This window comes from Anser brachyrhynchus (assembly GCF_964034855.1).
Source record: "Anser brachyrhynchus genome assembly, chromosome: 32".
Lineage (NCBI taxonomy): Eukaryota > Metazoa > Chordata > Aves > Anseriformes > Anatidae > Anser > Anser brachyrhynchus.
Window position 1 is genome coordinate 1 of NC_137725.1, and position 134,779 is coordinate 134,779.

At 61.6% G+C, this 134,779-nt stretch overlaps 9 protein-coding genes and 1 long non-coding RNA gene across 23 annotated transcripts in view; 5 read left to right on the top strand and 5 right to left on the bottom strand.

Annotated features, from left to right (window-relative positions):
* Positions 1–298: 298 nt before the first annotated feature.
* Positions 299–6,252, bottom strand: LOC308184390 (EGF-like repeat and discoidin I-like domain-containing protein 3; the record flags this gene model as incomplete). The annotated part of the gene is made up of 5 exons (XM_080571448.1): positions 6,041–6,252; positions 3,568–3,650; positions 2,353–2,496; positions 1,318–1,422; positions 299–422 (listed from the first exon to the last, which is right to left on the bottom strand). Coding segments are annotated over exons 2-5 (449 nt in total), but the record flags the coding sequence as incomplete, so codon positions are not given.
* A 1,014-nt stretch (positions 6,253–7,266) lies between these two features.
* LOC308184398 (epoxide hydrolase 3-like) lies at positions 7,267–12,647 on the bottom strand. Of its 3 annotated transcripts, XR_013942641.1 has the most exons (8): positions 11,959–12,647; positions 10,810–11,103; positions 10,194–10,279; positions 9,796–10,115; positions 9,031–9,134; positions 8,717–8,865; positions 7,464–8,074; positions 7,267–7,343 (listed from the first exon to the last, which is right to left on the bottom strand). XR_013942641.1 is itself a non-coding variant. In XM_080571466.1 (7 exons), exons 1-7 carry the CDS (start codon positions 12,526–12,528, stop codon positions 7,855–7,857), a joined length of 1,743 nt encoding a protein of 580 aa, XP_080427592.1. In that variant the 5' UTR covers positions 12,529–12,606; the 3' UTR covers positions 7,267–7,854. The 3 variants fall into 3 exon arrangements, 2 of the variants coding, with proteins under 2 accessions (XP_080427592.1, XP_080427593.1); XM_080571466.1 differs by having other exon boundaries at positions 7,267–8,074; positions 11,959–12,606; XM_080571467.1 differs by lacking the exon at positions 11,959–12,647 and having other exon boundaries at positions 7,267–8,074; positions 10,810–11,187.
* A 97-nt stretch (positions 12,648–12,744) lies between these two features.
* On the top strand, positions 12,745–14,746 carry LOC308184401. Its single transcript, XR_013942643.1, has 2 exons — positions 12,745–13,889; positions 13,931–14,746. It is a non-coding gene; the product is annotated as an uncharacterized lncRNA (long non-coding RNA).
* BRD4 (bromodomain containing 4) lies at positions 14,295–77,027 on the bottom strand. Of its 8 annotated transcripts, none has more exons than XM_080571459.1 (22): positions 76,814–77,027; positions 62,125–62,218; positions 53,410–53,526; positions 51,621–51,939; positions 50,214–50,351; positions 47,825–47,960; positions 43,010–43,293; positions 42,105–42,464; positions 39,822–39,950; positions 34,193–34,402; positions 33,275–33,474; positions 31,947–32,245; positions 30,547–30,657; positions 23,041–23,093; positions 22,438–22,822; positions 20,439–20,984; positions 18,506–18,618; positions 18,152–18,311; positions 17,910–18,040; positions 17,318–17,529; positions 16,815–17,094; positions 14,295–15,850 (listed from the first exon to the last, which is right to left on the bottom strand). In XM_080571459.1, the coding sequence occupies exons 3-22, from the start codon at positions 53,427–53,429 to the stop codon at positions 15,782–15,784; spliced, it is 4,155 nt and encodes a 1,384-aa protein (XP_080427585.1). In that variant the 5' UTR covers positions 53,430–53,526; positions 62,125–62,218; positions 76,814–77,027; the 3' UTR covers positions 14,295–15,781. The 8 variants fall into 8 exon arrangements, with proteins under 8 accessions (XP_080427585.1, XP_080427579.1, XP_080427584.1 ...); XM_080571453.1 differs by having other exon boundaries at positions 31,947–32,248; XM_080571458.1 differs by lacking the exon at positions 76,814–77,027 and adding an exon at positions 75,983–76,118.
* A 7,197-nt stretch (positions 77,028–84,224) lies between these two features.
* LOC308184396 (maestro heat-like repeat-containing protein family member 7) lies at positions 84,225–93,025 on the top strand. The gene is made up of 16 exons (XM_080571461.1): positions 84,225–84,295; positions 84,533–84,653; positions 84,965–85,051; positions 85,518–85,622; positions 86,045–86,213; positions 86,908–86,999; positions 87,441–87,590; positions 87,771–87,925; positions 88,316–88,463; positions 88,764–88,901; positions 89,346–89,522; positions 89,772–89,927; positions 90,062–90,163; positions 90,533–90,635; positions 90,815–90,874; positions 91,409–93,025. The coding sequence occupies exons 1-16, from the start codon at positions 84,273–84,275 to the stop codon at positions 91,543–91,545; spliced, it is 1,923 nt and encodes a 640-aa protein (XP_080427587.1). The 5' UTR covers positions 84,225–84,272; the 3' UTR covers positions 91,546–93,025.
* Positions 93,026–94,628: 1,603 nt separating this feature from the next.
* Positions 94,629–108,830, bottom strand: SLC44A2 (solute carrier family 44 member 2 (CTL2 blood group)). Of its 4 annotated transcripts, none has more exons than XM_080571465.1 (22): positions 108,698–108,830; positions 105,398–105,446; positions 105,245–105,318; positions 105,006–105,090; positions 104,830–104,914; positions 104,582–104,698; positions 104,442–104,502; positions 104,029–104,152; positions 103,773–103,856; positions 103,341–103,453; positions 103,019–103,150; positions 102,658–102,757; positions 102,437–102,529; positions 102,087–102,171; positions 101,506–101,768; positions 101,343–101,437; positions 100,998–101,101; positions 100,507–100,580; positions 100,315–100,385; positions 100,075–100,163; positions 99,677–99,761; positions 94,629–97,585 (listed from the first exon to the last, which is right to left on the bottom strand). In XM_080571465.1, the coding sequence occupies exons 1-22, from the start codon at positions 108,729–108,731 to the stop codon at positions 97,479–97,481; spliced, it is 2,124 nt and encodes a 707-aa protein (XP_080427591.1). In that variant the 5' UTR covers positions 108,732–108,830; the 3' UTR covers positions 94,629–97,478. The 4 variants fall into 4 exon arrangements, with proteins under 4 accessions (XP_080427591.1, XP_080427589.1, XP_080427590.1 ...); XM_080571463.1 differs by having other exon boundaries at positions 94,629–99,276; XM_080571464.1 differs by lacking the exon at positions 108,698–108,830 and adding an exon at positions 107,264–107,465.
* Positions 107,690–114,373, top strand: AP1M2 (adaptor related protein complex 1 subunit mu 2). 2 transcript variants are annotated; one of them, XM_080571469.1, is made up of 11 exons: positions 107,690–107,885; positions 110,347–110,503; positions 110,584–110,651; positions 110,758–110,888; positions 110,971–111,118; positions 112,807–112,933; positions 113,036–113,250; positions 113,331–113,489; positions 113,601–113,726; positions 113,993–114,068; positions 114,176–114,373. In XM_080571469.1, exons 2-11 carry the CDS (start codon positions 110,383–110,385, stop codon positions 114,196–114,198), a joined length of 1,194 nt encoding a protein of 397 aa, XP_080427595.1. In that variant the 5' UTR covers positions 107,690–107,885; positions 110,347–110,382; the 3' UTR covers positions 114,199–114,373. The 2 variants fall into 2 exon arrangements, with proteins under 2 accessions (XP_080427595.1, XP_080427594.1); XM_080571468.1 differs by lacking the exon at positions 107,690–107,885 and adding an exon at positions 109,965–110,103.
* Positions 114,374–115,194: 821 nt separating this feature from the next.
* KRI1 (KRI1 homolog) lies at positions 115,195–121,421 on the top strand. The gene is made up of 19 exons (XM_080571524.1): positions 115,195–115,330; positions 116,359–116,426; positions 116,524–116,629; positions 116,741–116,834; positions 116,934–116,988; positions 117,119–117,168; positions 117,278–117,368; positions 117,470–117,547; positions 118,546–118,685; positions 118,768–118,885; positions 118,968–119,063; positions 119,192–119,362; positions 119,816–119,900; positions 120,005–120,066; positions 120,149–120,281; positions 120,368–120,498; positions 120,596–120,660; positions 120,763–120,858; positions 120,973–121,421. Exons 1-19 carry the CDS (start codon positions 115,249–115,251, stop codon positions 121,259–121,261), a joined length of 2,010 nt encoding a protein of 669 aa, XP_080427650.1. The 5' UTR covers positions 115,195–115,248; the 3' UTR covers positions 121,262–121,421.
* A 155-nt stretch (positions 121,422–121,576) lies between these two features.
* Positions 121,577–134,779, bottom strand: part of ATG4D (autophagy related 4D cysteine peptidase) — a 19,200-nt gene continuing 5,997 nt past the window's right edge. The window contains exons 5-16 of the mRNA XM_080571449.1: positions 132,707–133,136; positions 126,206–126,602; positions 125,228–125,311; positions 124,973–125,146; positions 124,187–124,191; positions 123,256–123,467; positions 123,084–123,148; positions 122,863–122,981; positions 122,434–122,512; positions 122,261–122,337; positions 121,996–122,115; positions 121,577–121,885 (exon numbers count right to left, since the gene is read on the bottom strand). Of these exons, the coding sequence (XP_080427575.1) occupies positions 121,718–121,885; positions 121,996–122,115; positions 122,261–122,337; positions 122,434–122,512; positions 122,863–122,981; positions 123,084–123,148; positions 123,256–123,467; positions 124,187–124,191; positions 124,973–125,146; positions 125,228–125,311; positions 126,206–126,602; positions 132,707–133,136 (1,930 nt within the window). The 3' untranslated portion in view covers positions 121,577–121,717. The remainder of the gene's footprint in view (positions 121,886–121,995; positions 122,116–122,260; positions 122,338–122,433; positions 122,513–122,862; positions 122,982–123,083; positions 123,149–123,255; positions 123,468–124,186; positions 124,192–124,972; positions 125,147–125,227; positions 125,312–126,205; positions 126,603–132,706; positions 133,137–134,779) is intronic.
* On the top strand, positions 132,587–133,897 carry S1PR5 (sphingosine-1-phosphate receptor 5). The gene is given in 4 exon segments (XM_080571526.1): positions 132,587–133,015; positions 133,017–133,349; positions 133,351–133,455; positions 133,457–133,897. Coding segments are annotated over 4 exon segments (1,245 nt in total). The 5' UTR covers positions 132,587–132,634; the 3' UTR covers positions 133,883–133,897.

Sequence of the window (134,779 nt, forward strand, 5' to 3'; positions counted from 1 at the left end):
AGGGGCGAGGGGGGTTGTTAAAAATGGCGAGGAAGGGGTTTTAAAATGACCGGGGGGGGGTAAAAGGGCAAGGGGGGGGGGGGGGTAAATGGGCGGGGGGGGGGGGTGACCCACCTGGGTGCCCCCCTCCACCCACCCCCCCATTGCCCCCCCCCCCCATGCCCACCTGGGGCACCCATGGGTGGCCGAGCACCCCCCACCACCCACCCCGAGCACCCTGACCCACCACCCCCGCGCCCCCCCCACGGTGTCCCCCCCCCCCCCCCGGTGTCCCCCCCCCGGTGCCCCCCCCCCGTACCCGTCCACTCGGGGGGGGCACTGGCAGTTGTAGGTGTTGACCCCGTCCACGCAGGTGCCCCCGTTCCGGCACTTGTGCCCGGGGCAATCGTCCACGTTGGTGTCACAGCCCTGCCCCGTGAACCCTGGGGGGGGGGGGGGGCGGGGGGGGGGGCACCCCCACGTTAGAGGGAATCCCCAAACCCACCGCTGTGCCCCCCCCCCCAAAAAAAAACCACCATGCTGGGGGACCCCAACGGGCACCGGAGAGCCCCGTGGGGTGACAAGGACGTGCCAAGGGACCCCTGGGGACACCCCCACGGTGACAGGGACCCCACGGACCCCCCCCCATTGCCAGAGACCCCCAGGGACACCCCCACGGACCCCCCCCCCCCCCCCCCATTGCCAGAGACCCCCAGGGACACCCCCACGGACCCCCCCCCATTGCCAGAGACCCTCAGGGACACCCCCCACGGTGACGGGGACCCCACAGACCCCACCCCCCCCCCCCCCCATTGCCAGAGACACCCAGGGACACCCCCACGGACCCCCCCCCCATTGCCAGGGACCCCAGGGACACCCCCCACGGACCCCCCCCCCATTGCCAGAGACCCCTCAGGGACACCCCCACGGTGACGGGGACCCCACAGACCCCCCCCCCCCCCCCCCCCCCCCATTGCCAGAGACCCCAGGGACACCCCCCACGGACCCCCCCCCATTGCCAGGGACCCCAGGGACACCCCCACGGACCCCCCCCCCCCCCCATTGCCAGAGCCCCCCAGGGACACCCCCACGGTGCCAGGCCCCCCGCCCACTTTTAGGGCCCCCCCGCCCAGTCCCAGGGACCCCCTGGGGACACCCCCACGGTGCCAAGGCCCCCCACCCCCTGCCAGGGAGCTCAGTGGGTGCTGGGGGACCCCCAAACTCCCCCCCCCCACCCGAAGTTGCACCCCCCAAACCAGATCACGCACCAGCCCTGCCCCCCAAAACCCTCGCACCCCCCCCACCCAGCAAGGGCACCCATGGGTGCCCAGCACCCACCGGGCAGGCAGCTGCACTCGAAGCCCCCCTCCCCGAGGGGGCGGCAGGTGCCCCCGTTGAGGCAGGGCGAGGGGGTGCAGGGGTCCGGCAGCGAGCAGGAGGGGCCTGGGGGGGGAAGGGGGGGACAACAGGGGGTGGTCAGCACCCCAGGGTGGGGCCTCAAGGGATACCTTCAGCACCCACGGGTGCCGTGGGCAGCAGCAGGCACCCACAGGTCCCATCTGCACCTCCCAGGAGCCCCTTCAGGGAATCCGTGGGTGCCTTGAGCACCCGTGCATGTGGTAGGCTTGCCTGCTTCTACTGGGCACCCATGGGTGCTAGGGGCACCCACAGGCACCCATGGGAGCTGGCTGCACCCCCTTGGGCGCCCACAGGAACATCTGCCCTGCCTCCCCACCCTGGGGTGCCCTTGAGCACCCATAGGTGCTGCAGACCTGCCTCCATCTATTGGGCACCCGTGGGCACTGTGGGCATTACTGGGCACCCATGGGTGCTGTGGGCATTATTGGGCACCCATGGGAACATCGGCACCTCCTGGGTGCCCTCAAGGAACCACCGGGATGCTTTGAGCACCCACGGGCATGGCAGATCTGCTTGCGTCTACTGAGCACCCATGGGTGCTGTGGGCATCAGTAGGCACCCAAGGGTGCCAACGGCACTTCCTGGGTGCTCTCAAGGGAATCCCTGGCTGCCTTGAGCACCCATGGGCACCTGGGGCCTGCATGGCTCCACTGGGCACCCATGGGTGCCATGGGCATCAGTAGGCACCCAAGGGTGCCATCGGCACCTCCTGGGTGTCCTCAAGGAACCCCCGGCTGCCTTGAGCACCCATGGGCACCTGGGGCCTGCCTGCACTTACGGGGCACCCTTGGGTGCCACGCTCACCCTCGGGACCTCCCTTCACCCCTCGGGCGTCCCGGGCACCCCCAGCTCCTCTCCTCCTCACCCCCTTCCACGACGGGCACCCACGGGTGCCACAGCCACTAGGGGGGCACCCTCCCGCCTCCCCCCGCACCCAAGGGACCCCCCACTCACCGCGGAAGCCGGGGGGGCAGAGGCAGAGGTGGCTCAGGGTGCCGTCGTGCAGGGTGCTCTGGCACAGCCCCCCCGTGGGCGCAGGGCGAGGGCACGCAGGGGTCCCGCAGCTGGCACCGCTCCCCCAGCGCCCCCGGCCGGCACCTGCGGCACCGCACCCATGGGACCCCCCGCCGCGCCCACCACGGGACCCTCCCCCACCCCCCTCACCGGGACCCATGGGACCCCCGCGGGGCGCTTGGGACCCCCACGGGGTGCTTGGGACCCCCTGCAGGGTGCTCACACCCCCCTATGGGACCCCCCCCGGGCACCCATGGGGACCCTCACATCCCCTATAGGACCCCCCCCGGGCACCCATGGGACCCTCACACCCCCTCTGGGACCCCAAATCTGGCACCCATGGGACCCTCACATTGCCTTTGGGACCCCCATGGCAGCCCCCCCCCAGCACCCTTAGGACCCCCATGGGACCCTCACATCCTCTATAGGACCCCCCCCCGGGCACCCATGGGACCCTCATACCCCCCCTACAGGACCCCCCCAGGGCACCCATGGGACCCTCACACCCCCTATGGGACCCCCCCTCTGGCACCCATGCCCCCCCCCCCGGGACCCTCACATCCCCAGCACCCACAGGACCCCCATGGCACCCCTGGGACCCCCCCAGGACATGGGGGGGAAGGGGCACAGGGTGATGGGGGGGGGGGGCACCCTGGGAACGTGCCCCCAGGCAGCTCCCACGTCCCCCCCCCATCCTGTCCCCCCCCCCCACCCTGCCCGGGCAGGCACCGCCCTGCCCGCACCCGGCCCCGCGGGCAGCGTGGGGTGGGGGGGGGGACACGGAGAGGGGGGGGGGCCCGCACCCGGCCGGCGGCGTTGGGGTGCTTATGGGGGGGGCCTTGGGGGGGGGGGCTGTGGGGTGGGTTATGGGTTGTAAAGGGGGGGGCACAGGGATCCTATAGGGCACCCCCATGGTCAGGGTAACGGGGGGGGGGGGGGGCACAGAGCTTGGGGGGGGCACCCATTTTTGGGGGGGGGCTTTTGGGGCAGCTGGGGGGGCTATGGGGTGGGTTATGGGTTGTAAAAGGGTGGGGGGGGGGCATGGGGATCCTATAGGGCACCCCATGGTCAGGGTAATGGGGGGGCACAGAGCTGGGGGTGGGGGCACCCATTTTGGGGTGGGGGGCACCCATTTTTGGTGGGGGGGGCACTCACAGGCAGGCGGTGCGGCCGTTGGGGGTGCAGCACGCATTGCCCCCCGTTCTCGCAGGGGTTCGTCCCCTCCGGGCATGGCAGCACTGGATGGGGGGGTCGGAGGGGGGGGTCAGCCCATAGCCCCCCCCCCCACGTAGCTCCCCCCCCCATAAATCCCCTGCTGACCCCCCAGCGCCCCTAACAGCCCCCCCCCCAAAGCAGCCCCACAGATCCCTCCTTGCCCCCTGCCCCCCCCCCCCCAAATGAGCCCCCCCCGGGGTTAGGAAATGGGGGGAGGGGGGGGCAGTGGGGGCCTCTGTCCCCACCCCTACCCCACCAGCACCCTGGGGTGCCCCCCTTGTGGGGTGGGGGGGGGGGGGTTTGAAGAGGGGGAGGGGTGGGCTGAGCGTGGCTGCACTGCACGTGCACTGCACGGACACGGTGCACACGCGGTGCACACGCACTGCACGGACACGGTGCACACGCGGTGCACACGCACTGCACCAACACGGTGCACACGTGGTGCACACGCACTGCACACACACTGCACGGACACGGTGCACACGCGGTGCACACGCACTGCACGGACATGGTGCACACGCACTGCACGTGCACTGCACGGACACGGTGCACATGCGGTGCACACGCACCGCACACGCACTGCACGGACACGGTGCACACGCCCTGCACCGACGCGGTACACGCACACTGCACCGACACAGTGCACGCGATGCACACGCACTGCACACGCCCTGCACCCATGCGGTACACGCACACTGCACCGACACAGTGCACGCGATGCACACGCACTGCACGCGCGCTGTACGGACACGGTGCACTCGCTGCACGCACGTTGCACGCGCGCTGCGTGTAGATGCCACGCACACTGCACCCGCACTGTACATCGCACGCACGCCGCACGGACACCGCGCGCACGCTGCGGGGACGTTGCACATGCGCCGCACGCAGGTTGCACGGGCATCGCACACTCACTGCATGGACATTGCACACTCACTGCACGGGCATCGCACACTCACTGCACGCTCACTGCACGCACACTGCACGCACATCACGCGCTCACTGTGCACGGATTGCACGCACACTGCACGCACGTTGTACACGCACTGCACGCAGATTGCACGCTCACTGCACACACATTGCACGCGCACTACACACACTGGACGCTCACTGCATGCGCACGTTGCACGCGCACTGCACACACACTGCACGCACATTGCACACGCACTGCATGCACATTGCACACGCACTGCACACGCACTGCACACGCACTGCACACGCACGTTGCACGCGCACTGCCCCCGTGCACAGCGCAGCTGCAGCACGCTGCACGCCCACTGCACCCCTGCACTGCACGCAGCTTGCACGCACGTGTGCGCTGCACCCCTGTCTGCATGCGCTGCCCCAAAGCGCCCTGCCCGGGGGCACCGCACCCCCAAATCGCTGCCCCCCCCCCCAAAATCGCTGCCCCCCTCCCCCAAAATCGCTGCCCAACCCCCAAACCCAGCGCCCCCCCCACCCCCCCGAATGCGTTTGAAGCCCGGGACCCCCCCCCCATCACCGCGCGCCGCCCCCCCCAAGCCATTGCAGCCCCCTTCCCCCCCCAGATCGCCGCGGCCCCCCCCAAACCCCAGCTCCCCCCCCCCCCCGGTCACTGCACGTCCCCCCCCCCCCCCCAAATCACTGCCCCGTTCCCACGCTCCGCCCCCCCCCCGGCCCGGCCCCGCGTTCCCACGGTCCCGCTGCGCCCCCCCCGCTCCCCCCCCCCGCGTTCCCACGGTCCCGGTTCCCCCCTCCCCCCCCCCCCCCAGTCCCGGTCCGGTTCCCCCCCCCCCCCCCCCCAACAATCCCGCGCCCCCTCCCCCGCCCCGGTGCCCCCAGCCCCGCCCCTCCCCCTACGTTCCCACGGTCCCGGCCGTGCCCCCCCCGCGCGGTCCCGAGGCCCGGGACTGGCCCCCCCCGCTTCCCCCCCCCCCCCCCAAATTGGCCCGGTTGGGTCCGGGTCGCTCCGGTGCCCCCCCCCCGCTCCAACCCCGGCCTCTCTCGAAACTTTTCCGCGCCGCCCGCGGAAACTTTTCGCCTCCCCCCATCCCTCCCCCGGGGCCGAACCGGGCCGATCCGGGCCGGCTCCGTGTCCTCCCCCCCCCCGCCTTTTGTCCCGGTTCGGCCGGGCCGGTCGGTGGCGGAGCAGCAAAAGGGGGTTTTCCCCCCGACCCCCCCCCCCCCCCTTTTGGCCCGGTTCGTCCCGGTTCAACTCCGTTAGACCCGGTTCGTCCCGGTTCGACCCGGTTCGTCCCGGCTTGTCCCGGTTCGGCCCGGTTCGGCTCAACGCGGGGGGTCCCGGAGCCGCCGCTCCGCTCCCCTTGGCACGCTTCGGCCCGGTTCGGCCCCGCTCCGCTCCCCCCCCGCCGCTCGCCGCCTCCCCCCGCCCTTTGGCCCGCTTCGGCCCGGTTCGGCCCGGTTCGGCCCCGCTCACCTGCGGCCCCCCCGAGGTGCAGCAGCAGCACCAGGCCCGGGAGCCCCCCCGGAGCCCGGCCCATGGCGCCCCCCCCCCCGTTACCGAGCCATGGAGGGGCCCCGGCCCGGCCCGGTTCGGCTCGGCTCGGCCCGGCCCGGTCCCGCTCCTCGGCTCCGCGCCGGCCCCGGGAAACTTCGCAGCGGCTCCCGCCCCCCCCCCCCCCCCCAAACACGCCCCGCCCCCGGGGCGGAGCCACCCGGTCCTTTTTGGGGGGGGGGGGGGCGAAACCGTGCGGGGCTGACCCGGGACAAAACCGGCCCCGACCCCCGCCCCCCCCCCCCCAAACCCGGCCCCCCCCCCCCCCCCAAGGGGTCCCCCCCCAAGGCGGGGATTGGGAGGGGGGAGGGGGGATTAAAGGTGGGGGGGTGCTGGTGGGGGAGGGGCTACGGGAGGGGTGGGGGGGGGAGGGGCATGCAGCTGTTCCCCCCCCTCCATCGCCCCCCCCCCCCCCCCCCCGCCCTGATGTTTGCAGCAGCTGCAGGGCCCGGGGCCAGCGAGGGGCCCCGAGAGAGGGGCGCAGGATGGGCACGGAGCCCCCCCCTCCCCTCCCCCAAGGGACCCCCACACCCCTAAGGGGCCCTCCCCCACCAAGGGACTCCCTCCCACCACGGGGTAACCCCCCCCCGGCAGGGAGCCCCCCCCCATCCCAATGGGGCAACCCCTAATGGGACCCCCCCCCCCCGGGAACCACCCCGTAATGAGAATCCCCCCCCATGGGACACCCCCCCGCCCCGGGGAACCCCCCCCCGGAATGAGAATCCCCCCCCATGGGACACCCCCCGCCCCGGGGAACCCCCCCCCATAATGAGAATCCCCCCCCCCCCGCAATGGGACACCCCCCTCCAAGGCTGCCCCCCCCCACGAAATTCTGTTTCTGCCCCAAAAGCTGCCCGGGCACATTCCAGTGCGGGGCCAGGCTGGCATTGTCACCCAGGGGTGCCATTGTCACCTGGAGGGGTGCCATTGTCACCGGGGGGGGGGGGGGGGGGGGCCGCCTGGCACCCCTGGGTGGGGGCTGGCGCTGCCACCCGCGGCTGGCATCGGCCCCTGGGGCTGGCATTGGCACCCATGGGTGCCCGTGCTGGGTGCTGCGGGTGCCAGGAGGGCGCAGCGTGGGCGCAGCGTGGGGTCCCCATGTGTGTCCCCCCCCCATGTCACCACCCCCCCAAGCAGCCCCCAGCCACTGGCGTCACCGCACTTTTATTCAGGGCACTTGGGGACAGAAGGCACCAGACCAGACGTTGGGGTCCCCATCAGGACCCTGGGGCTCCCCCTCCAGATGTTGGGGTCCCCATCCAGACATCGGGGTCCCCATCCGGACATCGGGGTCCCCACCAGGATGTCGAGGTCCCCATCCAGACGTTGGGGTCCCCATGAGGACCCTCAGGTCCCCATCCAGATATCGGGGTCCCCACCCAGACGTTGGGGTCCCCACGAGGATGCTGGTGTCCCCCCCATGCAGATGTGGGGGTCCCCACCCAGACACCGGGTCCCCATGAACACCCCAGTGTCCCCATGCAGATGTTGGGGTCCCCACCCAGACAGCGGGGTCCCCTACCCAAATGTTGGGGTCCCCCACCCAGACACCGGGTCCGCAGGAGGACCCTGGTGCCCCCACCCAGATGTCGGGGTCCCCACAAGGATCCCGGTGTCCCCACCCAGACGTCCCCACCATCCCCGCAGGCAGCACCCAGCTCCTCTCTCCCACTGGGGGAGCACCTTAGGGTGCCGTCCCCGGGGTCGGGGTGCGCGTGTGGCGGGGGGGTCCCCGCTCACTCCGTCCCCCGCAGGAAGTCCCAGAGGAGGCGGTTGACGGTGTCGGGCTGGTCCTCGGGCAACCAGTGGCCGGCGTCGGGGACGAGGTGCAGGTGGGCGGCGGGGGCCATGCGGCGGCGCAGGCAGGGCGCGAGGCGGGCGTCCAGGAAGGCGTCGCGGGCGCCCCAGAGCAGCAGCACCGGGCAGGGCGGGCGCTCGCGGGGCACCGGGGCGTCCCTGCGGGGTGGGGGGGGGGCGATGGGTTAGGGAGGGGGAGAGCTGAGGCTGGGGGGGGGGGGCAAATGGGGGAGTGGCCCGGTGGGAGCACCCGAAATGGGAGGATCCCAGTGGGAGCACCTGAAATGGGAGCATCCCGATGGAGCACCTCGATGGGAGCACCTCGATGGGAGCACCCAAAATGGGAGCATCCCAATGGGAGCACCTCAATGGGAGCACCCAAAATGGGAGCACCCGAAATGGGAGCATCCCAATGGGAGCACCTCAATGGGAGCACCCAAAATGGGAGCATCCAAAATGGGAGCATCCCAATGGGAGCACCTCGATGGGAGCACCTCGATGGCAGCACCCGAAATGGGAACACCCAAAAGGGGGGCACCCAGAATGGCAGCACCCGGAATGGGGGCATCCAGATGAGGAGCATCCCAATGGGAGCACCCAAAATGGGAGCATCCAGACCAGGAGAACCCAAAGAGAGAGCCCCCAAAGAGAGAGCCCCCAGAGAGAGAGCACCAAAAGAAAGAGCACCCAAAAAAATAGACCACCCCAAAAAAAGAGCACCCAAAGAGGAACGACCTGAGCCAGCAGCACCCCGAAGTGAGAGCGCCCCACACCGGTGTTCCCCGGGGGGCCGCCGCCTACCCGAAGATGTTGCGGTAGTAGTTGATGGGGGGCGTGAGCCCCCCGGGCTGCGAGAGGCCGTAGAGGTAGGCATCGAGCTCAGGCTCCGTCAGCCGCCGCGCCGGGTTCTGGATGCCCGTCCAAGGCCCCGTCAGGAAGGTCTTCACGAGCTGCGGGGCCACCAGAAGGGTCTGGATGCGGCCCCCAGCCCCAAATCGGGGAGAGGGGCCCCCCGCTCCCCACCCTCGGCTTCGTTCCTGGTCCTCAAGCGGCGCTTGAGGCACGGAGGGCGGCGCGGGTGCCCTGTGGGGGACGAGGTGGGGATGGGGACCCACCTCGAAGTCGGCCATGGAGAGGAGCAGCTCCGGCAGCAGGGGCAGCTGGAAGAGGAACATGTAGCTGGAGCGGAGCAGCTGCGATGGGTGCCAGGCGCTGAACCCTGCGGTGCCGGGAGAGGAGCAGCGGCGTCAGCGGCGCGAGGCAGGGAACGGCGTCTGGGGGCAGGGCCGCGGGTGGTGGCACCCAACGGCGTGGCCATAGGAGAAGGCACCGAAGGGCATGGCCATGGAAGGTGGCACCCAAGGGTATGGCCACACGAGAAGGCACCCAAGGGCATGGCCATGGGAGGTGGCACCCAAGGGTATGGCCACATGAGAAGGAACCCAAGGGCATGGCCATGGGAGGTGGCACCCAACGGCATGGCAATGGGAGGTGGCCCCCAATGGTGTGGCCACAGGAGATGGCACCCAATGGCATGGCCATGGGAGATGGCACCCAATGGCGTGGCCATGGGAGTTGGCACCCAATGGTGTGGCCATGGGAGGTGGCACCCAACGATATGGCAATGGGAGATGGCACCCAAGGGCATGGCCATGGGAGGTGGCACCCAATGGTGTGGCCACAGGAGATGGCTCCCAACGGCACAGCCATGACATGGCACCCAAGGGCATGGCCATGGGAGGTGGCACCCAAAGACACGGCCACGAGGGATGGCACCCAACGGCACAGCTCTCACGGCACAGCCATACGGTGGCACCCAACGGCACACCACGGCCACCAGAGGTGCCACCCCATGTCCCGAGCCAGGTGCCACCCCTTACTGGCCATGACGGCGCGGTGACTCGCGTCGATGATCACCAACTTCTCCACCAGGTCGGGGTGGCCGGCGGCCAGCTCCCAGGCCAAGACGCCGCCCCAGTCATGCCCCACCAGGATGCACTTGGGGTGCCCGGCGGTGGCACCCGTGTGGCCCTCGGGTGTCCCCAGCACCTCGATGACCTCGCGGATGTCCTCGAGGAGGACCTCGGGCCGGTAGCTCTCCTTGCCCGGTGGCTTCTCGGACGCTCCGCAGCCCCGCAGGTCCAGGGCCACCACCCGGTACCGGGTGCTGAACTCCAGCAGCTGGTGACGCCAGCAGAACCTGGGGGGGGGGGACACCTCCGGTCACCCCCCACGCCGGGTGTCACCTCCCTCCCCCCCCCGAGTCCCCATTACCCACCAGTTTTGGGGGAAGCCGTGCAGCAGCAGCATCAAGGGGGCTGTGGGGGGGCCCCGGGCGACGTAGTGGAGCTGCAGCCCCGAACTCTGGGGAGGGGGAAGGGGTGGGGGGTCAGTGGGGGAGCCCCCATCCCAAAAGTTGGGCCCCTCCCAGCACCCTTAAGACACCCCCCCCCCCGAACCCCAAATCCCCCAAACACCCCTCCAGGGCCCCTCCTGGGACCCCCACAGGCCCCCCAGAACCCTTCCAAGGCCCCTCCTGGCACCCTCAAGACTTCCCCAGGAACGCAAAACCCCCCAAGACCCCTCTCCAGGGCCCTTCTCGGGACCCCCAAGGCCCCCCAGGCCCCCCCAGAACCCCTCCAGGGCCCCTCCTGAGACCCCAAAGACCCTCTCAGCCCCCCCAGAACCCCTCCAAGGCCCCTCCCAGCACTCTCAAGACCCCTCAGCCCCCCCAAAACCCCTCCAAGGCCCCTCCCAGCACCCTCACGACCCCCCCAGGAACCCCATCCCCCCCCCAGGGCCCCTCCCAGCACCCTCAAGACCCCCCCAGGAACCCCAAACCCCCCAAGCCCCCCCTCCAGGGCCCCTGCCGGGACCCCCAAGCCCCCCCCCACCTTGAGCCGCAGGCGCCCGTGCTCCCCGTAGGTGCCGTCCGCCAGCCCCGGGGGGGGCTCTGCCCGCACCCGCCAGCGCAGGGCCCCCCGGGGCCCCCGCCGCAGGAGCACCCCCAGACCCCAGAGCCCGTAGGCGACCCCGGCCGCTGCCACCGCCGCTGCCACCGCCAGCCGGGCCACCAAGCGCTGCAGGGCCAGCAGCGCCCGCGTGGGCGCCAGCAGCGCCGTGCAGAGGGACAGGAGCATGGCGGGGCCGATGTCACCACCGCTGTCACCTAGGGCAGGGAGTGGCACCTGTGGGGGTGGACCGGTAGCGGGGGTTTGTCACCTGGGTGGGTTTGTCACATCCGGTCCCCAGGTGGTTGTGGCACCGGGGTGTCCCCACAGCCAGGCGTCCCCATCCCCAGGTGGCCTTGTCACACCAGGGTGCCCCAGCACCGGGATGTCCCCATGTCCGGGGGTGGCTTTGTCCCTGTGGTGGCCCCGTCCCTAACATGTCCCATCCCAGGGTGGCCCTGTCCCCAGGACATCCTCACGCCAGGGTGCCCACATCCCCGGGGTGTCCCTGTCCCAAGGTGGCCTTGTCACCACGGTGTCCCGGCACCAAGGTGTCCCCAGGCTGAGGGTGGCCTTGTCACCGGGGTGTCCCCATCCCCAGGGTGGCCCTGCCTCCAGCACGTCCCATCCCAGGGTAGCCTTGTCACAGGTTGTCCCCATGCTCAGGGTGTCCCCACACCAGGGTGGCCTTGTCACCGGGGTGTCCCCGACCCCAGGTGGCCCTGTCCCCAGGGTGTCCCCATCCCAGGGTGGCCTTGTCACCAGGGTGTCCCCATCCCAGGTGTCCCCGTCCCCAGGTGTCCCTGCCCCCAGGGTGTCCCATCCCAGGGTGGCCTTGTCACCAGGGTGTCCCCACACCGGGGTGTCCCCGTCCCCAGCAGGCTGTCCCCACGCCGGGGGGGGGGGGGTTTGTCACCACCACGTCCCAGCCCTTGTCCCCCCGTCCCGGGCCGGGCTGTCCCTGGTTGCCCCCCCCCGGGCTGACCCCCCCCGGGGTGTCCCCCCCTGGGGTGTCCCCTCCCGGGTGTCCCCTGTCCCCTCCCGGGGTTCCCCCCCCGGGTGTCCCCCCCCGGGGTGTCCCCGCGGTGTCACCTCGCCGGGCTCGCTCCTGCCCCCAGGCAGCCCCACGCGCGGCCCGTCCCGTCCTGTCGCGACACCGGGGGGGGCGGGGGGGGGGTCGGGGAGCCCCGTCCCGACCTTCTCGCGCCACCTCCGCCCGCCCGAGCTCGGCCGCGCCCGGCCCCGCCCCCCCCGCCGCCCGCTGATTGGCCCGCGCAGAGCGCGGGGGAGGAGGGGGCGGGGCTTCGCGGAAGGCAGCCAATGAGAGCGCGGGGGGAAGGGAGGGGGGCGGGGAAAAGGGGGCGGGGCGGGGGCAGAGGTCACGTGGGGGCGGGCGGGGGAGGGGTAAGGGAGGGGGCCCCGCAGCCCATCCCCCACCCGGCCGGGGGGACACGGGGGGGGGGGGGGGGACAATGGGACAGGGACAAGGGGACCTGGGGGGGGGGCAATGGGACGGGGGGGTGGGGGACGGGGGGACAGGGGACCCCAGGGTGCACCCGCCCAGGGAGGCGCGGGGACCCCCGGGTACGGGCACAGCCCCTGCAGCTTTTTGCCCGTTTTCACCCTTTTTTTCCCCAGAACGCGCGGGATTCCGGGGGACATCACGACAGCGTGGGGGTGACACCCGCCGTCGGTGTGAGGGATCGGGGGGCTAAACCCACCTTTGGTCCAAAACCAGGGAAATTCACCCCAAAGCCGTGAAAATTCACTGCAAACCAGGGAAATTCACCCCAAACCTGGGGAAATTGACCCCGAAGCAGGTAGATTTACCCCCAAACCAGTGAAATTCACCGCAAAACTAGGGAAATTCACCCCAACAACAGGGAAATTCACCACAAAAACGGAATTTCATCCAAAAATGGGGAAATTCACCCCGTATGTGGGAAAATTCACCCTAAACTGAGGAAATTCACTCTGAAACTGGAGAAATTCTCACCGAACCGGAGAAATTCACCTAAAACCATGGAAATTCACGCTAAAACTGGGGAAATTCACCCCAAAACCAAGGAGATTCATGCAAAAACTGGTGAATTTCACTCAAAAAACATGTATATTCATCCCAAAATTGGGGAAATTCACCCCAAAAGGAGGTAAATTCACCCCAATCGAGGGAAATTCACCACAAAACTGGGGAAATTCATCCCAAACTGGGGAAATCCATCCCAAAACTGCGGAATTTCACCCCAAAAGCAAGGAGATTCACTCCAGAATCGGGTAAATTAACCCCAAACCAGGGAAACTTACCCCAAAACTAAGGAAATTAATCACAAAACCTGCTAAATTCATCCCCAAACCGGGAAAATTCACTGCAAACTTGGTAAATTTACTCCAAACAGCGTAAATTTATCCCCGTACCAGGGAAATTCACCCATAAACTAGAGAATTTCACCCCCAAACTGGGGAATTTCACTGTCAAACTGGGGTAATTGATACTGAAAATGGGTAAATTAACTCAAAACCGGATAAATTTACCCCCAAACTGGGTAAATTCATCCCCAAAGTGGGTAAATTCACCCCTAAACTGGGTAAATTCACCTGAAGCCGGGTAAATTTACCCCCAAAACAGGGAAAGTCACCCCCAAACTGGGGAAAGTCACCCCAAACCCTGCGAAATTCACCCCCAAACATGGGAAATTCACCCCCAAACCGGGCAAATTCATCCCCAAACTGGGTCAATTCACCCCTAAACTGGGTAAATTCACCTGAAACCGGGTAAATTTACCCCCAAACCAGGGAAATTTACCCCCAAACCAGGGAAATTCACCCCCAAACATGGGAAATTCACTCCAAAACTGGGGAAATCCACCCCCAAACCGGGCAAATTCATCCCCAAACTGGGTCAATTGACCCGTAAACTGGGTAAATTCACCTGAAACCGGGTAAATTTACCCCCAAACCAGGGAAATTCACCCCCAAACCGGGCAAATTCATCCCCAAACTGGGTGAATTCACCCCTAAACTGGGTAAATTCACCTGAAACCGGGTAAATTTACCCCCAAACCAGGGAAATCCACCCCCAAACCGGGCAAATTCATCCCCAAACTGGGTAAATTCACCCCTAAACTGGGTAAATTCACCTGAAACTGGGTAAATTTACCCCCAAACCAGGGAAATTCACCCCCGAACTGGGCAAATTCATCCCCAAACTGGGTCAATTCACCCCTAAACTGGGCAAATTCACCTGAAACCGGGCAAATTTACCCCCAAACATGGGAAATTCACCCCCAAACATGGGAAATTCACCCCAAACCAGGGAAATTCACCCTAAAACCGGGGAAATCCACCCCAAAACGTGCACGGGAGGCTCCCGGGCAGCGGTCCCGCGGGGACGGACGGACGGACGGACGGACGGACGGGCGCGGGGGCGCTTTTTTTAAAAAAAAAAAAGAGATGCGTTTATTCCATGATCGGTACAGACCAGATGCATATTCACTGTAGGAAATAAAACCATCGAGTTACTCCAGAGCTCGCCCAATACTGACGCGCCAGGATTGTACTGTATAGTGGGTATTTATGGCACATAACGTCCAACAGTTCCAAGAATAAAATTAAATCGAAGAACGCGCGCCGCCGCTCCGCGGAGGGGGGGGGAAGCCCCGTGCCCGTGGTGGCGGCCGGTATAAAAACCTTTTTTTTTTTTTTTTTTTTTCCAACTTTTTCTTCTTTTTTTTTTTTCCCAACGTGTTTTTTTTTTTTTCTTGTTGTTGTTCGTTTTGAACGTATTTTTTTTTATGACGCTTTAAAAAAAAAAAAACAACAAAAAAAAAAAACGACCAAAAAGACCAAAAAACCGCGGCTTTCTGGTTCTTACAGTTAAAAATATAGACTAAAAGTTTGAAAACTGAGCAAAATAGAAGCCGTTGTGTTCTTTACACCGAATTTGGTGGGGCTCACCAAAAAACCTCAAACAAATATATGCCAACTATATTCACTATACAATACAGCCACAAACACTAGTGGCAGGGCGGTGACGTCCCCCGCTGCCGCTGTTTTTTTTTATTTTCCCCCGCGCCACCCCGCGATGCAGAGGGACGAATGACACCCGGTGAAGAGGTTGAGCAGTGCCGAATTTTCTGGAGGAAGGAAAATTAAAAAAAAAAAAAAAGGGGTGGTGGCGGTGGTGGTGGCGGTGGCGGTGGTGGTGGCGGAGGTTGGGGGGGGGGTTGGGGGGGGAAATATAAACGAACGAACGAAAAGACTGAAAGAATCTGACTTTGGTTGGTAGTCGAGCTCCGGTTCCCGGAGCGCCGCGCGCCGCCGGAGCCTCCACCGAGCGGCCGCACGCACGCGCGCGCGCTCGCCGCGGTTCCCTTTTTTCGCGAGCGGGCGCGGAGGTGGGGGGAGGACGGCGGCACCGGGAGCGCCGGCTCATGGAGGGAAGAGAGAGAAAGGCCCCCCCGCCGCCCCCTCGCCGCCGCCCCGGCACTGCTCGCTCTCGTGGACGTTCGGCAAGTCGAGGAGGAGCCTGGCGTCTAGAAAAAGGCGTGACGAAGATGAAGTCCTGGGATATACGGCGAATACGTTTGGCATAGAGGATGTCGAGTGACGACGGGGGCGCGCGCCCCCCCCGGGGTGGCTCCCCCCCACCGGCTTCGCGCGGGGGCGGTGGTCTTCGTCGGTATTCGGGGAGGGGGGTGGGGGGGCGGATGGCGGGCTGTAAGGCAGACCCTGCTGATCCTCCGGAGGCCGCGTTGAAAGAGCCGCGCCGGGCGAGCATGCAGGGGGCCGCGGGCGCGCGCGCGCTCCCCTCCCAGCCGCCGGTAACACTATGGAGAGTTCAAAGGTTTTGTTTTTTTTTTTTTTTTGCCGGGGGGGTTGGGTTTCGAAAGAGTCAGGAGGAGGAAACGAGGCGCTATTAGAAAAGGTTCTCTTCGAATATTGCCAACAAGTCGCTCTGGAAATTCATGTCGATCGTAGCTGCCATCTGCGGGGAGAGGAGGAAGGGGGCGTCAAGGTGGCGCCAGGGCTCTACGGTGGCGCCAAGGACGTCACGGTGGCATTGGGGGCATCAAGGTGGCATTGGGGGCATCAAGGTGGCACCGGGGGCATCAAGGCAGCACCAAGAGAGTCAAGGTGGCATTAGGGGCATCAAGGTGGCACAGGGGGCATCAAGGTGGCACCAAGGACATCATGGTGGCATTGGGGGCATCAAGGTGGCACCGGGGGCATCAAGGTGGCACCAAGGACGTCATGGTGGCATTGGGAGCATCAAGGTGGCACCAGGGGCATCAAGGCAGCACCAAGAGAGTCAAGGTGGCATTAGGGGCATCAGGGTGGCACAGGGGGCATCAAGGTGGCACCAAGGATATCATGGTGGCATTAGGGGCATGAAGGTGGCACAGGGGGCATCTACGTGGCACCAGGGACATCAAGTTCGCACCAAGAGAGTCAAGGTGGCAGTGGGGACGTCAAAGTGGCACCAAGGACATCAAGGTGGCATTAGGGGCATCAAGGTGGCATGGGGGAGCATCAAGGTGGCACCGAGAGTGTCAAGGTGGCATCAGGGGCATCAAAGTGGCACCAAGAGAGTCAAGCTGGCACCAAAAAGGGTCAAGGTGGCATTTGGAGGCACCAAGGTAGCACCAAGGGCGTCAAGGTGGTACTGGGGGCGTCAAGGTGGCACTAGGGACATCAAAGTGGCACCAGGGGTGTCAGCGTGGCACTGAGGACATCAAGGCTGCACCAGGGATGATGCCGATGTGGCACTGGGCACCTCAAGGTGGCACCAAGGGCATCAAGGTGGCACTGGGTACATCGAGGTGGCACCGCTGAGGTCTAGGCGGCACCTGGGGCACCGAGGTGACACCGGGGAGGGGTCTCCACGTCCCTCGGCCATTGCACGGGGACGCCGGGGGCCTGGAGCTGCCCGTCCCTGCGGCCGCACTCACCGCCTCCCTGCGCCTCCGCTCCTGCTCTCGCTTCCGGGCCATCTCCCTCTGCTGATCCAGCATGGACTGCGAGGACTGCGGCTGCGAGCTCTGGCCTTGGGGCGCGGAGGCTGTGGCCGGTGGCACCTGCTGCTGCTGCTGCTGCTGCTGCTGCTGCTGCTGCTGTTGCTGCTGCTGCTGCTGTTGTTGCTGCTGCTGCTGCTGCTGCTGCTCCTGGCGCCGCCGCACCTCCTCGTGCACCCTGCGAGCCTGCTCCATGGCGTCCTCGTCGTCGCGGCTCCTGCAACGCCGCCAGCAGCACCCGTGAGACCCCACGCTGTGCCCGGAGCACCCCCCTTTTGCTGTCTGGGTGGCGGGGGGGGGCTGCGTGGAATACATCCCCTCTCCCCCCCCCCAACCCCGACCCGAACGCGGCAGCCGGGCGTGCGTACGGCGCCGCGCCAGCCTCGAGGAACCCCGCGGCCCCAAAAATGCCGGCAGGGCATCGGCGAAGCCGCCCTCACCTCATCCGCTCCTGCTCCCGCCGCAGCCGCTCCTTCTCCCTTTCCACCTGTTCTGCCTGAGCTTTCAGCGCCTTCTCCCGCTCCTCCTTCTCCCGCGCCGCCCTCTTGAACTGCTCGAAGCTGTCGCTGGAGGACTTGGCCGTGGAGGAGGGGGTGGTGGGGTGTTTCTGAACCAAGCTCGCCCACGAGCCCATGTTCTTGATTTTCAGGTCCTGGGGAGGGGAGGAGACGTCAGGGGGGACAAGGCTCGCCACCAGGACGGGCCGGCGGCCGCACGCACCGCGCTCAACGCGCAGCAAACCCCCTGCGGCGGCTGAAACCGGCAAATCCCCGGCAGAAACCAGTCCAGGCTCAAGGCTGCAGGACTGGGGGCGCTGGAGTGCGGGGCGCACGCAGCCTTCGGCTACCCCAAGGGTGAGAGGAGGGACCCGGCACCCTGCCAGAAGCGGGACCAGCTCCCTCTGACCAGCGGCTTCCTGCTGCGATGCCCCCACTCGGCCTCCCTCCGCTTCGTTTTGGGGAGGAATTTCCAAAATGGAGGCAAAGGAACATACCCCCCGCCCCCCCGAAAGCGTGCTGAGCTCCGCCGTACCTTTTTAGGGGCAACGGGCGTTTTTGGTTCCTGCTTCTGTCTGTCTTTGTCCTGCACTCCCGGCGGCGGCGCGTTCTGCTCGGGGGGTCTAATTACGGGCCGCCCGCCCTCCATGGGCTTCATCTCCGTTCCTGCAACGACGAGCGTCACCGTGAGCGGCTGCGCCGCGGGTCCCAGGGGCCGGCCCGTGGCGGATTTCCCGGGGAGCTCGCCTGCCGACCCGCCGGGGCGCTCGGACTCACTTTGCGGGATGTGCGCGGGGGGCTTGATGCTCTCCGGGTGTTTCGGAGGGTCCTGCCGCAGCGGGGGGCTGAAGGTTTCGTTTCGGATGACCGGCGAATGCATCTTCTCCTCCTTCACCACCATCGGCTGCGACTGCACGACGGAGGCGGCTCTCATCTCCTGCCACGTTAGCAGATGGCGAGGGTCAGGCACCGACCGACGGCCCCTACCCCTTCGCCAGCCCCCTCGCCCGTCCCCCGGGAAGCAAACCTCCTTCCTCTCTCCAGCAATCCGCCCTGGGTGGGGAGGGGGGGGGAGAAAAAGGCGACGGCTCCCGGCTGCGCCCCCAGGTGCGGGCTCTGCCTTCCCTTTACCTGTTTTTTTGGCTGGATATTTTGCTGAGGTGGCGACTGGTGGACCAAGCCCTGGAACGGCGGCATCTGTGGGGAATGCATCATGAGAGGGGAAGGGGCTTCCCTCAAGTGACCTGGAACAGTGCAGCACCACTCGGTTAGCCGGCAGCAACGCTCCTTTCGCCAAACATCACCCCCCCCCCCGGCCCCGAGCGCGCCTCGCCCCGACGGCCCCGGCGCCGCGACCCGTCACGGGCGACCCCGACGCGTCCGACCGACCGAGGCCGGGCCACCGCGGGGGGACCGCGAGCCGCCCCGAGGACACCGGGGTGTCACCCGCCGGCAGAAGCGGCGCTGAGAAACCGCACGGATGCTTTTTCCTGCCCCCCTTGCGCCCGGCGGCGGAGGGGCAAGGCCGAGGCACCCGCCAGCTCCAGGAGGAAGGGTCGGCGAGCCCGAAATCAGACGGCGCCGATGCGGAAAGTGGGTGGCAAGGGGGTGCTTTTGTGGAGGGCAGCGCCCTTGGGTGCCCCCGTCCCCGGTGAAGGGAGCAGGAGGCGAGCGCTCCCCTTGGGATACGACCCTGGGAAACGCTTCTGAAAGCTTTGGGGAACCTGCCCCGGGCGGCTCCGCCTCTCGTTTCGTGTAAAAGCTTGCCTTTTTGGCAACAGCTCAGCGAAAAGAAGGAGCCGCCGCCACCGAGGCCGCTCGCTGGAGGCTTTCCGGAGGCCTCGCCAGCTCCAAGCCTCGTCCGGCCTCCGCTGGGGAGAGCGGAGCCTTGCGCAAGGCTGCAACGCTTCCCCCCCTCGATCCGCCTCCGTGCAAGGCTGCGGGAGGCCGGGAGAGAACCTCGGCCCCGCTGAGCCCTCGTGGGTGGCTTTTTGGGGTCTTTAGCAGGAGCGTGTGCCCGTGCCGGGGGGGCGTTTTGAGCCAAAGGACGCGCGGGGGGAAGGCCACGGCGCGACACGCAGCGTGGCCACCAAACTGTGCCCCAAGCGCAGGGAACCGCGGCTCCGCGGTCCCCAAACCCGGACCGACGAGCAGCTCGACGCCACGACCGCGAGCCTGGAGAGCCGGAGCCGCTCCGCGTCCCCTGGCCGTGTCTCCACGGAGCCGGGGTGCCCAAAAACCGGGCCGTGGCCACGCGTGGGACGCGTCACCCCACGTGGATGTCGCACAGGTCGCGCACACGGTCCCCGTCCTCCGTGACAACACGGACAAGCCCCGCAGGACGCTTTGAGCGGGAGCAGGGAGGAGCCGATTTTCTGTTTTTGGGGAAGAACGGGACGGAGACCTCGGGCTTAGCACGGTCTCCGAGGTGGGATGTGGCCAAAGGAGCTCGCCCGCTCCCAGCAGCGCTCAGCCGAGTGCTTTCCGTGCTGGGAAAGGCCACGGGGGGACCGAGCCGGGAAAGGGATCAGCAACAGGGCCGGGGGGGCCATGGAACGCCCGGCGGTGTGTGGCCAAGCGCTGATCGCCAGCAACAACACGGCCCGTCCTCGGCTTTCCCCCAAATCCTTCCTCCTCCTCGCCTCGGCAGCTCAGCGGCTGCGCTCCCGGAGGCCCCGCTGGCGAGGCCAAGCCTCCGCTCCTCCCCGGGAGCGCTCGGAAAACGGCGCCCGAAGGGGACGCGCGACCCTGAGAGCTCTACAACCGCGGAGCGGCCGACGCCGGCGCGCGACAGAACGGTGCCGGCCGCATCCAGCGCTCGGCCCGTTCGGCAACGGCAGCGCCCAAGACCCCAAATCCGGGATCCTGCCTCGGCGAGGGGTTTGTCAGGCTCGGGGCCGGACCGTGGCGACTCCCCCCGAGCCCAGCGCCGTCTTGGGACCGCCGGGCGCCGCTCGGGCTCGGAGGACGCGGGGCGCCGGCCGCCACCCCACAGCCCGGCGTCGCCGAGCGCGACCCCGGCGGGGTTCGAGGCTCTCCAGGGGCGGCCGCGAGTCCCGCTCACCGGTCGAGTAGGGGTCGGGCTTGTGGTGCCGCGGCGAGGGGTGGTGCTGGATGACTTGCTGAGGTTTCGCCGGCTGCGGCGGCTGCGGCGGCGGCGGCGGCGGCGGCTGCGGGGGCGGGTGCTGCTGCGGAGGCGGCTGCGGTTGGGGGATGTGGGAAGGGAAGGACATGGGCTGCATGTGCATGGGCCTCTGCTGGGGCTGGTGCTGCAGCTGCTGCACCGCGGGGTGCGCCGGAGGCTGCAGGGGAGGCTGGGGCTGCGACTGGACCTTCACTGAAGGGAGAAGAGGAGTCTGCGGCTGCACTTTCTGCAGCTGTTGAAGGTAGAGCTGCATCTGGCTGGTGCTCAGAGGCAGGCTGTGGTGAGGCGGGGGCGGCTCCTCGTCCTCCAGCAGGACCTGGGGAGGCTGGGGCAGAGGCGGCTGCGGGAGCAGAGGCTGCTGGCTGATGGCTGGCGAGACGGCCGGCGGGCGCGAAGGCTTCGGGGGCAGCGCGGCGGCGCGGTTGCTGGGTCTCGAGGGCTGCTGAGGCAGAGCGTTGTGCAAAGCTGGGGAGAGAGGGGACGAGACGGTGGCACCGCCTGCGTGGACGCGGGCGGCCTCCTCCCCGCCCGCCCTCCGGGAGCGAGCCAAGGCCGCTTCCTCGCTCCCTCCTCTCCCTCCCGCCCCAGGTTCGTGGCTCTAGCGGCCAGCGTGGGGTGTCCAGCACCCAACACGGGGTGTCCAGCACCCAACAAGGCACCCAGCACCCAGTACAAGGTGCCAGCACCCAACATGGGGTGTCTAGCACTCAACACGGGGTGTCCAGCACCCAATAAAGTGCCCAGCACCCAGTACAAGGTGCCAGCACCCAACGCAGGGTGCTTAGCACTCAAGACGGGGTGTCCAGCACCCAACATGGAATGTCCAGCACCTAAAAAGGTCCCCGGAACCCAGTACAAGGTGCCAGAACCCAACATGGGGTGTCTAGCACTCAGCACGGGGTGTCCGGCACCCAACACAGCGTGTCCAGCACCTAACACAGGCTGTCCAGCACCCAACAAGGTACCTGGCACCCAGTACAAGATGCCAGCACCCAACACAGGGTGCTTAGCACTCAATACAGGGTGTCCAGCACCCAACATGGAGTGTCCAGCACCTAAAAAGGTACCTGGCACCCAGTACAAGGTGCCAGCACCCAACGCAGGGTGTCTAGCACCTAATGTAGAGTGGCCAGCCCTCAACACAAGTTGGCCAGCACCCAACAAGGTGACCAGCACCCAACACAGGGTGTCCAGCACCCCATGCAGAGTGTCCACCACCAAACAAAGGGTGCCCAACACCCAACAAAAGCTGCTCAGTGCAAGGTGGCTGGCACCCAACATGGGGTACCTAGCACCCAACGCTGGGTACCTAGCACCCAACGCTGGGTACCTAGCACCCAACGCGGGGTACCAAGCACCCAAGGTAGGGTACCTAGCACCCAACGTGGGGTACCTAGCACCCAACGTGGGGTACCTAGCACCCAACACGGGGTACCTAGCACCCAACGCTGGGTACCTAGCACCCAACGCTGGGTACCTAGCACCCAACGCGGGGTACCAAGCACCCAAGGTAGGGTACCTAGCACCCAACGTGGGGTACCTAGCACCCAACGCGGGGTACCAAGCACCCAAGGTAGGGTACCTAGCACCCAACGTGGGGTACCTAGCACCCAACATGGGGTACCTAGCACCCAACATAGGGTACCTAGCACCCAACGTGGGGTACCTAGCACCCAACATGGGGTACCTAGCACCCAACATAGGGTACCTAGCACCCAACGTGGGGTACCTAGCACCCAACATAGAGTACCTAGCACCCAAAAGGGGGTACCTAGCACCCAACGTGGGGTACCTAGCACCCAACGCTGGGTACCTAGCACCCAACGCAGGGTACCTAGCACCCAACGCAGGGTACCTAGCACCCAACGTAGCGTACCTAGCACTCAAGCAGGGTACCTAGCACCCACACCACGCTCACCTGGAGGAGAGACCACCGCGTGTTGGTTCAGGTGGGGAGGAGTGCTGTGCTCAGGTGGCTGGGGAAGATGGGGTGGCATCTCCGGCTGGGGAAGATGCATGATGGGTTGAGTGAAATGTGGCATAGTGTCGAACATGTTCCCTGGGAGTGGGTGCTCCATGACGGGGACTTGCGCGGGTACGAAAGGTGGGGGGGAGGACTTCATCGGTGGCGGCGCTTGCGGAGGGACGGGCGGCGGCGGCGGCGGCTGCTGTGGCTGTAGCTGCTGCGGTGGCAGCGGCTGCGGCGGTGGCGGTGGCGGGGGCTGCTGCTGCGGCGGCGGTGGGGGCTGCTGCGGCGGCTGCTGCTGCTGCTGCTGCACCGGTGGATGGTGGTGATGGTGATGCTACGGAACAAACGCTCGTTACCCAAAAATGCCTTGCTGGATTGGACCCCACGGCCGTGACTCGGCTGGCCGCGGGACGGCTTCCAAGCAAAGCAAAAGCCTCTCGTGCTGGAGGGCTGGAGTCTTTGAGCCAGCTTGGCAGGACACCCCGTGGCCCCACAGCTCCCTGGGGACTCGATCCCAACCCAGTGGGACGGGGAGGATACTCTGGGTCCTACCTTTTTTTGCTCTCGCCCAGAATGCCCTTTCTTCTTCAATTTTGGTGCCATTTCTGCAAAGAGAAGAGGGGACAGAGCAAATGTTAGTACCCGGACTGTGCTGCTCCGCGCATCCACGGTGAAAGAAACAGAGCGGCCAACCCGCGGCAGCGGTTTGCTATGACCCACTCAAACCCACTTAATCCCCTGAGCTGGCTTTTCCTGAGCTCCCCACCTGGGACCGGGGAGGATCGGGGTTTTCAGCATCGTGCTGCGGGCCCCGCACGCGAACGCAATGAGATGGGAGCCTCCCTCCAGCAGCACCTCTGCTGCTCGGGTTTTGGCAAAGCAGCGCACGAGAGCAACGGAGCTGTGCTTGACCAGACTCAGCTATTCCAGGAATGCCGCCTCGCTCTGAGGCAGAGATAAGGAGAGAGACGCTGGAACCACAAGGAGATAAAAAAAAAAAAAAAGAAATGGAGCTAGGCAAACAGCGACCCTGCCTCCTAACCCAGAGGATTTGGGTCTGGCTGTGTGAGCGGACAAAGGGTGATCTCTCACGCCTCCTCCCTGTGCTGCGCGGAGAGCCGGAGATATTTTTAAAGCACGATCATCGCAACAACTGGCCTAAGTTCGTGTACACAACCACCCTTTCCCAGGATTTCCTCTGCAAGTCCCCGCCAAGAAACGGCGAAGCAACAGAAATACATTTGTCCGATATCGGGTTATCCAGCCAAAAATTCCTCGGCGGCAAATTCCAGCCCGACAGCGCTCGACTCCTTTGGCCTTATGTGGCGTTATTTCAGCCGTGCTTGGCACGGGAGGCAATTTCGACCCCAACGCCGTTTCCAAAGGTGGCTTGAGACAACCCTGGTAAAATCAGCCTTGCCTGTTTTTTTGGCTGATTTTTTAGGCTCGCCTCCTCTTCCTCTCCTGGGTTGAGGCACAGTGGAAGACGTTTTGATGAGGACACAAAGATCTGGGCATCATCGAACACCCAAAAGCAAAGGGAACGTGCTCTGATTTTGCAGATGACGAGGCCGAAGCAAAAAGAAATGTCAATTTGGAAAGAAAAGGAAAATCTCAGCTCAGGGCACCAACCACAGCAGAAGTGTCCAGCCCCTGCTGCAGACAACGTGCCTGCAAAGAGTCCTTTGGAAGGCAAGAATTGTTTGATGTGGGTGCACGAAGGTGGCAGAGCCCCTTTGGAAATCTCCACGCTCGCAGATCCAGTGGAAGAGGGGGCGCGGTGGCCGTTTCCAGCTCCTGCAGCCCAGCTCCGGGAGATTTCGCCTTCCCAGGGCAAAAATACAGGGATGAGTTCGTGGGTGGAAGCTGGTCAAAGGGCAAGGTGGCTGTGGATGCAGGGAAAAGCAAGACGGGCTGAGAAACGGGTGACTTCTGTGGATGCTCCACTTACCCAGGGCTGCGCGGCCACGGGGCCGTGTGGCCAAAAGCCTCCCAGCCCCACAGCGAGCAGTGATATGGGGGGGTTGCAAGGAGCCCTGCTTCCGCCTTATCTAGGGTAAAAGCACTCATGGGAGGGGAAAGGAATTGAAACTTGGAGGAGGTTCACTGCAGACTGCGGGTAGCGGGGAAGAGAAGAGAAAAGCGTTGGGTGGCCTGGAACTAAGATGTGTCCTCGAAGGAGATGGGCCGGGGCTGAAAAAAGCCCCGCGAGCATCGTGGCAGAGCGCTTCTCTCTGATCCGGGTTGGAGACGCCAACCCGCGCGGCTTCGAGGCCGAAAGACGAGGAAGGGGAAAACCCCGAGGGCCAGCGGTGGGGTCGGAGCGAGCAACCGCGGCGAGAACGGACGGGGATCCAGCGCTGAGGAGCCGGCACCTTTTCTCATCGCTTCTTTGGGGAGATGCTCGCCTATTTCCCCACCGTCCTGGCTGAGGTTCGGTGCAGGCAGGGCGCACGGCGTCCCCGGCGTACGCTCGGTACCGCAGGCGACCATCCAGGCTGGGAAGCGGCGCCGGTCCCGCTCGGCATTGGGAGCACGCCGCGATGCGATGGAAGCGTTCTCCGGCACGACAGCCGATTGCAGAGGTGCAAGAAGATCCGAGCCCTGGCTGAGGATGGGCAACTGAGCATCCTCCACTGGCTTGGCGCGATGGCAACTGGTGGGCAACCGGCGGCGAGGCTGCGGTGGCCTCCCCAGGGGAAAAAAAAACAAAAAAAAACAAAAAAAAAGGGGTTTGTGCCCAAAACGAGCCCTGTCCAAGCAGCTGGGAGCTGGAAGGAAAAAGAACATCGGCGGGCCTGCCACTCTGCTTTGTGTGCGTGGGTGAAAGCACCGAAAAACACAGGAATGCAGTTTCCATGATGTCATTTCAGCGCGTTTGGCAGAGCAGGAGGATGGTGCTGAGCTGCTCAGCACCCAAGCGGCTCCCGCGGGCGCACGCCTTCCCTGGAGGCTCTCCGGCACCTTCCCCTCTTTAGGGTTTCTTCCCTAAATTCTTGGCTCCTGCTCCCACCCACATCTGTCCCGAATAGCAAATCCCTAACGTACGCTTCCCTAGCGGCAAGACTTCCATCTCCACGTAAAACAGTTAAAAACTACGATTCCAGGATTATACAAAAGGTGCATTTTTCTGGAGCAAGCCAAACACTTTATTTATTTTATTATTTAAAAACAGAACGAACCGAACAAAAAAAAAAAAACTATACAATTTTTTTTTTCTTTTCTTTTTGGAAGGAGGTTGTGGTTACATGGCTGTTATAATCCAAAAGCATGCAGACAAGATATAAAAATAAACAGATTTGTATAAAGTAACTCTTTGTAGCAGGTAAAACACTAACTGGAAGAAATCTGAATAAAAACGGTACGAAAACAGTCCATTCTTGGTCAAATCCATTCCAACTTTCAAACAGTTCACACTGGTGCAATCGGAGAGAGCTAGAGTTACAAGTTTGCTGAAGAAACATGCAGTTATACATTCCAATCAAAGAGAGCGCGATCCCACCCCCCCTGCGCCTCGCAGGGAAATAACACGCGGCAGAACAAACGGCTCGGCCGGGGAGAACATTTTAACAAGTGGCTAAAAGAGACCCGAATTTCAGGAAAACGGCACGAGAAACGACTTGGGAACAGGCTATTGCTCAGCGACAGAGCTGCCCCTGGGTAGAAAAGCTGACTCAAAGAGGTTGTGGGACCGCGGAGCCGTCTGCGGCCCCGCCGAGGGGTCCTGGGGTCGGGTCTGGGTGGGTTTTTAGCACCTAAGGTGAAAACCTGAGCCTGGGTTTCCCCTTTCCAGCCTCCCAGCCGCAGCAAAGCCCGTGAGCTCCTAAAAAAGGCAGGAATCATCTATGGGGAAAGCAGGGGGATTTGGGGTTCTGGGGGAGAGCAGGACCTGCGGGATCAGCAAACGAGGCTAAAACGCGCCCGAAGCTCTCTGCCCTCTGCCATCCAGGCAAAACCATCGCGATGGAAGCGTGGAAAGGGCTCGTGGTGCCCAAACGAGCGGCACCCGGCTGGACTGAGCCCAGAAACGGCCCAGGAAAGGGGGCGGAAAGGAGCAAATCCTTCCCAAAAACCCGCTTCGAACAACCAATGGCTCGGCCGCGGCAGCGCCAGCCCTCTCTCGGGGCCGCAGAATGGATCCGGGGTTAAATAAAAACTCCCTCGAGACAATAAAAGTTGCCCTGAGCAAGCAGGAGAGCATCGCGGAGGACACCAGGACCGGCTTCGCGACGACAAAACCCGAGCCACTGGCGGCGGCGGGATGCCGCGCCGCCTCGTCGCGCCGCCTCACGTTAGCTCCTCTCTTCCCAAGGGCAGAAACAGCTCCAAGCGCGGGCTTGCAGAAAGCCCCAAAACGGCTTTTCTCCCATTTCGCAGCCCGGTTTTTGAATCCTTAATAACAAACTGCCCGCACCAGCCCTGGGCTTGACACCGCTGCCATTGCACCTGCGCCTTAAGCAAAGCCTTTACGCACCTACGCGCTTGGATCTCGTTCAACACTCGCTAAAACAGGGAGATTTTGGGGGAAAAAAACAAAAAACAAACAACAAAATCCACAAGCACGAAACCCAAGAGGCCGTTGCTGCTACCTGAGAAGTGTAAAAGCCACGGCTGTTTTCCCCAAAAGCTCGGGGTCGTTTGCATGCACCTGGGCGCTAATTACGACGAGTTAGACTGGAATAACCCTCTCGTTCTGCACCGCTGGTTTCGCAGGGCTTAAGGCAAAGGCTGCTCGGTCTCGTCTCCTACACGACAAAGCCCGTATTTATTTTTTTTTCCCCCCTTTGAAGCCTCCTGCTTTCAGAGTATCGCCGTACCTGCGGGTTTAGAGGAGGAGAACAACGCTCCCGACTTAAATAAACACAACACGCTCTGCTGGCAACTGAACCGAGGGCTGGAGACATCGCTCCGAAGCGAGCAGGAGAAAAAGGACCCAGGAAAAAGGATCCACAAAAAAAGGACCCAGGAAAAAGGATCCACGGAAAAGGATCCAGGAAAAAGGATCCTCGTCTTACGAGCTCTGGGCTGCAAAAAGCAAGAGGCAGCTCGTGGGAGAGCCCTGCCCGACAGCAAAGCTGCGTGCAGCTTCAAAGCAAGTCAACAGCGCTCGCAGTTAATTGCAGTTAATTCTCGTTGACGGCTTTACGGCATCTGGTTTTGCTTGCACCCGTGAGCACGGCCTGCCCGGCTTTTTTTCCTCAAAGCGCTGAACCAAAGCAGGAGCAGACTGAGGTAAAACAGAAGTCGTGCACCAGCACGTGTCGGGTTTTTAACACCCCCAACGTCTACTGCGCAAAACCCACGGCGTGATCCCACCGCGCAGCAGCTCAGCAGCCAAACCAAGCGGCCAGAGAAAAAAGACACAGAAAAAGCTCGTGAGATGCCTGACCCCAACTCAAATCGCAGAGCAAACTTCGGAAGCCTACCAAAGTGGCAAACCCAATTCTCCACCTCCCCGCTTTCCAAGAGAGGGGGGGGGGCAAATACAGGAATATTTAACAACAGCAAAAAGGAACGGCCTCATCCTGCTCCAAGGTCCGCAGGGACCGGGGACAAGGACTGGGCTGCCATGTCACCGAAAGCGTGGTCACGCACGGCATCGGAAACGTGCGGCCCCCCCCCCAGCAATTAAACAGGGCCCCGATAATTTAGAGGGAACGAAGCGGCTCTGCAGGCACCCGGCCACGCTGCCAGCGAGGGCTTTCGGCAGCTCGTGGTGTTCGATCGGGGCGGGGGGAGGCTTGGCTTGGCTTTTTTAGGAAAACCAAAGCCCCGATGGCTGTAAATTATTAAAAAAAGAAAAAAAAAAGGAGTTTAATCATCTGTTTGCCACATCGCATCATTGATGCGGTTCTCTTCTAAATCCAAAGGTCTGGGCTTCTATCTGCAAATTGTTTCCTCCCTCTCTGCATCTATAGCCCCGTCGCCAGGCACGGTTTGGGAGAAAAAAGAGCATTTTCAGTTTCATCAGGGGCCGGTTTTGTCAGCTGGAGCGGATTTGGGGCCGTGGGAGGCTTTGACGCTGTTACACAAGCGAAGCTCCCAATTATCCCCACCTAATTCCATTAGCGGGGAGGGCTGGGCACCGTTTTGGTGCGCGGTCCAGCGCCGCCTCTTTGGCAGAGAAGAATTTCCAACCAGCACCACATCGCCCTCGTCAGATTCGCCTCCGCGGGCCGTTTTTTTGTCCCGCGTTTCATTTGGAAACGGGACCGGCACACCCCGGCCTCAGGTGGGGTCGGCCCCTGATGAAACTTTGGGTCTAGTGGGAGGCGTCCCTGCCCACCGGGGGGCTGGAACCCGATGGTTTTTACGGTCCCTTTCCGACCCCAACCACGCTGCGGCTCTGGGACCCGAGACGGCGAGCGGCGTCCCTGGGGGGGACACGTGGAGGTGCCACCCCCGGGGAGAAAAGCGCTCGCTTCTGCTTCGGTCTATTCCATCACGAGCCCTCTGCACCCTAGGAGTTATTAAAATCGCTTCGTTCAGAGCTCTGCCCGTCCCCTCCAGTGCCTGCTCGCAGCAAAACACGGCCCCGACAGAGCTCTCGTCCCACCTGGGACCGCGGACAAGCAGGATGGCGCTCGGCCAGGCGGCCGCACGGCGCGGCGAGCCCTCGGGGTGCCCAACACGGCCAGGGGGGCTCCGAGCCCCTGGCAAAGCCACGCAGAGCTGCAGGCAGGAGGAGATAAATGGAAATAAGCGGCCCGAGTGTTGTCTATGAGCACAAACACGGCCGGTTTGTGTCACTGCTTGGCCAAGGAGCACGGGTCCCCCTTCCCCTCTTGGCATTTGTCACCGACAGATTTAACCTTCCGATCGCCACCTACGAGTTAGTCCAACACAACAAAACCTCTCAAGTTCCTCAAAAAAAAACCCCACGCAGATCCTACTGAAAATACGTGGAAGTAGGCAACAGCACGCAACCTCCGCATGTCACGTTAAAAGACAGCGCACTCCGGCATTACCCCAGACGCACACATCCTTAAAAACTGAAGCATTTACGGGAACTGGTGCCAGCTTGGCTCCACTGCAAGTCCAATCAACCCCAGCTGCTGCGTTTTTGGAGGAGAAAGGAAGACGGAGAGGAGCCTTCCGACAGCTCTCAGGCCCTGCTGGTTTCGGAGCTGCAGAGCCGCGAGCCTCCAGCCCGTGCGTTTCTTTTCTCCTCCTACCAAAAGGACGCGAGGCCGGAGGCCGGCAGGATCGCCAGCGGATTTCTGCCCGGTCCTGGTGGCGTTTGTGCCACGGAGCCAGCCCCGCTCTGAAAGAGGAGGAAGGACGCCTCCTGCCTCGTGCAGAAGCCCTTCTGCTGACCTGCGTGCTGGGAAGAGCCCGGGGTCACCTCTGGAGGCCAAGCCGGGTTAGCAGCTAGCGGGGGAAAGAGCTTTAGTCGACCGCACGGCTTTGCTGACGTAAAAGCAAGCAGGGAACGCCAGCACGTGATGTTAGAGGACAGAGCAACGCGTTGCGAGAGGGTGAGGGCAGCCTCATCCAAGCCCAAATGACAAAAGGCTGAGGTCGCACCAAGGCAGAAGCACGGAGCTACGCAGAGCAGACGCTGCCCTGGGAAGTTTTCACCCTACTTTTTCTACACAGACCTGCCCGACGCCGTAAAAAAGGCTCTTACGCACAAATAACGCACGTTTCCCAAGTCTTTCTCCGCCACACCGCTCTGTTGCACAAGCGTTCCTGGTGAGAACGCCTCGTGCCTCCCGTGAGGACAATAGAGCGGCTTTCTAAAAATACAGATCTAGGTCATCAGCCAGACAAAGAGCTACCTTGGCACACGCCGCAGTTTGGCTCCTGCGCCCACATCCAACTCGAGAAAGGAAAGCTTATGAAAATATCTCGTAGCGCTCGAGAACTGCCAGAGACAACAGCGCTACTGCCAAGTTGTACACGGAGGGCCCGAGACGGGCAACATGCAGCATCTCCGCTGGGTACATTGGTTTGATTACAAAGACAAAAAATTAAAGACCAAGCCGGTAATGAAAACATATTTATTTATACAGAAAACAGGTATAGGACTGAGTCTTTAAATAAGCTGCATCTAACCTGTTTCTGAATCTTCACTGTCGGAGGAGCTCGACTCGCTGGTGCTCTCAGACTCTGAGGACGAGAACCCCTTCATTTTAGAGGAACCAGCAATTACATCCACTTTTTCTGCTGCAACAAGACAACAGTACAAGAGCGTCAGAAGGAGAAGCAGCCCCCCGGCACCCTGCCTCCTGCTGCGTGCTCCTCCCTGACCGCTGCTAACAGCGAGACCCCCGGGGGGCCGCGTGGCAAACCCCCCTTGATTTTGCTGCGCTTTTTCCCACCGCTGACTTGCCCGAGCTGGGCTGCAGCAGGCCCTCGGAGGTCTTACAGGGGGCGATTCCCTAAGGGGCGGAAAATGATGGGGGTTTCCCCTCCCACCGTGTCAGGCCAGGGCTGCTGCCGAACCCGGGCTCCTCTCCGCCGCTCGCGGCCACCCCGAGCTCGCTGTGCCCAGCAGCGGCGGGTTCTCGCTGCTGAAAATTCACTTTTTTTTTTTAGCTGCAGCACCTTCCTGGCCCAGGTAGGCAGCCAGACAGGTGGCTGAGGCAGCGGGAAGTAGGCAGCCGCCTGTTTTAATAGCTTAAGCTCCAATAAAAACGGGTCGCTACAGCTGAAGAGCCCTCAGGCCCTGCTGTACCTCTTTACGACCTGCTAAACCGAAACAGAACTATCTAAATGTTTTAATTGGGTACAAGAGCATAAAGCAAGCTCCCGAGGTTTGGGTAGGTTTGTTTTCCACTCTGCTTTATAGCACGCTGTGATCAGCCCCCCCTTGCCCACGGGCAACTAGGAGGTTCCTTTCAAATCCCCCAAGATTTCGTTTCAGTAACCAAAATGCTGATCAGTTCCTCAGCCGTGAATAAACGGGGACGGTGAAAAGTGGAATAAAAAGCCTCCAGAGGCTGGCAGAGAGGAGGGGCGAGGTCGGGAGCCTCAGCCCCAAGAGCAGGCAGCTCAGAGCGAGCCCCGTGCCCTGCAGGACGCCGTGGTCCCCCCACCCGCCTCCGCTCCCCTGCCCCACCGCAAGGCTGCTGCTCGTCAAAGAGCAGCCGCGGTTTTTATAAAAACAGCCTGCCTCGGGCTGAAACGGCGGGTGCCCTTCCACCTAACTGGCAGCAAGTGGCACGCTTCGTATCGGTAGGATTTGGAAGAAAATATTTACGTTAGAGGGAGGCCGAGGATCAGCAGCCTCGTGTCTGAGCAGCTGGATTCAGGTCCAGCAGCAGGATTTAACAGCCACGCTGTGGTGGCACTGCTCCTTTGGCTAGAGAAGTAGCAGCTCCCCTCTTTCACTGAGCAAGGATATAAACCGCCCAAAAACCGGCACGCGTGCACCCATCTCTCTGCAAATCCGTCACCCGGCTGGGAACACCCGGCCGGAACACGAGGGGAACAGCTCTGAGGCTGACAGGTACCTTGAGGTTTCCTCTTCTTCCGTAAACACGAGGTCACGTATCTCTCCAGCTCCCGTAACGTGGAGGGTTTCAATGTCTCAAAGTCAATTTCAATCTCATCGGGATTGGAGTTTTTAAGCGAGGGTTCTCTCGACTGGATGATATGGACAACTCGGCCCAGTTTCTCACCAGGGAGTTTGTTAATGTCCAGGCTCAGCTGCCTCTTCTCCTCATAGGACATTGGCTTACACTTCTCCTCCTCCTCAGACTCGTAGGCTGGGGGGGGCTTGCTGTTCTTCACCGTCACAGGCTCCTTCTTACTACTTAAGAATAATTATAAAATGTTATTACAGAGCACACCGAAACACAGAGACGTTTCAAAAAGCAGCTGCTTGGCTCTAACACCGTGTAACAACCACGTCGCTCTTATTTTACAACTACCGCTGCGGCATCAAACAGAGAACGAACCGGGCACGAGGTGCAGGAGGGAGCTCTCTGCACGTCTCCTTTCAATCCCAAAGGGCATCCTCTTATTTTCCAGCCCAGCCACGAGGCTGGATGCGGGATGCTCAGCCTGCTACCCGTTGGACATCCGAGTCCGAGCTCCCCGTCCAACCTTCCCTCAACTCAGACTGAAATGAGCAGCTCCAGAGGTTAATTCTTCACATCTGCGCTCGGACGGACGGAAGCCTAACTGAGGCTGCGCATTTCCCTGCTGGAAAGGCTTCTGCTGTGTGGAGTCTGACACCGCAGCACCACTAGGGCAGCGCAATCTCCCTGTAGGCTGCACGCAGGCAGAAGCAAAAGCCAGCATCCGTAAAGAAATACGTTCACAAGAAGCAACGACTCCTTAATTTCATCTCGTTACAGCTAAATACGCCAAACTCCTCCCTTTCACCTCCTTTTCAGGGTTCAATACCAAGGCACAACGTCCCCTTCCCGTTTGAGCAGCAGATACTCGGCTCTTGGCACCTTACCTCTTCGTTCAAAACCTCCAGCTCCAACAAAAGGAAGGGGTAGGGAAAACTAGAGAACGCAGGGCGCTGAGATGCAGCGGCCCGACTCTGCGGGGTTTTCTCTCCTGTACTTAACGTGCTGAAAGCAGCCCCAGCAGGCAGACACCGAACCACAGCAGCACGAGCAGGTGCTGCTGCTGAGCTCACGCCCGCGACTCAAACCGATCGCACCAGCGCGAAGGCGAGGGGCCTTGCTGCGAGCCAGCCCTACACCAAAGGCGTAGGAGTTACTTTTCAAGAATCCTGCGTGTAAGAAAGTTAATTATCACAAGAAAAAAAGAGTGTCATGCTCCTCAGCGCAACAAAACGTGAGGGAACAGGAACAGGGCTGACCTGGAGGTACTGCTGTTGCTGTTACTTTTCTTAGCCTTCTTGGGCGGCGGTTCCTTGGCTTTACTTTTCTTGCTGTCTTCCAGCTCTTCCTTCTTTTTGTGCTTCTCCTTCTTCTTCTCCTTCTTGTCTTTCTCCTTCTTCTTTGGTTTGTTTTGCTGTGGCTGGGACAGGGCTGCAAGCTGTTCATGCACTGCTTTAAGCTGAGAGGCAGACACACAAAGATCAAGATACTTTTGCCCAGCACCTCCTTCTCTCCATATTAATCACCTCTCCCTCTCTTTTCTCCATCTTTCAGTACCGCCCGTGCTTTCTTATCTTTTACTACTAACTAGGTCACTTCTTCCAGCTTTTCAGCACACTGATTTTTGTATATTTAAGCGTCTTGACCTCCGCAACAGGAAGGAGGCAACCTTTTTATAGAGCCTGGCACAGCTTTTCTCCCCGCTAGGGCAGAAGCGGGCTGCTCGCTTCCTCAGCACCACTCAACGCTTTTACTTCCCAGTGCCAGCAACGTCACGAACTGGAAGGACGCAAGCTGGAGCTGCCTGCTCTTTATCTCACCGCCTTCCCCCGCAGAGTGTCAGCTGGCCACAGCGGATAAATCCTCCTCCTGAGGGCTCGGGCAGCCCTGAAGGCGTTCAGCCCGCTCACACGGCAGCACCTGACCGCAGGCAGCGAGCTCCTGCAGCTGGGGACTATTTTGTGCAGCTGCGAGAGCCCTGGGAGGACCGTTCTGGACTGCACCCACTCCTCCGTACTCCACCGGCCCTTTACAGCTCGTGGAGCACTTTACAGCCGACACTCGCTATCAGACAGCGGTCCCAAGGCTGCGAGCTAAATAAAACAAGCCGCCTGAGGCGGTCGAGGTGAAGAAGGACACCCCGGGGCGCCCCCGATCCGTCGGGACGGACACGGTACCTGCTCCTGGAGCTCTGCTAACCGCTGAGCTCGCTCTTCCTCGGAGTCGTCCGACGAGCTGTCGCTGTCCGAGGAGCTATCGCTGCTGCTATCGCTAGAGGAAGGGGGAGCCACCTTGGTCGGAGGTGGCACCACCACGGGAGAAGAGGCTGGAATCACAGGTTCTTCTGGTTCGTCTGGCATCTTAGCGAAGCGCATCTCAAAGACGTCCTGAAAATAGCATGGAAAAAAATCAGGCAGGGTTTGGCAGAGCACCGTGCTACAAAGGCAGTTAGCATCTCCAGGGTGTTCCCCACATACCTGCGGTCTCTACCCGAGCAACAAACACACACACACAGAGTCCCGCCTGTTGCAGACAGCACCATTTCCTCAACGCTCCAAGTCTGCCCTTCGAGTCTGGTTGGAATTTTGACTGCATCCAGGATGGTTTGGGGGGAAAGTTTCCCGGCAAGAAAGGCAAGGTTCGTTTTCAAAGCTGCAACGCTGACGAGCTCAGCTCCAGCACCGCCAGTCGCTCCCTCTCCTTTTCAGCCCAGACACAGGCTGGATTTCCTAAGCGCAACTGCTGCTGCCTACAACAACTGCTCTCCTACGGCCGTGCGGCGAAAACCACCTCGATTAAATCAAACGCTTGTGCAAACACTTCCCCCTTATCCCGACGAGTACGAAGCTGGGTTATTTTCACCGCTACCCCACGGCTGGGAAAGCTGTTTTTCTCTAAAGCCCGATTAAGATCCGCTTTAATTTAAACCTAAGACAAGCCGGCGAGATAAGGAGCGAAAGGCTGATTGTGTTTCTTATCGAGGCAGTTCCAGCGAAAGGCTGTGTGTGTGTGCTCGCGCCGTTTCGCTCCCGGTACTCGAGGTGAAGCCACCGGCGATCCCTTAGGGACCGGGGCCACAGCAGGAGGCAGGGAGCAGGCGCGGGTGCAGCCGTGAGCTGAGCCAGGCTGCTCCCCCCCGCAGCAGGGTCCTCTCCATCCCTGCCCGCGCCCTCACCGCTCCCGGTCTTGTTTTCTCGTGGAGTTTCCCGGAACAATTGCCACCTGCGTTAGATTTTAATCTCGATGCCACGCTTCCAGCCAAGGTTGTGATCCCTGAGTTGTTTCCCATCAATCCGACTGTTTTGTACACGCCCACGCCGCCAAAGCAACTGAAAAAGAGCTGGTTTTGTCCCTGGGTGCGCCCCTCCATGGGGGCACGTTACCACCTGAACTGCCGCGCGATGGGAGAAGCACTTGCAGAAAAAAAACGCCACGTTTTGGGCAAGCGAGACCTGAAAATGGGCTCAGCTCCCCTGCTTTTACGTGTTTAGAAGCCAGGCAGCTCCGCAAGAGCTCAGCTGGTCACTCCAGGCTCCTTCTGGAGGCCCCAAGGAGGAGAGGAGCTCCCATTCCAGGAGGGGATCCAGCTGAGCCTCGGGGCTTTGCAGGGAGCGATGCCGAGCCGGGAAGCAGAGGAGCCAACGAAGCAGCTTTGGGAACTCTTTTTTTTTTTTTTTCCTTTTTTACGTAGGAAGGAAAGGAGGCGACATTCTCCGTGTCCTGGGTGCGCGGCACCGAGCAGGAACCCGCCACCCAAGGCCCACGGCTTCCTTCTACGCCCCTGCAGCCCGTAAACGTTAGCTGCACGCAAACCGATGCGGATTTCTGTGACTTATTTAAAACAGTTTAGCAAGTCAAACGCCCGGTGACATTGAAGCCCCTGCTTGAACACCGAGCTGACTTTAAGCACGGAACTCCAACGCCTCGCCTTGCAAAGCAGCTTTAAGCACTCCCGAGGACCTGTGACACCTTTGAACAGGAGATGTTTTTCCATCGAGCGCGGACAACAACCGGATCCCCTCTCCCTGCGGCCCACACCTGGGCGCATGAGATGCTCGCACACGAGGAGCAACCTTCTTCAGCCCCAAGGCTTCCGAGACTTTCAGGTCAGGCTCGTCCTCGCTGTTCATTTAAGGACCTGGTGGTGCTTGAAACTCGCTCAGCGTTTCCCTGAGCTCCTTTGTTCGTCCCTCCTCCTTCGTTTTGTGCAGGTGGAGCGCTGCTGGGCGGCATTTCTCCGTCCTGAACCTCCCGTGCCTCTGCTCAGGGCACACTTCGGGCGCTGCAGATGTTGTTTCGCTGCTTCCATCTGCTGGCAGAAATGCCAAATTCGCTTCTGTGCTCCCCCACACGGGACCAGCAAGGCTGGAAGGGGAAGGAATTGCTTCCCTTGCTGCGCTGCAAGCACAAAGCGCTCCGGAGCACACAGTCGAGGAAAAGGAGAGCTTTCAGAGGGCTTGCAGCACGACAGAGGCACGCAAGAGTGCTTGTCGCTTCGCTCCCCCTGCAACAAGCTGCAGTGCTTCAAGGCGCTGAGTCACCGCGCTTAATGTGTGTTTACAAACTAATTACTGCTCGCCATGAACCAGAAAGTCCGGTGCTTCGTTACCGCCGGCAGCCAACGCTAAAACACTGCTTACATACAATTTCTAAACTCTTTCGGGTCAGGAATAACAACTTCCCAAATCTTTATGCCTTAACACTTAGGGAGGTTGATTTGAAGTCCAGTTGAGCCAAGTTAAAAACAATCAATCGATTCAGAAGCACCTGGGTTAGGAAAAAGCCCTCAACATTTGGAAAACCCCCTAGCACTCCATCTGCGTTCACCAGGAACAGATAAAAGAAAAAAACCCTAACGAGGAAGCAGGTAACCGGCTAATTAACGTCTTTGTGATCAGGGATTCTTACTGCTATGCAAATCCCTGGTGCCACCGGCCTGTCCTCGCTTGGACAAACATCAGCCAGGACGAAGGCGGTGCCCGGGGCTGTGACTGCAGGCAGAGGGATTTGTTTTGGCCACCCCGGCTGGTTAATGCACAATTCCCAGCTCCACGCCCGAGTGGCACAACCCCGAGGAAGCTCGAGCTCCCTGTTAACACCGGAATTCCTAGAAAATCAGCTTCCAACCAGAAAGCGGGAACAGAGGGATTTGGACAGGGTTAATTCAACGGCTGATGCAAGGACAGGTGAATAACTCGAGTGGGCAGAACCAGGGCTATCTGTTAAGCAACGCCCGGCGCTCCCGGCTGATGGTAACTCACCAACCCGTGCCCAGACTTGCATCCTCAGCCTGGTTTCCAAACCCCAGCAGCGCTCCAGAAACCTCGCTCGCCTGCTTGGCTCCTTCCCACCCGAAATGAGTTCTCTGCGCAGGGAGCAAGCGAAGGGAGAGCTGCTAGCCCGGCTGCCTGGGCTTTGGCACCCACCCCTATCGGGACAGGGAGCTCCAAGAGCCACAAACGCCGGCCAGGAGTCCTCTTGAAATGCACTTTCGGGGGATCGTTATGCACGGCCACACAAGGAGGGTGAAAAGACACATTATAAGCCCCGAGGGAATGCAAGGAGCTGAAGTAACCGGCTCCAACCTGCGGAACGTAAAAATAAGCTTTACAAAGCAGCCACGGGGACACTTCCCCTGTCTGCCACCAACACGCGGTCGTGGCGTTGCATTCAAAAAGCAAGATTTTCATCTTTGTGTTGGGAAAAGAGTTTCCCGAGTGGCTCCGGGCAGGGATGGGCTCCTGAGCCTGCCTGCGGGGCTGACTCAGGTGAATAAAATCCCGGTTGCAAAGAGCTTAATGTGTCCTTTATTGCCTCCACGGGGCATCACCTGGCAGCGTCGGCTGCTGAGGACTTTCCCCATAGGACGGGGTGAGAGAAAGAAAAGTCTCAAGTTTCTGCGCAGCTCTTTACAGCTCTGCAGCCTGCGACGACAGTGACCAGAATTTCAGATCAGATCCGGCTGGTTCCTTCTGCTGCTCGCTAGCAAAACGCTTTAGGACGCCACTTGAAGTGGCTGTGAAGTACTTCACTGGACCAAAACAAGAGAACGAGTGGCCAGAGGGCGAGCATCGTGTTTTTCAGCCCTCTGTCAACCACAGAATCCAGAGGGGGGAAAAAAAAAACCACACCACCAACAGATGCTGAACGCTACGCATTTCACATCAAAAGCGCGCCGAGACACACGTTGAACTCAGTGTACGTTTATCTCAAATTCAACCAGCCCAGAGCTGATTTTACAGAAGCATCACGAGGAAATATCGACCCTAAACTTGATGAAACCTCGCAGGGGTCAACCAATTCCCAGGGATTTCTAGGGATTTCATGATTTCCTGACGGCCACCGTGCCATGAAGATGAGAGAAAAGGCTGCGCCAGTGCGAAGCGTGAAAGGTTTGGGAACATCCCCATTAAAATCTAGATGCTAGCCTTGGGCACCGGACACAGGAGTTTACACAGAGCCAGGAACAATCTGGAAGCATTCTTCTCCTATTACTTCCTCTAGAAACTGCTCTTTAATCATTACAGACCCAGCCCAAAGCTATTAATATCCAGTTTCTACTTTTTTTTTCCCTCCCTGAACCTCATGTCCTTCGCGTTTTTCCCAGCTCTGGCGTTTTCTGATGTAAATCAGATCCCTGCTTTCTGAAGGTTAAAAGCAAGCCACGCTGTGGTTTTTTTTTTTCCTCCTTTCATACAGCGAGACCCCAACGCCTTGTCATTCAAATAGTCCCTCCGCTCCATTCAGCTCGAGTTCAGCTTTTCTTGTGCAGGGATGGCCAAGAACTGTAAACAGCAAAAATCTCCGCAGGGCTTTTTCTGATGACGCTGTGTTATCTTGCTAAGAAAGAAGCTGAAGCCGCTGCTGAATCCTTCCAGCAAGCCCCACGGTGATGACGAGCACGTGAACAAAGCCTCTTCCCAGCAGCTTTAGCCCTGGTGTCCTTGCACGCTTCTCGTCCCGTCCAGCCCGGACCTCGTGTGCTGTGAACAAGCCCCGCTGAGCCCATCCTGCATCCCCTCCTTCCACTACCGGCACGCGTTTCCACGCGGCTTTTGGGAGGTTACCGCACGTGAAGGCCTCCTGCCGCCCAGTTTGGGTCGGGTTTGATGTGCTAAAGTTATCCAGGAGGGACCAAGAGACAGACGGCACGAAGTTTTAGGAAACGACAGCTGCACCCACAGCCCTCAGAAAGCAAAAAACGGGGGAGAAATCAGCATTTAAGTGAAAGACCTGCCTGAAAACAGAGAGACAGGGAACCCCCAAGTGTTTCTCAGTGAAAGCTGCCGAAATGCTCAGGTTAAACGTGCAAAGCAGGAGCGGCCGTACGTGGCTCAACGTACGTGGCTTCTTTTTCAGCTACACCGTTCATTACAAAGGTTGCAGGAGCAAGTGGAGTGTAAAACTTCACTGTCAGGATGATCAGGAAGGTAACTACAACGACTGCACGAAGAAGGGGGCACGATCCCTATTTTCTCTACAGGTTTCTCGAGGAGGAAAGAGACGTTTCAGAGCCTTACTTTTTTTTCCCCACTCCTTTACCAAAAAGATAAGAGGACAAGAAAAAGATGCTACGAAACAAAATAGTTCAATGAGGCAAACACAAATCGGGCTGAGTCAGCCCGCTCCTATCGCTTCCACAGCGAGATCTGCTTACCATGCTGGCGTTTCTTTATGCTTTTTGTTATTTTACGTTATTTCTTTATGTTATTTGAAGATGATGCACCACTTGTGCCGGAGCAATTAGGAAAGGAAGACGCAGGCACTCCCGGAGAACTGAAGGTGGTCGTGCGGCGCGGTTCTTACCTGCAGTTTCCGTGCCATCGCCACCACCTCGTGATCGGCGGGGTTGTACTTGTAGCAGTTGGAGAACATCAATCGCACGTCGGCTGCGAATTCCTGAGCATCTCTGTATTCCCGGTTCTCCAGTTTAGACTAGAAAGGAAGGGATTAAAAAGAACTTTCAGCTATTAAGGGTGTAAATGCAATAATCCGATTAAGTGAACAAACACAGCACCGTGGCACCCGTGGAGGCTTTGGAAGCCCAAGCGTCTCCCTGCACTGGAACAAATAAGGAAGAATCGCACCAGGTTGACAAAAAAAAATGGAGCAGACCGTGGGCATCTTTAAGGATAACTCAGGGTGTGTTCAAGGGGGGGCAACGTGCTCTTCAGGCTCCCTTCAGATGACAACGACTGCTGGTGCTGGATGTATCAGGGAAGCAGCGCTCGCAGCCAGGATCGCCCACTGAACCCTGGCTCTGTCTGACCTGCAGGCACTGAACCTCCACGCACACCCCCAAGGCCATTTCTTCGCAAAAACCAGCTCTGCTCAGGTGGATTCCCTGGGAGGAAGAGCTGGTTGTGCTCAAGGGTCAGCTGAAAAAGGAGCTTTGTTCGAGGCTAAGACACCGGGGACGGGATTCAATCGCCATGCCCGCTTTTGGGGTTCCCAAGCTCGCCATCTAGCCTCCCTATCCTGGAAGAAAGCCGACCTCCGCTGAGTGGGATGCCGACACCTGACCTAAGAGGAGCCAGATCTGCTCTAACACCCCTGGCAGAGGCTTGAGACGATGGTGCTGCATCCAGCCGGGAGCGCCGGGCGACGCCAGCTGAGCGCGGAGGCTTCCCGAGCCCCGTGCAGATCTCACGCCCTCTCTGGGAAAGAGGGGCTGAACTTGAAAACAAGCAAACGGAGAAAGCCGAGCAGCTGTCTCGGTGATGTCTGCCAAGGGTGAGCTCAGACAGGCGCACGGCGATACCACCAGCGCTCCGTTTGCAGCGCTGGGGGGTTCTGCAAGGCAGCCCTGCAGCCTGCTGTCGATCAGAGGGCAAGCAGCCCGAGCTACAAAGCTTCACGGCTGGAAACGAGCCTCTGTGTATCACCGAATGGGACGTGAGCGCCAAGGTACGAAGCCAAGGAGCGTGAAGATCTTGATTTATCAACACTTGCCTGCACCATCTGCTGATTGACTCGGGTTTTTGTCCGCTGGAGACGAGGAGAGCGCAGCCCCGAGGGCTCGCTCGCTGCTCTGCCGCGCTTGCCAAGAGGGAAGCCGAAGCCGATGGCGCGCTTGCAGAGGGGAAACATCTGGCCACCGGCGCCCGGAGCCAGCATCAGCAATTCATTTCACGCAGCCAGGTGGCAATTACTGCGGGCAGCACGGTATGTGCCTATCAGCCCGGACCGTGCTTGCATTACTGAGCCAAAGCAAAGAATTTCGTAATGCGTTCCCAAGCTCTGGCTCAGGAAGATCCCAAACGCGAGGCTGAAAATGGTTTTTGCCACTGCAACTCCTTCGACGGAACAGAAGGGAAGAGAAACGTGCTCCTAAGTCACCCTTCAGCAAAACGGTTTGAGCGCAGCGGCGAAGGAAGAGCTGAAATCCCCGCGCAGACCTGGCGCAACCTCAGTAAGGAGAAGGCTGCGGGAAGGAAGAATTCCCTCCTCTTGTTGTAAAACGCAAGCCCAAATTGGGTGAAGCAGGATTCAGCCCTAACCTTTTCTGCTTACAGGTGAGTTCATCACAGAGCCGGGAAGTAAAAGACTTGTCAATAATGAATTAATGCTTCAAGTGGAAACGTGGATTACGTTGAAGTCACATTTCTAAAATCCGCGACGCCAGCCTATCGGCAGCAGAACCTACCTCTGCTTAACAGAAGGCTGATTCAGACAACTTCAGGAACACGGGCCCTTATTTTAAGAGAACAGAACACATTTTGTTTTAAATCCAATCCCCTTATTAGTGTAATTTATGCTCTCTGAGGCCATCTCCTGGGCTAAGAACAGAAAGCGTAGATTTAGACAGCAATGGAAATTTTCTATAAAAAAAAAACAAAACGGGCAAGCGTTTCCTAAGAGCCCTTCTGGAAGGATGATGGGTTGTTTGTTTTTTTTTCCAAATGTCACGATAACAGCAACAGGCAAATAAGAGGGACCGAATGTACGAGAAACCCAGGGCCAAGAAAAGCCTGGCAGACATCTGAAGGCGCTGGGTGCGCACGCGCCGGGAGGAGTCGTAGTCTCCTGCGCCATCCACGCCCCGCCAAGCCCCCGACCTCCCCACACCTCCCGTGAAGCTGAGCTTACTTTGATCGTGCTCAGATCCATGGGATGTTTAATGATATCGCAATAGTCGTGCAGTCCCAGTGCTTCCACATCCACAGGTTTGTAGAAGGGCCAGGCGTAGGCAGCGTGCTTCTTGGCAAACATCTCTTTGATGATGCCACTGCAGTATTTTAACTGCTCGGACACTTTGCTACTCTTCTCTACCATGTGCTGCTGGGAATCTGGGACGTCCTTCTTCGGGGGCTTCACCGGTCGGCTGCTTTCCCTCCGCGGCCCCAGCTTGGTGGACTTGGGTTCAGCAGGCAGCGATGATGATTCATGAATCGGGTCTATGGTCGTCGGTGTTGTGGTGTCTGCTTTCCTCTTCACTCCTTTTTTCGTCTACAAGCAAGAAAGAAATCAGGATTACCAAGGGCCGTACGCTGTCTTCGACCGACTTGTGCTCCTCGTAGCGCGACTCGGGCTCAAGCTGCGGCACGGAGGCAGCGCTACGGGGTGGAAGTTGGAAGGCCTCCCCTAAATACTCGAGATACTGTCTGCCTGCACCGAGCTCTGCAGAAAACCATGCGGATTAGCTCTGTCGTACCAAGAAAGGTCAAGAGCGTGAGTCACTTCAGTAAGCCGAGATTTCGTCCTGAGTCACGTAGGGCTTAAATAAGGAAGAGGATGAATTCCACGCGAGGCTGGGTGGAATTCGTGCTGGCTAACTTGTGTCTAAGAGGGGTCCCCGCAGGCTCCTTTTCTACTCAATAGAGAGGAGGAAGCCTTTTCCAAACAGGAATCTTTTGACCAAACTGTGGTCGTCTGCCTTAAAACGAAACTCCAGCGGTGGAGAGCTGGCACGGACACCGGCGCTGCAGCTCTTCCCACCCAGCTGAGGCACCGAACCACCCCGATCCCGAGCCACGACCGCAGGAACCACTCACCTTCACGGGCTGAGCGGGTGTGGGGATGACGGGAGGGTGAGGCTGGATGGGTTGGGGGGCCGGGGCCGGCGGAGCGGGGGCCTGGGGGGCCGGCGGAGGCGGCGCAGGAGGCTGAGGAGGCACCATCGTCATTACTGGCATCTGGACGATAAGGTCGGGGGTGACAGAAGGGAAGGAATGAGTCGTCTGCGCCGACTGGAGGTTCTGCTGCGGAGCCTGCGTCTGCGCCGGGGACGCCGCCTGGGTCGCATTCTGTACCGTCGATGATCCTGGCTTGGATGTCACTGCCGAAAGAAAGGAAAGGAAAAGCGTTGCTTCTCTCTTCCAACTCAATCGCTTTAACGGGAAAACAATGTTTCATAACGAGCGCTCTCGCCACTTAAATAGTATTGCTCGTTAGATAATTAATACTTTGCAGATCCTGTTCTTGAGCAACCAGTCAGGGACAAACAATCGTCACGTTTTCCTTAATGAGAAGTATTTGTACAGCTTGCTAGGTGAGATGGTGAAGACACTCAGGACCTAACTGTACCAAAACCACTTCAGCAAAGGACCAAGGACCAGGCCAAAGGCGTACTCCTCTCTTCCCCTTCTCCTTACAGGAGATTTTGGGGAGGCAGGGTACGGAGCTGAGCGTTGTCACCTTCCCCTGCCTACCCTTTTGTCCCAGGCAATGGTTCTTGACTCTAATTTTGGAGCCAAACCGTGCTCTGTTACCGAGAGCAGGAGTCTCTTACTGGTTGGTGGCTCAACTCCTCCAAACCCCTTCCGTCCTGGGGAAATCTCTCCCGACAACTAGCGAGCAAACTCATCGCTAGATCACATCAAACACGGAGCAACCGCAGAGGTTCGGACACCAGACGGGAGAGCAGGAGAGTGGGGAAGACCGGAGCTGCTGCCTCTTTGCGGGACAAAGCTCCCAGCAAGTTTCCAAACTCTCCGGCGGAAGGCGTTGCGAAACGCCCTCCGAGCGGCGATGCTTGGCCGGGACGCAGCGCGAGACGGAGGCATCAGCAAAGCCGGATCCAGCCCCAAGTCCCCAGTCCCGCAGGAGGATTGGTAGCAGCGGCTCATTATTACAGGAGCGCCTCCTGCCAGGTATCAAACGGCCCTCTGAGAGGCCTTGAGTTTGTATGCCCAAGGGAAAGCCGGGCTCTTGAGCTGTACCCGTCCAGAAGGACTGGGTTTTGGCTGCTCTTTCACCAGGGAGAATCTCCCGCGAGGGATACGTCAGCGGCTGCTCGCCGTATCGTGCCTTTCGGACCACCCAGCAGACCTTCCGAGGCTGCCCCCAAAATACATTTGTTAAGAGAAGAGCTGCAGCCAGACCCGCTCCCGGGAGCTGCAGCGGCTGCGATCCCACCGGAGAAACGTTGCGTGGTAACGGGCGAGCTGCTGAGCTTACATCCGCGAAAAAGAAACTGCGGGCTGCTGGCAGCATAAACCTGGGAGCTTTCAGCTCCTAGCAGAGCGATGACCACGCTCCTGGGCTTTGCCAGGAGCAGGAGTGAGCTCTGGGAAGTGACAGCGCGTCCTCCAGCGCATGTGCTACTCACAGATGTGATCGAGAGCAGCTGGGCAGCGGCACGTCCAGGTAGAGCGGACGCGATTCGCCTCCTGCCTTGCAGAAGTTCCTAACACAAACGGGTTATCTCACAAAAACCCCGGCGGGCATCGTTTTTCCAGCACGTTTTGAGCCCACCGCTCCCCGAGCCAAAGCAGAGCCCGTACAACGAGAGGCGAAGGCTCTGGTGTGAGCTGAGCTCACCGAGCATTCGCCCTCAGCGAGCGGCGTCGCTTCGGCTCCCTACCAAACCGCGGGCCGAGGCGACGCAGCGGGCGTGCTTGCGAATGTTAACCCTCACGGCATCAGGAGTACAAGAAAAGGGCTGCTGAGAAAGGTCACGGTCAACAAACTTCCTGAGCGAGGAGGGTTTCTCCTTGCACACGCGGTCAGAATGCGATAACGGGGTAGAGAGAAATGGGGGAGAGTGCCAAAAAAAAAAAAAGGCAATAAAAAAATCTCAAATGCAAGCGATGGTGTTCGGGTCACACGCCTCGTGCAGGAAAAATTCCATCAGTCAGCTTCCAAATCTGCTCCCTGTGGCCAAGGAGCTGCTAGCAGTGGAGACGTGTTAGTGGCAAGCAGAGGAAAACTGCAAAGGGAAGGAAAAACGCATAAAGCCCCGACGATTAAAGCAGTTCCAGATGTTAGAACTTGTGACTTTTTTTTTCTTTCGGTGTTGTAGACAAAAAAAGACACCTAAGGTAAGTCCCTCCGGTACGGAAAGACGACAACCGACAAGCAGAAAAGGCTCAAGGGACTTAGCAAGTACTGCCGCTGATGGCGCAGAAGCACCTTCTCTTCCAGCAGCTCCCAAGGAGGGGGTTCAACAGCAACCCCCGAGGCCAGACTTTGTTTCTACTCGCCCCCGCGCCCTCTGAGGGCTGCCCACGGAGCTCCCTGGGCCGCCACTGCTGCTTTTCGCTCGAAACCTCAGAAAACAGCCCGTTCGATCGCAGCACCATCGGTCTGACGGCGAGGCTGAGGAAGGAGCGGGACAGCCGCGAGGCTCACAGCACAAAGCATTCCGCAAGGGTTACGGGATGCTCGTGCAAGCTCACGGACAGTAAATAAATCGGGGCAAAGCAGCTGAGCGGCTTTTTGGTGCCACTGCAAGCTCGCCAGTGGCGTGCTCCCGCGCGTGACGCTTTGATAAAGCAATCGCCTCGGCATCGCGCAGCGGTTTTGGTCAGAGAAATGGGGATGGCACAAGGTCGACATGACACACGTTAACTCAAGAGCTGGATCTCCAAACCAAAGTGAACATGCTTTCTGATGGGGTGCCGCTGAGATCGGTCATGGCCGGGACGCTCTCAGCCCCGTTATGAATGATCTGGCGCCTTCGCAGGCCGAGGTGCGCGGCGCGGCCCCGCAGGACAGACGTCTCGCTCTGCCAGCTCCGCGTCGGGAAGAGGCTATGGGGCATGGCGGGTAACCGGTTGAAGCCGAGCTCTTGGGGTGATGTTATGGCCAAAAATGAGCTAATGAAATCCTTGAGGTGTAAACAGGGGAAGGGGAAGGCTATTTTACCTCTGCATTTGGCACAGTATTCTAGTAGCAGTCACATCTATGTCCAGTTATGGTGTCCACAGTTATTTATGTGAAAAACTGGAGAGGGTTCATAGAAGAGCTGTAAAGGAGGACTAAGAGATTGGAAACATTCCTTATAGCGAAAGAAGCCGGTTATTACGGAGAACACAGATTTGAAAACACGGGAGTCTTCAATATAACAAAGTTACTTAAAGAGGAGACAGCGGTTCAGGGTTTAGAGCAGAGACATTACAAAAAATGCGTAACGCGGCAACTAGCTAGCGAACTCCTTCTCAAAAGTGCCAGTAGAGATTTTTTTTTGCACTCTATTTCAGATGTTCTTCTACAAGACAGACTTCTAAACGAGGCGGTGTTGGTACTGCTCTTTCACGTTACGTAGCAGGCAGAGGACTGGACTGGATGAGCACAATGGTGCCTTTTGGTCCCATAATTTACCAATCCAGGAAAAAAGCTTCAAAAACCAAAAAAGCCTAAATCATCAGGTCTTAAGATGTACACAGACAAACCCAGGGAATGTAATTTTATCCATTTGTAACTTTTAAATGGCTTTCGACGTGCTGCAGTTCAACTTTGTGCAGGGCCTCAAGCCTTCGGGCTGGAATTTCACCCCGGCCAAAGCCCGGCTAAAGGTCGGAAAATGGGAGCAGCCCCAAAAAAAGGCCTCAGCTGGGATTTTAGGGGAGCAGAGGCAGGTCTGCACAAAGTGAATTCCACTTCAGGGACTAGCGCATGTGGCAACGCGTCCTTGCGAAGAACGCCGAGTTATTTTAGTGCCAACACACGCGGTATGTCCACAATCACCGCAAAATTAAGGAAGGAGCTACGAAAACTGCGACTCGAAGGAGTCTGCGTGTGTGCAAGGAGGACGTCAGCGCAGCAGGACGCTTGCAGCTGGTTTCTGCTGCTGCCCACGTGAGGATTCCCATCGCTGCAAAGCCTTCGTGTCCCAGAGTCATCGCTCCTTAGCTGCAGCTTCTCAACATCATTCTCGGCTCTGCGGTCACCGATTCTTTTTGGTCAGAACGCGGCATTTTTATTTTTTTTTACAACGCTGAGTACATCCGGACGTACACGGAAAGCAGTGTACGACTCCGAGATCTGATAGGGCAGCGTGCGTGCTGCTGCTCGTTTACTTTAACAGCTGTCATTTACCCTAGAGGCACTGCGAGTGGTATTTCGTAATCCCCCTCAGCTTCCTGCCCGTACAACTGAAATACTTGGACTCTCGTTCTCAGCTTTTCACCTTGCTGGGCAGGCGGGGAACAACAACCTTTCACTGGTCCCAGCCACGCACGTGCCTCAGCAGCGCTCTGATCGCTGCCAAGGCTGTCCCCGGCACTCCTCCGCCCCCCAAAAAGGAAAGAAGCCACGGGCGAGGGAGTCTCAAGACACTGCAAAGCCCTTCCTTTTCACCACCGAGTCTCACGCACACATGCAAGAGCCTTGGGTGGCCACGCTCCTTCCCCCCCAGCTCGAGATCCTTCTCGAGGCCCCTGCTCCACGGAGCGAGGCGCCCTGCGAGCACCGATGACCGCAGCCAGCCCGCGGAGCGCTGGTGGGCTTTAGCCCCTCAATTAAACGCCCCGATTTACGCGGGATGAGCCAGGTCTGTATGCGGGGACTCGTGGTCACGACACGCGGCGTGGCAGTGAGCGTGGCTTAACGGCAAACGCGATGCAACGGCAGGGCGAGCAGCGTACCTGCTTCCTTCCGCGCGCGTCCTCTTCCTTTTGTCTGGGCTATAACGATTTCAGTTTCCTCCTGGGTCATTTCGGAGATTTTCTGCAGGAAAAGCTTTTCTAGAGCTTCTGCCATTAAGACTATGTCATCTCCTGGCTGGATGAATAACAGATACAATAAATTAGACGAGGCACACATCTACAGAGAGAGGACTGCTAGAATCTAAACAAATCAACGTTGCTTTGAAGATTTTGCTCGTGCTTTTCTCCATTTAACATTAATTGTAACCGCAAATTAAAAAAAAAAAAGAGAAAGAGAAACATTTCAGAACAGCTTTTGTGAGGCAAAGGAGAGATGTGAAACCCAGGCTGCACGCTGTTAATTCTTATCATTTCCCAGCTGAATAATTCCTGGAGCTTTCCCTTAGAGCATCTCTACCTTTCTTTGCGCTATTTCCATTGCGATACAGCCCAAAAGTGAACGGGATACTGCCCCGAGTCTCAACAGACAGAAGAGGCCTTGCCCTGAAGCATTTTAAAGCAGGGGGTGGGCAGGGAGCTAACACAGAGCACAACCAGATACACTTCGGAGTGAGCCGACCTCACCTGCCTGCAGCACTGGCTGCTTCCTGAACGGAGGGAGGAGGGCCGGCGGAGGGGAGGAGTGGGAAAAACAAGCACCGGATCTTGGTCTGAAGTCTTTTTGCCTTGTTTTGCTGACAGCGAGAAAAAGAGGCAGCGAGGGAAGGGCACGCGACAAGGGAACAAGAGCCTGGATTGATGAGAAGACGACGAACGAACGGCTGCTGGTGTCAAGACAGGGTGATAAGAAGAGAAGACGGCCCCAGCCCCGTGGATCAGCACAAGGACGGTTAAAACCGCGCTTGCCGACGGGCCAGATTGGCCGGGGGAAGCCAATGGAGAAGCGGGAGGACCGGGGATATCAGGGAGAGAGCAAGGGGAAAGCAGGGAAAACGTGCAAGTGCGTGGCAGCAAAGAATAAGGAAGCGCGTGTGAATAATCTGAAGCCCCGTTCAAGTTGCATCATGCTGGCTCAAAGTGGAGAAGGCAAAGGCCAAGGGCATGATTTTGAAGGACCAAAACAAGACCAAAAAAAAAAACAAACGTTAAACCCAAAGAAAGTCGAACGTGCCCAGTAATGTCAGGGTCAGAAGTTGTTATGTGGTTAAAGAGGGCGTGGGCGGCGTGCAAACCTGGAGAAGCGGCCTGTGGCAGTCACTACGGACATCAGAGGAGCACAGAAAGAAGTGACTTTGGATAATCAAGGATGGAGGAAAGGAACCACGGGGGCAGCTGCCATTAGCGCTTCTGCTAACGACCATCAGCACTTCTGCTAATGACGGTGCGTTGGGAGCAAAGTAGGACAAGGTCTTGTGCAACGTTTCTGAGGGGAGGAGGAGAGAAGGGTCAAAACATGCAGGGGTGAAGCAACAGGGAGAGGCTGAGGGCCGGAGACGAGACCTGGGAGAAACAGAAGAGCAGGAACCGAAAGGGAACTGAGCCGCTCAGGCAAGCCGTGGGAAGGACGGAGGCAGGCAGGGAACGCTGGAGGAAAGCCTGGCGCCCTGACCGCATCTCCCTGACTTTCATTTTGAAGCCAGCAGTGAACTCGTGGTTTGTGTTTGCTGTTCTCGCGTTACTCAGCACGGTAACGAGCTGCCTCTCCTGTGCTCGGCGCAGCTGACATCTGCCCGTTTCAGTCTCGGAGAACCCGACGGTTCCCCATCTTCGTGGAGTACCAAACCCACTCGGGCTCCGTCGCCCACGCCACCATTTGTGGCGAACGCCCCGCTCGAGATGCCCCTTCCTGCGCCCCAGACATTTGCACGAGTGTTTACAAAGCAGTTTCTCGGTCAAGGGAATCTTCCACAGTGCATCGTGAGGCCAGAGCCAGGCACGGCAAAACCCAACGCGCCGCTCTGAATATCCACTTGTTTCTTCCCACCGGCAGACTTCAGGGTTTCAAACCACCCAGACGGCTTTGTAACAAAGCTACAGAAAATACGGAGCACAGACAGACCTACACGGCTGCTTCCAAGTATTTGTTCGATCACACTTGTAGCTCTGCTCAAGTCATATCCCAAGAAAAAGTAGTTTCTTTTTCTTTTTTTAAAAGCGATTTGTAAAACAAACCGCATCTGAACTGATCGTCTCCACTAATTCTTTTGGGAGGGAATGCTGCTAAGCCAGCTCTGTCCCTGCCTTGCTTCTCTGCAGAAGACACGCGCGCCTGAACTGCCACCAGCTTAATCCCCTTTGTTTTTCCAAAGAAACCGATCTCGGTGTTCCCTTTAAGGACCATTAAAAATACAAATGCAAGCGTTTCTGAGCTGGTACAATGAGAACGGAGGACTCCCACAGAAAATACATTTTCGGGAACTTCTCGTACCTTATTGTAGATGTAGCAATTTGTAAACATCGTGTTGAAGTCCTGGATACATTCTTGAGCGTTCCAGTAGTAGTTATTCTCCAAGCGTTTCTTTATTGTTCCCATATCCATAGGAGTTTTAATAATCTTATAATAATCCTGCAAAGGGCAAAGAGGTACGAGTCAGCCTGGCACCCAAAAACATCACCATCACGGAGGTGAGACCTCGACCAGCTCAGCACCGAGCCCGCCTGGATTAGATTCTCCAAACCCAGCTCCGGCACAGTCTCCATCCCTCCTCAATTTTCTTTTTTAGCCCCCATCAGCTAATTTCCAGGTGTGATTTATGATTAAACATTAGGCAAAACCCCACAAAACACTTTTCAGCCCGTATCCCAGTCTGCTCCGGGTAGGAAGAGGTAAACACGGGCTACCAGTGGTTTTGCTGTGCTGTCCTCCAGGGAGCGAGGTGTTTGTAACTCAGCACAGCAGCCTCACGGGCGAGTAATTTACCCCTCAGCAGAAGCACAAAAAAAGCACAGAAAGTGGGTTTTTGGGGTGTAACGGAGCCAAGCAGCTTCCCAAAATCTGAAACGAATGACCCTTCGCAACAGGTCACACGCCTAATGCAGTAACAGACGGAGGAGCGAGGAAATCAGATTTACTTTGAGCCTGTTAAGTGCATCCAGATAATACACGAGAAGGTGTTTCTATTTTAGGCATCAGGTTCAGAAAAAGGGGCTGAAAGTCTGTTGCTATAGAACCAGCGATCTCTAGATGCAACCGTGAGATTGTTCCCGCTGCACAGAAATTAAATCGCCTGATGCTCAGGCAATAGATTATATATTTGTTACATCTTCAAGGTAAAACAGACGAGGGAAGTGGGTGTTATCATAGCAGGTTACAAAAAAAAGAGGCACGTCATACAAAGGAGAGCTTCTGGAGGGGAACAAATCTCCTCTGGAGGGAACCAACAGGATCCAGACACGCAGCAGGGATGCTGTCGTGATTCACTACAGGAAGCTAGCTCGAAATTGTGCTTTTTGCTGGCTCATTGGGTTCTGCTCTCCAGCTCCTCCTGCCCAGGAGGGACAGGGACCAAACTGCACAAGGCACACGTGGTGGGGGCTTCGGGACCAGCAAGGCAGAGCCCGAGCTGAGGGATTTATCGCTTAACGATCTTTGGTGCCTAACGAGGAAGGGACAGAGGGCTGGCTGGTGAAATGTTATTCGTATTTTCTCCTCCGTGTCCCAGCCGAAGGACCGCTCCTGATTGTAAAAGCCAGACCGGGAGCTGAACCACCCAAAGCCTGGCCCCTCGGGGCTCCTTCCTTAAAAGATTTTGGAGGCAGGGTGGACGCGCGCGGTTCCGTTCCTCCCACCGTTACGCGAGGGGACACTCGGGCGGCTCGCTCAGCCTCTACTTACAGGGAGGTTCAGCTTGACGGCGTCCACGGGCTGCTGGAAAGGCCACGCAAACTGGTGCTTCCATAGCGTCTTGAGCACCACCTTGAGCAGGTACTGCAGCTGGTTGGTCTGGCGCTTGGGCTTGTTGGGGTTGGAGGTCTCCGGCGGAGGGGGGTTGACGCCGACGGTGCTGCCTTGCTGCGGTTGCGCCTGCGCCTGCGTCGTAGACATTTGGGTGGCTTCCAGTCCATCCCCCATCACCGGCAGGTTTCTCAGTCTCGTCCCGGGGCCGCTCTCCGCAGACATGCTATTGATCCCATTGCATTCCTCACCAGACACCCTGCGAAACAACGGCACCGCACACGGGTCAGCTTCCCAGCCGGCTTTCGCGGCGAGGCGCTGCGTAAAAACGAACCCGGCGCGCCTTCGGGAGGCTAGCTCAGGCACCCCGCGCGCCCGGGGACGCTGGCGCAGTGTCCGAGGGCACCCAGCGAATGAACTGGGTCAGGATTCTAGATCCTGGGGTAATAATGGGCATTCTGAGGCGTATCCTTGCTCCTGCCCGATCTGCTCGGCGAGGGCTCCGGAGCGGCCGCGGCCTCGCTGAACGTTCTCAGTTACGGGGCTAAAAGGAGCACAGCCCCCACCAGAGCTCTGCAGGTGCCCCAGAACACGGAGTTTCGGCTCCGGCCAAAAAAAAAAACAGGTTGTTTTTTTGAAAGGTTTGGTTCGTCTGCACGAGCAGAGAAGTTAGGGCAGCGCCAGCGAGCCTTTCGTTACAGCGCCCTGGCTGGAGGAGCGCAAAACGATGAGTTTTACCCCATTTCAGTTCACCGGAGCACTGCCGCCCCTCCCTGCTCCACCACCACGCCGGCTCCCCCCAAATTTGCTGCTCAATTTGTTCTTTTAAGCGAGCGTTAAACCTCCCTAGTATGCTTCAGCTGAATTATAAAGCAGGCAGACCCGCTTGTGCGGGGCGTGCACGCTATCTGCTGGAGGTAGGGAATTCTGACGTCGTCCTGAAGACCAGAAAGTTGATAAAAATTGGTAAAAAGACATTTTTGCTGACTCTAAGGCATCCCTCCAGGGACAACACTTCCCATGCACATACCCAGAAGTGACAATAACGTCACGCTGGGCCAACATGGCACACTTGAAGCAATCGGAGAAGACAATAATAGATTTTGTGCAAGACTGAGTTAAATGAGAGCTTTGTTCACCGGTTTCGAGTGACACCTGGGGAAACTGAGGAAGGAATCGTCAGCCCCGGGGCAACATCATCTGGCCCCGTTTTCTGATGCCGTTAGCAGCCCCCGTGCCTCTGGTCGTGGTCTGGGCATACAGACGCGGCCTCCACAAGGACCACGGGCTTCAGTTTCAGGGCTCTGAGGAAGCCGAAGCATCCCTCAGCAAACACGCTGCCCGCAGGCCCAAGCTGTGCCCTCTGCTCCCCCTGGGATGTGTCACTGGTGTCGGATTGTGCCGTGCAGATCCCAAGTGTCACATCCAGCGAGCTGCTGGCTCAGCTGTCCTGGGAAGCCTCTCGCTTAGAGCTGTGTCTGGCACCCGGTTTTCCTCCCCACTAACAACGTGGACCCATCGCGGGGGAGACCTGACTCAAAGGTGACGTGATTTTGGACGCAATTTGGATTTTCTCGTTGCGAAATTCCTTGAATTTTGCTTCTGGGTTTCTGCTGATCCCTCTGGGTCGGACATGAGGGTGGCGTGGGGAAGGAGCGAGGCACTGTCCCTATCACCCGGCAGCCAAGCCAAAGGAATCCCTCTTTACTCACTGCAGGGGCTACATTACCTTGTAGGATACATTGCCATATAACTTTGCCCCAGAAAATGATGCAGAGTCAGAAGTTGCTTGGCTTGTCCATCTATCTTCCGTGGCTTCAGGCACAAATGCCTTTAGATACTGTATCTGATGAAACAAACAAAGCAATTAATCTGAGGCATCAGAAACGAAGGCTACCTCCAGAGAACTGTATTTTTCTTTACACAAACAGCCCGGTTTTGGCTCTCAGCAGGGCAGAGGAGCCCGCAGACGCCTGGACGTTCAATCCCTGCGAACACGAGACACCTACACGCAGACAAGGAACGGGCAACTGCTGTTTGAGGCTTCCCCGGGCATCTGCCACCTTTTTGGAAAGCTCCCTCCTCAAATTCGTCACCCCAAGGCCTACAATCAGGCGTCTTCCTTTTGCTCCCTACGACACCAGCTCTCCCAGAGCCAACCGTCAGAGGAAGGAGGTTTATTTTTATTTAAAGACAAGGGAAAACACGTCCTAACTGTTTTAATTTCTCCCCGTTCCGCTTAGGAGATGCTAACCACCTGTCGAGGCAGCTCAGTGCTGCACCCAATTTAACTCTCCATCTTTTTCACTGTCTTCTTGCTGACCTGAAAGATCCTAACAGTCTCTTCTTGGGAACTCCTTTCTAAGGCACTCGTGCCTTTTTTTAAGCACGTTAGCTGCAAACGCACCATTTTCCACCCTCCCTTTGCCCTCTCTCACCGCTAAGGCATGCTTTGAGTCTCTCCTCTGTGCGGGCGGTTACGTTACAGCTCTCCTCTCGCGTTATTACCCAAATAGCACAGAATCACCCACGCTGCTGCGCGTGGCCAGGGTATTCCCAGGTCCTGCTTTCACCTCTCCCTAAAAAAAACGCAGGGACTGGGACAGGGAACGTTTTCGGACCCAGAACACCGACGCTGGGGAGCTGACCGCAGCCCAGCGCCCACAGGTAACTGCAAAGAGCAGCAGGACGGAGCGTGTGAACCCCAACTTCACCGTCCAGCGAGGTGTGACCCGTATTACCAATTATAAATTCGGGCTGTGGGTGTCAATGACGGATCACCACCACCACGTTTTGTGAGCAGGAAGCCTTCCTAAGAGGCAGACCACCCCGAAAGCTTTCCGCGCGCCGGTAAACGAAGGTGGGATGAGACGAGGCGAAGCCCGCAGCAGGAAAAGCGGCCCCGAGCGCTGGACGGCTTTCCGGGAAGGGTTGTTTCAGGCCAGTGGGCAAGAATATCGCAGGCGGCTTCTCCTCCCCTTGCTTTGCGCTTATCTGCTCATCGCGCATTCCAGCCTGATTTCCCCGAAGCGGGGCAGATTGCATTTCATCCCCGCCTCGCGCCGAGATGCTATCGAGCGCAGGGCGGCTCGAACTCGGGCAGGGTGTGCTCCCCCCGAGCCGCACGGTTGGGTTTGTTGAGCTCCGGCTGCAAGGAACCCGATTTTGTGTGTCCTCCCCCGGCGGCCCCGCGAGGCGGGACGGGGCTGTAATGCGGCGCGGGAGCCGGCAGAGGGTAGTGCCAGGCTGCGCCGGGGCAGGGATCCGGCTCCCGGGGAAGGGTTTTCCTCCGTCGCCCACCGCCGAGCGGAGCGGGATGGAAATCGCTCCGGTGAATTCAGGCGCCGGGCAGGAGGAGGAAGGTGGGGAGCGCCCCTGCACGAGGACAAAGCCCTCGGGGAGAGGCAGGGGCCCAGAAGCAGGCAGCGGAGGAAGGCAGAAACGCTCGAGGAGGTGCGGGGGGGGGAAACTGAAAGGTTGGCAAAAGCTCGGGCAGGGAAGGGCTGCGCAGGGCTGGGGGGGCAGAAAAAGGCCCTAGGAACACCCCAAGCGTCGTAGGGCAGCCGCTCCAAGAGGGCAGCGGAGGCGAGGAAGACGCTGCTGCTCCTTATCCACGCGTTGCTGCTCCTTCTCCGCGCGCTGCTCGTGTCGGGAAGGGCGATGGCTCAGACCAAAGCAGGAGGCGGGCAATGAACAGAGGGAGCAGGCCGAAATCCCAAAGGGGTCGCTCCCGTTACGGCAGCGACCGGCCCCAAAAACGCCCTGAGACCCACGCGCAGGGCAGCAGGGGGCAAAGCGGAGCCGGCAGGCTGCGCTCCAGCACGCTTCCCCTCCCTCCTCTGCGCCTAAACAAATAGGTCATAAATTAAGCTTTTACAAAAGCCCCAAAGAAACGAGCCTTGTAAAGCAGCAGAGCGACCTTGTAGGTTTTTTACGGGGGTTCCTTTGAGGCCACTGGACCCCCCCGGTGGGTGCTAGCGAAGCGGAAAGCGGGTTTTATTTTGAGCGGTGCCTTCAGGAGGAAGGCGGAGAGGCAAAGCCCGGGCTGGGGCTGACCGCCCGCTCACAGCGGCCACCCCAACGCATCCCTCCCTGGCAGCTCAGCGCCTGCCCCGAAGAGCCCAGCGGGTCAGGGCCGGGTTTTTAATCGCCAGACCCAAGGTTTGGGGCTGCTGGCAGAGCACCCCAGCTCTGATTTCAGGTAAACAGACGTACCCCGAGCACTGCTTTCAGATGGCGCATGAGGTTTAAGATGCCCGAGCGGCAGCAGGAAGGCAGCGCAGCCTCGCGGGGCATCCCGCTGCACCGGGGACGAGCTGGAGCAGATTGGGCGTGGAGCAGGGACCGAATTTGAGCCTCAGCTCGAAGGGGAAGGCGCAGCAGCAGGAGCCCGCGCCCCCTGCTCCGGTTTCAGGCCGTCTCCTGCAGGCTTTGTTCTCGGCTCAGTCCCCGGCTGGAACCGCACATGACAGCGCCGTGACTCACCCCAAAGCGCTGATTCACTGCCGGCACCGGCGCACGAAGCCAGGCCGCAGGGCGGTGGTGGACCCCGGAGCCAAGTCCGCGTCCCTCAAACCGCCGTGCCTTATCGCTCCCCATCGCTCCCGAAGTCGTTTTAAAGCAAAAAAAAAAAAAGGCCCAGGTTTCAGCCAGGGGGATGCAGAGGAAGGGAACGGCTGGAGTTAAGCCAGCGTTTAAAACTTGTGACTCACGCCCAGCACAAGCCCGTGTTGGGGACAGCTTCGCTGCAGGCACGCACATGCCCCGGGGGGGTGGTGCCGCAGGAAAAGCGCAGACAGAAAATAAAGGAGAGGAGCAGACGTGGAGAGCGGCGCGCGGGTGAAGGGAACAGCAAACTGAGAGCCAGAGCTAAAGCGCAGGGTTTCGGCCGTACGACGAATCCCAGCCCTGGCTCTGTCACATACAAACACCCTGCAAAAGGAAGCTGGGCTGCAAAATCCGGCGGCTGAAAGGAATAATGGGAATAACGATCCACCGTGTGGTGGCCAGCGCTCCCTTTAGTTCTCACCCTGCTGAGCCGGGAGGAGGGGATCAACATGTGCAATGAGCATCCCCGCACCTCAAATACACGAAAGGGAAGGCAGAGACCCGAGCTTTAACAGCATGGGGCAAGCGGGATGTTTCCTAACTTCCCGGTTCTTCCCTTTACAGCCGCCCCGAGGCTGTTTTGGGCCTGTTGCGCTTGACATCCCCGCAAACGCTCTTTGAACGCTGCCGTGCGAGCGCAGCGGCTTCCCCCCTTTAGGCCGCAGATGCTCAGCTGCTGCTGCTGTTATTAAAAGCCAGGCTCCCGGTGCCCAGCACATGCTGTTCCCTGCCGAAACCATCTTCCAACGAATCAGCGCTGCGAGTTCTGGCCGAAAATCCCTGAGATGCGCTCCCCCGGCTCCCACGCCGATAAGCGTTATTTTTGTTCCCCCCTACGTGCAGCTCACCGAGAAGGGGGCCGGGTGGATGGGAGAGCACTTGTTCCTCAAGGACCTGCTATCAGCTTAAAAGCACGTGTAAAGCCCGGCCTGCAGTGGGATTTCTCCCTCCCCCCTTCCTGCTGCATCCCAAAGACAGGACCAGAGCCGGGGTCGAGGCTCCCGCACCGCGATTCAGCGGCAAACTTCCCCGGGAGGGCAGCAACAAAGGAGGGAGCCGGGCACGCTGCAGAGGCCTTGTAAAATGCTGACGGAGATGGATGGGGTCTGCGCCCCCCACGTGGCTACCGGGCTGTTCCACCCCGGGGCCCGTGCAGTGCTCCAGGAGACACCGAGGGGCCCCGTTAAGAGAAGCACAGCGCCCCAGGCTCGGTCACGACGCCCCCACGGGGGTAACGGGGCATCAGCCGCGCCACGGAGCTGAGGAGGCCAAGAAATAAAAGCAGTAAAAGCCCAGCCTGTAAGAGCAGTGAGCTTCTAGGGGTGGGGAAGCAGCGGTTGGAAAAGAAGTTGGTGTCTGCGCTCGCACCAAAACAACTCGACTCCGCAGGACTCGACGGGGAAAAGGGAGCAGGGCGCCGGCCAGCGAGGGCTGCGGAGTGAACTGGAACTACAACAGCGAGCTGGAAGAGGGCAGAAGACCCGAAATTACATCTCTTTGGGACGAGGAGCAGCTTTGAGACAAGCCTCTAGCCCCGTCAGGCAGTTCACGAGAGCAAGGCAACAAAGGACGAACGTTTTAAGTGAGCTCTGAGGCTTCTTGTCGAGCCTCGGGTCTCTATTAAGAAGGCCCCAAACTTCCTACACAGGGAAAAATCAAGATCAAACCGGGGCTAGTTTACTAAAGGCGGTTGTTTTTATTAAGCAGAAGGAAAAGAGAAGCAGTTCTGCTCCTCTCACCTCCGCTCGTGCCTCCCAGCGAGCGTTTTTCCCCAAAATACAGCACCGGTTACGTGCCCGAGGCAATGCCCCAGCCCACCAGCGCTGGTCGTGCCCTGGAGCCCTGCTGCAGTCCCGCTGGCTGACAGAAACAACCCGCGCGGGGCCAGGTGCGAGCACCACAACACCCAAACCCGCTCCAGTTTGCAAACTGGTTCCCAGCATCGTTCAGAGGGCGAAAGCCAGAAGGGGACCAAGTCCGACCTCACCCTGCAACGCTTACACCGAGACCGTAAGCGAGGGTTTAACGCCGTGACAGCCTCAGAGGCTGATGTGCAGCGAGCACGCAGGTACACGAGCGTGGTTTTTTCCTTTTTTTTAGGGTTTTGCTCTCTGAGCCCAGGAAGGGGACGCACGACTGATCTGACAGGGAGAGCCCCTTCTAACGCAGCCGCAGGCAGCAGGGGGAAGCTGCCACTGCTGCAGCTTCTTTCAACACCCGAGATGTCATTACCCACCTCAGCTGATAGCCCAGCTGGGGTATCGGAGGAAATTCGTGCCCTCCGCGGCAGCTGGTGGAAGCAGCGTGCTCTGTACTAACCCAGCGTTTCGGGGTTTAGCCACCAGGACCCTACACCCGTAATGCAGAGCGCTCTTGAAGGCGGCTCTGAAAAGATGCCTAAAATAATGAAAAGATCCCTAAAATAAACGCCACGGGTTTTATAAATGCCACGGGTTTTATAAATGCCACGGGTTTTATAAATGCCACGGGTTTTCAAGCAGGCCAGAACTCCCCGACTCTCCTCGAGGCCACAGCGACATCCACCTCACGTGCCAGCCAGCTAAATGGGACCGATTTATCCCAAGACTACTCAGGCAGAGCCAAATCCCCACTCTCCTGGTACAGGTGCGGAAAAGCCTCGTTCTCTTACCCCTCCCTTACCGTGGCTTCAGGAACACCCACACGGTGCCGTCAGAGCAGGCTGGGTTCTGCAGGGGATTAATCAAACCCACACGGCAGGCATCCTCGTCCGACCCGAGCTCAGCCCGGCGGGCCGAGGAGCGAAGGTTTGGAGCCCGCAGATCCCCCGCGATCACCACGACCTTATCGCGGAGATCTCGGGATCCCTGCACAGACCCGATCCAGCAGCTCCCTCCGGCTCCCTCTCACCTCCTCTGGTCTGCAGCGGTGCAGTTTCCAGAGCAGGAAGCACGTTCTGGGCAGCAAGGCACAATTTAAGTGAATTTAGCTGCATCTGGGCATTTGCAGCCCTTATCCTGGAGGAGCTCTGTGCAGCTCCATTTCCCTGCAGAAACGGGAGGCTACGAGACCGCAAAAAGCTCACGCAACAGCTTGCGGTGGACATTTGCTGCCCTTTGTAACTCCAGTTCCAATCGCACCTCGGCTATAAACGAGGAGAATAAAAAAAAAAAGAATACACTGGAAGTTAATTCAAATTCACAGCAGATCTGCCCCACTTTAATTACGCAATCTGTGTCAGTGGGGAAGCACAAATAGGATTACTTTTCCATCTGACCGATTTAGGCAGCTGGGGAGAGCGGCATTCATGCCACCGGGCAGACTGCATTGTCTGGAGCCGGTCCAGCGGTCATGCTGCAGGAGGCTGTTATTAGCAGCCCTAATCCTCGCTCGCACGCCGACGTGGGCGCTGACCTCCGCAGCTACCTGGATGTACGGGTGTTATTTGAGCGTTTCTTGCTTAATTTCACAGCTTCTGGCTGCCTCAGATGCCGGCCGCTCGCGTTCGGTGTGAGCTCCGGGGTCGGGCGTTGAATTGCTCCGGCCCGTTCCGGGCCCTGAGTGCGGCAGGTTTCACCGCTGGAAGAGATTTCACTGCTGGAAGAGATTTATTTCTTCTTGCGTCCCAAGCGCTGGGGATTCCCCTTCTGATCCAGGACGAACACGCAACAGGAACCAGCCTCGCAGCTGGTAAATCCTCCCTCCGGTTCATTCCTCGTCCCCGCTGTTTCTCCGGGAGCCTTTGCCTAGGCTCGGCCTTCCGTGAGTGAGATAACATCAAACCGAGCTCTGCGGGGGTTCACACCCAGCATCACGACCTTAAATATCCTCAGCTTTTTGCACTGCGGCTCCCACATGCTCAGCACTGAGGTCCCTGCCACCAAGAGCCTCCAGCCCGCTGGAGGAAAAGGAACGGAGAGGAAAAGGAAAGCTTTTGCCACACCTGAGAGACCAGAGAGGAATCAGCTTTCGCTGAGCTCAGTCACGCCAACCACACGTCCAGCAGCACGCACCCAGCCCAGCTTTTGTCGCTTGTTCGGGTTTTGCGCGGCGTCAGATCCCCAGAAACCTCTTCAGGGTGGATGTTTGAGCAGGACACGTGCGTGGCAAAAGCTGGCTCACGAACCCCAGTGCTTCAAAAAGAAGCAGAGGAGAGATGGGGCGTTGGGAAATGGAGGTGAAGGCTCACAGCCGAGGCCTTCCTCGCCTGCAGGGCCACCAGCATCCTCCTCAGCACGGCGGGCTCCGCGCCGCCGCCGCTTTTCGCTTCCACCGCCCCTCTGAGCCGAGCAGAAGCGTTCCAAGCAAGCAGGCTGCACTTGGTACAGCCTCACAATTTTGAGGCGGTTTTTGGGCCACGCTGCAGAAAATCCGCAGTGAATGTTTTATCAGCTTTTTCCCTGGCTCGGCGCGGTTACATATTTTAGTTTACAACTCAAACAGATCCTCGTTGCACCCACGTTCAGTTACCAAGGCGATTCTCTGGACGGGATCCATTCGCTCCTGAAAATGAATGATCCCAGCAACCAAAAACATTCGTGGAAAGCAACTGCGTTGGCTCGTAAACCAGCACCAGGGGCTCACGAGCAGAGCTGGACTCCACGGACAGAGACCCAGCACGGCGAACCCAGACGGCCTCAGCACCACCAAGTGGCAGCTCCTCCCTCCATCCGCCGGGGAGCCGAGCCCACAGCTCAGGAGCGGCAGCTTCTGCCCGCTCCACTCACCCCTCATCACCAGTGCAGGTGTGTGAAGCACCCCACGGACACGACCCAAGGGAGGTATTATTCCCACCCCCCAGGAAAAGGGCGATTGAAGGAGACGCGATGCCCTCCGTGTCAGCCTAGCCTTCGCCAAGAGCCGTTCCTTTCCTTTTCCTGGAAAGAGGGAGGGTTTCTTTTCCCTATTTTCCTTCTTGCTGTCCGCTATCAGAAAAAAAAAAAGAAGCAGCTCCAAGGTCAGAGCATTCGCAGAACGGCTGGCACGCGTATTTAAAACACGGACTTTCCCACAGGAGACTTGAGCAAGCCAATCGCTAGCCGTGCCCGGGCCGTGGCCGTAACCATACGCGACTGGCGGTAAATATTCCTCCCACTCCGCCTGTGCCAAAGCATTCAGGTGTCAAAGCCAACCGGGAACTTTTAAAGCTGAAGTCACGAAACAACAATAGTTGGATACCTGGGGTAATTTTCCGTTTTTTTTTTTACCGAGCGTTTTGATGGCAAACTACCAGAAACAAAGCGCTTCTGGGAGAGCGAGCTCTCGGAGAAGAGGCACCGCGAGGCGTTACGGCTGCGCCCTGCTTTCCTGAGCCGGGTGACACAGCGACCCCGAGAGAAGGACCCCGAAACACACCCAGGGGAGCAAGAAGCAGCCGGTGCGGCCTCGACAGCAGCCAGAGCCCCCAGCCTCACTCAGAGCCTTGGCGGAGAAGCACGCAAGGTGTACGGGTACACGAGGGGAAGCTAGACACCTCCAGGATGCGTCTGATGTTCTAAAATGCCAGAGAAATGGTCAAAGGTGGATAATTCGGAGTTAGAGCGCAGTTGGGGAGCTTCTTACCGCCCTCACTCCCTCCTCACAGCTCTCCGCTGCTCCTGTCCCTCCTGCGAGCCTCCTCTCCTGCCTGCTGTCAGCGGGGCAGACTGAAAACCCCCCCCACGTAATAAAGCCACCGGGACGGAGCCTGGCCCCACGTCAGCACAGCTCATGCTCCGAGCTCACCGCCACATCAGGCTTCTGGTCACCGTCACTGCCCCACAAGAGACATTTCTGCCCCCAAAACACAGGAAATAAGCCACACCTTGCCGCCCCCCCAACTTATTTGCACAGTGGCGGAACTTGCTGCGACAGTTACCTTAAATCAGAGTCGACCCTTCGAGGTGTTCGGGACTTCTTCACCAGCTGAACCCTCTGACCTTCATTTTTGAAGCTACTACCGAAAGAAAAGTCTGTAAGGAAAAGAAACGGGTGTTACTTCAAGCACATCCGAAACAGTAACTTGCTCCCGTCGCGCAGCGTTTCTCCTTTGGCTTTTGGTCTCCAGCTTTTGGTTTTTAAGGAAAAAACCAGGCGAGTTGGGTAAGCAGCAGCAGCCTGGACGTCAGGATCCCAAGGAAAGGCATCGCGGCGCGGGCACGGATGGGGCAAGGAACCCCCCAGCCCCCAGCCCGCAAGACAACAGCCCCAGCTCACGCTTTGGGGTCCCAACGTGCCAAGAAACGGGATCGTGTTCGGGTTACCCAGCCCCGCACACCTCTTCTTCAGCCATCCAGCCAGCACAGGCTTCGGGGAAGCGTCAAGCCTTCCCAAACCAGAATGAGCAACTCGGAGATTGCTCAGCGAGGTCTTTACAGTCCAGAAAGCCCCTTCTGGGTGTTGACGCTGGTTCTTTAACTGGTTATTGGCTGTGTGAGCTGCGAAAGCCTGGGCTAGCGGCTCGCGAGGAGCCTCAAGCTGCAGCAAAGCCCCGACACGAGACGAGCAACAGCTCCTGTGTGCAGCCACCACCTTTTCACGGAGTTTGCCCCAAAACCCCGCAAACAAGGCTACAAAGGGGAGCGCAATCGTGACCAGAACCCTTTAAACATCCCTGCCGCTCGTGAAGTTCCCTGAGGGCGACGGGAGCGAGGCGCTGGCCAAGCGCTGGCCCTCCTGAAAACCGCCCACGAGCTGCTTCCAGCAGCTCCTTGCCCCCACCGCGCTTCACGCGCCTGCAGAGGGGGCACCCCTAAAACAAATCCTATCACCAGTGACATTTTGCTACAAAGGCAAACTAAAACGAGGCGACTTAGAAGGCTGGTGTTATCTAGAGAGGACGCGTCGAGCTGGAGCCCAAGGCGCAGCACTGCATTTCCCCCTCCGTCAGGATAAATCTGCACGAAGAGGTTCCGTTTGCAGGCTGGCAATCCCGTTAACCCGAGGCAAAATCCTTTTAGCTGTGATTAACGCAGACACGCAAGGCAAGACGTGAACAAGAGCGGGGTGCGATGGTTGTCATGAAAATCAACACCAGAACAACCAATAAAAAGAAGTTTCCCCCCACAAAGAAAGGCTAAGATCAGGAAAAACCCTTACAATACCAGCAAGGTGCTCGTGCACTATCGAAAACGAGTTGCATTATGAGAAGGTGTGCGGAAAGCTACAGTGATCGCCTTACCAAGGTTTAGATCCATCATCCAAAGCTACACAGATCTGCTTTCTGCCAGTAAAACTGCACTTCAGGGCTCCCTCCCTTACCCGACCTCAGCAGTAAGGGCGGACGTTTCTAGTTTGGCTCGTAAAAGCACAACGTGCGAGCGGTGAACCTTTAACCACCGCAGCTGAGGCCCGAAGAGCTCGGAAGAACAGCGAGAGGCGCTTCCCTGCGACGTCTGAGGCGAAATCATCATCTAGCAGGCCCAGGGACGCGAGGCAGCAACTCCTCCCTCTTGATGCCAGGGCAATACCGGCCCCAGAACCGCCCCGTTAGCGGAACGCCAGCAGGGAGCACCCCATCATCCTGGAAATCGCAGGTTGTGGTGTGGACCCAACGCCGGGAGAAACCCACGGAAAGGTGGAGGAGCTACTGCCCCGCTCGCTAGCTCAGCGATGCCCTCAGTGCTCTCCTAGAGGCTAAATTTCCTAAATTCCTAAGGGAAGCAGGTTTTTGCTTCCCAGCCGGGAGGAAACCCGCCCGGGAAGGCGGAACTACTCACCTCGTGCAGAGTTTGAGGTTCAAGCAAACCTTGGCAGCTACGCCGGGCGGATTAACGGCCACGCCGGGCGTCCCGAGGCTCACTGCGCCCTGTAGGTGCAGCCACGTCCCTGGGGTCCCTCCTCTGCTCCTGAAACACGCCCCCGGCCAGCAGCGAGCAGCGAGGATGGGCTTTGCGCTCTTCCTTCGCTCGCTGCGATGCCCTACACGCCTCGCTGCGGGGCGAGGAAGGCTTTTGGAGGAGAACCGGGGCAGCAGAGCCTCAGCAAGGCCACGTCTTCCAGCTGGAGCATCGCTGCCAGGCCGGAGACCGCTCCTCAGCCCTGCTCCTCGAGTCTCTGCTCAGCCGGGAGGCCGCAGCTCGTCCTCCTGCACACGCCGACAGCCGAGGCTCCGGGTTCTCGCCCCAGTGGGGCGGCAGATCAGCACCGGCTCGACCCACAAGGCCAGCCAGCTCCGCGTCAGTCAAAACCAACGCCCCGAGCAGACGCTGTGCCAGAGGAAGTTTTATTTTGTCTGGACACTTATCTGAAGGCTGCTCGGGCAAGCGAAGGCTGCGCTCTTCAGGATTTGTCGAGCTCTGGGACAAAGACGACAATTCAGCTGCAAACGGTCACAAGACCCCAGTATTTTCCACGTTCCACACTCAGATTTTGCTAACTCAAGCCGTTGTTAACGCACAGGCGTTGCCTTACTGCAGAGAAACCCCACCAGGATTTCATAGCGAGACGCATTTGGGCCTAAATTCACGTTAAATCGCCGCTTCCCGCTTCTCTAGAACGAAGAAATGGGGGAAAAAAAACCACCTGAAACAAGTCTCTGAGCAGCTCCCGAGCATAAGGGGAAAGAGTTAACACGTGTTCCAGAGAAAACCCCACACCTCGATGCCACCTGCGATAAGCAGCACAACACAAACTCCAAGGTCACGCGAGCGCTGGGTCCAGACGCGCGTCCGACACCAAGCGCGGCGTGCTTCGGGGAGCAAGGGAAGCTCGTCCTGTTTTCTAGGGAACAGGATGTTTTGGTGACGGGTCGCGGTGTTTCTGCCCCAGAGGGAGGTGTAGGACACGGCCCGGACGTTCCCCGTGCTGCTGTTTTACCTTCTCAGCCTGCAGCACGCTCGGCTTCCCGCACGGAGCTGGCGTGAGGGCTCGGTGACGGCGCCGGGTGGCTCGGCTCCCAAACCCGAGCAGCTCCTCCGCCGAGCCCACCTCGCTCTGCTGCCTGCAGGACGCCTCTGAGACAGGTTTTCTCCTCATCGAGGCTTTTAATTTCTTGCCTGCCTGGCCGAGGGGGCTGACTTCAGGGAACGAAGCCGCCTGCGCGCTGTGCTCCCGTTCCCGGTGCCTTTTTGGCCCCCGACCGGGCTGTTCCCTCCTCAGAACAAGGAAGGAGCGCGCGTGCAGCCTGATCACGCACCTCACTTGAGAACAACCGGAAAATAAGGCTGCGATTAATAAAAACACCAAAGGTGGAAGACACCGGGAGGACCTGACCGAAAAGGCGGCTGGCACCAAGCTGCTTGGCCCCCGTTTTGGGGACACGGAGCCGCGAGTTTTTGGGACAATGCACCTGGATCCCAGATCTCCCCTTGAGCCGACACAGGGGCAGCCACGACGCCGACAACGCCGGGGCCACGCAGGCAATGCCAGCAGGAGCTGGGGACAGGGCTTTTCCTAGGAAAAGCTCCCAAACGAGCCAGACCATCAGCAGGCGCTGCGAGAAGCGGGAGTTAGCGGTGCCTCGGCTCCTGGGCAGGATCCCGGCTCCCTCCTGCCATCACAGATCTCCAAAGCGCTCAGAAACCCCCAAAAAAAATCACTTTTTAAGCTTTTAAATGAAACGGCACCTGCCTGAGGACCGCGCAGAAGGCCGTTTGCACCAGCCCATGCCTAGCAGCCAGGTTTCGGTTCCAGCTCTGCCATGAACCGGCCGCGGTCAAGGCGATCCGGGGCGCGAGCCACGAACACCATGCGGCCCTTTTGATTCGAGAGCAAACACCGCAATTTTCTGCGGCAGGAGCGCTTCACGATGCCTCTGCAAGAGAGCTGCTGGCAATTTTAGAGCCAGACAATACCTGGAAAAGAAGAAGCAAGCAGCTGCTTCAACAGACCCGAAGCGAGGGCAGAGAGCGGCGCGGTGACAGCCCGTCACGCCGGCTCGCTGCCCCGAGCGGGGAATTTCTGGTATTTAGAGGACGGGGACTGCGTCTGGTGCTGGAAGAGCCGAAGGAGTTGGACTCGATGATCCTTTATGGGTCCCTTCCAAGTCGGGATATTCTAGACTGGGCTAGAAATCGATGAGGCTGGTGGAAAAAAAATGACGGAATTCGATCTTATCCTTCTGTGGAAGGGAGGACGCAGCGGGGCGAGGTTCAGACCCAGCGGAGCCCTCGACCCAAGCACGCAGCGACCCGGTGCCCCACGCGAGGTGATCCAGCCCCAGATCGGCCTCAAACCACCCCATGGGGTGAGCGAAACGCAGCGCTCCTCCTTCTCCCAGCCCCTTAGGGCCGAGGCTCTCGGTAGTTTCTACGCCCCACTCGAAGCCAAGCCCTGGCCACGTTTCCCCAGCTGCCGCCCTGGGGCGGCCGCGTAATTTGGGCGCTCAGAAGCTGTCGCAGAGCGGGGCCCGATGCCTCACCCTCGAGCCTGAGGGGACAAACTTGACCCCCGCAGGTCTGGCAGCGCCTGAGAGTCACGACACCGATGTAAGAGCAAAGCTCTCGACACGCCAGGTACGAGATTTCACCTGGTCACCAGCCGCCCACTGCCCCCCAAGCATGCTGTAGCTTGTAAGACGCCTTTAAACGAGACCAATTTGGCCTCAAATCCTTTAATTAGCGACAGCAGACGCAGGGTACCCAGCTATGGGAGATCCACGGGCTGAAAACTCCGGCTGCGAGGACTGAAGGAAGCGGCACGATGGCGAAAGGCGGCGCTTCCAAAGTCTTCGTGCCCGGAAAACGCTCGTGCCCCGAAGGCTCCGGGCACTGCCTCCCTCCACACACCCTCAGCGCTCGCTCTCGAGCTCGCTTTGACGCTGCCGAAACCGAGGAGGGCAGAAACCCGCGAAAGCTTACCCGAGATCAATGCAGGGCACCAAGCGACCGGCCTCAGATCTTCAAAGCACGCAAACCTCAACCACAGAGTGGAAGTCACCCGCGCGCGCGCCTCCGACAGCGTCTCGGAGCGCGATCGATGAGACAAACCAAGCGCGGAAGGGAGCTGGTGCAGCACGGCCGTCGAGCCCCAGCCGAGCAGCTCCACACCGCGATTCCCCCACGCTCAGGGCGCTCACGCGGGCGCAGCCTCCGTGCTGGAGCTCTTCGCCTTCCCCACACGGCTGTTTTCAGCCGCCCCGCGCTTCTGAACCAGCAGGAGGCTCGGTAAAGCTCAGCCGCTTCTCCACCAGCCCCACCTGACGGCTCCTGGGGCGCGATCGCCGCTTTTGTTTCAGGGATTAACGAGCTAAAAACAGCCCCCCCCCCCGCAGGAAGGGGCAAAAGGAAAAGCAAAGCCTCATCCCGGCAGGCGTCCAAAGCAGAGGTGCGTTTACGCTCAATGCCTGCCTGGTCAAGAGACTCGCAAGTCTACCGGCCCCCAGAAACCAGCTCCCAGTTTCCTCTGACCGAGCTGCAGAGCCCCGAAAGACCCGTAAATAAGAGGTTTAGGAAGTATTAGCAGCTGCTAGTTGCCGTTCGAAGACTTTCTCTCCCTTTCTACCCCACCGCTTCGGTGCGAGAGGGAACTTGGACTCGGCTAAGCGATCATCTGGCCCGGAAATCTGAGCACGCGCCGCGTTTCACCAGCCCCGCGAGCTGAAGGGGCCGGGCAGAGCCATCGGCGCCCAGGGGAAGGAACGCGGCGCTCTCCTTTCCGCTCCCACGTGAAGCGGGAGCGAGCGGCTCCGCGGAAGCACGGCGCTCGGCCGGCGACCGTGGGGTCAGCCCGCCCCGAGCGGCTCCGCAGCTCCCAGCGGTGAATTCAGAAAGCCAGCGGGGTAAATGAGTAACCCGAGCTCACCTGCCAGGTATCGCACCCTTCCCAGCTCCGGGAAAATAAACTTTAACCAGCGAGGCGGGGAAGAAAACGTCCCCCTGGGTATGAGGGGGGAGAGATTACTCAGCGCCCAACCGCTCCTGCTGATCCTTACCAGGGAGCGAGGGACTCGTTTTGTTCTGAATTATGCCCCGTGCGCCGGGCCAAAGCCCCGGGGAAGGCACCCAGGACAGTTCAGCCCCGGGAGCCGATGTTAACCGTGCTGAAATGGGTCAAAAAAAGGATGCAGCCCAGGTTCTGGTCAGCCACAGAAACCCCCGGAGAGCAGCCCGGTCCTCCAACAGCCACGGCAGGCTTACAGGACGGAGCCCGGACACAGTCTGGGGGTGACAGAGCCATTTTTGACTTGTTCCGCGGGATTGAAAGGGTTTCTGAAGCCTACGGGGGCCGAGCAAAGCGCTCTCCATCCCGGCGCTGGGAGAGGAGAAGGGGGAAGCCTCCGCACGGAGCACACCGAACACGCGCCTGGGCCCTGTCTGCAACGAGAAGAGGAGCCCCACCAGCCTCCTCGGGAGCTGTTGGACAAAAATCCCAGACCTCGGTGCTGTCAGGACACGTTTTGCCCTACTGAGCCTTGAAATTCGGGGTTAGGGCTTTAACCGAGCTGGTGCTCTCTCGGCCAGCCCTCCGGCACCACCAGGTCCTTTCTGGACCCGTTTTGAAATCGGGAAGTTCGTTATTCCCCCAACTTCCTACGTGATTTTTTGAGCACACTGGAAAAAAGCGGGGGCCCGACAGACCGAGGGCTGCCGAGCACCTTCCTCCACCAGCTACCGCGCGTTCCCGCTTGAGTTTATTACTAAAGCCTGCGATTACGGAGGGGCTGTCAGCTTCCTCGAGCTTCCTTGAAGTTTTTCGGTTCGCCCAGAGCTCTCGCAAGCCTCCTTCTCCTCCGGCACGCATCTGCAGACACGCAGAGCCCACAGGCGCTCAGCGCCGCATCCTGCGGGCGCTATCAGCAGCCCGCGAGAACACAGGGCTCCCGAAGAGCCGGGTGTCCCGGAGAAACCCAACTGGAAGCGGAGGTAGGAAGGACAAGCCAAGGTCAGCCCCGAAATAGTAGATAAAAAAGCAAGGGCGGAAGGCAAACATTCGAAAAATGCGAAAAATGCGGCGCGCTTAACTGGTTAAATCTGTTTCGAAAGGGCCAAAAAAAAAAAACCACCTTGAAATCCAGCGGGATGGTTAAAGCAGGAGAGCCGCCGTGAGCCTGCAGCGAGGCGAGGACACGCGACCCTCGTATCTACGCCCCCGGTGCCCGGTCAGCGTTTCGGGGAAGGGCTGCCTCCCCCCGCTGGGCACTCACCTCTCCTTTTTGCACAGCTCCAGACCCCGAGAGACTCCCGAGGAAGCACCCCGTGCAGCCCACCGGGCTCGGAAGCGATAGGGCCACGGCCTGGTCCACGAAGCGGGGGTTAGGGCACAGCGAAGCGCTCCGGGAATTCACCTTTCCATCCGCAGGCTGGAATTTCCCCCCCCCCCCCGAGACCAGAGCAGCAATCATCGGCAGCTCTGCAAACAAATACCTGCCAGCAGGCGCAAGGTCGCGCCGCACAAACCCCTCACCGAGCAGCGGGAGCTCTCCCCGGCTGGCCGGCGAGCGGGTGGAGCTCTTCGAGCGCCTCTTCCACGCCTCCCCCGCTCCCTTCGTGCCCACCGATTCGGCTCCTGGCTTTTGTCAGCGCCTACGCCGTGGCCTCCTTCCTCCTCCTCTCCCCAGCCGCGCTTATCTGCTAACGGCTCCGGGGCAGAGGCTCACCGAAAAGCAGCCCGAAGCGGAGGAAAAACTCTCCCCGCGTGGATTATTAGCGGAGGTTTTTAACGCTTCCCGCTTTACCCGTTACAGAGCCGCGCGCGAGGTTTCCGCCGTGCCGGAAAGCCGCCGACAAATCCAGAGAAAAACAAGGCACGAAGCCGCCAGCAACCTTTGGACCGGCGATCTGCGCTCGAATCCCTTCCTCCTCCCCCTCCCCTCGCCGCTGCGTTTGGGCACCCTGCGCCCCGCCAGCCAGCCCTGCCTGCAACGAGCTGCGAAACGCCAGCGCGGCTCCGCTGCTGGGACCCCAAACACAAATGGGTTCTGCAGAGGGTTTGCGGAGGCGCCGGGGCTGCCGCTGGTCTGGCAGGTTGGGAAGTTTTACCGCCAGAGCCTTCGGGAGCTCTTCCCACGTAGAGCAAGGGAGGCGGCCGAGCTGCCTCCTGGCTCCCAGCACCAGGACCGATCAGAGCACGAGATCAGGCAGGCTCCCAGGGGGCAAGGCAAGAGATTTCAAGGGATTTCTGCTCCCTTCTTTCTGCTTTGCCCTCCTGCGGCAAGTTAGCACCTCCTCTGGTGGGGCAGAAGCCCCGCTCGTGCCACAGGACTCCCTCCAAAACCCCCCAGAGTGGTTTTTTTGCAGCTTTACCTTGAAGAGAGCCAAAAATCGGCTCTCCCAGCAATCAGTGCCTTCCCGAACGCGACGCTTTCAAACTGCTTTTACCGGTAGCGATCAGAAGGAAGAGCCAGAGCAGCTTTAAGCCCATTTTAAACCCGTAAAAGCGGCTTTCAGAACCCATTTTACTCGCGGCCCCGCGCTAAGATCGCACCAAGGTAACGCCGCTGCCTGAGCCAGCCGGTGAGCAGGGGTGTCCCCAGAGCAGAGCCCGTTTCTGCGGATTTCATCATAACACTCACGGGGAAACCGAAAGCCATGGGGCAACCAGCTCCGCGATCGAACCCAACGGAGCGAGGGACGCAAGGGCAGGGTCAAAGGGAATCAGAACCGCGGGTTTTATTCCGCCTGGGTCCTCGTTTCGGAGCCAAGCGGCGGCGAAGGGCCAGCCACCGCGCAGCTCGTGCCCAGCCTAGCGAACCTTCCTGCCCCAGGGGTGTTTTGCAGGGTTCTTCCTCCCCTCCCTGCCTCTTAGCACCTCGCCAGCCCGCCGAATTAGCGCCGAGGCCATCCGAGCACGTCCCATCCCCGGGACGGGCAACACGGAGCCGTTCGAGGAAGTTTTAAGCGCTGGTTAATTGGCAAGCGGGGCCTGACGAAGTTCTCGAGCTCTTTTCTCTTTTGTATCTCCCTTATTAAACATTAAAAGCAGCGCGCAGACAATTCAATTAAGCTGACATGATACCGTGAAAGACTACTTAATTGCAGAAGTACCTAGGTTTGTTTAAACACATAATTGCTTAATTGCACACACATACCTTCACCATTACTCATGTTTTTCAACACCAGCTCTCTTTTCCGAGAGCTTCCTCCTGCAGCGCTGCACCGTCCGCCCCCGAGATCTGGGCGCAGGCCACGGTCACTAAACATTGCTTTGTTGTTTTGAGGCACAAAGCGCACCGAACGGGAACAAAACATTCGGTCACCGCTAACGAGAAGGCCCGTGACGAGCTCGTTACCTGGTGAAGTACACCAGCTTCAGCCAGGTGTCCGCGGGCGTCGCTCCAAGAACTCCTCCCGAGGCTGCGCGGTGCCCACGCGCAGCGCGGTCTGCTCGGAGTCGAGCCCGGCATATCGCGATCAGCGATGTGCTCATCACTAATTGCGCCAGATTCCTTTTTTAAATAACCCCCCGGGACGTGCTCCACGCCCCCCCCAACCCCAGGTCAGGGAGGAAAGCAGCCCGTGAATTCTGGTTCGTGCGCCCGCGGTTTCTCCCTGCTCGCCATCCCGCGCCACGGCCTGAAGGTCTGGCGGCGTTTTTTAGGATCCTTAATTCGTCTCCCAGCACGGCCGCTCCACCAGTCCTGTTATTTTCAGCACAAATCCACCGCAGGAGAAAGGTTTCGGCGGCTAAAAGCAGCTTCCTGAGCCCCGATGCGGACAGGGGAGCCACCACGCCGCCGACTCCAGCGCTCCTCGGGAGGATGGGGGAACTTCTCCGTGCGCACAAGCGGGGAGGGAAGCGATGCGCCACGCTCTGGGGCTCTCCCGGGACTTGAAGCCTTCGTCAGGAGGCAGCGAGCAAACATTAACCTGCCCGGTCGGAGACAAACCCGCCGGTTCCCATTTCCGGGACGCTGCCTTCCACGGGGTTTCTGATTTCAGGATGTTTGCCTCGAGCCCTCGCCGCTACCGAGCAGTTCCTGTTTTCGTTTTTCGAGCTGTTCTGCATTTCCCTGGACCCGCGCCATCCCGCTCCTCCTCCTCGGGGCTTCGCGGTGGCTCCCGGCGAGAGCAGCCAGCGGGGCAGATTAAGGAAAACTGGGAGAAAAACCTCGATTTCCCTCCGGCCCCGAACCGAGCAGGCGCCGTGCTGTGCTACCGAGCCACCGCGGGACGAACCGTGCGCGCCAAGATCTCCCACGAGCCGCACGAAGCAGGCGTGAAGAGGAAGAGTCAAAACAGGCTCTGCGGTTTCGGGTCCTCCTACCCGGTTCCCAGCTGGGTATTTCGTGGTCTCGCTGTGAGGTTTTGCCTCGTTCCAGCACCCGCACGGCCTCAGTTTACCCGCCCGCTGCGCGGCGGGGACACGAGCCCAGCGAGCCCGTGGGAGGCGGCGCGCTCCTAATCCTTCGGGTGGTGGCAGCGGGGTACACGAGGCTGGTTTGGGGCACCCCCGCAAGCTTTTTGGGCACCCACAGAAGCTCTCCGTCATTTCCCTGAACACCACTGAAGTCAGCAGAAGCAACAAGTGACCAGACACCGCTGCCGGGACCAGCCCGGCCACGCCGAAACTTCGCTTCAGGTCGTGGCCCCGCGTGACCCTCGGGTATCTGCGCAGAAACCGAACCCCGAAGATCCTCCTCGACCTGCGAAGAGGCTGCGGAGTCCCCCAGGGCTCTCCCAAGCCATCCGGTACCGTGTTTCAGCCACTCCGAGCTGGTCAATAAGCACCAGAGGCCGGGGAGCGGTCGCAAACCAGAAGCTGAGAGCAGGGCTGAGGCCCGCGAACGGCGCTGCCGACCCCAAGACGCGCCAGCTCGCTGAGGAAGGCTGAAGCAGAAGCTGACGGCAGTAAAATCGTCCACAGCGCCGAGCTGCTGACCTGGCACGGCAGAGACACAGAGCCCAGGGCCCTTTTTCTGTCTCTGGGGATTATCCACACTCAGCTCCCGGAGCAGGAACGGCACCGCTCCGCAGCCAGGCCTCCTCCATGCCCGATAAGGCGAGTTCACTCCCCGAATTATTGCAATATTTGGCTTCCAACAGCAGACCCTCAGCCTTGATTCCGAGCCGCAGCTCGGCACCCTCGGAGCGCAAAGGATCGCAGCAAACCAAGCCACGCGCCCAGCGCTTCCCCCAAGCCCTGGGAACTGACACGTTACAGAGGCTTGAAACGGCGCACGGACCGGGAGGTTTCCTCCAGCAGCACCAGAAGCCGCTTCCCCCCGCCCTGCTGGATTGCGAGGCGCGAGCCGGCCTCAGGCAGGAGCTCGAGGGAAGAGAAGCAGACGCTTTTTTGGGGATGCAACCCCTAAAACGAGACGCCTCCTCACCTCCGAGCCCTTCTCCAGCAGGAGGGCGATGTCCACCAAGAACCCGCGTGCCGGAGAGCCGGGCTGCTTCGCCCAGGGAGGGCGACCAGCGGCGCCGACGAGCAGGAGGAGGCTGCTCGGGCACAAATTCGTCCTCCCCCAGCGACCCGCGGGGGGGAAAAGCACGGCTTTCCGGCAGACCCCGGGCACCTCCGCAGCGGTCGGGGGCTCGTTGTTTCTCGAGGAGCGAGGTAAAACACCTCTGTGCAAACAAACCGCCGGCATTCTTGAGTTTCGGCCAAACGCCGAGCGTTCGCCAGCGGGTAATTACCGGCCTTACGAGGTTACTCGGAGAAATTGTTCCAAACAGTCGGCAACCGTAGCAAGGGCGTTCGATCACGGGCCGGGGAGCCGAGCCCGCCTCGACCGAAGCTGCCCGAGCAGGAGGATTGTAAAAGGCACAACACAGCCCTGAGACACACCCCCCCCGCCCACGGGGCTCCCCAAACCACTTTCCCTCTTCGAAACACGGACAGCGTTTACGCTAACGAGGGCTCGGCTGCCAAGACTCATTTAGCTAATAGCTGGTCACCTCCGTTTGGGTCCCATTCGCTGCAGGATCGTCAGATAATACGGCAGCAACAGTTATTCAGCTTAGGTAATTAACGTGGTTCGGGGCAGGGGGGAGGAAGGAAAAAAAAAAGCAGGAAAGTCACGTTTCACCTGCTCAACGCTCTGTGTTTTTACTACTTTTAAAATGAGTAATCCCTGCGTTTGCCAAGGTGCAAAGATTAGAAGCTGTGTGGGAACGGCCGGCCCCACGCAGGTGCTTCTGCAGCGCGGCGCATTTATTTACAGCCGCTATCGCCAAGCGCGGTTCACCAAGTTCAGAGGGAGAGGTGTGGAGAATCCAAAATTTATTTATTTATTTTACCTGCTGCTTTAAAACATTAAAGGGCCCTCACTTCATTCCACAAAACAGCTCCGGGTGACCTTTAGTTTACACAGCATCAAGTTTAATGCTAGAAACTCGTACGGATATAAATTTAAGTTGTATTAATCTCTGCAAACATCCTCTCATAGCAGTCCCACTGAATAAGAGTTACTTATGAACTAAAGCAACAGCAGCTTCAAGTGTTTGCAAGGAAGTTTAACCTTCAATATCTGCCTCACCTAAAGCAGTTTAGCTGGATTCAGGCAAGCGAACTAACCAAACTTTTACTGAGATGCTTAAACGGAGCGTTTGAGGTTTAATCTGAAGCCGGTACGCCATAGATCGGTAAAACCAAGTTTCTGAGAACTACAACAAGCATTTTAAGTCACTCAAATCGCCCCCAGATCCAGAGGACGACGCATTTGTGGGCACGCAATCAACAGGAGCAGCCGAAGCCCAGCGAAAGAGCACACAGCTACGGGTCACCAGCCACGGTCCCTGCCAACCGGCAGAGCCACCGGTTCGTTACTAACACCACGTCTGTCAGCTTAATTCTTTCTGTCCCGCTAATAACACGCGTTTCAGACAGAAACCCGCCAGCGACACCGCTCCCTGCATCTTCCAAACCACGCTGCAAACTCTTTTACGCAGCACGTGGGGTAAATTCAAGCAGCAACACAGCCTCAAGAGTTTCCTCGGGGAAACTTCTGCTGAAGAGAGCAGTTTGCAGGAAGCTTCAGCTTTTTAAGTTGAAAAAGACACTTGCAAAGGAAAACACTCGAGGAAAACAACACAGGAGCACCCGGGGACAGGAGGATGTGCTCGGATTGAAGGTGAGAGCAGCCTGGCCCGGACAAACAGCCCTTGTGTGCCACGAACCAGCCGTGCAGAGCCGCACCTCGCTGCCGAGGGGCTCCCCTTGCACGCCCAGTGACCGCAGCGACCGGGAGAACCCAGAGCCCGTTTTCACCGAGGTCTCGGGTGCTGTAAACACACCTTGGCTTTCCCGTTGCCATACGCACATTTCAGGCCCCCGAAACCCACCTTTTAGCCCCCAAAACCCACCCTTTCACCCCCAAAAACCCCAGGGGATGAGCGCTCAGACGGGTCCCGGTGCCCCTTCCCCACGGCACCGGGGGTCTCCCTGACAACATGTGGGGGGGGGGTGGCAGGGCCTCGTCCCCGACCCCTCTCCCTCCAGCTCCCGAGCCCGTTTCGCGAGTTCTACCGACTATAAAAAAAAAATCTGCAAAAAAAAAAAAAGAGAGAGAGAAAAAGGCTTAAACCCGAACGTAAACAAAACGGCGCACCTCAAACCCCCAGCTTCAGACGAGCGGCGAGCGGGTTACCTCAGCGCGGGGCCCAACGGCTTAAAAGCGACCCGGGCCCGCTCCCCCCGCCCCGACCGGGGCCGCACCGGGCCCGGCAGCGCTCCCGGACGGCCCCAAGGGCGCGGCGGCCCCGGCCCGGCCTGCCCCGGGCCCAACCAGGCCGGGCGCGGCTCCGCGGCCCAGCGCCGGCCCCGGAGAGAGGGGGGAGCCCCGCAACGGCCCCGGGACGGCGGGGGGCGGCCGGGAAGGGGCCTGGGGGGGAGACGACGGCGGCGCCACTCACCGCGGGCCGCGCCGCGCCTCAGCCGCCGCTTCCTCCGGCCGTCCGCTGACAAAATGGCGGCGGCAGGAAGTGCCCCGCGCTCCGCCCCGCCCCGCGCCCGCACTCTGCGCACCGGCCCGCCAACGGCGCAGCCCGCGGCGCCCGCCGTACGCCAACGGCGTAGCGGGATGAGCTCGGGGGGCCGGGGGGGGAGGGGGGGGTGGGGAAGGGCCGCGCGCCCCCGGCCCGCGCCGTGCGCAAAATGCGCAGCGCCGCGCGCGGGGGAGGCCGGCCTTACGCAAGTGGCGTAACCGGAGAGAGCGGGGACGGAGGGGGGCCGGGAGAGCGCCTCGCGCCCCCGCCCGCCCGCGGCTCGGCCCCGGAGCCGCCGCTCCCCTCCCCCGCCCCGTAACCCCTCCCCCGGGCGCGGCGCAGCGCCCCCGCCACCGCCAGGCCGTCGCTTGCGCAAAGTGCGTAGGGCGCCGAGAATGCCGCCGCCCGCCCCTCCGCTGCGCAGCCTACGCAGCCGGCGCGTGACCAGCGCTACGCCAGCGGCGCAGTCGGCGGCGCGGAGCGGCCCGGCCCGCTACGCCGCTGGCGTACGGCGCGCGCGGCCCCCGCCGCCCCCTTACGCCGTTTGCGCAGCAGGCCTCAGCCTCCGCCGCAGTTTACGTAGGCCTCCCTGACGCAGCGGCCGCATTACGCAATGCGGGTTACGCTGGCAGGGCGACGTAAGCGGCGATGGTGAATACCGAGCCCCCCCCTCCCGCCCCCTCTCCCCGGTGCCCCCCCCCACCCTCCGCCCTCTCCGCGCTGCGGGCGCCGCCGCATCGGCGCGGGCCCGGCTCTTACCTGAGGCGGCGGCGGCCGCGGGCGGGGCCGGGCCGGGCCGGGCCGGGCCTGGCGAGCCGCCCTCCCGCCGGGGCCGGGTCCCGCGGGGCCCGGGAGGCGTCGCCGCCTCCGCCGAGGGAGGGGGAGGCGGGCGCGGGGGGGGAGGGGGGGGGAGACGCCGGGCACCGAGGGGCAGCGGGTCCGGCAGCGGCGCCGCACTGACCTCACCGCGCTGCGCCTGACGTCACGGCGCAGCCGGCCCCGCCCCCGCCGCCAACCGCCGCGCCTCGCGCGCCCCGCCCCGCCCCCCCCCCCCCCAGCGCCCCGCGCCGTGACGTCACGGGAAGGCGGCGGGAAGGCGGCGGGAGCGGCACCGGGGGGGCGAGGACCGGGGGGGGGGGGGGACCGGGGGGGCACCGGGGGGCTGTGCTCGGGGGGGGGGGGAGTGAGTGCAAGGCACCGGGGGCGGAACCGGGGAGGGGGCACCGGGGGGCAATGCACTGGGGGGGGGGAAGCACCGGGGTGCACCGGGGGGCTGTGCTCGGGGGGGGGGAAGCACCGGGGTGCACCGGGGGGCTGTGTACGGGGGGGGGGGGAAGCACCGGGGTGCACCGGGGGGCTGTGCACGGGGGGGGGGGGGCACCGGGATGCAATGCACGGGGGGGGGAGAACCGGGGGGGGACCGAGTGCAAGGCATCGGGGGGGGGCACCGGGGGGCAATGCATTGGGGGGGGGGGGGAAGCACCGGGGGGCTGTGCACGGGAGGGAGAACCGGGGGGGGGGAACGGGGGGCAATGCATTGGGGGGGGGCACCGGGGGGCAATACACGGGGGGGGGGGCACCGGGGGGCAGTGCATTGGGGGGGGGGAAGCACCGGGGGGCTGCTCTTGGGGGGGGGGCACCGGGATGCAACGCGGGGGGGGTGGAGAATAGGGGGAGGGGTCGAGTGCAATGAATTGGGGGGGGACGGGACGGGGGGGGGGGGGGGATCGAGTGCAATGCATTGGGGGGAGCACCGGGGGGGGGGAAGCAATCGGGGGGGGTGTTCCCTGGTGCAATGCATTGGGGGGGGGCACAGGAGGAGTGTACTGGGTGCAGTGCGTGTGGGAATGGGGGGGGGGGGTCGGGACCCTGGGGGCTGTCCCCTGGTGCAATGCATGGGGTGGTGCAGGGGGGGGGGGGGGGGGACACACACTGGGGGGGGGGGGTGCCTGGGCTGCAGTGCATGAGGGGCGCGCTACCACAGCCCCCCCCACCCCAATCGTTGTCCCTTTGTTGTTGCAGGGCGCGTTCCGGGGCCGAAGTCCGCCGCGCCAGCGCCGTGCACGGCTTTGCCCCCTTGGCCCCCACCCAGCGCGGCCCCCGTGCGCCTCCCGGGGCCGCCTGCAGCACCCAGGGGTGCTCCCGCAGCGCCCGCTGGGGCTGAGGCCGGGCTCGGCTCGGCGCAGGAATGAGCAGCCCGAGGGCTGGGGGGAGAATTGCACCAAAATTCCTCTTTGCGTTGCAGGGAAACCGATTCCGTCTCGCTGCTGCTGCTCCCCAGGGCTGTCCAGAGCCACGGAAGACCCTCCCAGTATGCCCCAGTTCTGCATAGAGCCTCCCAGTATCGTTCCAGTGCCCCCCGGTACTGCCCAGGGCCTTCCAGTGTCATCTTCGTGCCTGCCGGTGCTGCCCAGAGCCCCCAAAAACACTCAGTTTCCCCCCCAAGTGCTCTGTAGACCCTCCTAGAGTGTTCCCAGCGCCTGCCCCAGTACTGTCTAGAGACCCCCACATCCCTCCCAGTTCTGTCTAAAGCTTCCCAGTGCTTTCTAGTGCCCCTCAACACCCTCCCAGTTCCCACCAGTGCTGTACAGAGCCCCTCAGTAACTTCCCCGTGCTGCCTGCAACCTCCCAGCGCTCTCTGTAGCCTCCTAGAGCATTCCCAGTGCCCACCCAGTTGGGTCTGGAGACCACCAGTTCCCCCCCAGTGCGCCTCGGTGCTGTCTACAGCCATTGCAAGTGCTTCCAGTCCTGCCCCCGTGCTGTCTAGAGCCTCCTAGAATACTCTCAGTGCCTCCCCAGTTGGGCCTAGAGACCACCAGTGCCATCCCAGTGTGCCCCAGCGCTGCCTGGGCTCCCCCAGAACCATCCCAGAGCGCCCCACCGAGCCTGCTGGAGTTGTTGAAGTGCTCGGACAGCGCTCTCAGATACAGGGTTTGGTTTTGGGGTGGTGCCGTGCGGAGCCAGGAGCTGGATTCGGTGATCCCGGGAGGTCCCTTCCAACGTGGGATATTCTGTGCTGCTACGCTACGAGCGTTGGGTGCTGGGGCGCGCGTTTAGCAGCAGCCGCTTGGCCAGTTAGGAGAGCAGAAAGGTCAAAGGAGTCTTGTGAAATCGACTCCATCACTTGCAAATAGCAGCAGCGCCAACAAAACGAGATTTGATTATAATACGGTGGAATTATATTCTTTTTTTGACTGGAGTAGCATCCTAGTCAGCTGGACCATCCTGTGTTCTTCCAGAGCGGAGCCGGAGGTGCAACTGGTTCGTTGAACAGCCGTTTCCATAGTGGAAGCGTTGTGAAATATTAAACGTAGCACAGTCAATAGCCCAATTAGAGAAACCAGGGAGACAGAAGTTGTCTGGGCACTGAATTATTTGCTGCAGTTGTCAGAGAAAAAGTGAGAATTCACCATTATTATACAACGGTAACGATGAAAGTTCTCCCACAGGTATAAACCCATTATAATTATGCCCACCTAAATAGTCAGACCATAACCAGAAGACTCTATATTCAGCAATATCAATCCGATATCCCCATGGGAGGGATAAATCGTCATTTATTTGAATAACCGGGGGCGCGCAGAACTCTCATCTAACAAATCGTAGCTTAGCCAGGGACCTAAGAAAACCGAGGGCCTGGTGGACCGCTAGTCCGTCGTAACAAATCTTCTGGAGTCTGATGGAGATATTCACCCAACCGGCCACCAGAGAGGCTGAAGCTGTTGGCTGCTGCTCGGTGCGAGGTGAGCGGAGGACGTTCGTTCCGGTGAGGCTTCTGTAGCCTGGAGAACGGCAGGCACGGGGCCCCAGGAAAGAAACAGAAGCTTCACAGCTAAGACGGCATCATCCAAGCAAGTCGCTGTGGTTATTCCACCCGGCCTTGTTAGTGTTCAGGGGCTGGCGGGCATCCACGTGCCCATCAGAGAGAGGTTTTCGGAGCAACGTCCCGTAATTCGTGCCAGAGCTCCTTGCTCCACATGGGCCTTCCGCTGACGCCCCAGTTGTGTCTATGTACTGGACTAGGGGTATCCGTGAAGGAAGCGCTGGGAATCATTCCTGCTGAGCAAGGATGTTGTGAGCTGCGGTAGGGCTATACCAAAATCCCTGTGGCAGTGGAGCGGAGGTTTTTTGTACGCCTTGCCGTGGGAAGGCGAATCTGATCCCATTGCGTGACGAAGACGTGAACGTAAAGAACACGTCTTAGATGTCAAATGCTGCCATCCAGAGGCAAACGGTGCAGCTCCTTGCAGAGGGCTCGAGCACAGAGACCAGAGCCAGAAAAAAAAAACAAAACCCTCAGGTGCACAAATGCCAACAGGCCATGAATGCACAGCAGCCCCAACAGGGGTAATCACAGGCTTCTCCTTCACAGATGGAAAAGGTGACCCTGCTCAGTCTCTCGGTAATACTGCACCTACGTGGTCAAGCCCCTTGCGGTGCATACTGAAGCTCTTTGTGAATCCTCTCGAGAGGATTCACAAAGAATGGCTTGATATATCTAGAGATTAAAATATAAGCCAAAAAGATTGAAGAACAGTACATCTAGAGATTAAAATGTAACCCAAAAAGAGAAGCATACCCCACCACATCCCAAAAACAAGTTAGCCAGCAACCTCTGCTAAATATTCCCTATCAAGTGAATCCCAAGCGCTTCAAACCTAGAAGGCTACAAGGTCTAAAGACTCTACAGCCAGCAAAACAGCAGGAAAAAGCTCCAAAAACATAAGAAACTGTCCCTAACCCTGAAAAAGGCTACACCTTACCTGCCTACTGCTGCTGTTTTCAGACACACACTGGCACAGGGAACTTGGATGACACATTTCCCTAAACCCAGCTCCGTCACTTGACCACCAGGGTTGTAACTTCGATAATATTTGACATACAGGCGAAGGCACACGGTCACACTCACAGTAAGCCCCGTAATTCTGCAAAAATCATAAGGGGCCTAGAACCACAGAGCAAACACGCAAAACAACATCACCTTCCTATCCACAAGCATGCTGTAAAAATTACTCACCTGAAGAAGAGCCGCATGCAGTAAAGGCACCTGCTACTACATAGATTGCTTTACTCTAGAAGATCCTACTAGTTGTTACCCCAAAAAGACGTGCCTGCCTCTCTTAACTTGGAAACGCGTCAGCCCATACGCTCTGACCCACCTAAAGAACCCTGCAAAAGAACCCTGGGAAAGAGGAGGGGCAAAGCGAAAAATAAAAAATAAATGAAAGAGAAATGAAGCAGGGTGAGCAGCAGCTGTGTTGTTTTTCTTTATCTGGCTTAGCTCAACGGTGTACAAATCGCAGCACAGAGAACTGGGCTGTCTCTAGAAGCAACAATTCCCGTGCTTTTGCTTCAGCTTTGAATATTGACAGGACGATATGACCAAACAAGCAACTGAAACTGTTTCAGCCGGAATTAGCTCAAACCTTTCTTTACATAGGCAAAAATAATCTAGGAGCGTAACAGATTACACGCCAAAAAAAAAATCAAGAACACTCTCAAGAACACCGGAGGCCTCCTGTGGTCCTTCCCTGCACTGTAGATCCTCTGTAGGTCTACCGGGGCCACCCAGTGCCCTCCAGCTCCCCCGGAAACCTCCCAGTGACTCCCAGTTCCCTCTAGGATCCCCTAGAGGCCTCCCAGGGTACTCTAGGGTGCCCTACGAGCAATCTCTTGAATAAGATAGATAGGTTCCCATTAGGGTTGTTTGGAAAGAGAGAAGGCGCAGAGTCCTGCTGTGTGTGGGGTTGCGTAAAGGCTCCCCCAGGGAGTTCAGGTGTACCCAAAGGCTTCCGCTGAGAGCACTTTTGGATGGCAGAAAGTGGCACCGTACGTGTTTTTTCGGGTCTAACTCGGGTTCAGCTTCTTGTTGCGGTTAGGGTTATGTTTAGGGTTGTTAGGAAAGAGTGAAGACGCAGAGTCCTGTTGAGTGTGGGGTTGCGTAAAGGCTCCCCCAGGGAGTTCAGGTGTACCCAAAGGCTTCCGCTGAGAGCACTTTTGGATGGCAGAAAGTGGCACCGTACGTGTTTTTTAGGGTCCTAATTAGGGTTAAGGTTTAAGATTATGTAAAGGGTAATATCTGGGTAAATATGACAACCCTCGCCCCTCCCCATCTACCCCCAAATGTACAGCTCCTCCAGGACGTACGTGCAGGAGGAGCAGGCAAAGAAAGGCTAATTTAATCAGGTTCTACTTTGGGCACCGTGTTCCTTCTTCAGCCTCGATTTTGTGGCTAGGGCTGAGTCTTATCGCGTCAGGCCGATAGAACAATTTATCAATTTCGGCAATCCCTTCAGCCTGCTGTGTTACATATATTCTGTTTTACACTCGTCGTTTCAACGAGAAGCGATGAGCCACAACAAGCACGATGTCTGTTAGGGTTGAGTCGCTCTTCAACGTTGACCCTCGTGGAAGGGGCCGGGCAGGGCTCCGCAGGGTGCTGAAGGGTGTTCCCCGGGGCGCTGGGACACGCTGGGTGGGAAGAGACGCGGGAGCACGCGGGGGCCTCGGCATACCCTGAGAGGAGCCCGGCGCCCCCGTGCCCCGCGCAGGGGACACCCGGCCCTCCCTGGCTCGGCAGCGTGTCACAGCAGGGCCCTTTGTGACATGGGCCGGGCACACCCCACTGCTCCGTGTCAACGCCGGAGCAGCCAGCCCCGGCCGCCCAGTGTCCGGCACGGCGGTGACGGGACAGGGCAGGAGCACGAGGCTGCAGAGCAGTCCCCGAGCACAGCCCGCGTCTTCACGCAGCGCCGGGCCATTTCCCTGAGATTGCCTCTTCTCTACCCTCACCCCGCAGGATGAAGGAGGGACGACCCGCCAGACGCCCCATGCTGGCCTGGGTGGAGGCCAGGGCTCCCCAGGGGAACGAATCTCCCGATGAACACCAGGACGAGCGCACCATGGAGCTGCTGATGAACGGTGAGCGAGGGCCCCCGTCGGGGCGAGCAGGGCTGGGGCTGGTGAGCGGGGGGGCCGGCAAGAACACCCTGCTCAGTGTCAGGACCCCTTTACCCGGCACGCTGGCAGTGGGGTCCTGTGCTTGGGGGCATGATGGTGCCTGAAGGCCGGGGCTGCTCCTGGAGCTGGCCCCAGCTCAGCCTCCCCCAGAGCGGAGACAGCGGAGGGGACCCGGCTCCTGCTCCAGGCGCGGGCAGCGAGAGGCCTCTTGGCTGGCAGGAGGCAGCGGTGCTGTGGGATGGGGACCTTCTCTGCCTCTGCAAGCGGATTCTGAAGCCTGGCGCACTCGGGGCTTTCCCCACATCCCCGTGCTCAGGGGTGGCAGCCCAGCCCCCGGGCGCTCTCCAGCCCTGACACCCCCAGGGAGGTTGTGCCAGGGGAGCAAGCGCGGGGCCGGAGGGAGGCCAGAGCTCCCTCCTCTCCTCCCTCCTGCCTTTGGCCACCCTCTACAACCCTCCTTCTTCTCCTGTGTTCTTAGAAGCTGGCAAGCTGGCCGTCTACAAAAGAGAAGCGGAAAGCGTGTACTTCGTTCTGTTGTTTGTCAGCAGCACGCAACAGGTAGCCGTGGCCTTGCCCTGGTGGCTGTGCCTGTGTCTCCTGAGGGCCGCGCGGCTCTGCTGCCAGGATGCTGCAGGGCTGCTGGCTAGGCAGAGCTGCTGCCCTCCAGGAGCCCCGCGCAGCCCTGAGCCCCTCGAGGCTCTGGTCCCGCTGCCGGCCATGGGGCTCCCCCCTCACGCTCCCTGTTGGTCTCTCTGTCACCCGGCTGCCAGGATGAAGACCTGAAGACGAAGTTCCTAAGGAGCATCAGCAACCTGTGCAGAACTGCCAAAGACAAGGGCCTGTGAAGCGGCCTCAGCGCCTTCTGCAACAAATACGAGCTGGCAGAGCGCATTAAGGTGATGGGACACCCCCCGGTGGCTCCGGGAGGGGTGCAAGGGCGAGCTGTGGGGACAGGACTCTCGAGGGGTTTGCCGGGGTAAACGTTGTGCGGACACTCAGCTGCCCCTGACGGACGTGGGGACACTGAGAAGCCCCGCCAGTGGAGACCTCAGCAGCAGGGAGGTGGCAGGGCGGCCCTCTGGGTGCCGCAGCTGGGTGGGGGCGCTGGGGCTCCGCCGGCCCTTCTGACCCGTACCAGCTCTGCTGGTGCCGCCGACCCGTGCCGCCAGATGCCAGGTCCCATCCCGGTTGTGCTCCGCAGGTGCTGCTGGAAGAGGAGCCCTCGGAACATCTGCGCACAGACGTGCGGCAGGAAGCCATGCTCGCACTCGGCGACTTGAGGTACCTGTCCAGCCCCTGGTCTGGCCCTGGGCCTGGCTTCGAGGCTTCCCCTGTCTAGGCAGGAGCCTGGCAGTGCCATCCACAGGGCCGCTGCTCTCCAACCCTCGGGGCTTCTGGAATGTGGAAGGCGGTCCCCATGCCAGGGACCAAGGCCCCGCAGCGCCGTGTCCTCCTCCCTGAGGCCCTGAGGCACTGCTCCCAGCACCGTGACAGCGAGGCCCCTTGCTTTCTTTGCAGCTACGTAAAGTCAGTGCTGGATGGCAAGAAGAACAGCATCATGTATGTGTGCTTCAATAGCGTCTTCTTGCTTCCTTCGCAAGAGGATATGAAGGGCCCCAACCTTACACGCTACTTCAAGGTATGCTCTGGGTGAGCTGTTGGAACACCCATCCCTCTGCGTTGACCCCGGGCTGCTCTGCGCTGAGAGACCAGTGGAGACCCAAGGCAGGGCGGGGGCTCAGCTTTGCTTTCCCACCCTTATCCCTTCTTCCCCTTGTTGGGATCTGGCCACAGGCTGCTCTGCACGCAGCAGCTTTTCTGCCCCAAGCCTGTCCCTGGGCATGGCCAGGCAGCACGCGTGTCCTCCCCTGGCAGTCGGCATTCAGATCCTTCTCCTGGCAGAGAGAGGGGGACTGCAGATCCGCTGCCACCCCTTTGTTTTCCTTGCAGACCCTGGACGCCATGGACCACATGCTGAAGCTGTTCATAAAAAATTCTCCCATCACCGGCTTCTGGGAGCTGCAGAACATCTTGCAGGTCTGCCACTTGCCAGGAGTGGTGTTCACAGGGGCGCTTCCTCACCCTGAGGGAATTCAGCATCCACTCCGGGATGTACAGACCCTACTTCAGTGCCACGCACAGGCAGCATAGTGCAGGAAGGGTGCCCACCTCCCTTGGGGGAGCCGGGGGCTGCCAGCTGAGGTCTTCTGGCAGCCCAGTAGCCCCTGGCTGCAGACCTTTCCCCTCCACAGACTCCTCCTGTGTCACAGAAAAGCCTTGCCCATGGCACTCCTGGGCTTTCTTTGCATCAGCGCAGTGGCAGGAATTTGACCCCTCTTCCGAGGCACTGCACTGGTCACCACCGGTGCTGCTGCTGTCCACCCGCCTCCCTGTCCGCGGTGCTTTCCTCCCGAGATCTGGATGGTGCGGGAGCCCAGCACCGATGCTCCTGCTTTAGCGGGCATCAGCTCCCAGGGCAGACCAGCATTTTCTCCCCTCACAGATTCTGCTGCCCTTTGCCAACTCCCACAGCGAAGCTATTTGCGAGAGGGCTGTGGGGAGGATCACGAAGCTGGCCAGCTGGCTAGCCACAAGCTTCTCACCGGAGGTAAGGAGCCACGCGCCCCTCCAGCCAGCCCACCTCCCCTTCCCCGCAGACCACATCAGCCCGCAGCTCGGGGGTGCTTCCGAGGCGAGTCCGGCCACAGGTTAGGGCCCTCAGCTCGGGCTCAGCCCTGAAGCAAGGGCCTTCATCCCTCCTTTTCCCATGGACCCCGAGTGGGGGATGTTCCCTGTCCCTGAGAGAAGTCTCAGGAGCCAGCTCTGCCCCCCGTCCTGTGCAGGACCGAAGTGCCCAGGGAGCACGGTGGGAGACCAGGCACGGCCAAGGCTGCTGCTCTGGGAGCCGGGGCCGGCGAGGCCTTGCAGAGCCCTGGCTCACCTGGGACCCAGCCCTGGGCAGACTCTTGGCTCCAGGACTTTGGCCCCAGCTGCCTCCCGCAGCGCTTCCCTCCTCTCTCCCTTGCCCAGATCCACGGCACCTCTGGAGGAGCCGAGAACACAGGCACAGAGTGCAATATGCCAGTCCTGGGACAGCTGGTGGGACGGCTCCTCCTCTGCCACACTTGCAAGAACTGGCAGCTAAGATGGGAGGCTTTGGATGCTCTTCACTACCTCTTCCGATTCATCCAGAAAAACAGTAAGAGAAGCTGTGGTGGGCTGCCCTCCCCTCCAGACACAGGCACTGCCTGATGCACTTGCTTGTTTTCCTAAGTAGTGCCACGGATCCTTCTTGTAGAGACCTCTAGAGTGGTCTTCCCAGAGAGAGGAAGACTTCATTCACTTCCTCTCCTTGAGCGGGGAGGTTTTAACAGGCTGCCACCGCGATGCCACCGGCACTGCCTCACCTCTGCTCCTGACCCATATGCTCTCTCCCAGCCTGTTGGTGCCCCATTTATCCAAGCCGCTCCTTCACAAAGGAGACGACCCCCCTGCCCCATCTTCCCCACCTCCCCTGAAGATCTTGCATCCCTGCACTACAGCGCTCCAGCCATGCGAGCCGCACCCCACACCTCAGTTAGTCCAACAGCGTTTTAGTTGTGTGATTGCATGCAGGGCTCTCATTCCTTTGAGTGTCCCAGGCCGGGAGCATGTGCATGCGTACACCCGAGGCACATGCCACTCCTTGCTCTCTTGAGATCTCTGTTGTTCCCACCACCTGTCCACCTTTGCTTTCCATCTCTGTCCAACGCTTCCGCCCTGGGCTCTGCATCATATCCTCCCTCCTCAGCCATTCCTACTCAAAAGCTCTTTTCACCGGTTGCTAAGCCTCTTAACAAAAGCGGCTTGTCCTTGTGAATCTTCTTTTTGTCCCCCTCCACCGTCCTGTTTAGGAAGCACAGCACCAGAAGATCCTCAAGAGCCTCAAGAAGAAGCTGAGGCCATATCCTGGCTCCCTTCACCCACTACCACTGACGTTGCCTTGGTAATGAGTTCCTCCCTTGCTGGCACACTCGTCCCATCAGCAGCAGGAGACTTGTGGGAGCACAGGGCTCCAGCAGCAGTGCGGCTGGCACGGCCTCACTGTTCCTGGCCCGAGCGTTCCTGCTGTCCCTGAGTAGGACGTCTCCATAGGTGGTACTCCAGCCTCACAGCAGCAGTTCCTCCTGGCCCTCCTGGCCACCAGCAAGCCCTGGATATCTGCAGGGCCAGCACACCGGGCCCGGGCCTCCAACCCTAGTCCCTCACCCTGAGGGCTCTTCTCAGCCCCCACCACGCAGGGACTGCAGCCCCTGCTTCCTGCTTTCCTGTGGCACTGCTGCCAGCACGGCCAGGCATCTGTCTTCAGAGCTGCTCTCACCGCTCAGTTCTGCAGCACCATCAGGGCACTTGGTGTGACGTGTCTTACGTCCCTTCCTCCCTGTAGAACTTTGGACAACACCTCCGGCCGTCTCAGAGGACAGACGTCATCCTCATGGTCATTGAAGCGCTGAGAGACTCCAGCTTCTACGACAAGCAGGAGGCCAGCAGCGTGTTGGACATGGCCATCCAAGACCCTGCCTCCTGGCTGACCGATGTAAGTGGCCTGTAGTTGGATTGCCCTGCCCGTTAGCCCATTTCAGGCCCCGGTTCCTCCCTCCCAAATCCAGCCCTCTCAGGCACCTCAGGCCGTTTGAAGCCATCAGAGAGTGATGGGAAGGGCGGTTGTGTCAGTAGTAGCAGAAAATAGGGCTGCGCTCAACTTTTTCCTCTCCAGGTGCCAAAGATCGTGAGATGCATCCACGGAAGCGTGGAGTGCATCAGCACGGCACCAGCCCGGCAGAGACTGGACATACTCATCCTCTGGCTGACCAACCAGTGGCCAATGAAGGTGGTCAGGAGCCTGCTGAAGATCTCGCCGTCGTCTGACAGGTACTGGCATGCCGACCTTAAGGGCTTCTTGTATGGGAGGGGAGGGGACAGGAGACTTTCTGCCTGACGGATCCACAGAAAACTCCACGCTACGTTTACAGAGCAGGGCCCTCCATGCCGCCACGCTTTCCAGCCGTGGTTCCTTGGCCACAGCCAGGGCAGCCAGAGCTGACCAGGCCAGCCAGGATCCCCGCCACCACGCTCCCTGCCCACCCCACATGAATGTCATCCCTGCCCTCTCCTGCTTGCCCAGCCAGGGCTCTCGGGGCACCCCAAGTGAGGGGGGCGGCAGGGCCAGGGCTGCAGGACAGCCTGGGGCCTGCGGGGCCTGTGCAGGCCATGGCGCCGTGGCGGAGCGTGCCCTGCTGACCGAGTGCTCTGTCCTTGCAGCGCTGCCCTGGCCATGTGGGAAGCAATGTTTTCCCACAACCAGACTATGGAGAAGGTCCTGAGGGAGACACTTGACGTGCTCCAGGACCAGCAGCTGCGCAGGCTCCCTGGCCTCATCACAGACGACAACTGCATCCGTCACTTGGCGGTGAGTTACCGGGCGAGGCCTTGCTCCTCTTCAGGGCCGTGCGTGTGCCTCTGCCCATCTGCCCCCAAACTGGCAGCTCCTCCAGGACGTACGTGCAGGAGGAGCAGGCAAAGAAAGGCTGCTGGGTGCTGCCAGGCACGGGGCACTCGGGGGCCCTGCGGCCCTCCACAGCCACAGCTGCCCCAGGACGGGCTGCCTGGCCCCGGTGCCCCTGGCCTGAGCCGCCAGGAGAGCCAGGAGCCGCACGGTGCCTGCAGCCCTGCAGGCTCTGGCAGTCTCTCGATGCTGTGTTCATTTCAGCTGCTGGCCCGCGCGGATGTTGGACAAGAGGACTTGGATGCCGTGTACCATCTCCAGAGGCTCTTGAAGCATCCCAGCCAAGCGATGCACTCACTGGTGCTCCACGTTCTCCTCCCCGTGTCAGAGAGACCTGCAATGGTGAGCAGGGCACACTTATGTGAAGGCCGGTGCGCCTTTGTCCTGAAGGTATCATGGCCTTCTCACGGCCAGCTGGGAGGTCTCTGCTCTGCCTGCAGCTCTGTGGCGCAGAAGAAACGATCAAGAAATGGAGGCCATGGAGGGGCCCAGCGGCTCTCTGGGGAGCTTTCCATGCGTGCAGGGTTACCAACCCAGGTACCTGTTGGGGCTGGTCCGAAAAGGGGACACAGAGTCTTTGCTCAGCTGCCCTCCTTTTCCTACCCTTGCTCCCCTCACATACGCAATGGGTGCCCATGGCCATTGCCTGTCTGGTGGCTGCTTCCCGGTGCGCTTCTCGTGCTGCCTCTCCACAAGCAAGATGGGAGCCTGGTGCTCTGGCACCACAGGGTTTTGGCCAGGGTGGCCTTTCATTGCTTCTCCAAAAGGAAACTGTCCTTCATACAGGCAAGAAGAATTCCGGTCCTGCTGCCAGGCATCATGGAGGGCCTGCAGGCTGCCAAGGCTGACACCAAGTTGAAGGCCCTGCTTCTCATCGGAAACGTCATGGGTCATGTGAAGAGGAAGCAGGCCAGCTCCATCGCTCTGCAAGTGGCTGGGGAGATCCTGCCACTGTTTAACGACGTAAGGCTGCTGCGGGACCTGAGCCCACAAATGGGCACTCTAATGACAGCTGCCCCCCGTGACGGAGACCTATTACGTTCCCTCTAGTGGGGCTGCGTCCTTTCGCTGTGGCTACTGATCTGGCCACAGCTCCTTTGAGCAGACTCTGATTCTGCAGCACCTCCATTCGCTTCACCCACCCTAACGCCCCTGCTCACCGCGGGCAGGGAGCGCCTCTTGCTGAAGTCTTCCTCTCCTCCTCCCTACCAGGAGTGCAGCCAGGTGCAAGAGCTCTCCATCTGCCTCTACAACAAAGTGATGCAGCTTGTGTTACGGTGCCACAGGAGACAGATGAAGAAGATCGTGCGGAGGGGCCTGCTCCCACTCTTTTTTCACCTGAGCGACCAGACCCAGAGCGTGGCCAAGGTCCGTACGTCAGACCTGACTAGAGGGACTAGCACACTGCCGCCACAGGGGTTGCCTTGTGGGGAGGCAAGGCTTGCAGCCAGGTCCCCTTCCCTGGGCTGTGGTGCCATCCCTCAGCTTCTGCTGCTCTGCAGGCCTCCGTGGAAGCCCTTGTCACCGCTGCAGACTTCCTGAAGCGGGAAGAACTCAAGCGCCTGGCCCAGACAGAGCAGACCTGGAGGATCGCAGAGTGCTTGGTAACGACGACGCCCTGGTCCCAGCTCGATAATCCTGCCCAGCTTCCCCAGAGCACGCCGCCTAAAGCCGCATCCTTGCTCCCTTCCCTCCAGCACAGAGCCCAGAGCGCTCCTCTGCAGGCCCCTCTCCCCTCCCCGTCCCCTGGAAGCTGAAGGAGCCCCTGGCCCACCTGGGTCTCAGCAGCAGGACAGAGGGGGCTGAGCACCCCCCAGCCCCCTTGGCCAGCGGCTCTCTCCAAACCTCAGCCCCACAGGGCTGGTGGCTGGGAGATGGGAACGGCCTGAGGGGAAGGGGGGGCGTTGGCAGGAGGGGGTGGTCTGTCCAGCTGGGCAGGGTCTGCCAGCCCCGTAACCTTGTGCTCTCTCCAGCTCGTGCAGGACAAGAGGATGGTGGAGGAATACCTGCAGCAGAGCCTGCCGTACCTGCAGCACACTCAGGTCACCTTGCGCGAGGCAGCCGTGAGGTTCATCGGTGAGCCACAGCCCCCGGCGTCCCTCTTTTGGCAGCCTTCGGCAGCCCCAGCTGCTGCAGTGCCCAGAGAGTCCCTCCCCGTCCTGGACTGGGTCCCCAGGGGCCCCGTGCCACCCCGTGCCCATGCAGGTGGGCCTGGGGGGCGCCTTGCAGGGTTCTGACAGGAGCTTTGTGCCTAGGCCGTGCCGCGCAGCACTGCAAGGACCAGAGCGCGAAGAAGATCCACGAAATCTGCAGCGGTGAGCGAGGGCAGCGGGGCGCGGGCCCACGACTGGTGGGGCAGGGGGCGTTCACCTTGCGCAGAGGGAAGGGAGAAAGTTTGTACGGCCAAAAGCTCAGCGGGGGTTGAAGCTTTACGAGTATCGGGGTGGATAAGAAAAAGGGCGTTTTTGGAGTATGTTATATCCCCCGGCTCAGGGGATGTTCGGATCGGATTCTGGGGAAAAGTTCCTCCCTGAGAGGGTGGTCGGGCACTGAAGCAGGCTCCCCAGGCAAGCAGGCATGGTGCCCGAGCTCGTGGGCATTCAAGAAGCATTTGGACGAAGCCGTTAGATAGGTGGTGTGAGTCCTGTGCTGCCCAGCGTGCAGTCAGGAGTTGGGCTCAATGATCCCTTCCAACACAGGATAGGTAATGATTCTCCGACTCTAACCCCTTGGTCCCTCCTTCTCTTCCCAGTAAGTGACAGGTGGTGGGGTGGCAGGGTCTGGAGGGGCTACCCGCAGTCTCTGCGGACAGGTGGGTTTCATTTCTGCTCTGTTTCTCTCCCTTGCAGTCCTCCAGCCCTTGCAGAACGATGAGGAGACCACTGTTGCCTCTCTGGCGACTCAGACCATCTTCATCCTGAGACATCCAAGGATGCAGCCAACATCAAGACGGTGCCCGTGGGCACTGTGCTGCTGGCCCTCCTAAACCAGGGAGAGGCAGAAACCTACAAACACCTGCATTCAATTAAAACTCCCAACACCATGTGCAGTGTCGTGATATCCTGTGCACGGTGTGCTGGAGCGTTCCAGCCTCTACCGTGGTGGGCAGCTGTAAGGGTTTTAGGTGGTGTGGCGGGGAATGGGTTAGGAGTGGTGACTTGCAGAAAACGGACTCCACAATCAATAAGATTGTAAAGTAGGTATGTTTATTCAGCGCTGGGCGGCACGGGAGTAGTCCCGCCAGAGCCGTGCGCGCCTGACGCGGCAACTTGCCGTGGTTATGTGCAGCAAAGAGTTACATGCGCGTGGAGTTTCACAGAGCGCCTATACATATTCATAACCCGTCCCCGCTTCCTATTAAAGTTAGTTCCAAGGAGTCATTTCCGTAAACTCCTCCCATCTGCACTTGCCCAGTGCCTCCTGGTGGTGGTCAGGGGTCGTGGGGATGAAGATGGATGGCTCTTCCTCGTCACCGCTAGCTGACCTCTTGTCTTTGCACAGACTCAGTTGCTCCTTGGCTCTTGTCCATCCGCAGGACCAGTTTCTCCCAGTTTCTCAAGACAGGCTCACTCTCTTATTAGGAGACTGACCTTGGTAAGGGGCCCAAGGCCTCTTGCTTTAATTAATTGGCACAATGCACCATAGTTAGCAAAGACACTAAGTAGCATCCTAGTTTAATGCCGTCAGCGCTCTATCTCTACCTGATAAGAGTCTCCTAACTCCCTCCCTCAGTGGAATATGGTCGAGGAGGATGTCTCTCTCTCTCTCCCTGTCTTGATGGGGAGTACAGCAAAGATCAAAGCACAGTGGTGAACTCCACCTGCACGAATCCTTGATAAACAGGCGCAAAGAGCAGGGTCAGTGAACCTGTGGTACGGGCCGAGCTCAGCGGTGTGCGCGCCCCCACTTGCGTACCTCTGCGCAGGTGCTGCCTGGGGGATCCCTCGGCTGGTGAGGTAATGAAAATAAATAGTGGTAGCGGCAGTGCCGTAGGAATGGCCTCAGTGAGAGGGGAGCAGGAGATGCCCCGTGTAATAAAGGCCAGTTCCAGCTGGCTCCAAAAGCAACCACTGGCCAAAGCTGGACCAGTGAGTGATGCTGCTGGTGCCTGTGTGACAGCGTATCTAAGAGAGGAAAACAAAAAACAACAGCAACAAAAACCACTATGCATCAGTCGCGAGATGAGTGAGCGAGAAACAGTGAGAGAAGAGCCCCGTAGCCAGCACGGTGAGTGAAGGAGGAGGGAGACAAGGTGCTCGAGGTGCCAGAGCGGAGATTCCCCTGCAACCCATGGAAAAAGTGCTCCCAAGGGAAGCCTTTGGGTACACCCGAACTCCCTGGGGGAGCCTTTACGCAACCCCACACTCAACAGGACTCTGCGTCTTCACTCTTTCCTAACAACCCTAAACATAACCCTAACCGCAACAAGAAGCTGAACCCGAGTTAGACCCGAAAAAACACGTACGGTGCCACTTTCTGCCATCAAAAAGTGCTCTCAGCGGAAGCCTTTGGGTACACCTGAACTCCCTGGGGGAGCCTTTACGCAACCCCACACTCAACAGGACTCTGCGTCTTCACTCTTTCCTAACAACCCTAAACATAACCCTAACCGCAACAAGAAGCTGAACCCGAGTTAGACCCGAAAAAACACGTACGGTGCCACTTTCTGCCATCAAAAAGTGCTCTCAGCGGAAGCCTTTGGGTACACCTGAACTCCCTGGGGGAGCCTTTGTGCAACCCCACACTCAACAGGACTCTGCTCTTTCTCTCTCCCCAAACACTAACAACCCCAACCCTAACTCTATCTTTTGTTTTTACTTTGCTAGGCAGCTGAGCTCCACCACAATTGCTCTCTCACTCCCCCTCCTCAGAAGAGGAGAAGAAAAGAAGAAAGTTCATGGGTTGAGAAAATGATAATTTAATTAAATGGAAAATAAATATTAGCCACAAATATTATTAAGAAAAAAGTAATTAATTTAACTAAAGGAAAGAGTGAAGCGTCGGCGTTTGGAGGGAATAAAGAAAAAAAAAAAAACAAGCAGAGGCGATGTGGAAGCAGAGAGAGAGAGGAAAGAAATTACTCTCTGCTTACCACTAACAAGTGGTGCTTGGCCCCGTCCCTGAAGCAGGGCGTCAATACACATAGACACTGTTCGGGAGGAGGATGGATGTTTTAAGGACAGCCGCCCCCCCCAGTTAGCTCCATCCCAGCCAGACCCAGCACAGGTGGTTACAGGATTCTTGGGCAACAGCTCGTAACAGTCAAAAAAAAATAAAAATAAAAATCAAGCCCCAGACTCTGAAAATAGGAAGCAGAAAGCTGAGTGCGCTCGAGCGAGCTTTACCCGTTTTTTACCCTTTACCCTTTTTTTACCTTTTTTTTTTTTTTTTTTTTTTTACCATTTTTGGGGTGAAAGCCAGCAGTTTCTGTTACCCACGCGCTCACGCTCTGTGTTTTCCCCAGCTGTTCCACAGCACGGGGCAGAAGGCAGGCGAAGCGCTGCGGGCTGGTGCCCTTTTTCCACCTGCGTTTCAAGCGATCTGTGCTGGAGGGGAGCTCATGCTCAGGAGACTGCTGCCTGTTCACGGCGTAAACGTACCTGGCCGATCACGCAGCGTGACCGCTCACACCCAAAACCCCTTTTTTTGCGGCCTGCCCGACCAGCTCAGGGCCCCGTGCCCCGCACAACCTCTCCGAGGCACTCGAGGGAAGCTGGCGCTTGGTGTTAACGGCTTGGTCCAGCGGGAGCATCCCCACCGGCGCGGCTCCCAGCTTCGGCGAGGCCGCGCGTGTTTCCTGCTTTCCCCTCACCCGGGGTTTTGCCAGGCCTCTTTCCAGAAAAAGGCCCAGGCTTCGCCTCTCCGAAAAGCTGGAAGTTTTACAGAATTGGAGTGAGGCGAATGGGCCGATCGCACCATTTCAGAGCAGAGGCCCGACTGAGCAAGGGGCTGGACGCGGGGGGTCCCCAGCGGTCCCTTCCACCCTCCACCCCTCTCTGAGTCGCCGCAGAGAACACGACGAAGTTTTTGCCGTCACGTCAGAGCCCCAAATGAGCCGCGTGCTGGAAGTGAGGTCCAAGTAGGCACTTTATTTCTGGTCGGAAAGCTGACGTCGACGCCACCGCCGCATGCGACATGGGAAACGCGCGCGTACGTTGCAGCTGGAGGTGTGTGCTTGCAGAGGGGCCCCGGTGCACAGCAGCTGCGCTCAATGCCTCGCAGAAACACATTTCAAAGGAAGGGGAGTGCAGAACATCAGCCCTGCAGCTTTTAAGCAGGGCCCGGGGATGATGCGGGGAATAACACGGAGCACGCGGGGATCACGGGGGCAAAAGGAGCATCTCGCAAGACAGAAAAGAGCGCAATTATTCCTAAAGGGGAAAGATGTTTTTAAATACAGGGCTTAGGCAGAGGAGGTGCGCTCCCAGGCGCAGGCATCAGCCCGCGCTCGCAGAAAGAAACAGTGGAAGTCGTCGAGCGAAGCCTTTCTGGATGCCAAAACCCTGCTGTGGCGTGAATGCCATTTCCTCAGCAGGAAATAAATAGGATCCCCTAATTCTGCCCCTTCAATCCCAAGCTTACACAACACAGCAGAGCCAGCCCCACGTCCCAAGCGAAGGGCACCTTTTGCTACGTTAACGGTCCTTTTTCAACCTTCGTACTTTCGGACCTAGCAAGCGGTGGTGTATGTTGATGCACACAGACGTCGGTTACTGATGGTCCTGTTACCTTGGACAGCATTTCCACAACCAAAGCATGAAAAGTTAACAGCTGACGTCTAGGAGCAAGCAGTGAATTTGCCCTCTATACATAAACTTCAAACAGAAAGAAAAAAAAAAAAATCACAACTCAAAACCTAGGCAAGGATGCCAGAGGAAAGGGGAAAAAAATAATAATAATTCAGGACCAGAATCATGCCCCAGAAAGTATTTTCTCATGGCTGCTACTGCAGCTGTAAAATTAACACATTCCTACGATTGCTCCCACTTACCTACTGACCGCCTATCCTGAACTGAGAGGACGATTCTCCTCTTTAATGCCTTATTTTTTATTTTTTTTTATTTTTTAAAAGCTTTGCCCCCGAGTTAGCATCACCTCAGCACACGACTGTTTCAACACCTGTCCCTAAAGCAGTACTGGAAGGGATCAGCAGCAACGGCTGGAGAACTGAAACCACCGGGAAACGGCTAAAAGCAAAACACAGAACCCCCCAAAGCAGTTAATAGTGCAAATAGAAAACATCTCTTGTGTCTTACAAAAATACTACAGGGATCTAAAGATTACTGAGAAATACGTATAAAAGAAGCAGAATATACCCTTGAGCACGAGTTACAGTTACGCGTGGCTAACCAAATTTAAACCCTCGTAATAAAGAAGTTTTGCAATCTTTAAGAGAAGGAGGTGCCTGCAGCCCCGCAAACCTCCTGCTGCCCGCCCTGTGCTTCGGGAGCTGCTCAAGTTCTCCACTTCACACCTCGGCGGATTTATTTTAAAGCAGAATAAAGCGCAATCAGGTAAAATCCGTGGAGGTGACCACACCTGGGCAAAGCCTCCTTGAAACTGGCACACGTGGCTCCTGCGGTTCCCCGTTCACAACAGCAGGGCTGCGTAGCTCCCGTGATCTGCCGAAAGGAAGCGTCGGTATTTTATTTACGTTTTAATGCTCTGAGGCAGCGATATTTAACCTCCTTCAATCTATTTCTCAAAAAATCTCCCTTGTTTTTCTGATGGAAGTTGCTGGAGGTCTGCACCTCCCTATCAGAAAAAGCAGCTAGCTAAAAGTCCAGAAAGCCCCGTGGCGTCTCAGGACATAAGGCAACCTGTTTGGCATTTGGTTTGCTTAAAATTACCTAATGTAAACCTAAAAAAAAAAAAAAAAGATATATATGTATATATATACACACACACACTACTCCTTTACCATGCCCACAGGTGGGGGGGGGTCTTCCTAGGTCATCACACCGGCAAAGCACCGCTAGCTAATTTTGTTGGCGTGTCAGGGACACTTTGCTGCCACATTTTGGAAAACATAACGCCGGATTTGTTCAGAGGACGGGGTGGAAGCTGTCAGCCCTTTCAGCACGATGAAATAACTGCACAGAGTACGCCCATCTGTCCCAGTTCACGGCCCCCTCGGGTAGCTGGGCACCTTCCACCCGGGATTTCCTTCCACCGTCACACACGGTTATAAGAGCAATAACGAGCTCATTCATAAAGTGATTACTTCTCTAACCTGCACCCACCAAAACCCCAAAAGCAGAACCCTAAAGAGTCTTCGAAAGACAGCAAGAGAAGCAAGGCTGTTTCTGCACGTTCCTGGCTCTCCAGGTGGGAACCAACAATTTCAACCAAATATTTTTTTTTTTTGGGGGGGGGGGGGGCTGCAAATCAGCAGCAAGCCAGAGAGCTGCCGAAAGCCACCACCAGGGCAGCTGCTCGGCTCGGCGGTCACTGCAACGCCTGGGTTTGCCCAGGCGCTACGAGGCAGCCGAGCGCGGCTGCCCTGAACATGACGGCGTTGTCGGATTTCTCATTCACTTTAAAATTCACTTTGCTGTTGGCTCAATGCCCCCTGAAGACCGGACTTTGCCCTGCGCTCGTGCCAGAGCCGGTCCCACGCTGCTTTTATCAGCGCCAGCAGGTTCTGGCCAGAAACATCCCAAGGTGGGATGGGCAGGGGCTGAGCCGTGCTGAGTTATACAGCCCCGGCAATTAACGCCGGATCGTTAACCATCACCCAGTCCTCGCTGAAATGAGCCCTTCCCCGCTGCTCTGCGCAGAGCCTTGCTGGTGGTTTGGGTGCATCGAGACAGCATTTTCTCCTGGGACAAGCAGTGCTGAGCGCCGGGTGCAACCCCGCAACCTTGCTCCCGGCGCGGGAAGGGAAAAAACGGAGGAGCGGGGAGGACGCGGCGGGCTCTACGCCTCCGGCTGGCCCTTGTTCGTCTTCTTCAGCAGCTTCTTCAGGTCGGGAGACATGAAGTACGGCTTCTCGGCCGAGCCGTCGTTTCGCTCCAGGTCTTCCACTGCAACGAGAAACCCCCCCGCGCAGCAGCGGGGGCCACAGACAGGGGTTGGCACGGCCGCGGCATGGAGCTTAAAGGCAGCGAGATGGCAGAGGAGCGCTGTGCCACCCGGCTAAGGAACATTCCTTTGGGGCGCTCCCGTGGAAATAAAGGGCTTTCAGCTCATCGTGGGGAGAGGGGATTTTCCCTCTGCTGCACCTAAAGGCTCCCGGGCGTGCGAAACGTCACAGCCGCTCCTTGTTTTAAAGGGAGTGCTGTGCTCTGAGAACTTCCTGATTGTTACGTGGAAGAAAGTAAAGGTTTGGCAATTATTTTTTTTTTTTTCCCTTGGGAAGGTTTAACAGCGCTGCAGGAAGGAGCTGCGAGGAGAGGTCACCCCGGAGTGCTGCCTCCACCTCCCTCCCTGCTCCTCCTGTGTCCTGAATTGCTTGGGCCACAAGCACAAAGTGATTTTTGCTCCTTCTGCGTCCCGAATTGCTCCGGCCACGAGTACAAAGGGATTTTGCTCAGCGTTGCTCGCCCAGCACACAATGCCCTCGCCAACACGGTAATTAGGTGCATTCCCAGCACTGAACGCACCGGTTGGCCTCGGCGCCCAACAGCTGCTCCAGCGAGAAAGTCACAACCACAACAACAGAAAAAAACAAACCGCAAAGCACCAGCGTCAGAGCTGAGCAAAGAGAGCTCTGGGACGTTTTGTAAGGGACGACGCCGGGATGGGAATCCAAGCATCGACACTGCGCCTTTGTCCTGCTGGAGGTGGCGCTCCGTCTGCTCGGGGTTTGTACCGCGAGCTGCGGGATGGCGCGCAGGGTGAGTCGCCACGGACGGCGTTCCTTAAGCCTTGCTCACCCTTGGGGCATCAAGAGAAAACAAGGAGAGGACCCAGCCGCCACAAAGCCATCGTGGTCCTGCAGCTCCTCCACCCACAGAGCAGCCAAACCACCGACCAAAGCAGCTCTGGAGCAAGCAGAGCTCGTACAGCACCGGGCAAGCCTCTACGTAGGGGCTCAACCTCTGCGCCACCAGCAGGAGGACCCAAAAATCTTTGTTAAACGCAGGAGGCTGCGAGTAAAAGCCCCAGCAGCTTGCAACCACCGCCAGCTGCTCCTTTTAACCTCCCTACAACAACAGCGGGGGGGGTTCACCCACGAGAAGGGCGTGCTCTGCCTCACACCCGACACTCTGCAGGAACTGAAAGCGAAACGTCCGCCACCGCGCACGGGGATCCTCGGGTGCGCTGACCCGCTTGGCACAGGGCGAGGAGCGGGGGCACCGGTTTTCCACCACCCCGGGAGCGAACCCGGCCGCACACCGGCACCGGGCACGCGTGGCTCAACAGCTCCTGGCCACACGTGCCCGGCTGTGCAGGAGCCCAGATTAACTCCAGATTTGTTCCTTCCACACACGAGTATTCATTATTGGGCGGGGAGGTGGGGTCGGTACAGCAGGGAGAAGCCAGCACCCCTCCGGCCGGGAGGACCTGGAGGACATCCAGCTGGGAGCTCTGCACCAACCGCGGCCGCAGGAGAAGGCTGCTGGGGCCACGCAGCCACCCCGGGGCCAGCCCTAGCCTTGGCTATCGGCGCTTTTGGAAGGCTCTAGGGTCCCCTTCAGCAGGATGGCACTCAGCTCGGGGGACATGTAGTAAGGCCTCTCGGGAGATCCATCGTTCCTCTCCAGATCTTCACCTTTTCACAACCCCAGGAAGAAGCAGCCGGGATGGGGAGAGGGGAACAAAACAGCGGGAGAGGCCAGGGAAGGGCAGAGCAGAGGTGAGAGGAGGAGAAGAGCGAGGAGAGACACGAGGAAGGGAAGGAAGCAAAACAAAAGGGGAAAAAAAAGGAAAATTGAAGTTAGTAGCAGTTAGGTTCCCCCAAAACCAAAGCACCGAAACAGAGAGAGACCCAGAGACAGGCTGTGGGCTTCCAGGTAGAGGGGAGAGTAGAGGCTGGTAGGAAGGCAGGTGGAAGGTGGGGAAGGAAAGAGTGGGAGAGAACCCTACGGAGAGGCCAGGGGAGCAAACCCCGGGGTCCAGATGGCTCTGGGGCGGAGGGAGGTTCTGCTGCCCAGCGGGAGGAGGACACTTACAGAAGCAGAGGAAGAGGGTGTCCACGCACATGCCATAGACGCTGAAGAACCCGTGGGCAATGAGGTAGGAGCCCACGATCACCGTCTGAAAGAGAAACACTGCGGTTAGGTGGAACCTGGCAAGGAGGAGAGAATCCCAAATTCCCTGGGGGGAGGGGGAACAGAAAGGAACAGGGAACAAAAGGCGTCTGCAGCAAGGGTGGACGGAGCCAGCCCGGATGGCAAGACGCCTCCTAGCCAGCAGCCGAAACAAAGGCTCATTTCAGTGGCGATGGAAAATAAGCCCGCACAAAGCAGCTCTGCAGAGACAGCCAGCGGAGCAGCATTTTTAAGGCATTCTTGCTACGGATTTCTTTTGGTCACATCTAAATTCCCCAGCAGAGCAGAAAGCAGCTCACCAGAATAGGAACCCAGTAGTAATTCAGGGGCGGCGCTGTGTCTTGGACCAGCTTGATGCGCTGGGTGAAGAAAAAGAAGGCGAGGATTCCTGGAAAACAAAAAAATCACACAAACGGCTGCAGGACCCTGGGCAGAGCGAGGGGGCTTGGGGAAGGCTCCCCTTCCCAAAAAACAGGCTTTGGGAAGGCTCCGGGTGCAGCAAATGCCCCAAGGAGAAGCTTAGGTTGGCCAACACTTACCAACGCTGCCCACGATGAGGAGTTTGCCGAGGAAGAAGAGGAAATCGGTGACTTTATCTAAGACGGCCACCCTGGGAATGAGAGAGAGGTGAGCGCCTGCTCCCAGCGGACATTTGGCTGCCTCTTTGACAGCAGGAGGGGCTTGGACACCGGGAACTCGCCCTCAGGCCAGGCTTTCGAGCAGGACCTCACCTGATGATGTTCCTCATCAGCAGGAAGAAGGCGTTCCTGGCGGAGGTGCAGAAGTTGGTGCCATAAACAGCAATCTAGGAGGGGTCACAGAAACGGAAGCAGAGAGGTGAGGAACAGCATTGTGCAGGATTCGGCCCAGAGAAGAGGCCACGATTCATCCCATCTCTTGAGTGAAATTCTCAGCCGGCTGGAGAAATCCCAAACCTGGAAGCGCTTTTTCCTCCACCGGCAGGTCAAGCATCAGCACCCGAACTGGGCCAAAAGCCAAATCCCCCCCCACCCTGGTTTCTCTGAAAAGGTTGTGCCAAAGACGAGGCAACACAGTGAACGTTGAGGCTTTCCAGCAAAACAGCTAGAAAATGCTGAAAAGCTTCGTTTTCCCATGAAATTGAGAGGCACGGGTCTCAACAGCCTCCCAAAGACAGCCCCGCGTATGCCGATACCCCCCATAGCCATGACCCCTTGGGCGCCCAACGCTGGCAGACCCTTACCATGATGTAGGCGTTTCTATTGAGGAACTTGATAAATTTTTCCAGGCACCAGAAGCAGCACTTCAGGCAGCTCAAGAGGAACTTGGCAAACTTGTTATCTGCAGCTGGAGGAACACCATGGGACAGGAGGATGAGCAGCTGAACCCAGAGGCCCTCTGCAAGCCTCAAGGTGCCCACGTCCCTGTCCCAGCCTCTGGATCCATCTGGTCCAACCCCTGACCACCTCCAGACATCTGGAGCACCTCAAGGGAGCATCTCCAAGGAGGGAGACGTCCCCCATGGGCTCTGGTACCGCAGAGACACCGGCCATGCCCACCTACTCATTTCCCAGCCCCGTTTCGGTACCTTTCAGCCTGTGGTCCAGGTACTCCAGGGTGACCCTGATGACTTGGACGATGGCGAGGATCAGCGACCCGAAGGCGAGCGAGCCGGTGTGGTACCTGGGAAAACCGCTCCGGTTAGACGCGGAAAACCCCGAGAAGCTCGCGGTGCTCCTCAAGGGACGTACCGGAGCGCGCGGCCGAAGGCGGAGAAGAGGGGGAAGGCGGGCATGTCGTCAGGTTTCTTGAAGGCCCAGTAGTACGAGGCGAAGGCGCCTGCCAGCGTCACCTGCCCCAGCGCGATCACAAAGTTGGCGAGCCAGAAGAACATGAAGACGTTGAAGAACTGGAGGATGATGAGGTACTTGTGGTACGCCGTCTCTCCCCCATAGAACGCGAAGAGGCACTGGGCGTCGGGGCACAGCTTGGTGACGTTGGACGTGTTGAATTTCTGGGGGGGGACAGAAGAATTTTAGGCACCGTGAGGCGGACCGACGACATCTCGTGGTCAACCCAAAGCCACACCGGCTTTCAGAAGACTTGATCCTGCTCAACGTTTTGTACATTTGCTCAGATCAAAAAGCAAGCTTTGCGCATAAAACAGCTTAAAGAAAAATAACAGGATGATGCATATGAGTTCAGAAGTGTGGAATTTCGCTTGTAAGAGCCTACAGGCTTGAATGACCACCAAAGTATTTTTTGTATAAGAAGCTATCTTTTCTTTCACGGGTAAAGCATAGCATTGGAATGAATTTCTTGACATCCTCACCTCTGGGCTGCAGGTCTGCCCAGAAAACTGGCACGCCGACTCGTTGAACACCTTATAGACGGCCTCGTTGGAGGTGGAGAGGAAGCTGCAGCACGGCAGTTAAGGAGACACGACTTCACAAAAACACAAGCCTGGATCCTCAGCACGCCCAACGCAGCTTTGCTCTTGCCAATCTTCTGCTTCCCTACGATGGGTTTTGTTTCTTTTAACCCAGAGGCCGCAGCTGGCGGCTTTGCAAGCGGATGCATCCCTGACTCTGGAACGAGTTCAGCACCCTGGAGGACCTTTAGTGTCTCCACGGCTTCCTTCCCCTGGAGCCAACGCGCAGGAAAAGGAAGGAGAAAGGATACACGGCCGTGCTGGCCCAGTAGGCGATGCAGAGGCACAGCAGGAAGAAGGTGCACAGCGGAAACAGCAGCGACATCATGATGTGGCCAACAGCCCTGCCGAGGACGGGGGAAGGCGGTTAGAACCCGTGGAAGTCCTCGTGAAGACGGGGACACCCCGTTGTCCCCTCCCTTCGCAACGGGTGACCACGGCCACCTCCGCCCGGGGACGCGGTGGCCCGTACCTGCTGGCCTCCTTGATGAGCGCGATGGCGATGAGGATCCTCTTGCGGAGGAAGATGAGCAGCAGGATGATGACCACCTCCACCACGCACAGGATGATCACTGGAAGGGAGAAGGGGAGCCCCGTCAGCGCACGGGCACCGTCCACCCTCGCCTTCCCAATCCACCGTGGTGCCCAGCAATCCCCGAGGGACGTCCGGCACGGCCTTCACGTGCTCCATCCATCCCGTGGCATCAAGCACAGCCACCCTCCGTAGCCCAGCTTTTTGGAGAGGGCCACCAAGAGGCCAAGAAGGCCCCGAAGTCTCTGTGCTCTCCCTTCCCGAGCACGTTCTCCGTGTCCGCAGGAGGACAGGGACTCACTGAACGCCAGCCACGTCTGCCGCAGGTGGAGGTAGACGCGCAGGTCCGTCTGAAACCCAAGGTCCGTCAGGGAGACGTCGGAACCAGCTTCCCCCTTCAGCTTGGCGTACTCCATGTAACAGTGGAAGATTCCTGGGGTGGAAAGCAGAAAATCGTCGTACTGGCACTCAACAGCAGAGAGCGAGGTGCTGCCCAACCCCGCCGATATTTGGGTCCAAGGACTCTGCCTGGGGGGGTTCTGCATGCAAACCCTGCTTAAGATAGGGAAAGGAAAACAGGGAGAGCACGGAGAAGGCTCCCGACCGCCGAGGACATCGCTCACCGTAGCCCAGCACCAGGATCACCAGCACGATCATCACCCAGACCATGATCCCGGCCAGGAAGCGGAGCAGGACGATGAAGATCAAGCTGGCCACCATTGCGATCACCAGGCCTCTGCGGGAGGAAGAAGGCAGCCTTAGAAATGGAAACTCTCCGTGACAGAGGGTGACTGGGGTGGGGGCGAAGTTGCTCCAACACGCTCCAAAAAACCCCGTGCCACTTCCCACTCCTGTGGGCCTCTCTGGTGTGGGAAGGGGACAGCTCGGTCCTTCAGGACCTGCTTTACTTCAGCCTCTACACCCACTGCCACCCTTCTGCTGTCAGGTTTGAATGGAAATTATGCAAAAGTCAGGAAAAGGCAGAAAACGGTGGGGGAACTCCTGAGCTTTGCCCCTCAGGAGCAGGTGCCGCACGGGCGCCAGCCTCTGCTCACATTATGATCCAGTACCAGGAGACCGTGTAGTCCTCAAAGATCTTCATGGCCAGCTGCCTCATCTCCAGGACCACGTTTGCTTTTCTGGAACGCGAAAAAAAAAATAACAATAATAAAATAAAAGCAAAAGGCAGGGGAGAGCGTCGGTGTCCGCTCTGCCTGCGGCGGTGCAGACAAAAACCTCGTGGTTTGCTCCCCCCCGAAGCGACGATAACGCAGCAGCCTCGTCACTGCTCCCGTGTTCGCCGGCACCTACTTGGCCCCCTCGAGCAGCTCGGTGACGTTCCTGCGGCTCCCGCGCCCGTCGTCGTAGGTGGTCTCGTTCCCCACCATGATGACGCCCTTCTTGGCCTGGATGGCCGGGAGGCAGCGGCGAGCCACTGCAAAAGAGGGGGCTCAGCAGATGCCCCCCCCCCCCATGGGACACCCCCAAACGCGCTCGCCCACCGGCGACCCCAGGGATGGTGCTGCTCCCGTCCAGCATCCCGCTGAGACGAACCCCCAGCAGCACTCCCAAACCCACCCAAACCTCCCCCAAAATCCCCAACGGGCAGCTCGGATCCCAAAAAGCCCAAACAAAGCGAGCACGGGCGCTTCCCCAGCCGCAATGAGCAGGGTCCCAGTTTGTTAACCAGTTAACGGCAGCTCGTTAGCCACCTCCAGACATACGTGGGGTGCTGGGGATGAGCATGGCCGGGCACTCCTTGTCCTTCAGCACCTCGATGGGAGCCTGGATGGGGACAGCAAGGGGGAGGTGAAGTTCTGGGGCTGAGATGGGACGAAGCCCCGCTCGGCGCAGCCCGACGCACCTTGCTCAGGTCCCCGAATTCGGGCACGCAGAACTGCCGGTAGTACTGCAGGTCGGCGGGCACGAGGTAGGCACCCAGGTAGGTCATGTACCGGTCCGGACATTTGCTCACGCAGATCTAGGAACAAGGAGAGGAGGAGGTGGGGAAGTGCACCAGGAATGCCGCAAAACCCTTCGTTTTTGGCATTTTTCTCTTTTTTAAAGAAGCCCAGCACCGGGGAGCTGCACCGGTAGAGCATCCAGAAGTACCTGTGTGGTCGGGCACTGAAACTCCAGCAGCACCAGCGGGCTGGCACACTTCACGATGTCGAAGTAGAAGAGGAAAGGCTTGTCCCTGCAAAGAAAACGGCTCAAAATGCCACCCCGGGGGCGTCGCGACGCCAGCGAGCAGCACACGAGCAGGGAGGACCGGGGGGGGCACCTACTCGTTGGCCGTTCCCTGATGACCGCAGAACTGCCCGCGGCTGTCCGTGGGGTAGATCACCTTCCGCGGGTCCCCGTGCGTCCACGCTGGGCAGTGGGGACAAAACGGGGCAGTTTGGTTACCTCCGGCCCCATGCCCACCTCTATTTTTCCCGAGGAGCTCCCGGCCCCTCGGACCTCCCCGGGACCATATGTACTGAGGAGCTCCCGGCCCCTCGGACCCCCCCGGCACCATACGTACCCACGATGCCCACCACGACATAGCCCACGATGGCGAGGACCAGCAGGATGCAGCAGGCCACATCGGTGCAGCCCCTGCGGCCGGGAAGAGAAGCGGGGCCGTGAGCACGGCCGCCGGCCCCACCAGGGGGTCGCGGGGGGGGGCTGCTCTTACCTGTCGTAGATGGGACCTTTGAACTTCGGGTCATATTTCTGCGGCGTCCCTGCGGGGATGGAGAACAAACCGGCTCAGTTGGAAAAACCACTGGGGAGGAGGAGTTTTCCCTTCGCTTCCCCGCCGCCTCCCCAAGGAGGCAGCGAAACCTCCGCGCCCTTGGGAACGCGATGCTGCCACCAAGACCAGGCTGCCGAGGGGGGGGGAACATCCAAATGACACCCCCACCCCGTTCCCATTGCTGCTGGAAAAGTTCCAGCCCACCCTTTAGGTTTGTTCTCCCCTCCTCGTGACAACGATGCACCAAAACCCAACGCGGACGTGAGCAAAGCAGGAGCCGTCCCTGTGCAGACCGGGGAGCCCCGATTCCCAAACACACCCCCCCCCCCCAAAGCTTTTAAACAAAAGGCCTGGGAGAACCAGGAGCAGGAGGAAAATAATCTCCAGCTGCCATTTCCCTCCTTCAGCGCCTCTGCTTTCCAGGCGTGGAAACAATTATCCCCTTGGAGAGCAAGTTTCCCCACAGCTCTCTCCGAAATCATTCCCCTGCTCCTGCAACCTGCACCCGCTCCTGCCCGGCAGCCCGGTGGTTAAGCCGCGCTCCTTCGCCCCTCGTTATTTTTAGGGTGGGAATTCAGCCAGCGAGGCCGGTTCCAGTGTGGGAGCGGCCGGGAGCTGGGACACGTCTGCTTCGAGGCAGTCCTGGGGCGCTGGGAGCAGCCCCGTACCAGGACAAGTGAATTTTGGGGTGCCCAGAGCAGCCCCGTACCAGGACAAGTCAATTTTGGGGTGCCCAGAGCAGCCCCGTACCAGGACAAGTCGGTTTTGGGGTGCCCACAGCAGCCCCAGACCAGGAAACATCAGTTTGGGGGGGGCCTGAAGTGCCTGCTTCTGGGGAGACGTATGATTCAAGGCACTTTTGGGGTGCCTGGAGCAGCCCCACGCTGGGACACAGCAGTTTTGGGGTGCTTGAAGCAGCCCCACAAGGGGATGCGTCAGCTCTGGGGGGCTGCGAGCAGCCCCACAAGAGGACACACCAGTTTGGGGGCACTCAGGGCAGCCTGGTATCGGGGAAACGTCTGATTCAAGGCACTTTTGGGGTGCCTGGAGTAGCCCCACGCAGGGAACACATCTGTTTTGGGGTGCTAGAAGCAGCCCCGTGCTGCACACATCACTTTTAGGGAGCTTGGAGCAGCCCCACACCATGCACTTTGGTTTTGGGGTGCCCAGAGCAGCCCCGCACCACGCGTATTGGTTTTGGGGTGCTTGGAGCAACCCCGTGCTGCACACACCGGTTTCGGGGTGCCCAGAACAGCCTCACACCATGCACATATCAGTTGTGGGTGCCCACAGCAGCCCTACAACGCACACATCGTTTTTGGGGTGCTTGGAGCAGCCCCACACCATGCACATCGGTTTTGGGGTGCCCGGAGCAGCCCCACACCCATCGGTTTCGGGGTCCCCAGGGAGCTGCGCCCCCACGGGGCGACCCCACCACATCCCAGGGAGCTCCCAGCCCTTTTTGGGGACGCTGCGCCCCAAAACACCCACTCGGGGGCCTCGACCCTTGCACGGCGCCCTCCGTGCCCTCGGCGCCGCCGCCCCATAAACAGCAGATCCACCCGGCCGCCCTCGTTAGCCATTAACCGCCGCGCTAACGAAGGCCTCGGTGTTAACGAACCCTCCCCGCCGCCTCGCAGGCAGGAAGCACCGCGAACCAAAGCGGGGCCGAGCTCGCGCCATGCCTTATCTCGGCCGCCGCAACTTCCTGCGCCCCACTCCTTGGTGCCGCCGAGGGGCCCCCGGCACGGGGTCGGGGGCGAACCCCGCGCCCCCCACCCCGACGCCTTCCCCCCCAACCCTTACCGTGCTTGCCGTAGTAGTTCTCCTCCTCCTGGTCCCCCATCCCCTCGCCGCTCGCCCCAAAACAGCCCCTGCGCGCTCAGCCCTGGGCGTGCCGGTCTGCCAGGAACCGCAGCCGGCGGTGCAAAACACGCCGTTAAAGGCGCAGCTGCTTCATCCCCTCCTCATCCTCGCCTCGCAGCTGCTTCGTCCCCTCCTCATCCTCGCCCCGGCGCCCACCGCCCACGGCGGCCACCACCCTCCGCCCGCCGGCGGGGCGGCGCGGTGACCACAGCGCGGTTTGGTTTTGGTTTTCATCCCGGCGGTTTGCTATATTTAGGGGTCTGAATAAATATTTAGGGGACAAATAAATATTGCGGGGGGGGGTATAAATAAATCAGCGTGGCGCTGGGCGGCTCCACGGAGGGTTGGGGACGGCGGCGCCGCGATGTCCCCGCGGCTCATAGGCTGCCGGTGATGTCAGGGAGCGGGGCTCAGCACCCCCGGATGCGTCGCGGGAACAAAAGAGGGGCACGGAGGGGGCCGGGATGCGTGACCCCGTTGTGCCCCCCCCTCCGGCCCATGGGGACGCCGGGACCCCCCGGTTCGGCGTCAGAGGACGGTGGCACCGCGTCGGCGCGCCCAGGTCCGGTTGGTGGCACTCGGGGTGCCAGCAGCGGTGCCCCACCCTGAGACCGTCCCCGTCTCACCGCGCACGATTCGCCCCCCCCAAAACTCGGTGGTCCCCAAAGCTGGGGGGGGGGGCCCCAAAACCGGCAGCCCCCAAAACTCGGTGCTCGCCAAACCCGGCGACCCCCGAACTCGGTGGTCCCAAAACTTCACAATCCGCGAACTCGGTGGTCCCCAAATCCAGCAGCCCCCAAAACAGCGGTCCCGAAACCCACAAACCTCCAAACGGGGTGGTCCCCAAACGGGGTGCCCCCCACACTCGGTGGTGACCGTACCCCCCCCCCCCCAAAACTCAGTGCTCCCCAAAGCTGGTGCCCCCCAAACCCAGCAGTCCCCAAACTTGGTGGTCCCCAAACCTGGTGGCCCCCAAATCCAGCGGCCCCCAAACCCGGTGGTCCCCAAACCCGGCGGCCCCCACGCTCGGTGGTAGCCGTACCACCCCCCCCCCCCAAAAACAAACCTCAGTGCTCCCCAAACCCAGCAGCCCCCACTCATGGCAGTCACAAAACCCAGTGCCGCCCCCCCCCCCCCACCCCAAATTCGGTGCTCCCAAAACTCGGTGACCCCCAAAACCTGGTGACCCCCCCACCCTGGTGGTCCCCAGCCCCCCAGCAGCCCACCCACCCCGGGGACCCCCAGGCAGGCTGCTGCCGGGGAGGGGACCCCCATAACGGATGGGAATCCGTGGGGACCCCCCCCCGGAGACAACCGAGGGGGGGGGTCCCGGGGGTCCCAAGGGTCCCGGGGGTCCCCTCGCCGCCCCGGTACCGTAAGCGCCGTCCGGGTCCTTCCTCCCCCCCATGGCGGGGGCTCGGGGATGCTCCGGGTCCCCCCCCCCCGCCGCTGCCGTTGCAGCCGCTCCCGGGGCGTTGCGCCTGCGGCTCCGAGCAACCGAAGGGGGGGGGGGAGGGGGGGGGGCGCCGTTACCGTGGCCCCGCCCCCCGCCCGTGGCCCCGCCCCCTCCTCTTAGCCCCGCCCCCTGACCCCCCCCCAAAAAAAATCGCTCCCCCCCCCCCCCCCCTTATGCCCATCACGGTTGGGCTCGGTGCTGGGGCGGGGGGGGGGGCGCACGGTCGGGTGTTGGGGGGCTGCGGGGAGCCCCCCCCGGGGTGGGTTGGGGGTCCTGGGGGTTGGGGGGGGGGCTGCAGGGAGCCCCCCCCCCCAAGGATCGGGGGGGGGGGGTCCAGGGTGGGGGAGGGGGCTGCAGGGAGCCCCCCCACACAGTTGGGGGGGGCTGGGTGTTGGGGGCTGCAGGGAGCCCCCCCCCCCCCCAGGATCAGGGTGGGGGGCTGGGTGTTGGGGGGCTGTAGGGAGCCCCCCCAGGGTGGGTTGGGGGTCCTGGAGACCGGGGGGGGTTCAGGGAGCCCCCCCCCCAGGATCAGGGTGGGGGGCTGGGTGTTGGGGGGCTGTAGGGAGCCCCCCCAGGGTGGGTTGGGGGTCCTGGAGACCGGGGGGGGTTCAGGGAGCCCCCCCCCCAGGATCAGAGCGGGGGTCTGGGGATTGGGGGGCTGCAGGGAGCCCCCCCAGGGTCAGGGTGGGGGTCTCGGTTTTTGGGGGGGCTGCAGGGAGCCCTCCACAGTCAGGGTGGGCGTTCTGGGTGTTGGGGGGCTGCAGGGAGCCCCCCCTGGATCGGGGGGGGGGGGTCCGGGGAGGGGGGGGGGCTGTGGGGAGCCCCTGAGGGTCAGGAAGGGGGGTCCCAGGTGTTGGGGGCCTGCACAGATGTACCCCCCAGGCCAGGATGGGGGGGTCCCAGCTAGGAAGGGGCTGCCAGCCCCTCCAGCCCCACGCATGGGGGTCCTGGGTGCCGGGGGGCTGCTCAACCCCCCCCCCCTCCCCCAGTTAAACCATGACCCCCCCCAGGTTGTGGGTCCGATGTGGGGCCCCCCCCATCCGTGCCGCCCACCCCTCCCCGTCCCCCATCCCCACGCGGGGACGGAGCCACCCGCAGCCCCCGGGACAAGGCCAAGCCGAGCTTGGGGCCCCCCCCAAAATGGGGCTGGGGGGCTGTGACCCCCCCCCCCCCCCGAGTCCTCCCCCCCCCGGAGCCGTCCCCTTTAAGGCCCCACCGGGCCATGGGCGCAGCCGCTCACCTGGCGCAGGTGACGGGGAAGGAGGAAGCGGCAGCCGGGGCCATGTCCGCCTCCGCCGTCTTCATCCTGGACCTCAAGGGGAAGGTGAGACCCCCCCCCTTTGGGACCCCCCCCCTGCTCCCCACCCAACCCCAGGACCCCAACACCCCATGGGCCCCGGCCTCAAGGTCAGCCAAGGTCACGGCGGGTCCCCCCCCCACCGTCACCGCCATCCTTGGGGACACGCGCGTGGAGAAGCGGTGGTGGTCGGGGTGGGCGAGGGGCGTGCAAAGGAAGGGGGGGGGGGTCCCGGCTGACCCCCCCCCCCCTCGCTGCCCCCCCCCTCAGCCCCTCATCAGCCGCAACTACAAGGGGGACGTGAGCATGGGGGAGATCGAGCACTTCATGGGGCTGCTGCTGCAGAAGGAGGAGGAGGGGGCTTTGGCCCCGCTGCTGACCCGCGGCCAGGTTCATTTCCTCTGGATCAAGCACGCCAACCTCTACCGTATCCTTCCTGCCCCCCCACCCCACCCCCGGGACCCCCCCACCCCCCACCCCGGCGCCTTTCCTTAACCCCCTCCCCAGTGGTGGCCACCACCAGGAAGAACGCCAACGCCTCCTTGGTCTTCTCCTTCCTCTACAAGGTGGTGGAGGTGAGGCCGGGGGGGATTTTGGGGGGGGTCGGTGACCCCGGCTGGACCCTCCTGGGGGGGGGTGACAAAGGTGGGAGCCCCCCCCCCCCCGTGTGTGTCCCCCCAGGTCTTCTCGGAGTACTTCAAGGAGCTGGAGGAGGAGAGCATCCGGGACAACTTCGTCATCGTCTACGAGCTGCTGGACGAGCTGATGGACTTCGGCTTCCCGCAGACCACCGACAGCAAAATCCTCCAGGAGTGAGTGGGGCGGGGGGATTGGGGGGCTTTGGGGGGGGGGGCAGGACCCCCCCCCCCCCCCGCCATCACCCCCATCCTTCAGGTACATCACGCAGGAGGGCAACAAGCTGGACACCGGCAAGTCCCGCGTGCCCACCACCGTCACCAACGCCGTGTCCTGGCGCTCCGAAGGCATCAAGTACAAGAAGAACGAGGTCTTCATCGACGTGATCGAGTCGATGAACCTGCTGGTGAGGGGGGGGGGGAGCCTACAAAACGGGGGGCACCAAAAAATGGGGGGTGGGGGGTCCCAACGCGGCGGGGTCTGCTGCTGGGTGCCCGCCGGTGAGGGGGGGTGGTGGTGGTGGGGCCCGTGGTGGTGGGGTTGGGGCTGGAGATGGGGCTGGAGATGGTGGGGGGGGAACTGGGGCCAAATCGGTGGGGCCGGGGGGAGGACTGGGGTCAAACTGGTGGGGGGGGGGAGCGACTGGGTCAAACTGGTGGTGGTCGTGGGACTGGGGTCGGACTGGTGGTGGTAGTGGTGGGACTGGGGCCTAAATGGTGGTGGTGGTGGGACTGGGGTCGGACTGGTGGTGGTAGTGGTGGGACTGGGGTTGGACTGGTGGTGGTAGTGGTGGGACTGGGGCCTAAATGGTGGTGGTGGTGGGACTGGGGTCGGACTGGTGGTGATAGTGGTGGGACTGGGGCCGAAATGGTGGTGGTGGTGGGACTGGGGTCGGACTGGTGGTGGTAGTGGTGGGACTGGGGCCGAAATGGTGGTGGTGGTGGGACTGGGGTCGGACTGGTGGTGGTAGTGGTGGGACTGGGGCCTAAATGGTGGTGGTGGTGGGACTGGAACCCAACTGGTGGTGGTGGTGGGTCTGGGGTCAGACTGGTGGTGGTAGTGGTGGGACTGGGGCCTAAATGGTGGTGGTGGTGGGACTGGGGCCATAATGGTGGTGGTGGTGGGACTGGGGTCGGACTGGTGGTGGTAGTGGTGGGACTGGGGCCTAAATTGTGGTGGTGGTGGTGGGACTGGAACCCAACTGGTGGTGATGGTGGGACTGGGGCCATAATGGTGGTGGTGGTGGGACTGGAACCCAACTGGTGGTGATGGTGGGACTGGGGCCATAATGGTGGTGGTGGTGGGACTGGAACCCAACTGGTGGTGATGGTGGGACTGGGGCCATAATGGTGGTGGTGGTGGGACTGGAACCCAACTGGTGGTGGTGGTGGGACTGGGGCCATAATGGTGGTGGTGGTGGGACTGGGGTCGGACTCGTGGTGGTAGTGGTGGGACTGGGGCCTAAATGGTGGTGGTGGTGGGACTGGGGTCAGACTGGTGGTGGTAGTGGGACTGGGGCCTAAATGGTGGTGGTGGTGGGACTGGGGTTGGACTGGTGGTGGTAGTGGTGGGACTGGGGCCTAAATGGTGGTGGTGGTGGGACTGGGGTCGGACTGGTGATGGTAGTGGTGGGACTGGGGCCTAAATTGTGGTGGTGGTGGGACTGGAACCCAACTGGTGGTGGTGGTGGGACTGGGGCCAGAATGGTGGTAGTGGTGGGACTGGGGTCGGGCTGGTGGTGGTAGTGGTGGGACTGGGGCCAGAATGGTGGTAGTGGTGGGACTGGGGTCGGGCTGGTGGTGGTAGTGGTGGGACTGGGGCCTAAATGGTGGTGGTGGTGGGACTGGAACCCAACTGGTGGTGGTGGTGGGACTGAGGCCACACTAGTGGCGGTGGGACTGGAACCCAACTGGTGGTGGTGGTGGGACTGAGGCCACACTAGTGGCGGTGGGACTGGAACCCAACTGGTGGTGGTGGTGGGACTGAGGCCACACTAGTGGTGGTGGGACTGGAACCCAACTGGTGGCGGTGGGACTGGAACCCAACTGGTGGTGGTGGCGGGACCGGGGCCAGCGCTGGGTCCGGTGCCCGCAGGTGAGCGCCAGCGGCAGCGTGCTGCTCAGCGAGGTGGTGGGCACCATCAAGCTGAAGGTTTTCCTCTCGGGGATGCCCGAGCTGCGCCTGGGCTTGAACGACCGCGTCCTCTTCGAGCTGACGGGACGTGAGTGCCGCCGGGGTGGGCGCGGGGCCGCCGGGGGGGGGGGGGGAGCCGTCCCCGTCCCCTGGCGCGGTGCGCGTCCCCCACGGCGCCGCCCGTCCGCAGGGGGCAAGAACAAGTCGGTGGAGCTGGAGGACGTGAAGTTCCACCAGTGCGTGCGGCTCTCGCGCTTCGACAGCGACCGCACCATCTCCTTCGTGCCGCCCGACGGCGACTTCGAGCTCATGTCCTACCGCCTGGGCACCCGCGCCAAGCCGCTCATCTGGATCGAGTCGGTCATCGAGAAGTTCTCCCACAGCCGCGTCGAGATCATGGTCAAGGTGAGGCACCCCGGCGGCACCCCGGAGGGGACCGAGGCCGCCCGTTGACCCCGTCGCCGCGTCCCGTCCCCCCCCTCAAGGCCAAGGCGCAGTTCAAGAAGCAGTCGGTGGCCAACGGCGTGGAGATCGCGGTGCCGGTGCCCAGCGACGCCGACTCGCCCAAATTCAAGACCAGCGTGGGCTCGGCCAGGTACCTCCCCGAGAAGAACCTCGTCGTCTGGAGCATCAAATCCTTCCCGGTGAGGCCGCCGGGGGGGTGGGGGGGGTGGGGGGACGGGGGCGGCAGCGGGGTGCCCGCCGTCCCCACGGGGTCGTCCCCGCGCCGTCCCCAGCCGCGCCGTGCCGCGCAGGGGGGCAAGGAGCACCTGATGCGCGCCCACTTCGGGCTGCCCAGCGTGGAGAAGGAGGAAGACGAGGGGCGGCCGCCCATCGCCGTCCGCTTCGAGATCCCCTACTTCACCGTCTCGGGCATCCAGGTGACCACCGGGGCCTGCGGGGGGGGGGGGGTTGGTGGCCTCGGGGTCCCCCCCCACGATGGATTCGGGGACGGGGTGGGAGGGACGCGTCGGAGGGGCGGTGGGGTTGGGGTGGCCCCAGGGAGGTGACCGCGATGTTTTGGGGACAGGGGAGTGGGGACACGGCCCGTGGGGGTGTCCTGGGTTTTGGGGGGGTGTCGGGGTCCTCTTTTTTTTTGGGGGGGGGGGGGGCACACACACAGCATCCCCAACCGCCGTGCCACCAGGTGCGGTACATGAAGATCATCGAGAAGAGCGGCTACCAGGCGCTGCCCTGGGTGCGCTACATCACCCAGAGCGGGGGTGAGTGGGACCCCCCCGGGGCCCCCCCGCCCTGGGGACCCCCCCCACTTTGGGGATCCCCCACACACTTTGGGGACCCCCCCTCACCGCTGCTCCCCCTCCCGCAGACTACCAGCTCCGCACCAGCTAAGGGGGGGCCACAGCCATGCCCCCCCCTCCCCAAGGACTCTCCCCACGGAGACCCCCCCCACACGCCACAGAGACACCTCGCCCCCCCCTTTGCCCCCCCCCCCACCTTGGGGACCCCCCCCAACCTTGGGGACCCCCCTGCTCTGCCTCTGTCCCTATAAAGATGGGAGCTGTGATGGGGCCGGCTCCGTGCTTTTCTTGGGGGGGGGCACAGGGGGGGGATCTCAAGTGGGGGGAGGTTCAGGTTCGGGGGGGGGTCTCAAGTGTGGGGGGGTCTCAAGTAGGGGGGTTATGGGGGGGGTCTCACAGGAAGGGGGTCTCATGGGGGGGTCTCAAGTGGGTATCATGGGAAGGGGGGGGTCTCAATGAGGGGGTTTCAATGGGGGGGGTCTCAAATGGGGGGGCCTCACGGGGAGCCTCAAGTGGGGGGGAGCGGGGGGGTCTCATTGGTGGGGGTCTCAAGTGGGGGGAGTTTTGGGGGGGTCTCCCGGAGAGGGGGTCTCATGGGGGAGTCTCACGTGGGGGGGTCGGGGGGATCTCACTGGGGGGGGGGTCTCATGTGGGGGGGTGTCATGGGGGGGGGGTCTCAAGGAGGTGGAGTTTCGGGGGGGTCTTGTGGGGGGGTCTCACGGGGAGGGGGTCTCATGGGGGCGGTCAGGGGGATCTCATAGGGGGGTTTCACGGGGGGGGGGTCTCACAGGGAGGGGGTCTCATGGGGGGGAGTTTCAGGGGGGGGGGGGTCTCATGGGGGGGTGGTGGTGGGGGGAGCCTCGTGGGGGAGAGCTCCCACGTGCGTCCCCGGCCGCATTTTGAATCCCCCCCCCGCGCCTCCAGCCAATCAGCGGCAGCCCACCTCCCGGAGCCGCTTGCCGATTGGCCGAAGCGCGGCGGGGGGGGGGGGGGAACCATCGGGGTGGGAGGGGGGGGGGGGGGGGCTTCGCCTTGAACCCGCGGCGGGCGGGCCCACCCTCGGGGAGTTGCCGCTTTAAGGGCGGGGGCGGGGCCGGGGCGGGTCACGTGACAGCGGGGGGGGCGGAAGCGGCGCGGGGCGATGGCGGGGCCGGGGCTGCGCGTGAACGCGGCCTTCGCCGAGCGCTACGGGCGGTACCGGCGGCGCGAGGAGCTGCAGCGGCGTGAGCGGGGGCGGGGCCGCCGGCACCGGGGGGGGAGGGGTCACGGGGGGGCGGGGCCACCGGGATCCCGGGAGGCGGGGCTACCGGGAGCGGGGGGAGGCTGGGATTAGGGGGGAGAGTGGGATTAGGGGGATACCGGGATTGGGGGAGGCCGGGATTAGGGGAGACCGGGATTGGGGGAGACCGGGATTGGGGGAGACCGGGATTAGGGGGGAGAGCGGGATTGGGGGAGACCGGGATTAGGGGGAGACCGGGATTAGGGGGGAGAGCAGAATTGGGGGAATACCAGGATTAGGGGAGACTGGGACTGGGGGAGACTGGTATTGGGGGGGACATTGGGATTAGGGGAGATCGAGATTATGGGACATGGGGTTGGGGGGATACCAGGATTAGGGGGGGTGCTGGGACTGGGGGAGACCGGGATTAGGGGGGTCACCAGGACTAGGGGGGATACTGGGATTAGGTGACACTGGAATTAGGGGAGATTGGGACTGGGGGGACATTGGGATTAGGGGAGACACTGGGATTGAGGGGAGACCGGGATTGGGGGGAGACTGGGACTGGGAGAGACTGGGATTATGGGACATGGGGACTGGGGGGATGCTGGGATTAGGGGGAATACCAGGACTGGGGAGTCACCGGGACTAGGGGGGATACTGGGATTGGGAACACTGGGATTTGGGGGGAGACCTGGACTGGGGGGACACTGGGATTGGGGACAGCGGGATTGGGGTACCCGAGGATTGGGGGGGATACAGGGATTGGGGGGACACCAGGACTAGGAGAGATTGGGATTAGGGGACACCAGGATTGGGGACACAGGGATTTAGGGGGGCACCAGGATTTTAGTGGGACATTGGGATTAGGGGACACCGGGATTAGGGGGACACCGGGATTAGGGGACACAGGGATTTAGGGGGAGACCAGGATTAGGGGAACACCAGGATTAGGGGACACCGGGATTAGGGGGACACCGGGATTAGGGGACACCAGCCCCCCCCCCAGTACCAATACCCCCACCCCCCCAGTCCAGGACCGCTATGGGGACACCGGCGCCAGCACCACGTCCGACTCGGACAGCAGCGGGGACGAGGTGGTGAGTTGGGGGGGGGGGGGGGCACTTTGGGGACCCCCCCGGGACCCCCCCGGTGCCCCCCCAACCCCCCGGTGCCCCCCCAATCCCCCCCCCGCAGCCCCTGGACCCCCGCCTGGAGCGGGATTTCTACCGCACGCTGGCCCTGCTGAAGACCAAGGACCCCCGCATCTACCAGCGGGACGCCACCTTCTACAGCCACCCAGGTAACGGGGGGGGGGTCGTGTGCCCCCCCCCGGGGTGCTGTGCCCCCCCCCGGGGTGCTGTGCCCCCCCCCCCCCCGGGGGTTGTCCCCGCATCGTCCCCGCTGTCCCCAGAGTCGTCGTCGTCGTCGGAGAGCGAGGGCGAGTGGGCGCCGCGGCCGCTGTACCTCAAGGACTACGAGCGGAAAGTGGTGCTGGAGCAGGACGGGTGAGGGGGGGGGCAGGTTTTTGGGGGGGGGGGCACTTTATTTTGGGGGGGGGGGGCAAGGATGAGCCCCCCCCCCCCCCCGCTTCCTTTTTCCCCCAGCAAATACGTGGACGAGGAGGAGGAGGAGGAGGATGCAGCGGCCAAGAGGAAGAAGGTGGGGGGGTGGTTTTTTTGGGGGGGCTGGTTTTTTGGGGGGGGGGGGGGCGTTTTGAGGGGGGGGGCACCGCTGTTTGTGCCCCCCCCTCCGCCCCCTTGACCCTATTTCTGTCCCCCCCCCGGTTCAGAGGGCGGCCTCCAAGAGCTACGTGGAGGAGCAGCGGGAGCTGAAGGAGAGGTGGGGACACGGTGGGGGGGGACACGGGGACAGGGGGGGCACACGGGGACCCGGGGGGGGGGGGGCACGGCAGCGGCGTGACCGAGTGTCCCCCCCCCCGCCCCGCCAGCTTCCGAGCCTTCGTGGCTGATAGCGAGGAGGAGGAGGAGGAAGGGGGCTCAGCGCTGCTGCGGCGCCGCAACCGGACGGCGGAGGAGAAGGTGAGGGGTGGGGGGGGTTGGGGACATGGGGGGGGGGCACGGGGGGGGCGCTGTGTCACCTCTGTGTCACCTCTGTGTCCCCTCTGTGTCCCCCCCCCGAGGCCCGCGAGGAGGAGGACTACATCCGCTGGCTGAAGGGACAAGGGGACATCCCCGAGGAGGAGCCGCTGCGGGACCTGGTGAGGGGCTGGGGATGTCCCCGTGTCCCCCTGTCCCTGTGTCCCCCTGTCCCCACGTCCCCATGGCCCTATGTCCCCATGGCCCTATGTCCCCATGTCTTCATAGCTCTGTGTCACCATAGCCCCGCGTTCGTGTCCCCAAGCCCCATGTCCCCATAGCCCCATGTCCCCAAGTCCTCACTGCCCTGTGTCCCCGTGTCCCCAAGCTGTTTCTCCCTATGTCCCCAAGTCCTGTGTCCCCAAGCCCCATGTCCCCAAGTCCTCAAAGCACTTCATCTCCGTGTCCCCAAGCCCCATGGACCCATGTCCCCAGGCCTTTTGTCCCTGTGGCTCCATGTCCCCAAGCCCCATGTCCCCTTGTCCCCATGTCCTTGTGTCCCCAAGCCCCATGTCCCCAAGCCCTCATAGCACTGCATCCCCGTGTCCCCAAGCCCCTTGTCCTCGTGTCCCCACGTCCTCATGCCCTGTGTCCCCGTGGCCCCATGTCCCCAAGCCCCATGTCCCCAGGCCCTGTGTCCCCATGTCCCCAGGCCCCATGTCCCCAAGCCCCATGTCCCCAGGCCCTGTGTCCCCATGACCCCACGCCCCGTGTCCCCACGTCCTCAGGCCCCCTGTCCCCATGTCCCCAAGCACTGTGTCCCCAAGCCCTGCGTCCCCATGTCCCCACACCCCGTGTCCCCACGCCCCGTGTCCCCACGCACTGTGTCCCCATGTCCCCAGGCCCCGTATCCCCACACCCCATGTCCCCAAGCCCCTTGTCCCCGTGTCCCCACATCCCCGTGTCCCCACGCCCTGTGTCCCCACATCCCCATGTCCCCATGTCCCCACACCCCGTGTCCCCACGCCCCGTGTCCCCACGCGCTGTGTCCCCATGTCCCCAGGCCCCGTATCCCCACACCCCATGTCCCCAAGCCCCTTGTCCCCGTGTCCCCATGCTCTGTGTCCCCACATCCCCATGTCCCCATGTCCCCATGTCCCCACGCCCCGTGTCCCCGCAGGTGCCCTTGCAGCGCTACTGGACCGACCCGGCGCTGGACCCCGGGGAGCGCTTCCTGCGGGACTACATCCTCAACCAGGGCTACCGCGAGGAGGAGGAGGAGGAGGAGGAGGAGGAGGACGAAGAGAACGGCGGCGAGGGGTGAGCGGGGACACCCCCCTCGTCCCGTCCCCCCCCGCCCCTCGGGGACACCGCTGTCCCCTCACCGCCGTGTCCCCCCCAGGGCCCCCCCCGGCCTGAGCGTGGCCGATTCCTCGGACGAGGGCGAGCTCTTCCTGGCCCGGCAGGAGGACTTCGAGCGCCGCTACAACTTTCGCTTCGAGGAGCCGGGGGCCGAGCAGGTGGGGAGGGGGAACCTTGGGGGGGGGACACAAAGGGACAACGGGGACGGGGGGGACGCTGACGGTGCCCCCCCCCCCCCAGGTGAAGACGTACCCCCGGAGCATCGCCACCTCGGTGCGGCGCCGCGACGAGCGCCGCAAGGAGAAGCGGGAGCAGGTCCGGGAGAGGAAGAAGAAGGTGAGCGGTGCGAAACGAGTGGGGCTGGCCGGGGGGGGGGGGTCCCAGTCCATCCGTCCCTCACCCGTCTGTCCCCTCCCTGTCCCTCTGTCCCCCCGCCCGCCCCGTTCCCGTCCGTCTGTCCCCAGGAGAAGGCACGGAAGCGGGAGGAGCTGAAGCAGCTGAAGAACCTGAAGCGGGAGGAGATCGCCGCCCGCCTGGCGCGGCTGCGCGAGGCCACCGGCAACGCCGCCGTCGGCTTCTGCGAGAGCCAGCTCGAGGGGGACTTCGACCCGGCCCAGCACGACCGCATGATGGCCGTGGGTCCCCGACCCCCCCCCCCCATTGTCACAGCCCGTCCCCGGCCTGTCCCCAACCCCGTGTCCCCGCGTCCCTCTGTCCTCGCGCCGTCCCCACTGGGATCGGCTCCATCCTGTTCGGCCCCGTCCCGTCCTGCTGCGACCCTTTTCCTCCTGTCCTGTCCCCGTCCCGTCCCCTCTGACCCCGTTCTTGTCCCCTCGTTGTCCCCATCCCGTCCCGACCCCGTTCTTGTCCCCTCGTTGTCCCCATCCCACCCCGACCCCCGTCCTGACCCTCTGTCCCCGTCCCCATCCCTGCTGCTGGGGTTCTTTCTCTCTCCCCTCGTCCTCAGCCTGGCTTCGTGGCGATCCTCCCCATCCCATCCCCCTGTCCCGTCCCCCTCCTGTCCCCTGTCCTGTCCCCGAGCCCCCCCCCGTCCCCACTGACCCCCACCCCGTGCCCCCCCCCCCCAGGAGGTTTTTGGGGACAACTACTACGGCTGCGGCGAGGAGGAGAAGCCGCAATTCGAGGACGAGGAGGACGAGGAAGGGCCAGAGGGTGAGTAGGGCCGAGGCCACCGCCCCGAGGCCACCGCCGCCCCCCCCGAGGCCACCACCGCCCCCCCCCAAAGTCCCTAACGTGTCCCCCCCCCCCCCCCACAGACTGGAACTGGGACGCGTGGAGCGGCCGCCGGGAGCCGCACTGCGAAGACCCCGACTTCGTGGTGCGTCTTCCTACCACCCCCGTGACACCCGGGGTGGGGTGGGGGGGAACCTGACCCCCCCCCCCTTGTCCCCCCCCTTAAGATGGACGCTGACTACGACCCCGCCGCCCCCCCGGCCCCCCCCAGGAAGAGGGAGGCGCCGGCGCTGGGCAAGAAGCGGCGCCGGACGCGCTTTCGGGAAGCGGTGGAGCGGGAGAAGCCGGCTTTCGACCCCGGTAACGTGGGGGTCCCCCCCCTTTGAGATCCCGATCCCCTCCCTGGGGGGGTTACTGAGCCTCCCCCCCCCCAAATTTTGGCACAGCCACCGGCACCTTTGAGCAGTACCTGGACGAGTATTATGGGCTGGACTACGAGGACCTGGTGGGGGACCTGCCCTGCCGCTTCAAGTACCGCAACGTCGTCCCCTGCGACTTCGGCCTCACCACCGACGAGGTAGAGCCCCCCCGGGGGGGGCACACACCCCTGCCCCCCCCAGCATCCCGTGACTCCCCCCCCAGGATCCTTACACCCCCCCCATTTTGCTCCCCAGATCCTGGCCGCTGACGACAAGGAGCTGAACCGCTGGTGCTCCCTGCGCAAGACCTGCATGTACCGGTGAGGGGGGGGGGGGGACATTTTTAGGGGGGGGGGGGGCTTTGGGGTGTCCCTGCGTGTCCCCCCCCCTTGATTTTGCGGGGGGGGGGTCCTCGCCTGCAGGTCGGAGCGGGAGGAGCGGCAGGATCAGGCCAACTACAGCCGGCGGGCGCAGAACACGTGGAAGAAGCGGCAGATCCTAAAATCCCTCGCGGCCACGTACGTGGGGGATTGGCGTCACGGGGGGGCCATTACAGGCTGGGGGGGGGTCACTACAGGCTGGGGGGGGGGTCACACACGACCCCCTCACCCCCCCCCCCAAAATCCCTGCAGCACGGAGGAAGAGCCCGAACCGGCCCCGGCCCCGAAAACCAAAGTGGGGAAGAAGCAACGGGACAAGCGGCGGCAGCGAGCGGGGGCCCCCCCGGCCGCGTCCGCGCCCCCCCCGGCCCCTAACGGGGGGGTCCGGCCGCGGGGTACGGCCCCCCTGGGGGCTTCCGTGCGCCTGGGGGGGCGCGACTTCACCGGGAGGCGGCTGCAAGCCTTCGGCCTCAACCCCCGGCGCCTCCGCTACCGGCAGCTGCTGCGGCAACGGCGGCGGCAGGAGGGGGGGGCGCGGTGAGACACCCCCCCCCCCCAACTTTGTGTCCATCCCCCCCCCCCACCTTGTGTCCCCCCCCCTCAAAATGAGGCGATGCTGAGCTTCAAGTACACCTTTAATGGGACGGGCGGCCGAGGGGGGGGCCTGAGCCACAATAAATAAACCCCGACCCTCGCCGCGAGCAGCGTGACGGCCGAAACGACCCCATTTTGGGGAGGGGGGGGGGAAACACATGCTCCTGGGGGGGGCACGGGGGACAGTTTCCAGGAGTGGGGTGCGGCAAGGTGTTGGGGGGGGGGATTCGGCTCGTGTTTGTGTTTGTGTCCCCCCCCCAACCCCTTGGGAACGGAAAAACAGCCCTGAGCGTGCAGCGACCCTGAGGGGAAGGGGAGGGGGGCTCAGGGTTGCCCCCCCCCCGGGGCTCATCCAGTGTACGGTTCCCCCCTCGTTGGGGTGGGGGGGTCCCCGAGTGCCCCCTCAGAGGAGGACGAAGTCGTCCCCCCCGTTTTTTCTGCCTCTGTGGCGCCGGGGGGGGGCCGGCGGGGGGGGCGGCGAGCGCGGCTCCTCCAAGCCGTGCTCCTGCGCCCGGCCCTCGGCCACGGTGAACATGGGGTAGCGCTCCTTGCCGGGGGGGGCCTCCAGCACCTTTTTTTTTAGAAAAAAAGGGAAAAAAGCCACGTTAATGGACTGGGGGGAGCCTTAAGGGTGCCCCCCCCCCCCAGGAATAAAAGCACCGGGGGGGGGGGGACACTCACGCGGGCCAGCTCGGCGCACAGCTCCTCCAGGTCTCGCCCGCGGCGCGCGTAGAAGCCGATGGCGCAGCTCGGGTCCATCTTGGCGAAGGGCAGCTTGCGGGGGGAGCTGCAGTGGAAGGACTGGGGAGGGGGCGGTGGGGGGGGGGGGCGTGGCGCCCCACGGAGCCCCCCACCCCCCTCCCGTTAGCCCCCCCCCCCTAATTAATGCTCCGCGTCCTTTCCTTTCTTTATCTTCCCCCCCCCATCCCCGGCAGCTCGCACCCACCTGCAAGGGGAAGGCGTCGCGGGAGGTGTCCACGAAGGGCTGGCAGTAGTGGGGGTCCAGGTACAGCAGGAAATTGTCTGGGGGGGGGGACACACACACACAGGACACTCACGGGGGGTGGCGGTGACACCGGGGCCGCGGTGACACCCGGGGGGGGGGGGGCTCCACGGTACCTTGGAAGCCGACGAAGTAGAGGGAGTGCCGCGGCCTCCCCCCGATGATCCCCACGCAGGACTTGAGCTTCAGCAGCTCCTGGGGGGGGGGGGGACAGGGGACACGGGGGGAGGCGGTGACACGGCCGCGGGGACGGCGGCGGCCTTCACCGGGAGCGGAGGCCGGCCTCGTCCCGGGATGAGGGGACGGGAAACGGGGCGAAGGGACAGGAAACGGCCCCGTTTTGTCCCCCCCCCCCCCCTCGTGCCCACGGGGTGGAGGTTGGCGCCGCGGTGGTCTCGGCCGCGGTGCGGAGGACGGTGCCGTGGGGTGGAGGACACCTCCGTAGGGGCCTCCCCGTGCCCCCGGGGACGGAGGCCATCCCCTCCTTGCCCCCCCCCCGGGGACAGAAGCCGCCCCCCCCAAAAAAAAACACCCCATAGCCTCACCTTCATGCCCTCCACGTAGCCGGGGTTGAGGCGCTCCCCGCCCAGCCTCACCGGCACCAGCACCAGCACGGCCCCGTTGGCGTCCCCCTGCACGAGGCTGGCCACGTCCCCCTTGTACACTGCCGAAATTTGGGGGTGGGGGCGGGGTGCTCAGCCTTGATTCCCCCCCCACACTAAAAAAAAAAAAAGGGGGGGGAGGCTCCGTGCCCCCCAGCACCCACCGGTGCAGTCCTGCGAGACGTAGACGGCGAGCCCGGCGGCCTCGGGGCGGCTCTCCACCGCTTTCCTGCACGGGATGGGGACACGGGGGGGTGACCCCATGGGGGTGTTTTTTTTTGGGGTGGGGGGTCTCTCCCCGAACCCCCCCCCCCCCCCCCCCCGGAAGGTTCTCACCTGAGGATGTGGGCGACGATGGAGGGCCCGTACCAGTCGCCGGCCCTCTTCCCCGCGCCGCGCCCCAGCTCCACCAGCCGGTGGATGCCGAAGGGCGCCCGCGGGTGGTCCCCGAAGCAGGCCACCAGCGCCCGGTGCCACCGCTCCGCCTCGGGGGGGGGCGCGGGGGGGGGACAGCGGGGACCCCCCCAGCGCCTCCGACCACGTCCAGTCTAGGAACGAGCGGCGGGGGGGGTTAGGGGGATTTTTTTTGGGGGGGGGGGGGGGGGGGTGGCATCCCTGTCCCCATGTCCCCATCTCGTCCCCGTCCCTGTCCCCATCCTTGTCCCCCTGTCCCCATCGCTGTCCCAGGGGACACGGGGACACCCCAGGGGACCCCAAAACGCCCCAGCCCAGAGCAATATGGGATCACCAGGGACACGGGGACACCCAGGGGACACGGGGACACCCAGAAAACCCCCCCAAATACCCCAAATGAGAGCAACATGGGATCACCAGGGACACCCAGGGGATACAGGGACACCCCAAGGAGACAAGGGGACACTCCAGGGGACCCCAAAACATCCCAACCCAGAACAATCTGGGATCAACAGGGACATGGGGACAACCAGAGGACACGGGGACACCCCAGGGGACCCCAAAATTTCCAAACCCGGAGCAATACGGGATCACCAGGGACGCGGGGACACCCAGGGGACACGGGGACACCCAAAATAACCCCAAACCTCCCAACCCAGGACAATATAGGATCACCGGGGACACCCGGGGGACACCCGGGGGACACCCTCGACCCAGAGGACACGGGGACACCCCAAGGGACCCCAAAACATCACAACCCGGAGCAATCTGGGATCACCAGGGACGCGGGGACACCCAGGGGACACGGGGACACCCAAAATAACCCCAAAACCCCCAACCCAGGACAACATACGATGACTGTGGACACCCAGGGGACACCCAGGGGACACGGGGACACCCAAAATAACCCCAAAACCCCCAACCCAGGACAACATACAATGACTGGGGACACCCAGGGGACACCCAGGGGACACGGGGACACCCAAAATAACCCCAAACCCCCCAACCCAGGACAACATAGGATCACTGGGGACACCCAGGGGACACCCAGGGGACACGGGGACACCCAAAATAACCCCAAACCCCCCAACCCAGGACAATATAGGATCACCGGGGACACCCGGGGGACACCCGGGGGACACCCTCGACCCAGAGGACATGGGGACACCCCAAGGGACCCCAAAACATCCCAACCCAGAGCAATCCGGGATCAACAGGGATGCGGGGACACCCAGGGGACACGGGGACACCCAAAATAACCCCAAACCCCCCAACCCAGGACAACATACGATGACTGTGGACACCCAGGGGACACCCAGGGGACATGGGGACACCCAAAATAACCCCAAAACCCCCAACCCAGGACAACATACGATGACTGTGGACACCCAGGGGACACCCAGGGGACACGGGGACACCCAAAATAACCCCAAACCCCCCAACCCAGGACAATATAGGATTACTGGGGACACCCAGGGGACACCCGGGGGACACCCGGACACCCAGGGGACACCCAGGCCTCTTCCCAGCCTCTCCCCCGACCCGCGCCCAGCGTGGGGCTCCGGGGAAGGATTTCGGGGTGCCGTGGGGTGTGTGTGTGTGGGGGGGGGGGGTTCCCCGAGCTTCGCGGGGGCCCCACCTCGCCCCAGGAGGTGCAGGAGCAGCCCCTGGGCCAGCAGCATCTGCCCCGAGCGCAGGGCGCAGCCCCAGCCGCCGTCGGTGCTCCAGGCGGTGCCGGGCAGCGGGGGGAAGTCGCGCCGGTACGTCAGCCACAGGCGGGAGCAGAAATCCCGGCGGAAGCGCTCGGCGTCCTCTGGGGGGGGGGGGACACAAGAAAATTTGGGGGTCCCGGAGGGTCCTGGGACACCCCCCCCCCCCCCCTCGTCGCGCTCACCTTCCGTTGCCAGGCAGTAGGCGCGGCCCAGGAGGTGCAGCGGGGCTGCGGGGCTGAAGCGGGTGCGGGGTCGAAGGGTCCAGCCTATGGGGGGGGGGGGACGGACACAACCGGGACCCCCCCGGGACGGTCGGTGACTCCCCCCCGGGATGGTCGGTGACCCCCCTGGGATGGTCGGTGACCCCTTCCCCTAATAAGGACCCCCCCCTAAAAAAAAGCTCCCAGGACACTCAGGTCCCCAAAACGGCGCTACAAGGGCCCTGTCCCCCCACTTGTCCCCCTGTGTCCCCCCCCCCGACCCCATTTCTCCCCCCCCCCCCCAAGGACCCCTGAGCCTCCCGTACCCCCCCGGGACCCCCCCCGGTAACCCCTGGTCCCCATCCCAAGACCCCTGGGACCCCTCCGAGCCATTACCCCTGTCCCCAAGCACCCCCCGAGCCCCCGGGACCCCCCCCGGGACCCCCCCAGTACCCCCCCGGTGACCCCCGGTCCCCCCCCAACCCCATTACTCCCCACCCCAGGACCTCCTGAGCCCCCCGTACCCCCCCAGGACCCCCCCGGTAACCCCCGGTCCCCATCCCAAGACCCCCAGGACCCCCCCGACCCCATTAACCCCCCCCCCAAAACCCCCTGAGCCTCCCGTACCCCTCCGGTACCCCTCCCACCCTTCCGGTACACCCCCGGTAACCCCTCACACCCCCCCGGTGCCCCCCCAGTAACCCCGTTCCCCATCCCAAGCCCCCCGGTGCCCTTCCAGTACCCCCTAACACCCTCCCGGTACCCCCCCAGTACCCCCCCGGTACCCCCGTTCCCCATCCCAAGCCCCACGGTGCCCTCCCGGTACCCCCCCGGTGCCCCCGGTCCCCATCCCAAGCCCCCCGGTGCCCCCCCGGTGCCTCCCGGTACCCCCCCGGTGCCCCCGGTCCCCATCCCAAGCCCCCCGGTGCCGCCCCGGTGCCCCCCGGTACCGGCCCCCACCATATCGGACGCTGTTCAAGGCCGACAGGAAACGACCCCGCACCCGCTGCCCCTCACCGGGCCCGGAACCGGAACCGGAGCCTTCACCGGGCCCGGCACCGGAAGCGGAAGCGGAACCGGGGCCGGGAGGGGCCCCGCGGCCGCCGCCCCCCCCCCGCCGCGGGCCCGCGCTCATGGCGGCGGCGGCGGCGCGCGGGGCGGGGCGGGGGCCCCGGCGGCGGGGGGGCGTGGTCCCGGCGGCGGGGGGCGGGGCCAACGGGCACGGCCGCCGCCATTTTCGGTGAGGGCAGAAACCGGAAGCGGCGTCGCGGCCGGGCGGAAGTGGGGGGGAGGTTTCCATGGTGACGGGGCCTGGTGCGCCACCTGGGGCCTTTGGGGGGGGGCATTTGGGGTCACGTTTTGGGGGGGGGGGGGACAGGGACATTTGGGGACACATTCTGGGGGGGCACACGGATATTTGGGGTCACACTTGGGGGGACACGGGGATATCTGGGGTCACGTTTTTGGGGCTCACAACATTTGGGGTCACATTTTGTGGGGGACACACAGATATTTGGGGTACCATTTGGGGGGGCAAGACATGGATTTGGGGCGCCCTGATGGATTTGGGGGTCCCCTATTTGGGGTGCCCTGATGGAGTTGGGGTGCCCTATTTGGGGCACCCTGGTGGATTTGGGGTCCCCACGCGCTTCTGGGGTGCCCTGCTTAGGATGGGGCCCCTGGTGGATTCGGGGTTCCCTATGTGGGGCACCCTGAAGGATTTGGGGTGCCCCGAGGGATTTAGGGTTCCCTATTTGGGGTGCCCTGAGGGATTTGGGGTGCCCTGAGGGATTTAGGGTTCCCTATTTGGGGTGCCCTATTTGGGGTGCCCTGAGGGATTTGGGGTGCCCTAATGGATTTGGGGTGCCCTGGTGGATTTGGGGTGCCCTATTTGGGGTGCCCTGGTGGATTCAGGGTTCCCTATTTGGGGTGCCCTATTTGGGGTGCCCTGATGGATTTGGGGTGCCCTGGTGGATTTGGGGTGCCCTATGTGGGGCACCCTGAAGGATTTGGGGTGCCCCGAGGGATTTAGGTTTCCCTATTTGGGGTGCCCTATTTGGGGTGCCCTGATGGATTTGGGGTGCCCTAATGGATTTGGGGTGCCCTGGTGGATTTGGGGTGCCCTATTTGGGGTGCCCTGATGGATTCAGGGTTCCCTATTTGGGGTGCCCTATTTGGGGTGCCCTGAGGGATTTGGGGTGCCCTATGTGGGGCGCCCTGAAGGATTTGGGGTGCCCTGGTGGATTTGGGGTGCCCTAATGGATTTGGGGTGCCCTGGTGGATTTGGGGGTGCCCTATTTGGGGTGCCCTGGTGGATTCAGGGTTCCCTATTTGGGGCGCCCTGAAGGATTTGGGGTGCCCCGGTGGATTTGGGGCGCCCACACCCCATTGGGACTCCCCGGTTGGGGTCGGGGGGGTCCCGACGGGGTCGGGGTTCCCCGGGCAGGTTTTGGGGTGCAGGCCGGGGCCTGCCCGCTGGGCGCGGACGGCCAGACGCGGGCAGCCCCAGACAGACAGACGGCCGGGGCGACCGGTTCGGCGGCCCCGCCCGGCGCCGGGGGGGGGGTCGGGGATTTTGGGGGGGCCTCGGGGATTTGGGGGGGGGCTCGGGGAATTTTGGGGGGGCTCGGGGATTTTAGGGGGGCTCGGGGATTTTTGGGGGCCTGGGGGAACCCTTAAAGAGGGGTTCGGGCACCTCCAGAAGGGATCTGGGGGGGGGGGGCTCGGGGCAAATCTGGGGGGGCTCAGGCACATTTTGGGGGGGGGCTTGGGGATATTTGGGGGGGGCTTGGGCCCATTTTGGGGGATTTGGGGCACATTTTGGGGGATTTGGGGCACATTTTGGGGGGATTTGGGTACGTCTTAGAGGCTCGGGTGCATCTGGGGGGGGCTGAATTGGGGGGGGGGGGGGCTCGAAGTTTTAGAGGGGGGGGGCTCAGGGGTGTCCTGGGGGCTCGGGGATGCCCACAGAGGGGGTTGTGCCCGTCTGGGGGGGGGCTTGGGCACACCTGGGGGGGTCACACACACCTGGGGGGGGTTCACACACACCGGGGGGGGGTACACACCTGGGGGGGGGCACACACACCTGGGGGGGGGGCACACACACCTGGGGGGGGCTTGGGCACACCTGGGGGGGGCTTGGGCACACCTGGGGGGGTCACACACACCTGGGGGGGGCGCACACACATTGGGGGGGGGCGCACACACACCTGGGGGGGGTCACACACATTGGGGGGGGGGCACACACATTGGGGGGGGGGCACACACACCTGGGGGGGTCACACACACCTGGGGGGGGTCACACACACCTGGAGGGGGCACACACACATTGGGGGAGGGCACACACACCTGGGGGGGGGGCACACAGCTGGGGGGGGCACACACACCTGGGGGGGGCACACACACCTGGGGGGGGGGGGTCACACACCTGGGTGGGGGCACACACATTGGGGGGGGGGTCACACACACCTGGGGGGGGGGCACACACACCTGGGGGGGGGTCACACACACTTGGGGGGGGGCACACACATTGGGGGGGGGTCACACACACTGGGGGGGGTTCACACACACCTGGGGGGGGGTCACACACACTTGGGGGGGGCACACACACCTGGGGGGGGGGGGTCACACACCTGGGGGGGGGGGCACACACATTGGGGGGGGGGTCACACACACCTGGGGGGGGTTCACACACACCTGGGGGGGGTCACACAGGGGGGGGGGGGGGGTCACACACACCTGGGGGGGTCATACACACCTGGGGGGGGTCACACATGGGGGGGGGGGGTCACACACACCTGGGGGGGGGCGGAGAGGGGCTCGGACACGTCCCTGGAGGGCTTTGGGCACCCTCGGGGGGGGGCACCTCGGGGGTCCTCGCCCCCCCGCTCCCCCCCAGCCGGGATGAAGGGGGGGGGGGGGAGGAATTTTTTTGGGGGGGGGGGGGGGGCGGCCCAAATTCAGGAGCTGCCCCCGCCCCGCCCGGCCCCGCCCGGCCCCGCCGCGCCCCACCGGAGGCAGCGCAGCGCGGCGGAGCGGCGCCGGGTCCCCGCGGTGAGTCCCGGGGGGGGGGGGCACCCCGGGGGGGGGGGCGGGTAAGGAGAGAGCGACCCCCCCCCCCCGCTGCCCCCCCCCACCCCCAGCACGGCCCCCCCCTCAGGGGGAACGGGAGCGGGTGGGGAAACTGAGGCACGGGGAGGGGGGGGGGGGGGGGGCGGCTGAGTTTTTTAAGGGGGGGGGCCAAGTAAGGACCCCCCCCCCCCGCCCCCCCCCCATTTCCACGGACCCCCCCATCCCATTCCCACGGCTCTCGGGACCCCCCCCCCCAAATTCCCATAGCTCACAGACCCCCCCCCCCCCTCCCCATTCCCACGGTTCCCTGCCCCCCCCCCCCCCCCCCATTCCCACGTCTCTCCAGACCCCCCCACCCCATTCCTAAAGCTCTTAGGACCCCCCCCCCCCCATTCCCGGGGCTCACAGACCCCCCCCCACCCCATTCCCACGTCTCTCCAGACCCCCCCCACCCCATTCCCACAGCTCTTGGGACCCCCCCACCATCCCCATGTCTCTCAGGACCCCCCCCCCCCCCCAATTCCCACAGCTCTCGGGACCCCCCCACCCCATTCCCGGGGCTCTCAGGACCCCCCCTCTCCATTCCCACGACTCTCGGGACCCCCCCACCCCATTCCCGTGGGCTCTCAGGACCCCCCCTCTCCATTCCCACGACTCTCGGGACCCCCCCACCCCCATTCCCGGGGCTCTCAGGACCCCCCCTCTCCATTCCCACGACTCTCGGGACCCCCCCACCCCATTCCCACATCTCTCGGGACCCCCCCACCCCATTCCCACAGCCCCCCCCCCCCCATTCCCACACCTCCCAGCCCCCCCCCCCCCATCCCAACAGCTCTCAGGACCCCCCCACCCCATTCCCATACCCCACAGCCCCCCCCCCCATTCCCACATCCCTCAGGACCCCCCCACCCCATTCCCACAGCCCCCCCCCCCCCATTTCCATACCCCACAGCCCCCCCCCCCCCATTCCCACATCCCTCAGGACCCCCCCACCCCATTCCCACAGCCCCCCCCCCCATTTCCATACCCCCACAGCCCCCCCCCCCCATTCCCACAGCCCCCCCCCCCCCCATTCCCACGTCCCTCAGGACCCCCCCCCACCCCATTCCCATACCCCACAGCCCCCCCCCCCCCCATTCCCACGTCCCTCAGGACCCCCCCACCCCCATTCCCATACCCCACAGCCCCCCCCCCCCTTCCCACAGCCCCCCCCCCCAATCCCATTCCTTCCCCCCCCCCCCCCAACCGGTGCCACCCCCGCCAGGCTGGGTGCCCCGGCCCCCCCCGCCCCCCCCTTCCCTCCCTTCTCCGGCAGCGCCCCGGGGGCCCGGCCGCACCCATCCCCACCCACCCCAAATATTTGGGCAGGTTCCTGGGGGGGGGGCAGGGATTTTTTTTTTTTGGGGGGGGGGGGGGGGCCGAGCCCCCCAACCGCGGTGGGTGCCCGCGGCGCCCCGAGCCGGCGTGGGCGCGAGGGAAGGGCGAGACGGCGGCGGGTGCCCGCGGGCAGCGACGCGCAAAAGGGGTGCGGGGATCCCACGGGGGGGGGCACCCATGGGTGGGCAGGGATCCCACGGGTGGGGGGGGGGGGCACCCAGGTGAGCGTGCACGCACGTGCGCACGGAGAACCCCCCCACACACACACCCCGGGGGGTGGGGAGCACCCATAAAAGCGCATGCGCTGGCGCGGACCCCACGCGAGCACCCACGCGTGTGGTCAGCACCCGAAGGGGGTGAGCGTGCCCCCCCCCTGCCCCCCCCCCCCGTGGGTGTGCAAACGTGCGTGGCCCTCCCCACCCGCCGGCACACGTGTGTGGGGCCGTGGGGGTGCACCCGCATCCGTGCACAGCGCGGGGGGGCGTCAGGGGAGCCCCGTGCACACGCGTCGCTCACCCACACGTGGTGCACACGCGTGCGGGGAGCCCCGTGGTGGTGCACACGCGTGTGGGGCCGTGGGGGGGAGCCCCGTGGTGGTGCACACGCATGTGGAGCCGTGGGGGGAGCCCCGTGTTGGTGCACACGCGTGCAGGGAGCCCCGTGGTGGTGCACACGCGTGTGGGGCCGTGGGGGGAGCCCCGTGCACACGTGCCCAGCAACGCGCGTGAGTCGCACGCGCGTGTAGCCATAGCATGAGCGCCCACACGGCTCCCGCGCGTGTGTATCCACGGCGTGAGCACCCACGTGAGCTGCACACGCGTGTCAATAGTGAGCACCCATGTGAGTTGCACGCGCGTGTGTCGGCATAGCGTGAGCACCCACATGAGCCCCACACGTGTGTATCCATGACACGAACACCAGTGGGCACCCCACACATGTGTATCCACAACACGAACACCCATGGCTGCTCCACATGCATGTATCCACAGTGCGAACACCCATGGGTGCCCCACACACGTGTCAATGACACAAACACCCACAGGTGTCCACATGCGTACAGCCATGACATGAACACCCACGTGTGCTCCACAGACGTATATCCACAACACGAACACCCATGGGTGCCCTGCACACCTGTAACCACAACACGAGCACCCACGGGGTGCCCTGCACACAGGTATCCATGACACGAACGCCTATGAGTGCCGCACAGACGTATATCCACAACACGAACACTCATGGGTGCCCCGCACACATATATCCACGACATGAACACCCATGGGTGCCCACACACGGATATCCATGACACGAACACCCATGGGTGCCCCAGATGTGTGTATCCACAACGTGAGCACCCACATGTGTATATTCACGGCACGAACACCCATGGGTGCCCCCACACATGTTTATCCATGACACCAACACCCATGGGTGCCCACGTGCGTATATCCACAACACAAGCACCCATGGGTGCCCCACATACATATATCCACAACCCAAACAACCACGGGTGCTCACATGCATATATCCACGACATGAGCACCCATGGGTGCCCCACACCTGTTTATCCATGACACCAACACGCACGGGTGCCCACACACATATATCCACTACATGAGCACCCATGGGTGCCCCACATGTGTTTATCCATGACACCAACACCCACGGGTGCCCACACGCATATATCCACAACACAAGCACCCATGGGTGCCCCCCACACGCATATATCCACAACACGAGCACCCACGGGTGCCCACACACGTATACCCACAACACGAGCACCCATGGGTGCCCCACAGACATGTATCCATGACATGCCCACCCATGGGTGCCCCCCACTCACACCCCCCCTCCCCCCCGCAGGCCCAGCGGACCCCCCCACACCCCCCCCACCCCCCCCGCCCCGGTGCCCCCGCCATGTAGCCGCGCGCGCCGCCCGCCATGGAGCCGCCGGACAACGCCATCATCGCGCTGCACTACAACTACACGGGCAAGCTGCACGCCGGGCGCTACCGCGGCAGCCTGCGGCCCGAGGCCGTCGCCTTCCTGGCCGTCTGCGGCGTCATCGTGCTGGAGAACCTGGTGGTGCTGGTGGCCCTGTGGCGCGACAAGAAGCTGCACTCGCCCATGTACTACCTGCTGGGCAACCTGACGCTCTCCGACCTGCTGGCCGGCGTGGCCTACACCGCCAACATCGCCATGTCCGGCGCCACCACGCTGCGCCTGACGCCGGCGCTCTGGTTCCTGCGCGAGGGCGGCGTCTTCGCCACCTTGGCCGCCTCGGTGCTCAGCCTGCTGGCCATCGCGGTGGAGCGGCACCTCCACCATGGCGCGGGTGGCGGTGGCCCGCGGGGACAAGAAGGGGAGGATGCTGGCGCTGGCGGGGGCCAGCTGGGGGGCGGCGGTGGCGCTGGCGGCGCTGCCGGGCCTGGGCTGGAACTGCCTGGGGGACCTGGCGGCCTGCTCCACCGTGCTGCCGCTCTACTCCAAGGGCTACGTCTTCTTCTGCGTGGCGCTCTTCCTCGCCATCCTGGTGGCCATCGTCATCCTCTACGCCCGCGTCTACCGGGCGGCGCGGGGCAGCGGGCGGCGCCTGGGGGGGAGGCGGAGGGCGCGGGCCTACCTGGCGCTGCTGCGGACGGTGGCGGTGGTGGTGGGGGGCCTTCATCGCCTGCTGGCTGCCCCTCTTCCTCCTCCTGCTGCTGGACGCCTGGGGGTGCCCGGGGGCGTGCGCCGTGCTCTACCAGGCCGATTATTTCCTGGGGGGTGGCCATGGCCAACTCCCTGCTCAACCCCCTGCTCTACACCCTGACCAGCCGGGAGCTGTGCCGCGCCGTCGGGAGGCTGCTGGGGGCGGGGGGGCTGCTGCCGCGACCCCCCCGGCGAAGGGACCAGGAGGGGGCTGCCCGGCACCGGGGGGGGAAGCGGGAGCCGCTCGGGGACGGCGAGGGCGGAGGGGGGGGACACCAGCGGCTCGACGGGGGCCCCAGGGGGGGAAAGGGGCGCAGGGGGGGCAGGGGTGATGTGGGGGGGGGCCTGGCGCTGTCCCCGTCCTTGTCCCCGTCCCCGTGTCCCCGTCCCTGTCCCCATCGCATCCCCATCCCTGTCCCCCCCCCATCCCCGTCAAGCCTGGGGGGGTCCCCGTCCCTGTCTTGTCACTGTTGTTGTCCCCCCCCCCCCCCCCCGTGACCCCACTGCTCTCTTTGCTTCCCCCCCTCCCCCGGCTCAATTTTTTTGTAACGCGTTTGTAATAAAAAAAGCCGATTTTGGAGCTTTTTGGAGCCGCTGGCTCGCTGAGTCCCCTTCCGCTGGGGACAGCGCGGGGGACACCGAGAGGTCCCCAGCCGAGGGTGGCAGCGGGACGGGCCCAGCCGCGGGGTGACACGGGGACGCTCAGGGTGACACGGGGACGCTCAGGGTGACACGGGGACGCCAGAACGTCCCAACCTAGGGTAATGTGGGGACACCCCAGGGGACGTGGGGACACCCAAGGGACACCGAAATGTCCCAATCCAGGGTGACACGGGGGGACCCAGGGGACACGGGGACACCCCAGGGGACAAGGGGACACCCCAGGGGACACAGCGATGCCAGAATGTCCCAATCCAGGGTGACCTAGGGACACCCAGGGGACCCGGGGACACCCCAGGGGACAGGGGTCACCCAAGGGCCACCGAAATGTCCCAATCCAGGGTGACACCAGGGGACACGGGGACACCCAGGGGACACGGGGACACCAGAACGTCCCTGTGCAGGGTAATAGGGGGACACCCAGGGGACACGGGGACACCCCAGGGGGCAGGTGACACCCAGACGCCCCAGCCCCGGGTGACACGGGGACACCCAGGGGACCTGGGGACACCCCAGGGCACAGGGGGACACCCAGGGGACCCGGGGACACCCCAGGGGACAGGGGTCACCCAAGGGACACCGGAATGTCCCAATCCAGGGTGACACGGGGGGACCCAGGGGACACGGGGACACCCCGGGGACATGGGGACACCCAGGGGGCAGGTGACACCCAGACACCCCAGCCCCAGGGGACAGGGGGACATCCAAGGGGCATGGGGACACCCCAGGGGGCAG

Coding starts and splice junctions, on each gene's coding strand:
- LOC308184398 (XM_080571466.1), bottom strand. CDS start 12,528: ATGTCCCCCGGAATCCCGCGCGTTCTGGGGAAAAAAAGGGTGAAAACG. Junction 10,116..10,193: donor CACGGCTTCCCCCAAAACTG/GTGGGTAATGGG, acceptor CCCCCCCCCCAG/GTTCTGCTGGCGTCACCAGC. Junction 9,135..9,795: donor TCACCGCGCCGTCATGGCCA/GTAAGGGGTGGC, acceptor CCGGCACCGCAG/GGTTCAGCGCCTGGCACCCA.
- BRD4 (XM_080571453.1), bottom strand. CDS start 53,429: ATGGCAATGTATCCTACAAG. Junction 20,985..22,437: donor CGCGGTGGTCTCTCCTCCAG/GTGAGCGTGGTG, acceptor CTCTCTCCCCAG/CTTTGCACAACGCTCTGCCT. Junction 15,851..16,814: donor AGCGGAGGCGCAGGGAGGCG/GTGAGTGCGGCC, acceptor CTCTCCCCGCAG/ATGGCAGCTACGATCGACAT.
- LOC308184396 (XM_080571461.1), top strand. CDS start 84,273: ATGCTCGCACTCGGCGACTTGAG. Junction 87,926..88,315: donor ATCTCGCCGTCGTCTGACAG/GTACTGGCATGC, acceptor CTGTCCTTGCAG/CGCTGCCCTGGCCATGTGGG. Junction 89,928..90,061: donor AGACCCAGAGCGTGGCCAAG/GTCCGTACGTCA, acceptor GCTGCTCTGCAG/GCCTCCGTGGAAGCCCTTGT.
- SLC44A2 (XM_080571462.1), bottom strand. CDS start 107,303: ATGGGGGACCAGGAGGAGGAGAACTACTACGGCAAGCACG. Junction 104,699..104,829: donor TTCAGTGCCCGACCACACAG/GTACTTCTGGAT, acceptor CCTTGTTCCTAG/ATCTGCGTGAGCAAATGTCC. Junction 100,386..100,506: donor CTGATGAGGAACATCATCAG/GTGAGGTCCTGC, acceptor TCTCATTCCCAG/GGTGGCCGTCTTAGATAAAG.
- AP1M2 (XM_080571468.1), top strand. CDS start 110,002: ATGGGCGCAGCCGCTCACCTGGCGCAGGTGACGGGGAAGGAGGAAGCG. Junction 110,889..110,970: donor GACAGCAAAATCCTCCAGGA/GTGAGTGGGGCG, acceptor CCCATCCTTCAG/GTACATCACGCAGGAGGGCA. Junction 113,490..113,600: donor GGAGCATCAAATCCTTCCCG/GTGAGGCCGCCG, acceptor CGTGCCGCGCAG/GGGGGCAAGGAGCACCTGAT.
- KRI1 (XM_080571524.1), top strand. CDS start 115,249: ATGGCGGGGCCGGGGCTGCGCGTGAACGCGGCCTTCGCCGAGCGCTAC. Junction 119,064..119,191: donor TCCGGGAGAGGAAGAAGAAG/GTGAGCGGTGCG, acceptor GTCTGTCCCCAG/GAGAAGGCACGGAAGCGGGA. Junction 119,363..119,815: donor AGCACGACCGCATGATGGCC/GTGGGTCCCCGA, acceptor CCCCCCCCCCAG/GAGGTTTTTGGGGACAACTA.